This window comes from Bos taurus, chromosome 27 (genome assembly GCF_002263795.3).
Source record: "Bos taurus isolate L1 Dominette 01449 registration number 42190680 breed Hereford chromosome 27, ARS-UCD2.0, whole genome shotgun sequence".
Lineage (NCBI taxonomy): Eukaryota > Metazoa > Chordata > Mammalia > Artiodactyla > Bovidae > Bos > Bos taurus.
This window is the reverse complement of record NC_037354.1, coordinates 29824989-29969167: the sequence shown is the minus strand read 5'-3', so window position 1 is coordinate 29969167 and position 144179 is coordinate 29824989.

The following is a 144179-nucleotide window of genomic DNA, read 5'->3' as shown; positions in this document are numbered from 1 at the left end:
GTTCACTGAGTGCCCTTGGCTAGTGATTGGGGTGGGAAGGTAGACAAAAAAAGAAAGCATGTAGACCCCAGATATGGCTTTGACCTTTTTACTTTTTTTCATATAAAGCCAAGCTTGAAAACCTAGCAAAAAATAACGTATGGGTTGAAGAAAAACCCGCTGTAGCTTCATGGAATTTTGTTAACTCCTATTCATCTACATACTCCTTTGAAGCTGACAAATAAATAGGTGGTGTATCCTCTTCCTTCCATTTAGCAGGTACTGTGGTTCCCTAGGTAGAACCTGCTAGTTTTATCCTAAAATATGACCAAAGACAAGTCTAAAATATAAGATACTTTAAAGTCATTTTCCTTGAGGGAGTCCCTATGATGGACTCCACAGTACATTTGCAGGGGAGAAAAATGTACCACAAAATTCATAAATGGTGAGTGTACCTTATAAATGCCATGGTCTCCATGTCGTGAGGGTATTTTAAAAGAAACAGCTTCCTGAAAGAGCAGAAAAAGCATACCTGAGACTGAGCCTGTAATTAAGCCATTAAACAAAGATCTTTTCTTTGCAGTTAATCAAGAGATACCTTTCTCCTCTACACACACACACACACACACACACACACACACACGACAATGTACTTACTTAAAAGCTATCCTTTTTAGAAGCAATGAAAGATAAGGTTTACTTCTTTCAGAGACTTCCTCTGACAACCTGTTACAAAACTATTCCCTTTAACTCTGCCTGAGGCCATTTCATTTCTAAAGATTTCTTCCTGTATAATTAAAGAACCACTGCCACACTCTGGCAAGCTGTACCAGACGTACTTAAAAAAAAAAAAAAAAAACTACTTCCAACTCCATTTTAGCTGGCATTTGCCCATGTTTGCTCGCTTGTCATCGCTGATTAACAGGATATTTCTCGGTAAACAGAAGCTGTCTAGGTTCTAATCAGCCTGCTCCACACCCTGTGGTGACTCACTAACATACACCAGCACCATGATGAATCCTCTCTGCTCTGCTGTGTCCCAGGCTCTGCTGTGGCTGCAGCTGTGAAGCTGAGTTGTCCAGAGAGGGAGCTGATCAAAGGCAGGTCCTAGGTCTCATTTTTGAGTCAATTGTTCAACAAGCTATGGAAGAGTCACAGATTTTGCTCACAGTCTTATTATTATTTTGTTAATATTTATTTACTTGGCTGCACTGGGTGCTGGTTGCAAGTAGGATAGTTCCCTGACCAGGGATCTAACCCAGGCCCCCTCCACTGAGAGCATGGAATCTTAGTCACTGGATGACCAGGGAAGTCCCTTTTCACACATTATTTTTGAAATAATGATCAGATCAGATCAGTCGCTCAGTCGTGTCCGACTCTTTACGACCCCATGAATCACAGCACGCCAGGACTCCCTGTCCATCACCAACTCCCGGAGTTTACTCAGACTCACGTCCATCAAGTCAGTGATGCCATCCAGCCATCTCATCCTCTGTCGTCCCCTTCTCCTCCTGCCCCCAATCCCTCCCAGCATCAGAGTCTTTTCCAGTGAGTCAACTCTTCACATGAGGTGGCCAAAGTACTGGACTTTCAGCTTTAGCATCATTCCTTCCAAAGAAATCCCAGGGCTGATCTCCTTCAGAATGGACTGGTTGGATCTCCTTGTAGTCCAAGGGCCTCTCAAGAGTCTTCTCCAACACCACAGTTCAAAAGCATCAATTCTTCGGTGCTCAGCCTTCTTCACAGTCCAACTCCCACATCCATACATGACCACAGGAAAAACCATAGTCTTGACTAGACAAACTTTTGTTGGCAATGTAATGTCTCTGCTTTTTAAGATGCTATCTAGGTTGGTCATAACTTTCCTTCCAAGGAGTAAGCATCTTTTAATTTCATGGCTGCAGTCACCATCTGCAGTGATTTTGGAGCCCAGAAAAATAAAATCTGACACTGTTTCCACTGTTTCCCCATCTATTTCCCATGAAGTGGTGGGACCGGATGCCATGATCTTCGTTTTCTGAATGTTGAGCTTTAAGCCAACTTTTTCACTCTCCACTTTCACTTTCATCAAGAGGCTTTTGAGTTCCTCTTCACTTTCTGCCATAAGGGTGGTGTCATCTGCATATCTGAGGTTATTGAGATTTCTCCCGGCAATCTTGATTCCAGCTTGGGTTTCTTCCAGTCCAGCGTTTCTCATGATGTACTCTGCATATAAGTTAAATAAACAGGGTAACAATATACAGCCTTGACGTACTCCTTTTCCTATTTGGAGCCAGTGTGTTGTTCCATGTCCAGTTCTAACTGTTGCTTCCTGACCTGCATACAAATTTCTCAAGAGGCAGATCAGGTGGTCTGGTATTCCCATCTCCTGAAGAATTTTCCACAGTTTGCTCTTACCCTCTTTGCAAGGCTCATACAGTCTTTGGCACATTGAAAAGTGTTAGTTGCTCAGTCATGTACAACACTTTGCAAGAAAGAACCCAATAAATATTTACTGAGTAAATATTGAGTGATGTTTTTTCTTCCTGGTATGGAAACTCAAGTTCAGCAAGGTTAACCAGCTTAATATCAGATGAAAACATAGATCTGAGAATTTATGTTCCACCCAACCTATATAATAGACTCCATCTTATGAAAGATTTTCATTAACAAAGTGGATTTGCTAAATACATTGACTTGCCAAGGGATTTGTCAAATACATACTTTAGGTATGTATTTTAGGTACTGACACTTTAGGTATCAGAGATACAAACCTGTCAAAGGAATATGAATAAAATAACCAGCTTTACCAGTTAGAATGGATATACTTCCAGTCAAAACAAGAAATCTTTGATTTGGTGGGCTTGTGCAGCTAATTATAGCATCAGAGTATATAGAATAACAAAAGGAGCTTCACAAACCCAACTTGCTATGAGGGATTCAGAGAACTTGAATGGGGACTCAATAGCTAAATAAAATTCTTATACATCTGTCAGTTGTCATTGGGAATAAAGGCTTCTAGGTGATTGCCCAACTTCATGGTGAGGCAACAGCATTATTTGTTTGTGTAAAGAAAAACAGTGTGAAAAGTCAGGAAGACTGAGAAGATCTAGATTTCTAATTTTAACTTGACCGCTAACTAGCAAGTGAACCCAGGCAGGTCACTTAGCAGCTATGATTGTGTATCTTCAGTTTTCTCATGCAAATTGGTATGGTTGTTCTGAGTACTACATAAAATCAAGTCTATGAAATTATATTTAAGCTATAGAATACTATATTGCCTTAGAGGTTGTAAAATAAGGAAAATAGTTGAATATCGTTAGGAACTTTATCTATCATGCTTATCTGTTTTGCCTGCTAAAAATGTGAGTGCTCAAGAGAAGGTCAATGGCACAGAAATATTCCCTGTTGCAATTAAGTCATCTGCATAAACATTTGATGAACCGTGTACAAATGGCAGTAGGGAAAATGGGTAATATTGATGGATTCTTAATTTTAAAAGAACAAAAATATTTGATGGCCATTCTGTTTGATAGCTTCTAGTGAAAGTTATTATGTAATATTGATCTTTCTTTCCATAATGAGGCTTGTTCTGAGCGCTGGCAGCTGAAGGATGAAGAATGGAAGAACTTCATTAACAAACAATCCTTGAGTGACTATTGTGTGTTTGATTTCAGGCAAGGAGGGAAAAGAAATGCACACACAGGAAAAATGGCACAGTTTTTTCAAATAATCTGGAAAATTGTTTTTCTGAATGAGAAAATACATCACCTTTTATTCAATGGCCATAAGTGGCTACTGGGTACCATATTGAACAGTACGTATTTAGAAATTTTCTATCATTACAGAGAGTTCTGTGATCACATCCTTTGAAAATGAGGGTTGTGTCCACTTTGCCAGTGAAGACTCTACTTCCTTTATTTGGTGACTCACAGCTAGCATTTCGATTCTTTAGTTAGAGCAATGTATCCTTGCATCTAAAGGATTGAAAATTCAATGCATTCAAGAACAAAGTAAGTAATGAAGAAAAAGGAGCAGTTGGGAACAGAGAGGACTGTGGAGCATGGGCTAATTCACCCCCTTTCTAAAGTCTTTTGTCGTGTGCTATTTGAGAATGCAAGCCAGCTTTGCATTTTTGGGATTTCTCCAGAGAAATTGAAAATTCTTCATTTGGGGTGAAATCTCCCAATTTAAAATATGACAATTACTTGTTTTTTAACTCTTATGGAAACAAAACTCTGGCCTCTGTTCCAAAGTTTGTTTTTTTTTTTTAACCTTATTTAAGATAAGTACTAAAACTAGGGATGGCAATTTGAGGTATAATTAATTGTACATTGCACAATACATGTTTCCTCAAAAAAGAGCATGTAGGTCAATTATATATAATTAAGCCAAATTCTGCTGCTAAATCGCTTCAGTTGTGTCCAACTCTGTGCAACCCCATAGACGGCAGCCCATCAGGCTCCCCTGTCCCTGGGATTCTCCAGGCAAGAACACTGGAGTGGGTTGCCATTTCCTTCTCCAGTGCATGAAAGTGAAAAGTGAAAGTGAAGTCACTCAGTCATGTCCGACTCTCAGCGACCCCATGGACTGCAGCCCACCAGGCTCCTCCGTCCATGGGATTTTCCAGGCAAGAGTACTGGAGTGGGTTGCCATTGCCTTCTCCGAAGCCAAATTCTAAGTCCATCAAAAATGCTTGTGATTTAAAGGAAAGCCCATGATGAATCCTTTTCTCTTGTAAAGAATTAATCCCAATTTTGTTTTGTTAAATTATTATTGAAGGGATAGAATGAGATTACAGAAAGAGTAAACAGCAAAGGCAATGGAGTCATACAAATGTATGTCATATACTAGTTTTGCTACACACAAATTTCCTAGACTATAACTCTTTTTACCTTATATCATTTTTATAGCAATTAAATCAGACAATATGTTTAATACAGTTTTAGTAAAATTTAAATAATATATTTAAACAGCGAAATGTTTGATTAAAGGTAAATATTGCTTTTATAAATAGTCTTGTGGTTTGCACAAGGAATATTTCATATAAACATTAATAAATTCCAATTTTAGGGAGATTTGAACATAAGAGAAAAGACAGCATAGGTATATCATTACTGTTTTTAGGTATTGAAATATATACGAAGCTGATGATTTCCTTCAGCTTAATTCTGTTCCCTAGGTTTGGTCTTGAGGCCATGGGGTGATTGTCAGTGTTTAGTCAAACATAACTAATATCCTTGATCTAAAGGTTATTTAATACCATGGCAGGACATCACTGTCTCAAGAGACCTTTAAAAATTGGATAGACAATTTTGTCTTGTACAATTTAGGTGTTTAATGACTAGGACAGGACAAAGACAAGCCAGTTGCCCTCCTGTGATTTTTTTCTTCTGCTGATTTTGATTAACTCATATGATCTTGGACTAAAACACTTCTGTGACTACTTCTTACTTCTCAGCAGCAAAGAGGAACTGATAATGTCATCCCACTTCTAACCTCATAGAAATTATGCGACAGAGATGAGACATGAAATGACTTCATGAGAAACCCTAGAGCACTTTGGAAATGGGTACTTTGGCCACAGTGTCATCCAAACTTAATGTTGGCATTGACTCACAGAATTCTGGCTACTGTTATTTAAAACTTAGCCTGTGACATTAAAACAGCCATCTAGTCCACACAAAAGTAAAACCTCTTCTCTTAAATTTTACAGATTTTCATGGCATCTTTTTGTTTTAATTTACATGTTTTTGTATTATCTTGACTATCTGACTATGTTTACTAAGTAATGTGTGTACATTCAGGATCATAAAATATATTCACAGTTTCGTAAAATATCTTTGTAAGACAGATGTGTTATTCATCCAAATATAACTAAAATCAGGTGATAAAAGGAAAAAATGTGGCTTAGTATGTCCTAAATAAAAACTACACATAAAATCTCTGCTTCTCTGTAGGATAAAAAATCACAAGAGATTATACCATAAGCCAAATAAGCTACAAAGCCCATACATTTTTTAACCTCATTAGAAAGTTGAGATGCTATCAATCATCAGAGAAGTTCACATCAACACCACAATGAGATACCATCTCACACCTGTTAGAATGCCAATCTCAAAAAGAGAAGAGATAAGTATTGGTGAGGATGTGAAGAAAGGGAACTCTTGGACTCTATTGGTGACAATGTGAGCTGTTGCACCTATTATGGAAAACAGTGTGAAGATTTCTCAGAAAATTTAGAGAGAGCGACTATGTGGTCCACTTTTGGATATATACCCAAAGGAAACAAAACAAAGATCTCAAAGAGCTATTTGCATCTCCATATTTATTACTACATTATTCATAAAAACCAAGACATGGAAAAAACCTAAATGCCCATTAAGGAGATATAATCATAAAATGTAGTGCACATGTATGCAATGAAATGTTATTAAGCCATGAAAAAGGATCAGATATTATCAGTTGTGATAACACGGATGGACTTTGAGGATGCTATTGTAAGTGAAATACGACAAACATAGAAAGACACATATTGCATGATCTCACACAAGGAATCTAACAAAGCCAAACAGATGGAATCAGAGTAGAATGACGGTTGCTGGAGGGGTGGGGAAAATGGGAAGATGTTGATCAAAGATACAAGCCTTCACTTTTAAGATAAATGAGTCCTGGGACACAAATATAAAACATGGGCACTATAGTTAATGATACTGTGTTATATACTTGAAAGTTGCTAAGAAAGGAGATCTTAAACATTCTCTCCTCTTGAATAGGGAGGCACTGTAGCATGTGAGGCAATGCATGTGTTGTCACATGATGCGTGTGTTAATTAAGCTTATTGTGGTAACATTTCACAATATATACGTGTATCAAATCATGTTAAACACCTTAAACTTACACAATATCATATGTCAATTATATATGAATAAAGCTGTGGAAAAATAAAAAGGATATAAAAATACATCAGAAATGAAAAATTCCTTTAATGTATTTAAAACACATTCAACATGGAAGAAGAAAGAGTAAGCAAACTTAAAGAAAGGCATTAGAAATTAACCAAAGTAACACATAAAAAGAAGAAAAATAAAACAATCAGAAGAGAGCATCAAAAATCATCAGGACAATATCAGATGATTATAATACATCAAATATATCAAATGAGAAGATGGTGCACTAGCAATATTTGAAGAGATAATGGCTGAAAATTTTACAGAATTGTTGAAAGACATCAATCCACAAAGTAAGGTAAGTAAATGAAGCAGGACAAATATAAAGAAATACAGATACAAAGACACTTGGTCACAGCATATTCGAAATCGCAGAAAATCAAAGTTAAGGAAATTTGAAAAAAGGCAGTAAGACAAATAAATGAACAAATACATACAGTGAAAATATAGTGAACAAAAATATGAATAATTGCTAGAGTTCCTTTTCAGAAGTAATGGAGGACAGAAGAAAAATAAATGACAACTTTAATATACTGGAGAATTTTTCCAGTATATTAAATTTCATATGCTATAAAAGTTTCTTTCAAAAACAAAGCTAAGTGAAAACATATTTGGAAAGTCAATAACTAACAGATTTGTTTTCAGTAGACCTATACTGAGAGAAATGCTAGCAGAAAATCTCCAGGCCCAAGGGGACTAATAGTGGATGGAAGTCTGAATCTTTGGGAAGTAATGAAGGGGTCTCATATACATAGTAAATATAGAACACATTTCTCATTCTACGTGTAGATGATAGATACATACAGACCACATATGTACACAAGTTGATAGACACATAGATACTTTGATACATTGATAATTACATAGATGCATAGGTAAATACTTGTATTGACATTCTTAAATGTATTTGAAAAGTCTTTAAAAATTTAAAACAAAAAATAATAACAACAAATAATGTTTGTAGATATGTTGAAGTAACATATGGGGCAACAAAAGCATACATGGCTAAAAAGTTGATGTTATTGAAGGGGCAAGTGGCGTAAGAAAATTTATTTCATCAAAAAAGATAAAAGGAAAGGTATCAAAGAGTAACAAAGAACAGATGAGATAAAGATAAAACAAATATCGAGGTGGTGGATAAATTTAATTGTGTCAAAGCTAAATTAAATATTAAGATACCAATCATTCCCATTAAAATTGTATGATTGACAGACTGAATTTAAAAAAGCAAAACCAATTATATGCTATTTACAGTAACCACACTTGAAATATGAAGACATAGGTTAAATTATAGAGTGGAAAAAACATGTACAATGTAAGTTCCAAGCTTACCAAATAATCAAGACGGAAAATACTACCAGACAGAAAGAGGGACTTTCTCTAATGCTAAGGGGAATATTCATCAAGATGACACAGAGATCATAATTATTGACGCCAAATAATAGAGCTTTAAAAACGAAAAAGCAAAAGTGACATAGCTAAAGAAATAGGGGAGTCCACAGTTGTACTTAGAGGTTTTAACATTATCATTTTCATAATTGATATAAACAAGTAGACGCACACAAAAAAGTAAAAATATAGAGTATTTATATTTCTATATTTTAGTTAGTAGGTAATACTAACATATACTGCTAACCAATTAGATCCAGTTGATATTCATAGATTGCACCCATTAGCTTCAGAATAGTCATGAATATCACATGTGGAACATTAAACATGAAGTGCAAGACCATAAAAAGTCTTAACATTTTTCAAAGAATCAGTTATTTGGAGAATTCTCCAATGTTTTAATATTGATCAAGAACAGCTTTGAATGATTCATAGATCAAAAAACCCTAACAAAAATTATATTTTAAATGGAATGAAAATGAAAGCACAGCATAATGAAGTTTGCAGATAGAAGTGAAAAGAGCTCTTAGAAGAAAGCTTTTACCATTAAGAGCATATATTATTAAAGAATAAAAGTACAAAGTCATTGAAATGTGACTTTAAAAGAAATCTAGAAATAAAAAAAAATTATAGTAAAAACACAGTGGAAAACAAAAATAATATGAATGGAAATAATTGAAATAGAAAATATACAAACAATAGAGAAAATCAACAAAGTAAAATTTGGGCCTAATTACATTGATCAATGAAAAAGAAAATAAAAATTAAGGAAGTGAGAAATAGATTTAAGGGCCTAGATCTGATAGATAGAGTGCCTGATGAACTATGGAATGAGGTTCGTGACATTGTACAGGAGACAGGGATCAAGACCATCCCCATGGAAAAGAAATGCAAAAAAGCAAAATGGCTGTCTGGGGAGGCCTTACAAATAGCTGTGAAAAGAAAAGAAGCGAAAAGCAAAGCAGAAAAGGGAAGATATAAACATCTGAATGCAGAGTTCCAAAGAATAGCAAGAAGAGATAAGAAAGCCTTCTTCAGCGATCACTGCAAAGAAATAGAGGAAAACAACAGAATGGGAAAGACTAGGGATCTCTTCAAGAAAATCAGAGATACCAAAGGAACATTTCATGCAAAGATGGGCTCGATAAAGGACAGAAATGGTATGGACCTAACAGAGGCAGAAGATATTAAGAAGAGATGGCAAGAATACACAGAAGAACTGTACAAAGAAGATCTTCACGATCCAGATAATCACGATGGTATGATCACTGACCTAGAGCCAGACATCCTGGAATGTGAAGTCAAGTGGTCCTTGAAAGCATCACTATGAACAAAGCTAGTGGAGGTGATGGAATCCCAGTTGAGCTATTCCAAATCCTGAAGGATGATGCTGTGAAAGTGCTGCACTCAATATGCCAGCAAATTTGGAAAACTCAGCAGTGGTCACAGGACTGGAAAAGATCAGTTTTCATTCCAATCCCAAAGAAAGGCAATGCCAAAGAATGCTCAAACTATGGCACAATTGCACTCATCTCACACGCTAGTAAAGTAATGCTCAAAATTCTCCAAGCCAGGCTTCAGCAATATGTGAACCGTGAACTTCCAGATGTTCAAGCTGGTTTTAGAAAAGGCAGAGGAACCAGAGATGAAATTGCCAACATCCACTGGATCATGGAAAAAGCAAGAGAGTTCCAGAAAAGCATCTATTTCTGCTTTACTGACTATGCCAAAGCCTTTGACTGTGTGGATCACAAGAAACTGTGGAAAATTCTGAAAGAGATGGGAATACCAGACCACCTGATCTACCTCTTGAGAAATTTGTATGCAGGTCAGGAAGCAACAGTTAGAACTGGACATGGAACAACAGACTGGTTCCAAATAGGAAAAGGAGTTCGTCAAGGCTGTATATTGTCACCCTGTTTATTTAACTTATATGCAGAGTACATCCTGAGAAACGCTGGACTGGAAGAAACACAAGCTGGAATCAAGATTGCGGGGAGAAATAGCAATAACCTCACATATGCAGATGACACCACCCTTACGGCAGAAAGTGAAGAGGAACTCAAAAGCCTCTTGATGAAAGTGAAAATGGAGAGTGAAAAAGTTGGTTTAAAGCTCAACATTCAGAAAACGAAGATCATAGCATCCGGTCCCATCACTTCATGGGAAATAGATGGGGAAACAGTGGAAACAGTGTCAGACTTTATTTTTCTGGGCTCCAAATTCACTGCAGATGGTGACTGCAGCCATGAAATTAAAAGATGCTTACTCCTTGGAAAGAAAGTTATGACCAACCTAGATAGCATATTCAAAAGCAGAGACATTACTTTGCCAAGTAAGGTTCATCTAGTCAAGGCTATGGTTTTTCCTGTGGCCATGTATGGATGTGAGAGTTGGACTGTGAAGAAGGCTGAGTGCCAAAGAATTGATGCTTTTGAACTGTGGTGTTGGAGAAGACTCTTGAGAGTCCCTTGGACTACGAGGAGATCCAACCAGTCCATTCTGAAGGAGATCAGCCCTGGGATTTCTTTGGAAGGACTGATGCTAAAGCTGAAAGTCCAGTACTTTGGCCACCTCATGCGAAGAGTTGACTCATTGGAAAAGACTCTGATGCTGGGAGGGATTGGGGGCAAGAGGAGAAGGAGACGACAGAGGATGAGATGGTTGGATGGCATCACTGACTCAATGGACGTGAGTCTGAGTGAACTCCGGGAGTTGGTGATGAACAGGGAAGCCTGGCGTGCTGCGATTCATGGGGTCGCAAAGAGTCGGACACGACTGAGCGACTGATCTGATCTGATCTGATCTGACCGTGAATTAAAGAGCCTATTACACAAAGTACTATGGGTATTAAACATGTGATGTGGGGACTTATAAATTTCTTGCCAATAAATTTGAAACCTTAAGTACAATGAACAGGTACTATGGAAATTTTAACTAACCAAAACTAAAGCAAAGTAAAAATCTTAACACTATATAAAAACATTAAATTTGTGATAAAGAAAACTCTAGATGTCTTCACTTATTGAATCCTAGGAAATATATGTGAGAAGTAATACTAACATACACAAACATATGAGAAAGAATGAGGATACAGTTCTTGACTCATATAATAAGTCAAGAATAACATGATTAGAGGGAAAGAAAATGGGAGATAAATATCCCTTATTAAATAACAGAAAATAAAATCCATTAATTATTGAAAAGCTAACACATCACAATCTATGAGATATATCACAGAAATGCTTGTTTAACATTAGAAATTAAGCAATGTAAATCATTCACTAAAAGAAGAAAAGAGATTGTGATCGTTAGAAGTGGTGGAGAAAAAGCATTTGGCCAAATTCAATCACCATTCACGATAAAACTCTCAGCCAACTAAAAATGGAAGAGAATTTGTTTAACCTTGTAAGATATACCTACGAGAAATGTACAGTTAGTACCATAGTCAATGGTGAAACAATTAACAATTTTTCTTTGAAACTGAGAATGAGACAAGGATATCTATTCTGAGGGCTTTATTTAACCCTGTGGGGCAAGCCCTAGCCAGTGCACTAAGACGAGAAATAAACGTTTTAAAGATTGAGAAGATATAAAATTGCCTTAATTTTCAGACGAAATTGTAGTACACATGCAAAACATTATGGAATAATTACAAAGACACTTTCTGACACTAATATGGAAACTTAGCAAGCAAACAGGAGACAAAGACAATATTAAATAAAATATATTTCTACACACTGATGATCCAGAACTGAAGTTGAAATTTTTAAAATATGCTGTTTGTAATATAATTAAAGAACATTAAACACCTTGAAATGTACACTTAGAGCTGATTCACACTGTTGTACAGCAGAAAACAACACAACATTGTACAGAAATTATCCTCCAATTAAAAATAAAATTAAAAATTAAAAAATAAATATAATAAAAATGTTTATGACCTCCACACTGAAAATGGTGGAACACTGCTACAAGAAAATTCAGAAGTCTTACATAAATGAAAAGATAAAAATAAAAGATTTCATACAATAGAAGAAGTATTGTCAAAAGTGTCATTCTTCTCAAAACAATTTTTAGGTTTAGTGGAGTTCCAGCCAAAACTTCATATTAGAAATTTGTCAAAAAGGAACACAATTCCTAAAAAAAAAATGGAGTTGGAGGATTTTCTATTCAATTTCATGACTTATTATAAAGGGTACAGTAATCAAAACAGTGTTGTATCAGCATAAATTAGACAAATTAATCAAAGGCAGACAACAGAATCCAGGTAAACTCATTAATAGTATTCATTAATTCCAACCAAGCTACTAAGTATGGTAGGTAAAGACATGACTGCTTTTTCAACAGTGCTAGAACAACGGCATATTCATAAGGAAAAAAAGGGACTTGAAACTTCTTTTAACTGTTGAGGCATAATTAACTTTTGATGGATCATCCAGTTTAATATAAAAGCTAGAACCACAAACCTTCCCAAAGAAAACACTTGTGAATACACAGGTGAATACTTGTGTGACCTTAGGCTGGGAAAATATCCTGTAGGTAAATCACAAAATACTAACCACAAAAGAAAAAAGTGATCATTTCAGCTTCTCCAAAATTAAGAATCTCTTCTCATCAAAGACATTGTTGAGAAAATGAATAAACAAGCCTAGGTCCTGCACATGCAAGTCAACTAACAGTCATAGCTTTTCATTTACCTCCTCCAAAAATGAAAAAAACAGAAAATCTCAACTCATTGCATGTGAGGGTGCAGAATTATTCAATCACTTGGGAATTGTTCTTCAGTTTCTCATAAACAAACAGCCACCATATGACCCAGCAATTCAACTTTCAGGAAATTACAAAAGAAATCATACGTGTTTTATACACAAACATTGTGTATATAAACTTTAATTATGATAGTTCCAAATTATAAACAAACCCAGTGTCCACCAACAAAGAAAAGGATTGACAAATTGCTGTATCATCATAGAATAAAATACTATGAAGCAAAATAATGGAACATAACCACTTATACATACAACATGGATGAATCTGAAAATGTTATGTTCAGCCATCAAACTCAGACACAAAAGAAGACACTATATGATTCTGTTTATATTATAGTCAATTCATGGTGACTTCAGCAAGTGGTTGCTTCTTGGCTGGGAGGTGGGGAAGGACCTCTCAAAAACAGGCTAATTAACTGAAAGCGGGTACAAAGGGTCTTTTGCAGATGATGGTAATATTCTACAGCTTGTTTGGTGTAGTCATTTCATGGGTGTTTGCTATGCTATGTTAAGTCACTTCAGTTGTGTCCAACTCTGTGCGACCCCATAGACGGCAGCCCACCAGGCTCCCCCGTCCCTGGGATTCTCCAGGCAAGAACACTGGAGTGGGTTGCCATTTCCTTCTCCAATGCATGAAAGTGATAAGTGAAAATGAAGTTACTCAGTCGTGTCCGACTCTTAGCGACCCCATGGACTGCAGCCTACCAGGCTCCTCCGTCCATGGGATTTTCCAGGCAAGAGTACTGGAGTGGGGTGCCATTGCCTTCTCCGTCATGGGTGTTTACTTTATGACAAACACAGTTGTCAAAAATCAACAAACTGAATATGTACTACCTGTGCATTTTTCCTATGGTACTTACATCTCAATAAATACAAATAAATAAACACGAAGGGAAAATATTAGTGAGCACACTGAGGAAATTTGGGAGTAGCGATATCCTCGGATAATATTATTCATACCACCCCGTGGAAAGTGAACTCTCACACATAAACATTCATCTGCTCTGTGGGAGGCTTGCTGTGGAAGAACATATTGTACAGACAGCCTTGCAAGCGGCTGTGTTTATTTTCGGTTTAAGACAATGAGACAATAACAGGCTGTGAATTTGAGATGAGGAAAATTATTGTGGGAAGAGCTGTTAGGTGTGTGAGAAATGGCAAGAGGAATGGTTTCAGAAAAGAGCAGCCTGAGTGCCTTCTCAAGTGGCTAAGACGCTTATGAGGGGAGAGGAGTCTGATGTTCTTTTGTGCACACATCGATTTATTCCATTCTCAGATTCAAGCACCATCCTCTCAATAAGCTTAAAAACAACCCTTGGGCCAAACTTAATCTGCAAGGGAAAGAAAAACCTCCCTGGAACATACATCTATCTTCCCACCCCCCATACATCGAGCTCTACATCCCTGATGGCCAATGTAACGAGAAGAAAAGAGACCTTTCTAGTCATGACCATTTGCATTCATGTCAGTACAGGTAGTATATTCCTGCAGTTACTAGCTGGACCAATTAGCAATTTGAGGAACAATTGAGATTTAAGCCTTTCTATTTTAATCTAAAGAGATCAACGAACTGTGGCCAACTTGCTGTGATGATTGTTGTTGTTTAGACCGACTTTTTTTCCATCCCATAGACTGTAGCCCACTAGGTTCCTCTGTCCATGGGATTTCCCAAGCAAGAATACTGGAGTGGGTTGCTATTTCCTTCTCCAGGGGATCTTCCTGACCCAGGGATTGAACCCATGTCTCCTGCTTGGAAGGCAGATTCTTTACCACTGAGCCCCCTGGGAAGCCTGCTGCATGTATCAGTACTGTTAGAAGCCTGGATGGACAGCCTACAGAAAGCAGAGAGCCAGATAGCCCAGTAGGATAGTTTCAGGGCAAGAACCAACGTTTAACATATGAACTCTACAAATATTTATTGAGAATATACTATTTGCCAGACATAGTGCTCAGTGCTACGAAAGCAATTATAAAGAAGACCAACCAACAAGAAGTATAAATGATTACATTCGACTGCATGAATAGAGCCATAAGTGGACACACTGAGATTATGGAGAAAAGGTAGAAACATGGAGACAGGAGCTTATATACCTTTTCTCCTTTTTAAAATGTTCCATTCTGGGCTTTTCTGTTTGGCTTTGTCTTACTTTCAAAAACTCTGAATGACTCTATTGGAAAATTCTATTTTGAAAACCCATATCACCTGTTCCTAATTTCAGAACACCATTTATCTGTTTCTTTAAGAAGCTTGAAAAAATTAGTTTAATTATATGATGTTTTCTTCAGCAATTCTCTCTAACTGTACATGGGATTAGAACTATTTTTTTCCTGCTGTTCTGTTGCATTCTTCATCCTATTGTACCTGCCTCACGTCCGGAGGTCCCATCTCATTAGATGCTACAGCTCTGTGTGCAGAGAGTTGGCATTATTATGATTGGAACATTATTTATTCCTATTAAACAAAAGGTGGTTTTATGTAAGTATAAAACATTATTGCTTTTTGACTCCCTGGATCCATCAAATACCAGCTTGTGCTATATGGCCTGGCAGGGAGTGATCAGACGTTAACATTCAGCCCTGATATACACAGAAAATGAAACCAGTGTTGGTTGTCTTTAAATGTTAGAAACGTGCTCCCTTCTCATGGCTGTATTTTCCCCCCCAGAACACCAGCTAGAAGGAAGTAAACAGAGAGCTTTCCTAAATCCTGTGCTTGGAAGGTAGGGGGACAAAAAGCTTTCAGAAACCTAAGCCTCGCTCTCCAGCCATGAGACAACAGGTCAGTAGATAGAAACTTGGGGGCTTTGCAAAGGCTTTGGGAAAATCTAAGAAGGAAAAAAAAGATACTGAGTTGATATGAGTAGGACCTGGCCCGAGAAAAGTGGAAGAAGTTGGACTCTAATCCCCAGACCAAGCAAACTGGTCAGCTTACCCTAATCCAAAGGATATCTTTAAAAAAGGCATCTTTTTTACCTTTTTCCTTGGGTTTTTTATTTCTTAAATGCAACTCTAAAAATAAGCAACCAGTTTCAATGGTCTTTTTTATTATCTGCATATATTTATGTCATCGTCATGAATAACTAATACTGTCATGAATAATTATACAAAGCACCTGGGTGTGGAGCCACCTTATGCAGTCCCCAGTCAGCAGCATCAGCTCAGCAGGGAATGTGTAACACACACAGATTCTCAGGACCTAGAACTACTGCATGGAAATTCTAGAGATGGTTCCAACATTGGTGTCTAACAATTAGTGCTCTAGGTATTCTGCCAAAAGCTAAAAGAGGACGACCACTGCTTCAAGCAATAGACTTTTTCTGTGACTCAGTTTCCTCATCTGCAACATGAGAGAATTCCTCTAGGTGATATTTTCAGGGTATCTTACTTTACTTCATATTGATTCGGTAACATTTTAAACTGGATAAAGGATCTTTGTCGGTGTGTGTGCCTAGACAGCATAGTACCTGCTACAGGGTAGGTGCTCATGAAATAAGATAGTTATAAATGGTCTCTGTCCTGACTGGAAAACACTCACATCTTCATAGGGAACTACTTCAGTATTATTAGCATTTGTTTATACAAATTGGATCTCCCAAGTAGAATTCTTCTTAGAAGCAAAAGTAAATAACCCTGCTCAGGAGGGCCAGGAAAGTGTCATGCAAGAGTCCAAAAAAGAGGGGGTGATATTTATACATATGGCTGATTCACTTTGCCGTACAGCAGAAACTGACAAAGTATAAAACAACTATACTCCAATAAAAACCATGCCATAAAGAAGAAATACACATGTCATGTGACTCTGAAAGATTGAGTTCATGAGAGAGTAGGAAAAAGCTAAAGAATTCAGCAAATACAAAAGAATTAGTTACAGAAGAGCATTTTGCTTTGGAGTATGGAAAAGTGTATGTAGTAAAACAAAAAGAATATGATTTCCACTCAGAGTTTTGTTAAAGAGGGTTGTATATATTTCTCAGACTTCTGTAGCCAGGGTAAATTTGCAACTGTGAATTTGTATATATGGGAAATATCAGGTTTTTTTTTTTTTTTTTATCAAGGCAAATCATATTTGACTCCAAGCTTCCATTCTGCTAGACTGACAAGAGATTCAGTAATCTCACTTTGATACGAACCTGCACCTCCCCCCGAACAAGGACAGCGGAGATACTGGGCCAAACTGAGTATTCTGAAAAGCTTCAAGTTCATTTTATTTCTTTCAAGCAATTCTGTAGTTTCTATGCCTTCTGGAGCTGAAAATCTTTGCAGGGACTATCGTCTTTCTCAGATGGCAGGGAACTGCCAGAAAGTAGGTGGTATATTTCTTCTGATATAGGAGTGTGTGAACCTCTACCCCCTGAAAATCTAAAGAAACCTCTCCTTTGTCTTGCTGCCTCTGAAAATACTCATTCCTTTCTGGAGCATCAGGCATGTGTGTGCATGCTAAGTCGTGCTTTAGTCGTGTCCAACTCTCTGCAGCTCTATGAACTCTAGCCTGCCAGACTCCTCTGTCTATGGGATTCTCCAGACAAGAACGCTGGAGTGGGTTGGTGTGCCCTCCTCCAGGGGATCTTCCTGACCCAGGGATTGAACCCACATCTCTTCAGTCTCTGCATTGGCAGATTTTTTTTTTTTTTTTACCACTAATACCACCTGGGAAGCCCCTCTGAACACCCTAGATCATTTCAAACACATATGAGATGCTAAATGTGAGCAACTTCTGTGAGGGCTAGCTTCAGAAAATGATGGGAAGAAAAAAAACTATAGAGAGCAACGTAGGAAAGAATGCTATCGTATTTTGTAAAGCAGAGTCACTGGGACTGAGTTCTTTTTGATATTTTGGGTGAATCATGGTAATCCACAAAATAAAACCAAGATGGGATCACATATCCCAAAGGACTATTATTTTCATAATTCAAAGGAATCTGAGAGATAGACTGTTTCTTCTTGAGTTCATGGCCTTGTAATGAATGAAACGGCTGCACTGGTAAAAGCACCAGAATTGAATTTATCTAACCAAATCCATCTCCTTTAAGGCACCAGAAACTAAGTTCTCCGGAGAATGAGTAGCTAACTAAATTTTCTCCTGATGTGAATTAAACCTCCATCCTGCTTCTGGGGTCCAGGCTTATTTTCTGATAATTTCCAGAAAGTCTTGGCAAGGTATGGAAGGCTTATTTCTAGAGGAAAAGGTCTGCTGTGTGTGATGTTTATGCAGTTTTCTGAAAGGGAGATTTAAGTCAGACATAAATCGTGTGCTTTGCTAAGCACTAAACTATCACATTTGAGCCATTTCATATTTTCTAGTTTTTCCTCTTGAAAACAATTGAAAGGAATGAGCACATTTATTAATCTTAGCTTTACAGCAATCAGTGAGTTTACCCTCTTCTTAAGAAAAATATATTTTTTCAGTTTGTATCTCCCCCATCTTCAGTTCAGTTCAGTTCAGTCACTCAGTCATGTCTGAGTCTTTGCAACTCCATGGACTGCAGCACACCAGGCCTCCCTGTCCATCACCAACTCCAAGAGCCTACTCAAACTATGTCCACTGAGTCAGTGATGCCATCCAACCATCTTATCCTCTGCCGTCCCCTTCTCTTCCCACGTTCAATCTTTCCCAGTATCAGGATCTTTTCCAATGAGCCAGTTCTTCACATCAGGTGGCCAAAATATTGGAGTTTCAATTTCAGCATCAGTCCTTCCAATGAATATTCATGACTGATTTCGCTTAAGATGTACTGGTTGGATCTCCTTGCTATCCAAGGGACTCTCAAGAGTCTTCTCCAACACCACAGTTTAAAAGCATCAATTCTTCAGTGCTCAGCTTTCTTTAACCATCTTACAACCCCAGAAAATAGTCCTGGATGAAGACATGATGATTCAAAAAAGGGGTGATCCATTTGCTTAGGAAATCATCCTATGTGTCTCTGAAGAATCACTGTATTTCAGATCTCCCTTTCTGATTTCTTATCACCATTTGGATAAATTTATCCTGACTGTTGTTCTTTTAAAGAAAAAAATAAGTGTTTTCTTTAGCTTTTAAAGAAGTACATATTGATCATAAGTGTTGAGAAAATTCAGAAAACCATACACACACACACAAATACATATAAAACACACCCATGATCATACTTTTATCTCTCAGAATTAACCACTGCTGACATTTTGGTGTTTATCCTATCATACTTTTCCCTACCTGCACACAAAATCACCTATTATGCCATCATGTAATCAGTTAGACTTAATAACTTAAAATTAAAAATAGATTTTTAAATACAACTATACATGCATACACACACACTTTACAAAATCGAAGACATACGCGAGGCAGTAAGTTGCTGCTTACTTTTCTCCACGTACAACATATCACAACCATGTTCTAAAGCCCTTATGAGTTTCTTTGAGTTAAATGATGTAAACAGAAATTTACATCAATTTATTTAATTTCCTGTTGTCTTCAGCTTTTTACTATTATTAATATCATTGTGATTAACATTCTTAAAGACAAGTCCTTGTACACATCTAATATATTCCTTAGCATGAAACCCCAAAATTGGATTGCTGATTAAAGCTATGCAAATGTTAAATGTATTTGTGCAAAAATGGATTTTGAGTAAAATTAATTAATCTGTATTACTAACAAAAATTAGAATACCATTTTTCCACTCTCACAAACTAAGTATTTTCTTTTTCCTTTAAGCTTAAGTAATTGTTAATTGAAAATGGATATAATTGTAGTTTAAATTGCAGTTCAAACAATTAGTAGTGAGACTGAGCTTTTTGCCAAAATCTTTCATTGTTGCTCTGTATCTTAATCTTTAATTGCTTTTTCATTTCTCTGCAATGTGACTCAGTGTTTTTTATGGTTAATTTTTATGTAAACTAACAAAATATCAGCAACAATAAACATAGCTCTGTAAGACATGGTCATTAATAGACCACCTAGGAGCTTGTTTCTACCTATAAATGGGGAACTTGGGGCTCCTCTGGCTACTTAATGTCACATATGGGTGGAAAGGAATGTTTTAAAGTTTCTATTAGCTAAAATGTCACTTAGGGCTTTCTATTCTAAGACCTTAAGTTGAGTAAATTTCTTTATGTTTCTATTAAGGTACAGCTTTCTCATTTCTTCTCCAGCAAATAAGCAAACATGACCTAGCCCTTCTTGAAAAATACTAACAGACATCTCAGTTCTTAAGTTTTGTTAGTTTCAAGCTTAACATTTTCAGATTGCCTTTCTAACTCCTTTTCCTTTTGAGAATGTGTTCATGGACATATTTTGTACTAGGCTTCTGCTATTTCTCATTCTCTAAAAAAAATTTGTTTATTATTTCATTATTTTTGGTTGTGCTGGGTCTTTGTTGCTGCGTGGGCTTTCTCTAGTTGCGGCAAGAGGGGGTTGCTCTTTAGTCGTGGTGTGCAAGCTTCTCATTGTGATGGCTTCTCTTGCTGCAGAGCATGGGCTCCGGAGGACACAGGCTTCAGGAGCTGCAGTGTGAGGGCTCAGCAGTTGCAACTTGAGGGCTCCAGAGTGCAAGCTCAGTAGTTATGGCACATGGGCTTACTTGTCCCGAAGTTGTGAGATTTTTCCAGACCAGGGATTGATCCTGTATCCCCTGCATTGGCAGGCAGATTCTTGATCACTGAGTCACCAGGCAAGTCCCCTTATTTCTCATTCTTGACTGATGGTGCGACTGTGCCATGAGAAGTGCTTCTTGGTTCCATTTTTTCTTGGATTTGTCACAAGACTATGATATCAAATATTTAAGGTCCTATGTATTCTGTGAATAATAGCACAGTGGATGAGATACAATGACCTTTTCAGTATTCTGTATTGTGACTAGCTATAGTCAATCCATTCATTTCACTCTTTTTATGGCCTCCCTGAGCTGGAGAGAAAAGAGTGAATGGCCATCCGAATCAAAATATGATGTGCCAAAAGGTCAGAATAGTAAAGTACACTAGTATATTTCATACAATATATTAAGGCATTAAAATCCTAATATCTTGCCCTGGTGCCAGAATCTATAATGGGAAAAGAAAATGGCAGTTTAGGAATTTGTCCTTGTGAGAACTGGAACAGATCCAAATGGAGAATGACTATTTCTCATTTTAATTACAGTAAAATTTTATTCCCTATATTCGAAAACCTAAAGATGGTGTTACATTTTTAAAAGCATATGTGTTGGGAGTTTGTTGACACATTTAATCTCACCACTAAAGGTGAGACAACTTGTCTTCTCTAAGCTCCTGCCATCTGGTAGATTATTTTCTATAGTTCCCCGCATCTTTCTAATTTTATCTCACTCTTAAAAAATATGTTTATAGTGTATATGAAGATACATACATAGCAAGATAGATGACACCATTGCTTTTCTTATTTCTTTCCTTTGCTTTTTATATGTGATTAAAAAGTTTAAACCTAATTTCACAAATAATCAGGTACAATGCCCTAAGGTCAGAATTCTAGCTCAAGGATATTGTTGCTTTTATTTAACTCTTCTAATCTTATGAGAACTGAAAATTCCCACACATTTTTATCTAGGGTTATTTCAAACAAAAATGTTGTCAAGTGTTGAGCCAGTTCTATGGATACAATAGTCTAAGAAAAAATTCTCATTTCAGTAGATGTTATAAAATTAATTCAGATCAAAATTTTCTATCAGGTCCATGCTGAAATTTATACTGAATCAGCAAAGTGTGGTCTGTATATTTGTGCTTGTATGTTCTCCCTCACAATACAATAAAAATATTTATTTTATTAATGAGAAGACATATACTTGCTTTATGTTTTTTCTTTAGTCAAATATTCACATATTAAATTCCACTTGAGATAGCAAGGGACAGCTGAGGAAAGAGACTCAAAATCATAATTAATAAAGGAAAATATTATTAAGCTATTCTTACCCAGACTCAAGGTCAATATTTCAATAGTCTGTTTTAAATAATCTATAATTAAGGATTATGCTTAGTTTCAACTTTTAATTTTTAAATTCCATCAACTTTGAAGCCACTTTAGGAAATACTAGTCTAAACCAATATTATGGCAAGGACTAGCTATGTCATATTTTTTCTAACACATTAAATATTGAACTTGTTCACTGATAAAGAATTTTAAAACCCAGAGTAGCTTTTACTATGTACATGCATAAAGACAAAAGAAAACTAAACATCTTTAGGTTGTTTGGGAAGATCATGAACTTCTTTCTTGATGCCATTTAAGAGTCTTTTGATGAATAGCAAGCATTTATTATCACTAATGACAATATAAAATTATCCAGCTGGCCTGAGCCTTCCTGACTTCTCTTTGCAATCTCTCCTAACTCTCAACTGTACAGTTAATTAGCTCATTTTCTTCTGTCATCCTTGTTGCTGACCACTTATTCCCTTGCAAATTGTGCAAAGAAATGGTAGAGGAAAAAGTACTTTTCAGTCTTATTACTTTCCCTCACACATACAGATTAATCTGCATGGAAACACCATATGTTTCCACAGTTAGCCTTTTCTCAGTATGTGTATGCTAAATTACCTAACAGTGAAGTGACAGCGACCACAGTAAAAAAAATTTAAAAAGAGAAGCACATAAATGTATATGAAATCCTTAAGGATAGGCCCAAACTCTACACTTCTGAAAGGGAATATAGGAGTTTAAAATATCAGGTTGGTCAAACTGTTCATTCAGGTTTTCATTTTGGCCAGTCCAATAGTTGGCCAACTCTTCAGCAATGACCCCTAAGCAGGGTTTTTTTTGGTTTATCATCAAATTCATATAATTTATTTTGTACTATGATAAAATAGGATAAGAAACATTTGATCACCACAAGTTTAAAAATATGAATCACCTTGCATGAAATCCTTAGAAAAATGCACTCCACTTTCTAATCATTTAAACAAATTATTCTGTGAATAATGACTTTTTTTTTTAACTTAAAATGGTCCCCGTGAAAATGCAGTGAGGCAATAATAGCTCTTGGGAACGTTTTTAAATGGCCCCAGACTTCTGGATTCTGAAGTTCTCATACTCAGGATATATAGGAATGCAATCTTTCTACCTAAACTCATGTTAGGGGACGTTTTCTTTCATTGTATGGTTGATGTCTTCTCATCTTCTTTACTTTTTAGTTCTGGTTCTCCGCCAAGGATTGAGTGTCTGACATACAGGTATGTGAAGAATTACCGAATAGTCCAGACTTCACATAATTTAATAACTCTTAAAGTGTGTTTCTTAAGTATTTGTTCAACGTTTGTTTAGATAGCAGCCGAAGGATGCTTCGGGGAAGGACAGGGAAGGTAGAATGCTGATAGCAGAGCTCACCCTTTCTTCTGCCGTCCTGACCTATTCACTTTGCCCCCAATTTTTGTATCTCATTCAACGATTTTTCTTTTCCTTTTTATTATAGAAAAGTAGGAAGAATGAAATGCCCAGATATCCATTACTTACATTCAACAATTGTTAACATTGTGTCATATTTGCATCATCTATTTTATTTGCTGATGTCTTTTAAAGCAAATTACAGACAGTAAGGCCATTTCAATTCCGCTTATTTCAACATGAGTCTTCATAAAATAAGGACATGTTCCTGTGCAAACACAAAACCATTATTATACCTAAGATGATTAAAAATATTTTTAGGTCATCTAACAGCCTGCACTTTAACCAGATCCAGGTTCCTTAGATGGTTGCTTGGAGACGGATCTCTTGTTTTTGTTCAAATCCACATTTTGGAGCGTTGCTCTAACTCTGATGTTAACTGAAATCTCTCACGTTTGTCCTCCCAACCACATGAAGCATTTCCTCCATAGATGATTCTTGTGAATGAGACTGTCTCTTTTGCATTAGATCCCCAATAAATCTTCATTGTAGCAGTGACCCTTCAGCAGCCGCATACTTCTTTGTCATTTTCCAAATCTTGGAGGTTTTAAAGAAGATGTCCTAATTGTGTTTGGGGGGTAAGAAATCATCAGAACTTAGCACCACAGTTGAAGTTCAGGAAACTAAGAAAAGAATCAAGGACAAAGTCAAAGTTGTGATCGATTTCCTATAGTGGGAAGAAAGCTAAGTCTTTTAATATCAGTGAAATGGACTCTTGCACATGAAATTCTAAGCTTTGTAATTCCCGCTGCTTAAATAAACTGCAATATGGATCTTAGATTTTTTGGTCAGAATGAGTTTAGCAGCCTCTGTGGTTTGAGTTTGCTTTTCCACCCCACCTCTTTGGCAGTGGTTTTCAGTGTTTTTACTGGAGTTGAAACCCTGTGCACCAAATGCTAACTGTAGGCATTAAAAGCAGCCATGAATCAAGGCTGAGACAGAACATATCTTCAGGGCTCCATGCCCTAAGATGTGTGGTGGGAATGAAAATAGCAGTTATTATACACATTTGTTCCCGAAGGGAACATGAATCTGGAAGAGCAGAAGCTGCCACCAAGATGCAGGATAGAAGATAAAATGTCCTTTTTCATCTACAGGACAAAAACTGATGTTCAGACTAAAGATTTCCAGGAAGGATGCTAAACAAATTAGCTCTAGAACTGTAAGCATTTGTGATGATGATATTTAAGCCTATGTTTTTCTGATGACAAATAGGAGAACTTTTTTTACTTTGAGAATTAAATACTTCACAGTGCTGATTCTCAGATACAGGTTTGCCTTATTTATGAAGGATCAGTGGAACAGGAATTGTGGGAGGAAGGGGCAATGCAGATAACATCTAGGTGGCAGAATACTAAGCATAATTTGCAGTCTGACTTATCAGTGCAGAAGTAAAAATATATGAATGATAAGGATGCATGCCCTTATGAATATTGCTCCATCAGGAAAGTCAAGATGAAAAGAATGTTATATATTATTTTGCAGAAATTCAAATGGGATACATTGCCCTGATTGTGTTCAAAACATAGTCTTGCAGTTTACTCCTTGAATAACAGTGAATAATTTACTATGACTTTTTTTTTTTAATTTAAGCTTCTTCATTTATAAAATGGGAATCTACCCCCAAAAGAGTGATTGTGAGGATTAATTAAGTAAATAGAAGGTCTTTTACAACCTTTTATTGTGGATAAATCCTATCCAGGTAGTTTTCTTTTGGGGGCATGGCAATTTGATTTGTTATCACTCTAACAAATGTATCTTAATGCCTCACTCTGGCAGTCAGCCTTCAAGATGACACCAATGATAGTAACATTTACCTCCTGGTGCTCATGGTCTTGTGTGGCCACTTTCCACAATGAATGAAACCACATGCACAACCACGAGGATGTTGTGGAAATGATAGCTTAAGACTTCCAAAGCTTGATCTTAAAAGGCATGATGGCTTCTGCCTTAGTTTTCCTTGGGGCACTCTGGGGAAGGCCAGGCACCATATTGTGAACACATTCATGCAAACCTATGGAGAGACACAGGTGTCAAGGAATAGAGTCTTCTGTCAACACCACGTGAACAAGCCACCCTGGAGGTGAGTCTCTCAAACTTCAGTCAAATCTTCAGATATCCGTACCCTGGGCTAAATTCTTGAATACAAGCAGCCCCCTACATTTGGACGGATTCTATTCCAAGAGTGTGTTCCAAAGTCCAATTTGTTCAAAGGTCCAGAGAAGGTAGCCTAGGTACCCCACTAACATACTCAACAATATAGTACTGTACTCTAGTAAGTATATAATAGTTTTTACACAAATAATACACAAATAAGCAAACACAAAAAGAAGACATTTTTAACCTGACAGTACCTTGAAAATACAGTAGTACAGTACAACAGCTGGCCTACAGGGGCTGGCACTGAGTGAATCGGCAACAAGAGTTACTGACTGGAGGAGGGAGAGGAGGTGGGAGATGGTAGAGCTGAAGTACTGCCAGCAACAGGAGATGGAGGGCAACCTGCAATTTCACTCAAGTCTGATGCTGATGGAATGAATGCACATTCACATCTTTGGAAGTTCACAACTTGAAGGTTCATATATAGGGGGCTTACAATCTCGTGAAAAATTCAGAGCCAGGATCACACAGCTAAGCCACCCCTGAGTTCCTGACCCAAAGAAAATGCAAGATAATAAATATTCACTGTTTTAAATCATATATGTTAGATAAATTTGTTAAGTAGGAATAAATAGAATACCTCCTACTCTTTGCTAGACTGGCAATGAATAACATTTGTGTGATCTTGTTATAATGCAATCCAAATTGTGTATCAAGATGTTTTCAGATTCATCAAGCCCTAATTCCATTACAAGATTTTTTTTTCTTATGAATACATGGTGATATCCTTTTAGAATTAAACTCTCAAATTCAAAGAGAGGTTAGGTAGTAGGAAGACTGAGAACTAGGCAAGTAGGTGAGCTGAAAGCAAATAAAGCTGAAAGATAATCTAGGAAGGAATCTGGAAAACAACTGATAGGCAGAAGTTTTAATGATAAAATTTTTTTCACATGAGAGCCTATACTATCATATGTAGGCTGGCCAACCAAAATCATCTGTTTAAGATTTGGTGAGATAGTTGCTGGCTTGGTGAAGTGACTAGTCCTCATTGACTTTGCTCCCTCTGGGATGTGTTCCATGGTTCTGAAACTCTGCCTGGGCTCCAAACACAGCAGATGGCTCAACCCACTACTGATACGAAAGCAGGCAGCCCGTGCATCCTCTGTAGCGTCCCTTCCATATCCCTTACTCTGTCAAGTGCAAGGTCAAATTGATACTCATGCTTTACCCATGAGCTAGGAAATCTGAAGGGTCATATGAGTTTAAGTGCATCAGGTCCCAGTTAGTTGTATGATATCTTCTTGAAGAGAGTTTTCTTAAGACTTTGTGTTTTAAAGCAGCTGTAAGCTTCACAGCAAAATCAGTTCTGAGACTCCTTCAAGGATACCAAAATCCATGGATGCTCCAGTCACTTATATAAAATGGCATAACATTTACATATAACCTACACATATCCTACCCTAGACTTTAAATCATTCCTGGGTGACTTGTAAGAACGAATACAGTGTAAGTGCTATGTAGATGGTTGACAGTGTGGTAAATTCCAGTTTTGCTTTTTGGAAATTTCTGGAATGGTTCTCAAATATTTTCTGTCCTCGGTTGAGTCTATGGATATGGAACACATGGATATGAAGACCAACTGTAGACTTGAGGCCCATACATGTATCATAACTTAGAAAACATCCTTGGGAATTCTTTTTGCTGACATTTAGATACTTACTCAAAGGCAAGTTCAGTGCTAGAGGGAAATAGTAAAAGATTCTTGATACTTCAAGATAGTTTGCTAAATTTCACCAGGTCTCTTGCTGGTAATGAATCATATAGGTTTTACTTGGTAACTGGAATCATCTGAAATTAGAGAATGGATGAGCAAAAACTCTTAGTGGCTCTTGGAACTTTGGAAATTCAAAGCAATTTGCTTGCTAACTTGCTGCTAGTTTGTATAGAGAAGAGTATCTCAATTTTCCTTATCAACTCAGTCTTAACCAAACATAAGCCAATAAACTTAATATCTCCAGGGTTTAAATATCTACCTGATAAACCAAAATTAAAGTAAAATATTTGCTCGTGAGGGAGAGGATATATGTATACTTATAGCTGAGTCATGTTGTACAGCAGAAACGAATACAATATTATGAAGCAATTATACTCCAGTTAAATAAAAATAAGAAGTAACAGAAAAAATAAAGTAATATCTTTGTAGTTTTATATCTGTAAATGGTTATATGAGAAAATATTGACTTTAAGTTAGTAATTAATTATGACTTTGAAACAGGTGTGATTACAACATCATAATACTATAATATGCCTTGCTCTTCATCTCTTCTTCTTGTCTCTCCCTATATTTCTGTCTCTCTTTCTCCATTATTTAAATATGATGTCTATTATATTTAAATATGAATCTTATTATATTTAAATGTGATAATAGGTCAGTCTATCATTAGCAGAATTATGATTCTAGAGTAAAGTTTGCATTTGCTCTCAAAGCACAGTAAAAGTAAATAAGTAGATATCAGATAAATAATGGTAAGTAGGTAGCTAGGTAGATAAATGGAGAAGGCAATGGCACCCCACTCCAGTACTCTTGCCTGGAAAATCCTGTGGACGGAGGAGCCTGGTAGGCTGCAGTCCATGGGGTTGCTGAGAGTCGGATACGACTGAGCGACTTCACTTTCACTTTTCACTTTCGTGCATTGGTGAAGGAAATGGCAACCCACTCCAGTGTTCTTGCCTGGAGAATCCCAGGGACGGGGGAGCCTGGTGGGCTGCAGTCCATGGGGTCGCTAAGAGTCGGACACGACTGAAGTGACTTAGCAGCAGCAGCAGGTAGATAAATAGACAAAACCAAACAAAACACATACCCCCATCTCTGTCCCACAGTAGTATTACTAGACACTACGATACCTGTGTATTACTAGACATTACAGTAAATCCCCTATATATGGACATGTTCTGTTCTGAGAGCACATTCGTAGGTTTAATTTGTTCATAAGTCCAATGAAGTTAGCCTAGGTACACAACTACTGCAATCAGCTATATAGTACTGTATTGTAATAGATTATAATATTTTCATGCAAATAATACATAAAAAACAAACACAGAAATAATGAAAACATTTTTAACTTTACAATACAGTACCTTGAAAAGTACAACAGTATAGTACAACAGCCAGCATACAGGGGCTGGCATCAAGTGAACAGGTAAGAAGAGTTACTGATTGGGGGAGGGAGAGGGGGTGGGGGATGGTAGAGCTGAAGGATCGGCAGCAAGAGGAGACAGAGGATCCGTACAAAAGCGCAGCCATTTGTAGAGGAGGCACGCACGGGACAATGTACACTGAACACGTGAACTAACTTACGTGATCCGGCATGTGAACGCACATTCGCATCTTTGAAAGTTCACAACTTGCAGGTTCAGATGTAGGGGGCTTACTGTCTTATCTCCCTCACACAAATGGGAACCATACAGAGAGGAGACACTTGGCAGCCCCTTGTCTTGGAGTGGCTTGTTCACCAGGACTCCTCAGCTCTCACCATCTTGAGTAATCTACCATTAACATGAACAGCACCATCATTTCAGTGTCTTCCAAATTCGTCAGAAGAAAAAAAAAAAAAAAAACATGATTATTTGTTAAAATCACAAATTATGGTCCCCACACAGAATCTATTACATCAGACTTTCTCAGGGTAAATCTTTGTAATCTGTATGTTTGACCAAAATTCCAGATAATTCTTATTATTAGGAAAGATTGGGAAATGTTGATAAATTGTTTCACTTTATTTAAAATGTATCTGGCCATCTATCTGAAGTAGGAATTATGAGCTAGAAAATATATCAATTATTACCAATGATGAAACTGACACTTGGAGATTTAAATGACAGCTGGGGAAGGCCACACAGCTGAACGGTGGTAAGGTTCGATCTTAAGCCCATGTATTCTGGCTCCATTTGTGTTACTCTTCTCCACATCCCAAGGCTGATAAACAAGATGAAGGTTCTGAACAAAAACAAAAAGTAAAAAATAACCCCCTCTTAGAAGTCAAAGAGTCTCTGCTATCTCCTAGATTCCTTCAACATATTTCTTGAGACCTCTGGTTCTCTGAAGAACAGAGCCGGAGCTCACTCCTTCCTCCTGGCTCCCTATGTACCTGTGAATATGTGAAATAGTGTAAATATGAAAGAACTTGTACCACCGCTTCAACCCCTGCCTTGTACATAATGCTATTCCATCTCACACTCTTCCCACCCTCACCTGCCCCTTCAACAGCTGAGTTGGATCTGGGCAGAATGAGGTAACCAGAAGGCATCTACACCATGTTTTATAGGGAATTTTGTACAGTCTTTGTGAAATAAAATGATGTGCTTCACCCGAAAAAAAAAAAAAAAAAATTTCCTTCCATGACTACCCTGCCTTCCTCTTGAAGGGTCCAAGCTCAATATTATCCCATCTTGCGCAGCCTTTTCTTCCCTTATAATCCACTTCTTTTAAAGCAGCTGTAGTCAGTGACTTGATGTAGACAACAAGCCGGTAATCCAGGGCTGAGATATATGATGTAAATATCCTTGAGTACAAATGAAACTAGAGGTAGAAAACTGGACTCTTGTGGTCTGAGACAAAATATCTCCCTTCTCTCAGTCTCCCTTATGAATTTCTTTAATCTGATGAGAGAGTCTAGAGTTAGAGGAACTTAGATTGTCTGATCAAGCCCCTTATTTCAGAAGAAAGGGTCATAAAATGCTAAAAGGTAATTTGGTAATTCAGATGGAATTATAAAACTGAAATATATAAAGTAATATGCTCAAGGGTATGAGGCCTTTCTTTGTCCCTTGCCTATACTGGGCTCACCTTTCCCTTAGCCCATGTAGGCCAGGAAGTAGCTCATTCTTTTTGTTATACAAGTTCCATGCCGAATTTTGTACTGAGTGCTTTATATAAATTATATTTTACTGAACTTCAAAGCAGCCTTTCAAACTAAATATGGCAATCTCCAATTGATTTACGAGGAAACTGACTCACAGGTTAAAAGCCTGTTACTTTTTGCCAAAAAAACAAGAATAAGGTGGAGAGAAAATTCTCATTTTGAGTCCTTTAAAATTACAAAATAGACCCTTTAGCCTTTTCTTAGTGGTTGTCATTTTATAGCTCCATTTTATATATAAATGCTTCAACAAAACACTTGAAACAAATATATGCTAGAAAACAGAATGTATTTGTTTATAAAACTAAGAAGTAGAGCTAATAAAAAAAGGCAATAGATAAAGGGTAAGAGATTCATATATGAAGTTGGATCAACTGGCCAGGACAAAGGACCAAAATCAAGACAGTGAGATACTATCTTAAAAACACACTCAAGTGGTAGCAGAGCAGATGCAAAAATGCGAGATAAAGAATTAACATGACTCTTTGTCAGTCAAAATGTATTTAGTGTTTATTATTTGCCAGATGCATTTACAGGTCCTGGGAATACAGTGTCTAATATTTATAGGAACTTACATTTTGAAGTGGAGTGTAAAGGTAAAAAGAGTGATAACACATAGAAGAATAACAAAGCTAATTTCAGGAACTGATTATGTCAATTAAAAAAAAACATAAAAAAGAATCACTTGATAACATCTGATTGAGAGAGAACCCCTAGAGTGATAAAGGAAGATGTGTGATGGAGAGGTAATATTTGCATTGAGTCCTGAATAAGAAGCAGGTAGCTATGCAAAAATACAGGAAGAAGAACATGGTCCAAGAAGAAAAATCCACCAGCCCAGATGCTCTGAGATGGAAAAGACCTTAGATGTACAAGGGACAGAAAATACGTCAATGTGAATATTATGTCATCAACCACTGAGAGAATGAATATAGATAAATCTGGAGACATATTCAGAGGCCATTATTATGTAGATCTTGGAGGATTTTACTCCTCAAAGATTTTACTCTAGATGTCGTGAAAAGTCTATACAAGGTTTTATACTGATTAAGGACATGCACTGATTTTTTTTCTTTTTTTTTAACTTTTTATTTTATATTGATTATAATTGGTAAACAATATTGTGATAGTTTCAGGCATACAGCAAAGTGATTCAGTTATACATATACATGTATCTAGTGTTTTTCAAGTCAGTTTCCCATTTAGGTTGTTACATAATATTGAGCAGAGTTCCCTGTGCTATACAGTAGGTACTTGTTGGTTATCCATTTTAAATACAGCAATGTGTACGTGTCGATCCCAAACTTCCTCACTATCCTTTGCCCCAACCCTTTCTCCCTGGTAATCATAAATTCATCCTCTAAATCTGTGAGTCTGTTTCTAATTTTGTAAATAAGTTCATTTGTATCATTTCTCTTTAGATTCTGCACATAAGTGATATATGATATTTTTCGTTCTCTGACTTACTTCACTCAGTATGACAAGCTCTAGGTCTATCCATGGTGTTGCAAATGCATTGATTTACTTTTGAAAATATGACTGTGGCTGTTTTGTGGAGAATGATCTCTAGAATAAGGAGAATATAAGAAGCAAGCAGATATTTAAGAAAGCTCCTGGTGTATTTCCATAAGGATGGTGGCTCCTGGGACTACTATCTTGCAACAGAAATGAGAAGTGGTCAAATTTTAGTTGTTTTGACAGTAGAGCTGGCAGGACTTAACTCATACACTGGATCTAGAATGTGAAAAGAAGAATCAAGAATTATTAACTTCTGGGTTTATAGCCTGAGCATCTAGGTCACAATGGTAGAACCATTTCCTGAGGCGAGGGATGGGATGGACTGGGGTGGAGGACTATAATTGATACTTCTGCTTTGGCCAATTTGTGATACCTCTTGAACACCCTAGTAGTAATTGTTTGGCTATGTTAGTTGGTTATATAAGACTTGGGCACTGGAGAAATATTTGGATGAAGGTTGGTTTTTTTTTTTTTTTTGGTCGCATCATGTGGCATGCAGGATCTTAGTTTCCAGACCAGGGATCAAACCCAACCAGGGAACAAACTTGTGTCTCCTGGAGTGGGAGCATGGAGTCTTAACTACTGGAACACCAGGGAAGTCCCAAAACAGAATATAAATGTATTTGAAACAATAAGATTGAATACGATAACATAGTGAAAGAATATAGATAAAGAGGATCAGTAGGCTGAGGCCAATCTTTGGGCAATTTTGGGCATTAGAGATTTCATGGATAATGTGGACCTGTGAAAGAAGACTGGAAAGTACAATCATGAAGTAAGAGGAAATCCAGGAGAGTATGGTGTCCTAGAAGCAAAGGAAACCATGTTTCCTTATGGACAGAATAATGAGTCATGTTAAATACTGTAGAGCGTGCTAGCAAAGATGATGGAAAACTAGCCCTTCGCGACGGGAAGATGGAGATTCATGGTTACCTTATTAAGAATTGTTTATATACCATGATGAGATCCAGTGTCCAGTTGGGATGGATATGAGTGGGAACCAAAATGTGAGATTAGCACATAGAAAATACAGATCTAAGGAATTACTTTTGTGATATTTCCCCCATGAATAGAAGCAAAACAACAGTATTTTTGACTGTAAGCTTATACTAGGATAAGGGACAATATTTTTAAAAATTTATTTTTTAATTGAAGGATAAATGCTTTACAGAATTGTGTTGGTTTCTCCCAAATATCAACATGAATCAGACATAGGTATGTATACATATAAAGGACAATATTTTTTAAACTATTTTGAAAGAACCAGTAAAGAGTGGAGATTTGATGTATCAGGAGAAAAAGACTTAATTTGCAGAAATCAAATCCTTAAGATGGTAAGAGTAGATGAAATTGGCAACATAGCTTGGCCTTAAGTATGTACATCATTTTTATTATAATAGGGGAAACTACAGCAAGGAAAACGATAATAAGGGAAATGATACAGTGGAGTAGTGGGATTTTAATTAAGATGAATTCATTTTCATCTAATTCCACTTATTGTGCACAAGGTCAGCAACTAAGGCTATATGTGGGGAATAGGTATTGAAGATTTGAGGATAAGACATGAAACTGTCAGTTTGAAAAGTAAATGCATTTAACAGGAAGGTTTAGTAGGATAGCCTGCCAGTGTTGAGACTACTTTTGATACTGTGGACATAAATTTAAAGTCTAGTCAGTGAATTTTCTCTTGATTATTGGGCTACTCATTCATAGGTGCAAAATAAAAGGAGAGTTGAGCTAACCAGAGTTAGGGATAGTCCAGATGAATAGAATTTCAGGTGAGAGAGGTCAGAGAACTTATAAAATTTTCAAGAGAACACAGGACTGGAAGAAAAAAAAAACTAGGTTTCTAAGAAAATTGAGGACCTAAGGAAATTGATGTACAATGAAATAGTGTTAGGATAAATGAATTACAAATTTTCATGTGTTTGTAGAGTTTTGGAATAAAAGTACTAAAGCAAGTTGGAAGAATAGAAGTTAGTAATTAGAGATTATTAAAACATTTGAAACTAACATTTTGGGAATAATATAGATATAGGTAATGATTACATGATGGGGTGACCAAGTGAGATTGAAAGGAAATGTTGTGAGATACAAATAGATGAAGGTTCTAACACTGTAAGAGTTGGATGTATCTTCTATTTGCACCAGAAAACCCCTAAAAAATTATAGCTATGGAGAGAGGGGACAGTTAGATGCCATATGAATGGGGAAAGTAAGAAACCAGTAAGTGACAGTGATGGAAGTGAAAAAAATTGGGGGAAAAATGGAAGTGAAAAGCAGCAGAAGCTAAAAATTTTCTATTGTGTTGAAACTGTAAAAGGTTAGTGTTTTTAAGGAGGAAGAAGAAATGGTTTTCAAGTAGCGATAGGTAATAGGAAAGACATTTGAGTTATGCGCATCACAGAAGAAAGTCTCCATTCAAGGGGTTACAGAGAAGCCGTGTCTTTAGCACAGCCATGTTCCAGTTAAGCTAGAGGATAAAAGAACCATTCAATGAAAGAGCTGAGAATAGAATGGAGAATGCTTGTGACTGATCCCAAAAGATGCTGAAGGATTTGAACAGGTAGAAGTGTTGGGTGTTAGGATCAGATCAGTGAAGATAAACACTTGCAATGGGACAAAATCATTTGTATTATGGTATAGGGTACTGAAACCTGGATTTCTGTGGCATCCAAGAATCTAGGTACCCTGGATTAATTCCGGAAATCAGAAAAAGGACTGAAGATTTGAAGCAGCTGCTTCGGGAAAGGTCAACTCAGCAAAACATAGAACAGACTGAGAATTCAACTTTCCCCTAAATAAAGGAGCTGATCACCAATGCGCAGAGGTGATGGTGTTCAACAGGATACAATTTCATTTGAGAAATATGCGAAAGATATAATGTTTTAACTAACTTGTTTAGTTGCTAAGTCGTGTCTGATTCTTTTGTGACCCCCATGGACTGTACCCCACCAGGCTCCTCTGTCCATGGGATCTTCCAGGCAAGAACACCAGAGTTGTTGGCCATTTCCTTCTCCAGGGACTCTTTCCAATCCAGGGATTGAACCCACATCTCCTGCATTGGCAGGCAGGCATTGGCAGGTGGATTCTTTACCACTGGGCCATCAGGGAAGCTCTAGCTAACTACCATATCAATGAAAGCTGAAAACATGACTTTACTAAAGAGAAAAATACACTCTTTGCATCAGTAAAAATTTACTGTCCAGAAAATTTCTAATACCCACTAGTAATAGAATATATCTACCTGACTAATTCTGGGTCCATCCTTAAAGAGTAATGTTGGTGAGTAAAAGTCTATCTGCAGATCCCTAAGGTCTGGTAGAAAGTAGGAAGTGGTCATGAACATGATGAATGATAAAGACATTGTCAAGGCATTGAACAAGCCATGTATCAATAAAAAGAAATTACAACTTCAGCAGATATGGGTATCCAGGACATAAGAGGAACCTTTAAGAGAGTAAGGGACAGATTGCTTGGGAAATTTAATCTCTCCTTTGAAAATTATCATTCTAAAATGCAATCTATGGGCCTGCCTGATGTTTCAGAATAGTTTAGCAAGGTTATTAAAACTGTATATTTCCTAGTCTCATGTGAGATCTATTTAATCAAAATCACTGAGAATGGATCCAGAGATTTGTACATTTTAACATGTTATATATCACAATTTTTCCCATGATTTAATCACAGGAAGTCTCAATAAAATCATGAATGCCCTAGAAGAAGGTTGCTTGACAGGTGGTTAGGTTTGGTACACTGTGCTGTATTGCATAAAAGTGAGACTTAACCTTGATAGATCCAGTGCCCAAACAGTGCCTATCACAGAGTGAGTACTCAACAATTATTTGGTGAATTAATGCCTGAAGGAATGAATGGTCTTTCCAATCCGGATTTAAGTCTTCTGTCCTCTCAGCTCCAAATTAGGATATTATTATGGTTAAACACTTCGGTTTCTCAGTCTCTACCCACAGACTTCCCAGCCAGATCGACCCATTCTAGAAAGGAGTATCTCTATGCTTGAGCTCTTACCGACTCAGTCTTTCCTCAATTTACTTTAACCTTTGATTTCTGACCTTCTTATTCTAAGCTAACTGACTAAGAAAGGGTCAGCCCTTTTATTGGATTGTCCCAACTTGATGCTGATACATGCCTCTCCAAATCTCCAGTCTGGGTTTTAGCCATTCAGTCATAAATTGGTCAGGACAGTTATACCTGGCCTGAGAAACTCCGGGCTTCAGTCAAATCTACCATGGTTAAACATGGCCAGGTCATCTCCACTTCCAGCAAAGTATGAACAAAATTTGCCAAAGCTTATTGTGGTCATTCATTTCAAATAGCTGAAGAACCAATCCATGAGGAAGAAAATACAGTTATTTTGAGTGTTTCTAAGGACATATTTAAGACTAGTGGGAATACTAGTTAGAAAAAACATTTTAATTCAAAATAAAGGAGAACAATATAAAATTAATCAGCATTTCATTGTGTCAAAGTATCCAGCTCCTTTTTACTTGGGCTTCCCTGGTAGCTTAGATGGTAAAGAATCTGCCTGCTAAGAGAATTCTAAGAGAAGCAAAATAATAATTTATCTAGAACAGAATGAAAAAGCTTGAAGGAACTTTCAAGATAACTTTAATATAGTATTCCAACCTCATCCTTTTATAAGTATGGAATCAAAGGTCTAGAAGTACTGAGATTTGTCCGAATCTTCATAGCCTATTATAGTTAGTGGTAGGAACATAACCTAACTTTAAGGTTTTATCCACATATCTCTTTGATTTATATGATTCCAAATGTCTTATCTAAATTCTAACAGCCCCCTATTTTGAACTCATTTTTCTTTTTTTTGTTTATATCCAGAATTTTATAGTTAATTAATTTCACATGGAAATGAAGTGAAACATTCACTCAATTTGCATATTTGCAAATTGAAAAAAAAATCTGCCTGAAAACAGCTCATGACAACCTGTTATTTACTGACAAAAGAAGTAGCTCTCTCTTTTTGGCAGGTGAAACAAATTCAATGGCACCCACCTTATTGTTGTGTAGAACAGGATCCTCCCCTGGGGCCTGAGAACAGGATTTTGCCAACAATAGAGAAAATAAATAACATTTATAGAACATGTGCTTGTAGGTCCTTTATATGTGTAATCACATCTAATTTCATTTAATCTACACTCTTATGTGAAATGGATATTATAGCTATTTTACAGATGAGGAAATGGTATCTCAAAATGGCTTAGTGTTATGTTCAAAGCCCTATAGCCGATGTGTGGTAGAAGGAAACTTGAAATCAGGTCTTAGTCGTCGTTATTGTTGTTGTTCAGTCACTCAGTAGTGTCCGATTCTGTGACTCCATGGACTACAGCACGCAGGCTTCCCTTAGTTAGGGGGGCCAACTGTTCCAATCTTCTCAGGACTAGGGCTTCCCTGGTAGGTCAGCTGGTAAAGAATCCACCTGAAATGCAGGAGAGTTCAATTCCTGGGTCAGGAACGCCACTGGAGAAGGGATAGGCTACCCACTCCAGTATTCTTGGGCTTCCCTGGTGTCTCAGGTGGTAAAGAATTTGCCTGCAATGCAGGAGATCCGGGCTTGATCCCTGGGTTGGGAAGATCCCCTGGAGAAGGGAATGGCTACCATGTCAGTATTCTGGTCTGGAGAATTCCATGGACTGTATAGTCCCTGGGGTCACAAAGAGTTGGACACAACTGAGCAACTTTCACTTTTCAGGGAGTTTTCCAGAATATGGGACTTACCATATTAAATCTGGACAAGTCCCAGGCAAACAGAGACCATTACTCACCATAAATCCAGGGAAAAGAGAAGTAAGTTCTCTCCTAAGCTCATCAAATGCCAATGACTCAAATAGGGGTGGTGGTAAGGATGAGAGTTGTGATATAGCATGTTAAGACGTCCAGATTTCTAGATACAGTCTCTGTGATTTTAATTGAATGTGTCTGGAAACTTAAATTATTCTGATACACATGGTACATAGATTATATTTTTGGAAACATCATTTTAGAAAGAAAGATCAGACTTCCCAAGCAAGCAGTCATTCATACTCTTAAAGTGTCCCACTATGTACAGAGGATCCTAGACACCTATATTTTCTGACATTGTTGCTGTCATTTCATTTAAAGACCATCATCATTCTGAAAACCTCTGTTGTAGCTGTGTTTGACAGTAAGTGGATAAGTACAGTCTTTTCCTTAGAAGAAAATCAAAAGTCACCCTATGGGTCTTTGCAGCCAAAGGCCAAGGTTGAGGGACACCAGATATTCACAAAAGCCATTTGTGAGCCTTTAGGCCAGTGGTTCTCAAACATCATGTGTACAAGAAGCACGTGCGTATGTGCCCAATCGTATCTGACTCTTTGGGACCCCATGAACTGTAGCCCACCAGGCTCCTCTGTCCATGGGATTCTCCAGGCAAGAATACTGGAGTTGGTTGCCATTTGCTCCTCCAGGGGATCTTCCCACCTCAGGGATCGAAATTGCCTCCTGTATCTCCTTGCATTGTCTGGCAGATTCTTTACCACTGAGCCACCTGAGAAGCCCCTTAGGGATCACCTATAGCATGCACATCCTCACATTCTATGTTCTAAGAGTCTGATTTGGCTGGTCTGAGATAAGACCCAATGCAATGATTAATTTTATGTGTCAGCTTGGCTGGGTCCCAGGGTTCCCAGAAATAAACATTCTTTCTGGTGTGTCTGTGAGACTATTTCTGGATGTGATTAGTATTTGAATCAGTAGACTGAGTAGAATAGATTGTCCTCCCTGCTTGTGGGTGGGCATCATCCGATCCACTGAGGACCTGAATAGAAGGAGCATTCATTCTCCCCGCCTGAATGCAAGAGCTGAGAGATGGGTCTTCTGCCCCTAGACTAGGGTTTACACTGGCTCCTGGCTTTCAGACCTTGAGACTCAGATTGGACTTTAATCCATAGGATTTCTTGGGTTTCCATCCTGCAGACAGTAAATCACAGGGTGTCTCAGCCTCCAAAATAACATGAGGCAATTCCTTATAATAAATATCATTATGTATGTATTTCATATAACATATTATATATAATATATACACACAACATATATTCTTGTTGATTCTATCCTTCTGGAGAACCTTGATTAATACATTTAATACATTCCAGAGCATTTGTTTTACATGCCTCTTTGTCTCCCATCTAGTTGATTCTGATGCTTTTTTTGATTTTGTGATCTAAACCATAACCTTCATTTTTGGTTATTCTGTACCTAACATAATACTAGACACTGGCCGAGGGCGGGGAATTTAAATAATACCAAATTTCATAATAGTAGACTGCAAACAAGTTAAACACAGTTTTAACCTGGATAACAATAGAGTCAATCATCTGCCCGGTTTGTTGTTGGTTTTCTTTCCTTTCTTTTAATTTTTTTTTTTATTCTTTTGGTGGCAAAATCCATTTTTAAACTGTCCTCAGAGAAAAACATCTGGAGGGGGGAAAATTAGATGTGTTTTACTTATTTCTTCTACTTGTCATTCATATTTCAGTGCTAATTTTCTAAAACCTTTTACACAAAACAATTTTAAATTCCATAGAAAGCAAATTGGGCAAATTCTATTTCAGAATTGCAGTTGTGTTGACACACGGTAATCTTATTAGCAATAAAGGGATATTACCTATAATTGAATAGCTCTGCAATTAGCAAATTTCAGAGCCAGAGCACACCGTCATTCTTCAGTTTTACATTTGTTTTTATCCACAGCAGGAAATGTCTGAATTAGCAGGGAAACTATTAGCATGTTCTTACTCTACTATATGAAAAAATAACAATAAAAAACTGCTTCACCCAGAATAAATATTAACTACAGTTCATGCAGATAAGCTTAACTTGAGCAATTAGGACTGTAACACTCGTATTTTAATATATAATGTGTGAGTTTATTTCAAGCAACATACTATCTGTGTCACCCCAAAATCTGATTGGGTAAAATTCTGTGTTGATCAAAACAACAGGCTTCCATTTATTTAAACAAATATATCTGTGGGAAAAATAATTAAAGCATTCATCTGGGGAAGTTATATTTGGTGTCTTCATGACAGCTGTATAATTGGGTCATTCTAATATTATAACACAGACACACACAGAAACACACACAACTATTTCTTTTAAAATGGATTTAGTTATGTTCTAGGGGTTCAACATCACCCATGGAACAAATTACATTAAAATTACAATTAACTTCCGCTCAACTGTCAGCAGAAATCAATGTTGCTGTGTACATACTGCCTTTTCCTCACTTTTATTAAGCCCCTTTCAATTATGAGGGAACATAAATTGGAAGGATGTCACTATGTCATCTACAGTATTAAAATGTACGAGGAACATTGACCCTGGCCTCTAGAGATTATGTGAAAAGCCATTTATATGCACAGCTGTACAAATTGCCTGAATTTAATGCTAAATTCCGTGGAAAATCATCTTTGCTGCTGTGCATCTGAGGAAGGACAAGGTTTAAATATTTAATGTGTTCTCTTACCAGACAAGCCCAGTCAGCAGTGAATTAGTGAACCGACCAGTACAAGAAGCTCCTCTGGGGAGTGACAGGTTTTGCCTCTAAATGCAAGCAGTGACCTGAGTTCACACTTTGCTGGAAAGAGCAGCCAAGGGAAGAGCCAGCAGGGTGAGTCACCTTGCCCTCACCGATGTCGTCTTCCATAAACCTACCTCTAGATTGATTCCTCAGACCTGGTTGCCAATCCATTCTTTTTTTTTCTTCTTAATGTTGTTGTTGTTCAGTCGCTCAGTTGTGTCTGACTTTTTATGACCTCGTGGACTGCAGCATGCCAGGCTTCCCTGTCCTTCACCATCTCCTGGAGTTTGCTCAGACTTATGTCCATTGAGTCGATGATGTCATCCAACCATCTCATCCTCTGTCACCCTCTTCTCCTCCTGCCTTGAATCTTTCCCAGCATCAGGGTCTTTTCCAGTGAGTCAGCTTTTTGCATCAGGTGGCCAAAGTATTAGAGCTTCAGGTTCAGCAACGGTCCTTCCAGTGAATAGTCAAGATTGACTGGTTTGACCTCCTTGCTGTTTTATTTATTTATTAATTTTTGGCTGTGCTGGGTCTTCGTTCCTGCGTGGAGTTCTCTCCAGTTGTGGTGAGCAGTTGGGGTACTCTCTAGTAGGGTGCTCTCATTGTGGTGGCTCCTCTTGTTGCAGAGCACAGGCTGCAGGGTTCGGGCTTCAGTAGCTGTGGAGTGTGAGCTCTAGAGCACAGGCTCTGTAGTTGTGGCACAGGGGCTTAGTTGCTTCACAGCATGTGGGATCTTCCCCATCAGGGATCAAACCTGTGTCTCCTGCACTCGCAGGCAGGTTTTTTTGTTTGTTCTTAACCACTGAGCCACCAGGGAAGCCCACCAATCCTTTCTTGAATGTTGGCTCTGGCAGCATCCCTTCATCCCCTTCAACCCTTTCTTCATAGACATGATCCGTCTTGAAAATCTATTTTCCATGTGTTACTTATACACACCATTTCATATTAAAAATGCTTGGATGGTATCACCAATGGACATGAGTTTGAGCAAACTCCGGAAGATAGTAGAGGACAGAGGATAGGGAAGCCTGGTGTGCTGCAGTCTATGGGGTCACAAGGAGTCAGACACAACTTAGCAACTGAATGACATATTAAGATAAAGCAAAAAGAAAACTAAAAACAAATGAAACTGGCTATAGATGGAAGTCTTAAGTCAAAACGCAGCATGGGAGTGATAGCTACAGCTCAAATCCCACTTGACAGTTTACTGGCTGACTCTGTCAACTTACTTATCTTGCATATGTCTCAGCTTTCTTATCAAAATTAGTAAAATAGCCTTTTGCTTAAACAAGAAGACATGATTATAACATCTTCACAGGGTTGTTTTGGGGTAGAAAACTTAGTAAATGAAAGGTAGTCAGTATTCAAAAAAAGTTAGCTAATTTCAAGAGACATTATAACTCAAATTAGGATTTGTTTTTAAATGACCACATCCTTGTGTTGAGCTGAAATCTGTCTCCTTGTCATCTTTACATCTGACCTTCTTGAAGACTCTCCAAAGACAAAAAGAGTTGCTAAAGTGTTAGTGAGTTTCCTGTCATAGAAGATGTTTAGGCAGAAGCAAGTGTGAATGCTGCAGAGCATGTCTAAGCCTTAAAGGTACATTTGCATCAGGTCAGCTCCTAGCTGGAAGGCCAAAAGGATATAAGGGAAACAGATAGGGGTTTGGGGTTATGAAAATATAAAATGGGTGTCAGAATTACTAGGGAACACTTTCAAAATGTGCATTGAGGCCTCATCTTAGGGCATAGGGAGTGAGATGGAGGAGTTAGAAGATAAACTAGCCCTCTTTTCCAACCCTGTTTTGAAAATTACTAGACCAACGGGAATTTTGAATTACTTAGGCTGAGTGACATCTTGAGTCAGGACTGGAGACATTTATCCAGATTGGTGAGTCTCAACCCCGTACACTTTAAAGTCACCTGGGGAGCTTTTTAAAAGTACTAATGATCAGGTCTCACCCCAGATCAGTTCAATCAAAATCTCTGGGAGATGGGCCAAGGCATCGAAGCTTTTAAAAAGCTCCCTGGGTAATTTTAATGTGCAGCCAAAGTTGAGAATCAATGTTCTATAGAAACTTACCTAGATAACCTTAAATGTTCTTTTTCAATCTGCAAACCTATGACTTTGTAGCATTTCAAAACTAAACAAATGCAAATCTTCAAAATAACAGCTACTATATAGATCAGCAAATGGATCAAGATACATCATCATCATCATCATAAATATCAGTTTTCATTTGAACAGTGAATAAGTTCATTTAACACTAAACAGCACAGTATCTATAGTTTAGGAAATCTAACTGACTTGAACAAGATTTCATACAATGACTCAAGGCCAAGCTGGGACTCAAGACCAGTTCTTCACATTCTTGAATTAGTATTGCTTCCATTCTGTCACCATCAGCTAGTCTCCCAAGTCTTTGAGTGCCTAATTATGTTTGCATTAACAGATCATTCTCCTCCACAGAAGTTGAACTATCAGTTATGACTCTAAGCCCATCTCTAGCTTCCAGCAGATGCTTTCAGACCAAACACCTTTCACATTTGCTTTTGTTGACAAACTGTGGTCCCCCAGGACTGGCAGCTAGTTGGAGTTCAGTGAATCAAGACTTTGATTATCCTTACAGTAGTTTCACATGCAATAATTCTTAATACAATAAAGCAATCAACTTACCTGCTTATTTTTTAAAAGCAAGAGGCAATGCTGCCTCTTACTTCAATACACACAAATCAGATATTTTTAAAATGTAGAGGGAAATAAGAATTTTAATAGCCAAGCCATGATGCTGAAATTGAGTTTAATATTTCTTAGCTACTGGTATCTGCAATTTAAGTGATTATAGCCCTTGAAAACACAGCTAACTTCTAGTTTCAGGAAGATGGAGTTCAGTTCAGTCACTCAGTCCTGTCCAACTCTTTGCAACGCCATGAACCGCAGCACACCAGGCCTCCCTGTCCATCACCAACTCCTGAAGTTTACCAAAACCCATATCCATTGAGCCAGTGATGCCATCTAACCATCTCATCCTCTGTCGTCCCCTTCTCCTCCTGCCCTCAATCTTTCCCAGCATCAGGGTCTTTTCTAATGAGTCAGCTTGTCACATCAGGTGGCCAAAGTCAAGAAAACCTTGACTAGATGGACCTTTGTTGGCAAAGTAATGTCTCTGCTTTTTAATATGCTGTCTAGGTTGGTCATAACTTTCCTTCCAAGGAGTAAGCGTTTTTTTAATTTCATGGTGGCAGTCATCCTTTCAGGAAGATGGAGTAGAATTAAACTAAAATTCTTGATTACATGTACAACAAACAGAAGATTCTGAAAGGTGAAAAGAAGAAAGAAGATTGGGTAGGGGACTTGGGACCTAAAGAATAAGTAAAATAAAGGTGAAAGTCAGGGTTTTCTCTTTGTCTCACATATTCCAGCTTGAAGATAAAGAAATCAGTGGCCAGAAACATCTGGAGATACAGACCAAAAATTAAAATCCAAACAAAGGCTAATCTCTCTATCCAGATGACCAGGATATGCTGTTGAGCAGGACAAGAAATGTGTCAAAGAGAATATCTCAATGGAAATTTTAAAATATGTTGAACTAAATGCAAATGAAAATAGAAGATACAATAATCCCTCATTATCTTTGAAATACTGGTCCTGGGGTCCATGTGGATACCAAAATCCTTCAAAGATTCTCACATTCCTTACATAACATGACACAGTATTTGCATATAATTTATTACTAGGTACATCCTCCTGTACACTTTAAATAATTCCTACTTATAATACCAACTACAATGTAAATACTATATAAACAGTCGTGAAGTGAAGTGAAGTGAAGTTGCTCAGTCGTGTCTGACTCTTTGTAACCCCATGGACTGTAGCCTACCAGGCTCCTCTGTCCATGGGATTTTCCAGGCAATAGTACTGGAGTGGATTTCCATTTCCTTCTCCAGGGGATCTTCCCAATTCAGGGATTGAACTCAGGTCTCCCACATTGTAGACAGACACTTTACCATCTGAGCCACTAGGAATGTCCATAAATAGTCATAAATACAGGCAAATGGTTGCTGGAGTGCTTTTGGGGATTTTCCGGATTTAAAAAAAAATATTTTCTATCCGTTCAGTTCAGTTCAGTTGCTCAATCATGTCCAACTCTTTGCGACCCCATGCGGTGCAGCGTGCCAGGCCTCCCTGTCCATTACCAACTCCCAGAGCATATTCAAGCTCATGTCCATTGAGCCAGTGATGCCATCCAACCATCTCATCCTCTGTCATTCCCTTCTCCTCCTGCCCTCAATCTTTCCCAACATCAGGGTCTTTTCCAATGAGTCAGATCTTCGCATCAGATGGCCAAAGTGTTGGGGTTTCAGCTTCAGCATCAGTCCTTCCAATGAATATTCAGGACTGATTTCTTTTAGGATGGACTGGTTGGATCTCCTTGCAGTCCAAGGGACCCTCAAGAGTCTTCTCCAACACCACAGTTCAAAAGCATCAATTTTGGGTGCTCAGTTTTCTTTATAGGCCAACTCTCACATCCATACATGACTACTGGGAAAACCATAGCTTTGACTAGATGGACCTTTGTTGTCAAAGTAATGTCTCTGCTTTTTAATATGCTGTCTAGTTTGGTCATAGGTTTTCTATCTGTGATGTCATGTTTGGTTGACTCTGTGGATGTGGTAGCTATGAATATGGAGGGCCAATTGCTTCAAAATTGGTGGAACACAGCCAAAGCAGTACTGAAAGGGAAATTTATAGCACTTAATGTGCACATTAAGAAAGAAAAAGACTGGTAACGATAACCCTGTATGAGGGACAGCAAAAGAGACACAGATGTATAGAACAGTCTTTTGGACTCTGTGGGAGAGGGCGAGGGTGGGATGATTTGGGAGAATGGCATTGAAACATGTATAATATCATAAGTGAAATGAATCACCAGTCCAGGTTCGATGCATGATACAGGATGGTCGGGGCTGGTGCACTGGGATGACCCAGAGGGATGGGATGGGGAGGGAGGTGGGAGGGGGGGTTCAGGATGGGGAACACGTGTATACCTGTGGTGGATTCATGTTGATGTATGGCAAAACCAATACAATATTATAAAGTAATTATCCTCCAATTAAAATAAATAAATTTATATTTAAAAAAAAAGAAAGAGAAAGGCTTAAAATATCTAAATTCTTACCTCAAATCTTGGAAAAAATAAAGCCAAAATAAACCAAAACTATTAAGGAAATTTAATTTATAATTTCAAAAAATGTAACCTCCAAAGATGGTTCCACTGAGAAGTTTGTCAAGTTTTTAAGGAAGAATTACATCAATTCTAAACAATCTCTTCTTGGAACTAGGAAGGAACACTTTGTAATTCATTTTACTGTTAATATCACCATGATATAAAAACAAAGACAGCACACAAAAATAAAAATGAAAACTCTACTGACCAATATCTTTCATGACTATAAACAAAAATTCTTAACAAAATGTTAGCAAATAGAATTCAACCAAACTGAAAAAAATTATATGTCATAAATATGTAGTATTTATTTCAGGGATGCAAGCAAAAACCAATTAGTATAAGCCACCATATTAACAGACAAAAGACCACCTGATCATATTAATTGATGCAGAAAAATCACTGTACAAAATTTAATACCCATCAGTGATTAAAATTATCAGAAAAATGGGCATGGAGGGAAGGTCCATAACTTGACAAAAAAGCATCCACAAAAAAAAAAGAAAAAAAAAAAAACTGCCACTAGCATACTTAGTAATGTAAGACTGAAATACTTTCTACCTAAGATCAGGAAGAAGGAGGAAAAGATCTTTGCTTTCACTACTCTTATTTAATAAAATGCAAGAAATTCTAGCAATACAGCCAGAGAAAGGAATAAAAGTAATGCAGATTAAAAAAGTAAAAAATGGAATTGTCCCTATTTACAGATGAGATGTAGAAATCCCAAATAATCTACCATAACACAAGCAACAACAAGCAAAAAAAACAAACAAACTGGAATCAGTGACAAGTTTGAGGTACAAGATAAAGTTGCAAAATTAAATTGTACTTTTTAATACTAGCAAGTGTGCTTGGACACTGAAATTAAAAATATGACATCTATTACTCAAAAAATAGGTATAAAATATAGCAAAATTGTGTATCAGTTGAATGCTAAAGCTGGAAATGATGATGAAAGAAATCAAATATATTTGAATAAATGGATGGATATATTTCTGAGTATAAAGATTCAACTTGTCAATTTTACCCATTTGATTTACAACTTAACAAAATTCCATCCAAATCCCAGAAAGATATCTTGTAAATATAGAGAAGACTATTCTAAAATTCATATGAAAAGATGAAGGAAATAGAAGAGCTAAAACAACCTTGAAAAAGAATAAAGTTAGAGGAATGACTATCCAATTTCAAGGCTTATTATGTACCTACAGTAATTAAGATTATGTGTTACTGGTTAATAAATATATAGATTAATGAAACAGAATAGAAAACATAGAAATAGACCCTCACAAATACTTCCCACTGATTTTCAACAAGGATACAAAGAAATTCAATGGAGAAAAGATAACCTGTTCAAAAAACAGCAATTTGACATCCATAGGCAAAATTACTAACCTTGATCTAAGCCTCATATCTTATGCTCAAGGTTAACTCAATATTGATCATGAACCAAATTTAAAATGCTATATAAAACTTTCAGGAAAAAAAAAGAAAACATCGGAAAAAAATATTTGGAATCTGTAACAAGGTAAAGAGTTCTTAGACTTGAAACCAAAATCATGATTCATAAAAGGGAAAAGCTTGACTTTTTACAAATTAAAAAATTCTGCTCTGCAGAAAACCTTGTTAAAAGAATGAAAAGACAAGCTACCATCTGGAAGAAAGTATTTGCAAGTTATATATCCAACATAGACCAGCATCCAAAATATGTAAAAAGCTGTCAAAACTCAGCAGTAACAAATAAACAACCCCCCCAAATACATTTAGACTATGATGGAAAGATAAACACTTCACTAAAGAGGATATACAGATATTCATGTCAGATAAATACATGAAAAGATGCTCGTTATTAGCTATCAGGGAAATGCAAGTTAAAATGATAGCAAGACATCCACTACACACATATCAAAATAGCTAAAATTAAAAATGGTAATAATTTGGAGATAGGATCATGCATACATTGTTAATGGGAATATAACATGGTAGATTCAACATAGAAAATGTTTCAGAGGTCTCTCAAAAAATGAAATAAGCAACTACAACATGATCCAGCAGTTGCCCTCCAGGGTATTTTCCCAGATAAAAAATAATGCTAACACAAAAGCTTGTACATGAATGTTCATTGTAGCTCTAATCCCCCCAAACTGGAAACAACCCAGATATCCTTTAAAGGAGGAACAGTTAAACTGACTGTATCACACTTATGCCATAGAATACTACTCAGCAATAAAATGAACAAACTATTGATACACACAGCCTGGATGAAACTCCAGAGATTTGTGCCAAGTGAACAACACAGTCTCAGAGGTTTATACCCTGTGCTGTGTTGTGCTTAGTCGCTCAGTCATGTCAGAACTCTCTGTGACTCCATGGACTATAGCCCACCAGCTTCCTCTATCCATGGGGATTCTCCAGGCAAGAGTACTGGAGTGGGTTGCCATGCCCTCCTCCAGATCTTCCCAACCCAGGGATAGATCCCAGGTTTCCCTCATTGCAGATGCATTCTTTACCGTCTGAGCCACCAGGGAAGCCCATACTGTATGACTCCATTATATGACATTCCCAAAGGACATAATTATAGAAAGATAAAACATAGATAGAAATGGTTGTCATGGATTAAGAAGATGGTTGTGGAGGTGTGCGGTGAAGGGGTGGGAGTGTGTCTGGCTTTCAAAAACAGCAGGTGGGATACCTGTGGTGATGAAAATATTCTGAATCTTGACTGCATCAATATCACTATCCTGGTTATGTTACCATACCGTAGGCTTTCTAAGATGTTAACATTGGGAAAACCTTTTTTTTTTTTTAATGTGTGTGTGTGTTTTTTTCCTTCTGGAGAGCTATCTACTTTAAAAAAAAAAATTACTGATTTATTTATGGCTGCGTGTGGGCTTTCTCTAGTTGTGGCAAGCAGGCACTACTCTTCATTGCAGTGTGCAGGCTTCTAGTTGCAATGACTTGTTGCAGAGCACATGCTCTAGAGCCCAGGCTCAGTAGCTGTTGTGCACAGGCTTAGCTGTCTCACAGCATGTGGAATCTTCCCAGACCAGGGATTGAACCTATGTCCCCTGTACTTTCCCGCAGATTCTTTTTTTAATTATATTTTATTTTTAAACTTTACAACATTGTATTGGTTTTGCCAAATATCGAAATGAATCCGCCACAGGTATACATGTGTTCCCCATCCTGAACCCTCCTCCCTCCTCCCTCCCCATACCATCCCTCTGGGTCGTCCCAGTGCACTAGCCCCAAGCATCCAGTATCGTGCATCGAACCTGGACTGGCGACTCATTCCATATATGATATTATACATATTTCAATGCCATTCTCCCAAATCATCCCACCCTCTCCCTCTCCCACAGAGTCCAAAAGACTGTTCTATACATCAGTGTCTCTTTTGCTGTCTCATACACAGGGTTATTGTTATCATCTTTCTAAATTCCATATATATGCGTTAGTACACTGTATTGGTGTTTTTCTTTCCGGCTTACCTCACTCTGTATAATAGGCTCCAGTTTCATCCACCTCATTAGAACTGATTCAAATGTATTCTTTTTAATGGCTGAGTAATACTCCATTGTGTATATGTACCACTGCTTTCTTATCCATTCATCTGCTGATGGACATCTAGGTTGCTTCCATGTCCTGGCTATTATAAACAGCGCTGCGATGAACATTGAGGTACACGTGTCTCTTTCAATCCTGGTTTCCTCAGTGTGTATGCCCAGAAGTGGTATTGCTGGATCATAAGGCAGTTCTATTTCCAGTTTTTTAAGGAATCTCCACACTGTTCTCCATAGTGGCTGTACTAGTTTGCATTCCCACCAACAGTGTAAGAGGGTTCCCTTTTCTCCACACCCTCTCCAGCATTTATTGCTTGTAGACTTTTGGATCACAGCCATTCTGACTGGCGTGAAATGATACCTCATAGTGGTTTTGATTTGCATTTCTCTGATAATGAGTGATGTTGAGCATCTTTTCATGTGTTTGTTAGCCATCTGTATGTCTTCTTTGGAGAAATGTCTATTTAGATCTTTGGCCCATTTTTTGATTGGGTCATTTATTTTTCTGGAATTGAGCTGTAGGAGTTGCTTGTATATTTTTGATATTAGTTGTTTGTCAGTTGCTTCATTTGCTATTATTTTCTCCCATTCTGAAGGCTGTCTTTTCACCTTGCTAAGAGTTTCCTTTGTTGTGCAGAAGCTTTTAAGTTTAATTAGGTCCCATTTGTTTATTTTTGCTTTTATTTCCAATATTCTGGGAGGTGGGTCAGAGGGGATCCTGCTGTGAAGTATGTCAGAGAGTGTTTTGCCTATGTTCTCCTCTAGGAGTTTTATAGTTTCTGGTCTTACATTTAGATCTTTAATCCATTTTGAGTTTATTTTTGTGTATGGTGTTAGAAAGTGCTCTAGTTTCATTCTTTTACAAGTGGTTGACCAGTTTTCCCAGCACCACTTGTTAAAAAGATTGTCTTTAATCCATTGTATATTCTTGCCTCCTTTGTCAAAGATAAGGTGTCCATATGTGCGTGGATTTATCTCTGGGCTTTCTATTTTGTTCCATTGATCTATATTTCTGTCTTTGTGCCAGTACCATACTGTCTTGATGACTGTGGCTTTGTAGTAGAGCCTGAAGTCAGGTAGGTTGATTCCTCCAGTTCCATTCTTCTTCCTCAAGATAGCTTTGTTTTTTGTATTTCCATACAAATTGTGAAATTATTTGTTCTAGCTCTGTGAAGAATACCGTTGGTAGCTTGATAGGGATTGCATTGAATCTATAAATTGCTTTGGGTAGTATACTCATTTTCACTATATTGATTCTTCCAATCCATGAACATGATATATTTCTCCATCTATTAGTGTCCTCTTTGATTTCCTTCACCAGTGTTTTATAGTTTTCTATATATAGGTCTTTAGTTTCTTTAGGTAGATATATTCCTAAGTATTTTATTCCTTCCATTGCAATGGTGAATGGAATTGTTTCCTTAATTTCTCTTTCTGTTTTCTCATTATTAGTGTATAGGAATGCAAGGGATTTCTGTGTGTTGATTTTATATCCTGCAACTTTACTATAATCATTGATTAGTTCTAGTAATTTTCTGGTGGAATCTTTAGGGTTTTCTATGTAGAGGATCATGTCATCTGCAAACAGTGAGAGTTTTACTTCTTCTTTTCCAATCTGGATTCCTTTTATTTCTTTTTCTGCTCTGATTGCTGTGGCCAAAACTTCCAAAACTATGTTGAATAGTAATGGTGAAAGTGGGCACCCTTGTCTTGTTCCTGACTTTAGAGGAAATGCTTTCAATTTTTCACCATTGAGGATAATGTTTGCTGTGGGTTTGTCATATATAGCTTTTATTATGTTGAGGTATGTTCCTTCTATTCCTGCTTTCTGGAGAGTTTTTATCATAAATGGATGTTGAATTTTGTTAAAGGCTTTCTCTGCATCTATTGAGATAATCATATGGTTTTTATTTTTCAATTTGTTAATGTGGTGTATTACATTAATTGATTTGCGGATATTGAAGAATCCTTGCATTCCTGGAATAAAGCCCACTTGGTCATGGTGTATGATCTTTTTAATGTGTTGTTGGATTCTGATTGCTAGAATTTTGTTAAGGATTTTTGCATCTATGTTCATCAGTGATATTGGCCTGTAGTTTTTTTGTGTGTGTGGGGGATCTTTGTCAGGTTTTGGTATTAGGGTGATGGTGGCCTCATAGAATGAGTTTGGAAGTTTACCTTCCTCTGCAATTTTCTGGAAGAGTTTGAGTAGGATAGGTGTTAGATCTTCTCTACCATTTTTGGTAGAATTCAGCTGTGAAGCCGTCTGGACCTGGGCTTTTGTTTGCTGGAAGATTTTTGATTACAGTTTCAATTTCCATGCTTGTGATGGGTCTGTTAAGATTTTCTATTTCTTCCTGGTCCAGTTTTGGAAAGTTGTACTTTTCTAAGAATTTGTCCATTTCTTCCACGTTGTCCATTTTATTGGCATATAATTGTTGATAGTAGTCTCTTATGATCCTTTGTATTTCTGTGTTGTCTGTTGTGATCTCTCCATTTTCATTTCTAATTTTATTGATTTGATTTTTCTCCCTTTGTTTCTTGATGAGTCTGGCTAATGGTTTGTCAATTTTATTTATCCTTTCAAAGAACCAGCTTTCGGCTTTGTTGATTTTTGCTATGGTCTCTTTTGTTTCTTTTGCATTTATTTCTGCCCTAATTTTTAAGATTTCTTTCCTTATACTAACCCTGGCGTTCTTCATTTCATCCTTTTCTAGTTGCTTTAGGTGTAGAGTTAGGTTATTTATTTGACTTTTTTCTTGTTTCTTGAGGTATGCCTGTATTGCTATGAACTTTCCCCTTAGGACTGCTTTTACAGTGTCCCACAGGTTTTGGGTTGTTGTGTTTTCATTTTCATTCATTTCTATGCAAATTTTGATTTCTTTTTTGATTTCTTCTGTGATTTGTTGGTTATTCAGCAGCGTGTTGTTCAGCCTCCATATGTTGGAATTTTTAATAGTTTTTCTCCTGTAATTGAGATCTAATCTTACTGCATTGTGGTCAGAAAAGATGCTTGGAATGATTTCAATTTTTTTGAATTTACCAAGGCTAGATTTATGGCCCAGGATGTGATCTATCCTGGAGAAGGTTCCATGTGCACTCGAGAAAAAGGTGAAAATCATTGTTTTGGGATGAAATGTCCTATAGATATCAATTAGGTCTAACTGGTCTATTGTATCATTTAAAGTTTGTGTTTCCTTGTTAATTTCCTGTTTAGTTGATCTATCCATAGCTGTGAGTGGGGTATTAAAGTCTCCCACTATTATTGTGTTATTGTTAATTTCTCCTTTCATACTTGTTAGCATTTGTCTTACATATTGCGGTGCTCCCGTGTTGGGTGCATATATATTTATAATTGTTATATCTTCTTCTTGGATTGATCCTTTGATCATTATGTAGTAACCGTCTTTGTCTCTTTTCACAGCCTTTGTTTTAAAGTCTATTTTATCTTATATGAGTATTGCTACTCCTGCTTTCTTTTGGTCCCTATTTGCATGGAAAATCTTTTTCCAGCCCTTCACTTTCAGTCTGTATGTGTCCCCTGTTTTGAGGTGGGTCTCTTGTAGACAGCATATGTAGGGGTCTTGTTTTTGTATCCATTCAGCCAGTCTTTGTCTTTTGGTTGGGGCATTCAACCCATTTACGTTTAAGGTAATTATTGATAAATATAATCCCGTTGCCATTTACTTTATTGTTTGGGGTTCGAATTTATACACCGTTTTTGTGCCTGTCTAGAGAATATCCTTTAGTATTTGTTGGAGAGCTGGTTTGGTGGTGCTGAATTCTCTCAGCTTTTTCTTATCTGTAAAGCTTTTGATTTCTCCTTCATATTTGAATGAGATCCTTGCTGGGTATAATAATCTGGGCTGTAGGTTATTTTCTTTTATCATTTTAAGTATGTCTTGCCATTCCCTCCTGGCTTGAAGAGTTTCTATTGAAAGATCAGCTGTTATTCTTATGGGAATTCCCTTGTGTGTTATTTGTTGTTTTTCCCTTGCTGCTTTTAATATTTGTTCTTTGTGTTTGATCTTTGTTAATTTGATTAATATGTGTCTTGGGGTGTTTCACCTTGGGTTTATCCTGTTTGGGACTCTCTGGGTTTCTTGGACTTGGGTGATTATTTCCTTCCCCATTTTAGGGAAGTTTTCAACTATTATCTCCTCAAGTATTTTCTCATGATCTTTCTTTTTGTCTTCTTCTTCTGGGACCCCTATGATTCAAATGTAGTAGCGTTTAATATTGTCCTGGAAGTCTCTGAGATTGTCCTCATTTCTTTTAATTCATTTTTCTTTTATCCTCTCTGATTCACTTATTTCTACCATTCTATCTTCTAATTCATTAGTCCTATCTTCTGCCTCTGTTATTCTACTATTTGTTGCCTCCAGAGTATTTTTTATTTCATTTATTGCATTATTCATTATATATTGACTCTTTTTTATTTCTTCTAGGTCCTTGTTAAACCTTTCTTGCATCTTCTCAATGCTTGTCTCCAGGCTATTTATCTGTGATTCCATTTTGATTTCAAGATTTTGGATCAATTTCACTATCATTATTCGGAATTCTTTATCAGGTAGATTCCCTATCTCTTCCTCTTTTGTTTGGTTTGGTGGGCATTTATCCTGTTCCTTTATCTGCTGGGTATTCCTCTGTCTCTTCATCTTGTTTAAATTGCTGAGTTTGGGGTGTCCTTTCTGTGTTCTGGCAGTTTGTGGAGTTCTCTTTATTGTGGCGTTTCCTCGCTGTGTGTGGGTTTGTACAGGTGCCTTGTTAAGGTTTCTTGGTTAGGGAAGCTTGTGTCGGTGTTCTGGTGGGTGGAGCTGGATTTCTTCTCTCTGGAGTGCAATGAAGTGTCCAGTAATGAGTTATGAGATGTTTATGGTTTGGGGGTGACTTTGTTGCCTGCAGATTCTTAACCACTGGACCACCAGCGAATTCCAGGGAAACTTCTCAAAGAGTATATGATGACTCTTTGTATTATTTCTTAGAGCTGCATATGAATGTATAGCAATCTAAAAAGAGTTCAATCAAATAATATATCCCTCTCCTCAATTTGAGCTTTGTATTGAATTAATCAACTTTGGTTTTATAATTCATTTGTATAATGTATCAGAACTGATAAAAAATATGAAAACTTATATAGTGTTTACTGTATCCATCCCATTTTCAATCTGGGATGAAAAGTCTTCATGTTCAGTGGGTCTTGGGGATTACAAGAAATACTTAACACTACTCAAAATAATAAATAAAACCCAAAATTTTAAAAAATAATTCATGTCACAGCAATTTTTTTTAGTAGCAATTCTCACTCTTTTCCTTCAAGTACTATGTCTTATAATCATACCAATAGGTTGCAAAATGGATAAATATTTACACTGATATTTACTGAGTTCATATTATAATTAAGAGACTGAACTTGGTTCTGTAGCCTTGGAAAGAAGCCTCACATAAGGATCCATTCAGAACCTGCAGGGAATCAGTAAAAGTTTCTATGCTTAGCATGTTGTTCAGAATTCTATTTTCATACTTTCTCTTTTTGTGAAAATATAATGGTATTGAGTTAATTTTTATTGAGTTATTTCTGTATGTCAAGTATTCCTTTAATTGCTTTACAAGTATTCATCATTCAACCCCACAGCAAGTCTGAAGATGATACTATTTTTATAAATATTTTATGGTTAATGAAAGTGAGACACAGAAGCATTATTAACTTGCCTAAAATCATATAGCTAATAAGTTTAAAAGGTTAATTATCATCCAAGGCTGTCTGGCCCCAAAGACTACACTATTAAGCATTAGTAATATATAATATTTATCAAAGCAAACCATAATTTAGACTTTTTTCCATATCTGTAAGAATCAAAATACAACCTTAAAAGATCATTATAAGCTGTTGTAATGATATTAATCAGTCTTCTTTATTCATGTTAACTATCTTAAATCTCAGTTTGAGGGATATAAAAGCCTCAGAACAAAATAAGTAAAATGAACCTAGTTTTTTCACGGGTAATATGAGTTAATGTGGATTCGCAGGTGGCACTAATAGTAAAGAACCCACCTGCCAATGCAGGAGATGCAAGAGATACAGGTTCATACCCAGGTCAGGAAGACTCCCTAGAGGAGGGCATGGCAACCCACTCCAGCATTCTTGCCTGGAGAATCACATGGACAGAGGAGCCTGGTGGGCTACAGTTCATGGAGTCACACAGAGTTGGACACACCTGAGCACTGAGTTGCACAACTGAGTTGGACACACCCACACACATGAGGTAATAGAAATGTATAATCCAAGCTCCAGGTGACTGTTGGGCTAGGGAAACTGGTGGCCAATCTGGAACTCAGCATGGGTCTTTTCTGTTCCTGATCTGTTTCTGATAAGCCAATATTCTTCTCTTAGCAAAGGAAATGTGGTCCCATGAAATGACTGCTCTTAAGACTGATCTCAAGTGGCTTCAGCCCACAGTGGCTTGAAGTAGGGCTTTGGTTCCTGGCCAAAGATTGAGGTCAGCTCACAGCGGTGAGAGCAATGAAACCTAACCACTGAACCAGTGGTCAGTGACAAAGTCTTTTGTTGTGCAGAAAAAGAATCCCATAAAGATGGAAACTAGTGAGACAAATACAGTTATTTATTAGGAGGAATAAAGTGTACAGCACCTGTGGTTAAGACACCTGGGCAGCCTCAGAGAGAGAGGTTGAACCTTGTAAGCAGTTTAAATCATTTAAATGGGCATTTCTTCTGGTTTTCCTTTGGCCAATCATTTTGATTTATCTGCTTTAGAGTCCATACTTGGCCTATCTCTGGATCCCCCATGTGTGCATGTGCATCTCTTAGCCAAGATGCATTTTACCGCAAAGGCCTATGGGTAGAGCATCCCTTAGCATTACTCTCCTTTTGACCTCCAAGGACCCTTTCTGTGTATGTGTAGTCAGGGAGGTCTTATTACTTTAAGAATGAGAAATATGTGGTATCTTAACGTTTATCTGGGCAGAGCCCAATCTCCTCTCTTAGTTGTCCTGCTGTTAGTATTTTGGAGTTTCAGTCCAGGGGGAATGAATCTCTAATTCCCCCTTGGATGGGGTGGGGGGGATGCATCTACCTCCCACCTCAGGACACCCGTCACTGGGCATACAGCTTGTCCCTTAAAACCAAAAGGTATCAAACCTGAAAGGAATCCATGGTTACCTTGGGGAAGAGGAGCGTTCCTTTTTATGATATTAGAAGTTCTCAGAATGGTATACTTATACCCTCATGGCACCCCACTCCAGTACTCTTGCCTGGAAAATCCCATGGACGGAGGAGCCTGATGGGCTGCAGTCCGTGGGGTCACTAAGAGTCGGACAAGACTGAGCGACTTCATTTTCATGTTTCACTTTCATGCATTGAAGGAGGAAATGGCAACCCACTCCAGTGTTCTTGCCTGGAGAATCCCAGGGACGCGGGAGCCTGGTGGCCTGCTGTCTCTGGGGTCGCACAGAGTCAGACATGACTGAAGCAACTTAGCAGCAGCAGCAGCAGCAGCAACATAGTACAAAGATTAAGAAAAGATCATTTGATTCCTCTTTTGAACTGTATCAGTCCCTTATTTCATGACACATCTAGGGGACAAGGCAACTATTGGATAACTTCTTCCATCCCCACAGATGAGCTTGTCCAAAAGGCTTATAGAGCTTCATCAAATGAGTTTCTGCCATTTTTCCCCTCCTTTAGTGTACCTGACATGCTAAGATTTTGCTGAATACCAGACTCGAGCTACAGAACTATTGCCACATTGCAAGCCTGTAAGATAGACATGAACATTGCTCCATGCAGAAGTTGTTTGTCTATATGTTTTGCTGTCTATCTACAGAACTAGTAGTTCTAACATTTTGACTTCCAGCCTTCTGAATTATGATGAATTCTAAAAAAAATAATTTACAGAAAAAACACAAAGCCAGAACTATTATATTCAATTTGATGTATATGGATATACAACTGTATGACATAGATTTCATTTTCTCTCAAACACATTTCATTGATTGTCTAAAATATTAGTATGTTGAACTTAATATTTTTTGTCAAAAAAGCAACAAAAAAGGTCAAGAACTCAGTGATCCAAGCAAAATTCATAATGAGATTTTTACATAATGAAATCTCTGACTCCAGGAGACAATGATTTGCAGAGAATGGGACGTAGTGCATCTTATTCTGTGGGTGTATTTCTTTCATATAGTGGGCTGTGCACAGGCAGATACAAATTCATTGTTCTGCATATCAGATATAAGCTTCTTGAAGAATGCATTCTGATTAAAAATGAAGTGTTGAACCGATGATCATTGAGCTGTCCAAATGATCTTCTCCAGCTTCTTCTAGAAAATGGAGGTTCTGTTTAGTCAGGGCTGAAACTTATTGACCTCATAATTGAGCTTCATTTCAACTTTTCAAAACCTTTCCGCAAAGGAGACCTACTCACCACATTTATCTCTATAATGACATGTTGCTCAGGGCTCCTAGAGAACCAGAGAAGAATGGATCCTGGTTAAGATCCGTCTTGGATCAGCATGACTCTGCTGGTCATTAACAAGCCTTAATGATAGCTGCAAAAATCAGATTGGCCATGCAACATGCCTGCATGTTACTAGTCAAACATAAGCAAAGTACCACAGCTCAATCTGAACCATAAAAAATGTTAAAATGGTGCCACATTTGACTCTTGCTTTCTGCAAAGGTTGGAAGAGCATGAAACCTTATGACCATCAAATTTTGAGCCTTCACTGTCCAGGGCAAGATTAGACTATTTCAACATGGGAGTTATTAGGCCGTTTCCCTTGATACTGAGAATGAATGCCTTATTTCAAAATTCTAGTTATTTAATTAAAGGCAATTATAACCAAGAACCAGGGAACCCATGGAGGGGAACGCTTCTCAAAGTTACACTGTCAGCATATACCTCCCTTCAGTGGTGATTTAATCACCTTCTGAAACATTTCTTTTTAATTTGTATACCTAGAGATACGATATATGAAACAAATAACTCAAGGCTGAGTACAATATTCCAAGACCGAATGTAATTTATACAGAAAGCTAGGTATTTATTACTGATGCTAGAGGTTATTAAGTTATCTGAAAGGTAGAGACTTTATTTCTGTTTTCAAGAAATAGAGATTTATATTGCTTATTTATTCCCAGCTGTTGAATATCTGAATTGTGCTCAGAAAAGAGATTAAAAAATATTTCATGATACCAGTGGCCGACACAGCAGCAACATGGGGAATTTCACCCAATTTTTATCCAGAATGCATTTCTGAGTAAATGTGTATACGTATGTGTCTGTATTTATAAGTCTGATTGTGAGTGTCAGACCCAATAAAAAACACAGATTTTGACAGCCAATCATGATATATTCCATTGTTTCATTTTCTTTTTGAAATGTGAAAAACTTTGTTTTTCAAGGTATTTTCCTGACGTTAGGGTTTTTTTTTTTCCCCCCATTGGAATGATGCAAATCCTCACTGGAGCCTTGACCACTGGAATAAGACCCTGAGCCCAGATTTCATCCTAGCCTTGCTACAAACTACTGGTGTGGTCTCAAGTGAGACAGTGAACCTTTTAGTATGTATATTTTCCCATTTGTGGAGAAGAGAAGTAGGCCTTTCAGAATCTCATTCTATGATTATTGAATTGGGAATCATTCCTGGGTAGCTTTCCTTTTAGATATGGAGAAGGTAAATCTGCATTGTTAGTACCCATTTACTTACTAACCAAGTTTCTTACAAATGCATACAATTACTTATTCTGCAGAATTTTGAACATAAGAACTACTGAGGGTGCTTGTCAATATGCACACACAATCTCAAGAATCACAGGCTTGACAGTGACTAAAACCAGAAGACAGTCTTGCAATATGTATTTATTCTTGAAATGGAAAGAGCTTCAGGTATACATCAATCTTTTCAATCTCTTGGGTAGTACCAATGCCAGCACAGGATTCTGGAAAATGATGATATATACCATAAGGATAGATCACTGTCTGTAGATTGAGACATGCATCTATATTTCTGTCCAAAACTTGACTAGAGCATGCTTAAAGAGGTTTGGAAACACCTGAGAGTCTGAGCATGTGTTCAGAAGTCTTGGCAGAGATTGAATCTTGCCTCTTAGTTTTAGGGCTGTGACTGTAGGTGGGCTATGTCCTCACTGAAAGTGCCAATAACCAGCAAAGTAAGAGTCCTGGAAGATGGAAATAATCGAGGGCCAAGGACCAGAGGCCTTGAATTCTAGTCCCAGATCTAATACTCACAAGTTCAGTGTTGAAGAGCAAATCATTATATAATTCGTTGGCCATAGAATTAGGTGAAAATTTAGTATGTGTTAATTATTCAGTCATGTCTGACTCTTTGTGACCACATGGACTGTAGCCTGCCAGACTCCTCTGTCCATGAATTTTCCAGGTAAGAACACTGGAGTGGGTAGCCATTTCCTTCTCCAGGGAATCTTTTCAACCCAGGGATTCAACCCAGGTACCCTGCATTACAAAAAGTTTCTTTACCATCTGAACCATCAGGGAAGCCCCCAAAATGCAGTATATTAATCTTCAAACTAAAATTAGATTATCGCCCAAACTCTTTGATACATCCTCTTTTGTATAACCATTACCTCTTTTTTAATTTCTTTCCAAAACTTTTTTTATTTTTATATAATTTTTTCATCTAAATAACATTTATTATTGGCAATAGATGTTTAAAAATTTTTTATTTTGGATTATAGTATAGCCAATTAACAGTTGTGATAGTTTCAGTCGGACAGGAAAGGTTCTCAGCCATTCATATACATGTATCCATTCTATCCCAAACTCCCCTCCCATCCAGGCTGCCACATAACATTCATCAGAGTTCTCTGTGATACACGGTTAGGTCCTTGTTGGTTATCCATTTTAAATACAGCAGTGTGCACATGTCCATCCCAAACTCCCTAACTATCCCTTCTTCCCATTCTTCCCCTTTGGCAGCCATCATTTAATTACCTAAGTTTGTTTCCATTTTGTAAATAAGTTCATTTGCATCATTTCTTTTTAGATTCCTCATATAAGGAATGTCATATATTTTTCCCACTCTGACCTACCTCACTCAGTTTGACAATCTCTGCTGCAAATGACATTATTTCATTCTTTTTATAGCTGAGTAATATTCCATTGTATATTTGTACCACATCTTTATCCATTCCTCTGTTGATGGATATTGGTTGCTTCCATGTCTTAGATATTGTAAACAGAGATGCAATGAACACTAGGGTGCATGAATCCTTCTGGACTGTTTTTTATACAATTTTTAGAAGTTACTTTCCACTTACAGTTATTAAAAAAATATGCTCTCTATTCTCCATGTTGGTGCACTTCATCCTTGAGTCTATCTCACACCCAGTAGTTTTTAGCTCCCACTTCCCCACCCCTCTGTAGGATGTTGCAAAGATTAATTGGTTGCCTCTGCTGCTGCTAAGTCACTTCAGTCGTGTCTGACTCTGTGTGACCCCATAGACAACAGCCCACTAGGCTTCCCTGTCCCTGGGATCCTCCAGGCAAGAACACTGGAGTGGGTTGCCATTTCCTTCTCCAATGCACAAAAGTGATAAGTGAAAGGGAAGTCGCTCAGTCGTGTCTGACTCGTAGTGACCCCATGGACTGCAGCCTACCAGGCTCCTCCTTCCATGGGATTTTCCAGGCAAGAGTACTGGAGTGGGGTGCCATTTGTAAAAATCTTCTATAAAGTGGAGTCTAAGCCAAAGTGCAGAGAACAACTGTTTCTTCTAGATCCTCCCCTTCTCCTTGCAGGGCCCCATGTGTTTGATGCTTTTCTTTACTTGTCAGGCTGCTTCACTCTTCTAACCCTGCGCAAGCCAGTGGCACACCATGCTCCAGAACTGCCCAAATCCTTCTTCTAAAAAAGCTAACTTTCTACTTTCCATAATCTCGGCTCAATATTTAATGACCAAAGCCAGTTACCTAAATTGACTCTTCGTATACCGTATTTTGGGCGGGACCCTCTGAAGCCAGTATCTTTAACAAAGGAAAAGGGTCAAATAAATATTTCAGGTGATATTAAGAATTAGCAAAGGAGGAATTTCAATTTAAATCTTCTGCCAATTTTTTGACTGGATTGAGCTATTTGTATATTTTGGAGATTAATCCCTTGTCAGTTGCTTTGTTTGCAAATATTTTCTCTCATTCTGAGGGTTGTCTTTTTGTTTTATTTATGGTTTCCTTTGCTGGGCAAAAGCTTTTAAATTTTGTTAGGCTCCATATATTTTTTCTATTTTTATTTTCATTACTCTAGAGGGTGGGTCCAAAAAGAAAAAAAATCACTCTTTGAAAAGTGGAGTCTTTGAAAAGCTTTGTCTCTGAAAACAAATATCAAGCACAGTGAAGACATTTTTTTTTTGAAAGAACTAAGGTTGCCATTTATTTAGCAATAACAAATAGACATTAAAATAGCATGTGCCTTAAAAAAAAACTAGCAAAAAATTATGTTGATGCTTTTTGATGTCCCTTAAATCATACCACATAAGCACACAATTTAACTGCAACTTTGCTTGTCACCAAGAAGTTGCTGGGAACATTCAGGTCATAGTTATATGAGAATTTTTTTAAAAACCTCACTCTATTCATTCTTAGGAGTTAATTGAGCTTAAAAGGTAAAGTTAAGTCATCATATCCCTGCATTAACTAACATTTTGGAGGGCTTATATAAATCACATGAAAATCTGAAATTTAAACAAAGCCAGGGTGAATTGTGCCAAAAAGCAGAAAGCTTCTTACTCTCTCTTCTTTCTCTGTACCTTAACCAGAGATCTGTGATTCTTCATCAAAAATGCTGAGTATCATTGAATGTCTCTATGCTTACATATTGGTCTTTCTCTGTTCCTTGAAAAGGTTTTTTTTTTTTTTTTTTTTGTCACTTGAAACACTTGTGTGTGTGTATATATGTGTGTGTGTATATATATATATATATATATATATATATATATATATAAACATATGTGTGTGTATATATATACTGTTAAGTCACTTCAGTCATGTCCGACTCTGTGCGACCCCATGGACTGCAGCCCACCGGGGTCCTCCATCCATGGGATTCTCCAGGCAAGAGTACTGGAGTGGGGTGCCATTGCCTTCTCTGGTGTGTATATATAAATTGGGATATGGTTGCTTTACAATCTGTGTTAGTTTCTGTCGTGAGTGAATCAGCTATATGGATACATATATCCCCTCCTTCTTGGTCCTCCCTCTGACCCCACCCCACCCCATCCTACCCATCTAGGTCACCACGGATCACCAACCTGAGCTCCTTGTGCATAACACTAGCTATCTATTTTACACGTCAGTCAGTTCAGTTGCTCAGTCGTGTTTGACTCTTTGTGACCCCATGAACCACAGCACACCAGGCCTCCCTGTCCATTACCAACTCCTGGAGTTTACCCAAACCCATGTCCATTGACTTGGTGATGCCATCAAACCATTTCATCCTCTGTCGTCCCTTTCTCCTCCTGCCCTCCATCTTTCCCAGCATCACAGTCTTTTCTAATGAGTCAGCTCTTTGCATCAGGTGGCCAAAGTATTGGAGTCTCAGCTTCAACATCAGTCCTTCCAATGAACACCCAGGACTGGTCTCCTTTAGAATGGACTGGTTGGATCTCCTTGCAGTCCAAGGGACTCTCAAGAGTCTTCTCCAACACCACAGTTCAAAAGCATCAATTCTTTGGCACTCAGCTTTCTTCACAGTCCAACTCTCACATCCATACATGACCACGGGAAAAACCATAGCCTTGACTAGACAGACCTTTGTTGGCAAAGTAATGTCTCTGCTTTTTAATATGCTGTCTAGGTTGGTCATAACTTTCCTTCCAAGGAGTAAGCGTCTTTTAACTTCATGGCTGCAATCACCATCGGCAGTGATTTTGAAGCCCAGAAAAATAAAGTCAGCCACTATTTCCACTGTTTCTCCATCTATTTGCTGTGAAGTGATAGGACTGGATGTCATGATCTTATTTTTCTGAATGTTGAGCTTTAACTTTTTCACTCTCCTCTTTCACTTTCATCAATAGTCACTCACTTAAAATATATTTAGTATTCCAGATTCCCTATTCTTTGTGATATAAAATCTCTATAATCTCATATGTTTGCAGGGCGTTGGGAAGAAAGACATGCATTTAGGGTAATATGTTGGAAAATGGTAATTCTGGAATATTTTGAAACTGACAAAATTGGTAGAATGACTAAATAAATGTCAAATAAGTGACTTTCAGCTCAAGTCATTAGGTAATAACAGATATTGTACTTATCATTTCATCTTAAGATACTGTAAAGCTGGACAAAATATATGAAGCCATTCTTTTCATACAGTGTAGGAATATAATTCCTGAGATAAAGGAAATATCTAATGTAAGCTCCAAATTCATCAGATTTTCTGCCTGTGCTGCTGCTGCTGCTAAGTCGCTTCAGTCGTGTCCAACTCTGTGCGACCCCAGAGACGGCAGCCCACCAGGCTCCCCCGTCCATGGATTTTCCAGGCAAGAACACTGGAGTGGGGTGCCATTTCTGCCTGTACCCAAGTTCAAATCATAGCACAAGGAAGTGGGGTACAATGAAGAACAGCAGGTAAACTCTGCCCAGAACAAGCTGAGGTTGACAATCAGACTCTCAAAAATAACATTCTCAACATACAGCCCCAAGTAAATATTAGATATATATGAAGAAACAAGAAAATATGACTCTTAATTGGAGGGGGAAACAATTACACAGAAACTACACAAATGATGACATTTAGCTTCTAACCATCTCTTTGGAGGCATTGTAAGAGGGTAGTGAGAAGTTTGTGCTTTAGGAAAAAAAATCAACAAATCTCTTTCCTGCTACTGACAGATTCTATGATCATGGACAAGTTACATATTATCTTTGTACCCTAATATGTTTACCTGTAAGATACAGACAGTAACTTCTGTTTACCTTAACAGAGGTGTTTTGCAACTCATTTACAAGGAAATGTTTATCATCTTACACAAAACATGCAAAATATAAAGTTTTGATACACCTGTGGCACAAATATTATCATGATGACAGTAACACCCCATGACTGGGTCATTTGCCATTTGACAAATATCAGATTTTCAACTCTGCTTATTATTTAGAATGCATATAAACCTGCTTCAATTAGCCAGCATATCTGCTGTGATGGGGCATTTCAATATAAGAAAGTAGGAAACGTACAGCTACGGGAGGGATTTTTTTCCCCCTAAATTTCTTATTTTCCTTTCTTCCAAATTGTTTCTCACTCACACTAAGACCTAATTTCCTTTTAAGTGCTGCTGACTTAAGTATGTATATTGATTTGGACTCTCCTCTGGTATCTACTGAGATACGAGTCAAACAGATCAAGAGAAATGCAAAAATGATTCCTCAAAGTGAAATCAGCCAGACAATCACAGCAGTAAAAAGAAAGCTGGTGGGAGAAAAGAAGAGAAAACAAACAAGAGTTGAGCCCGGGAAACAACAAATTGTCCTCTTCGGTTCTGCCTTCATAAATTCTGTTCAATGGGATGGATAAATGCGTAGCAATATCAATATGTAGATAGAAGGTGTCCAATAAATACACATTAAACTCCTATACAAATAAACTTGAAACCTACATTATGCCAAATGGCTGTTTTTATAGCTAATCTTCTGAGCCTGGGAGTTGGAGGAGGAAAGGAGTCCTTTTTTTCAGCATGAGTTCAAACATAAAGAAATTATGGCTGGGTAGTTAGCTCTGGGCTTTGAAGAAAGTCTATTTGTGTGTTTATGCATACTGCGGTTGGTTTCTACCATACTATTATTTATGAATATTTTATTTTAGTTATCTATTCAGCTTCCTAGATACTTTGGAAAGTTTTCATAAATAAGTGAATATATTTTCCATCTGAGCCTTTGATACTGTCCCTGGAACAGTGACAGATATGATTCACAAGGTCACCTAATAGTCTCCTACCATTCTTTGTATCTTAAGATATCCCAGAAGTTTAATGTCTTTTATTATATACTCTTTCATCAGATCACTGACACCATAAACCATGATGGCTTCTTCAGAACTGTTAATGTATCTGGCATCAGCCTATATTGGGTAAGTCCTTAATCCTGTAAATGGTTGTTAATAGCTTACACTTACACAGAACATTTTGTCCCAATTTTAAAGTGATATATATATATATATATACACACACAGAAAATACAAATCCATCCACCACTACTATGACAGCCATTTCTAAAATGGAATGCAACAGCTGGAGAGCTACTGCCCCATCTAAAGAATGGAAATGAACATGATATTTAATATGAGCTGAATTAGGCATCTGAACTGGAGAAGGAAATGGCAACCCACTCCAGTATTCTTGCCTAGAGAATCTTGTAGACGGAGGAGCCTGGTGGGCTGCCATCTATGGGGTCGCACAGAGTCAGACACGACTGAAGTGACTTAGCAGCAGCAGCAGCAGCAGGCATCTGAAATCTGCTCTCACTTTTACGTGAGGATTAAAACAGGTCACTGTGACCAATATTTCTATACTTGTATAAAGCAGGAGCTACTGAGTTTGGTATTTCCCATTTTTCTGGTGTTTTTCTTGGATCTGGAGGGACACTTGAAAAAAATGCTGAATCGGACAGCAAGAATTTTACCTAGAGCATTTAGAAGCGATAGAGTGAAAGTTGAAAAGCAAAGTCAATATTCTAAACTATAGAACAGTACCAACCAGAAGGTAGACAGAGAAGACAAGAGTAACTCCAGAAGACACAGAAAGTTCAGAAAGTCTTAATTTGCAGTAGGTCAAGGTGATGCGTTTAGGATGCCAGTCATGCACTAGAGAGCAAGAGAAAGGCCTTTATGGGTTGCTTGTACCATGGCACTTGAATACAAGAGTGCTCATTCTGTAACCTCCAGTCATAAATAATGGAGGCATTCAGCTGAAAGAATGAATCAGATGGGTCACTGATTATTTTTCTAATTTTAGCATGGAATCTCTTCTGTTTGATGTGATGAAAATACATTGATTTCAACATATCCTAGCAATTAATTCAAATGAACCATGAAGAGTTCAAAGTTGCCCTTTTAAATTAGTATGTGGTGGTTATTCTAAACTCCTCTGTGAGTACAGAAAAAAGTCAGACCTCTGGTTAATGTTGAACATAAATATACCTTGAGTTTTCTAAACGTATATTATGACTAACCCAGAACTATGCTTTACTATAAAGAATGTGGACTTGAAAAGCAGACAGGTCTTGCCCAGAGTAGGTACTTCAGAAACACATGATGTAAGAATATACAAAACTAGTTTAGTTCTCTCACTGAGGAGACAAAGAAACAGATTCAGACAAATAGAATCTTGCCACACAGATAGTTGGTGGCAAAGATGGAAACTGGATAGTGGTCATTCCAGATATCATTTTGTAAATGCAAACACCCCATCCTACTTAGTGGCCTTCAAATAAGTAAAAAGCAAACAAACAAAAACCCCTTTTATTTTCAAACTATAAGATTTGTAAATTACTGGCCAACATTCTGCTTCTATATTTTTAAAAGAATCTTTTCCTTAATACAAAATATAAAACACAGTCACTAAAAAAATATGAAATCATCCAAAGATCAGAAAGAAGGGAAGAAAATTTTGAGACTCTAAATTTAGGGTCTCAAAGAAATTCATGGTCAAACCTTGCTGTATAAATATCCAATCTTTACTATGTCTTTTCTTTATAAAAATACTTAAAACCACAATATTGTTTTTAAATGAATATATAATGTGATTTTTGTATTAAAGAAAAAAGCCAAAGACTGGATTTTGAGTCTCAGCTATGTAATTTGTCCATTTGCTATGTGACCTGAAATGATTTTATGCTGGAATATTCTCATATAAAAAGTGAAGACAGTAATACCTAACTCACCTTATTAAACCAACAATCAAATGGATTAAGGTGTAATAATGATCTTTGGAAAAATTAAGACCTCATAGAAATATGAGAGATTACCAATGGCTTGACTAGGGACACATTGCTTTACCTAACCTCAGATCACTAAAGTTCATGACCTTAAATACTAGAAATAACCTGGATAAAATGTCTAATATACTTAAATGAATTGTTTCTGAATTACCATATGAAAAAAATATTTTCTTGAATATACTTTTTCATGGCTGGATTTCCTATTTATACCTTCCTTCTTAAAGGATAAAATTACTGATATATACCACATAACATTTTAGACCTGAAATACAGGTGAGACCTCTTGACCTTTAAAGGATTTACATGAATGCTAATGAGAATATTTCAAATATATAATGGCCTATTATAAAACTAGTTGGTCTTTCTTCATGTCTGATTCATTTAAGCACATGTTGATTGAAAAGGGTCAAGTGCAAAGGATATATTCTGATTAACAATAAAAAATACTTAAAGATTTATTATTTAAAAAGTTCTAGGACAAAATTGTATAAACAATGGAAATTTCCAATATGAGAAGTCTTATAATATAGTGAGCTCCCATCCACCTACTTAATTGCATTTCTTTTCATAATCCTTTTATGTTGAAGACTCTCCCTCCATCTAACATAACTTAATGGGGTTATATCCTGAGAAGCAAGTGCAGCTGAAGCCCTAACTACATTAGTTGCTTGACTCTACCTGTCAAGAATTCTGGCTCCAAACCAATTCAAGACAAATTTATACTGGAAAATAAGATTGCAAATAGGGTTACAAATAAACATATTTGGAGAAGAGAGTGGTATCTAAAACTCTTTTCTATGAAAACATGATAATACATGATTGTTTTGAGGGCTTAAGGGCTCATAACACTCTTAATCAACTATATACCCAAACTAGATTGGAGATTGCTTTGGGAGATATGATAAATAAGCTTCCTTTTTTCTTATCAAAAATATAAAGGTAAGCAGGCATAAAGAGCTCCTTACCCACCCCACAGCACAATACCCTCTGTCAACATTTATCTAGTTAATCAAATATGTTATAATATCAGGTTTGGAAACTCCACAAGAGCCAGGTTCAATGCTTTCTATATTTTTGTTACTAAGAACCACACCTATGTTGCACATTTAAATTTTATCTTGATAGAAAATTGACTGTGAACTGAAACACTATCTCTGTGGCCTGGTTCCAATCTACATGGACTTCCCTGGTGGCTCAGATGGTAGAGAATCCATCTGCAACACAGGAGACCGAAGTTCAAACCTTGAGTTGGGAAGATCCCCTGGATAAGGGAATGGCAACCCACTCCAGCATTCTTGCCTGGAGAATCCCATGGACAGAGGAGCCTGGCAGGCTACAGACCATGGAGTTGTGAAGAGTCAGGCTAAATTGTGATTCAGTTCAGTTCAGTTCAGTCACTCATTTGTGTCCAACTCCTTGAGACCCCATGAATTGCAGCACACCAGGCCTCCCTGTCCATCACCAACTCCCGGGGTTCACTCAAACTCATGTCCATTGAGTTGGTGATGCCATCCAGCAATCTCATTATCTGTCATCCCCTTTTCCTCTTGCCCCCAATCCCTCCCAGCATCAGAGTCTTTTCCAATGAGTCAACTCTTCGCATGAGGTGGCCAAAGTATTGGAGTTTCAGCTTCAGTATCAGTCCTTCCAAAGAACACCCAGGACTGATCTCCTTTAGAATGGACTGGTTGGATCTCCTTGCAGTCCAAGAGTCTTCTCCAACACCACAGTTCAAAAGCATCAATTCTTTGGTGCTCAGCTTTCTTCACAGTCCAACTCTCACATCCATACATGACCACTGGAAAAACCATAGCCTTGACTAGACGGACCTCTGTTGGCAAAGTGATGTCTCTGCTTTTGAATATGCTGTCTAGGTTGGTCATAACTTTCCTTCCAAGGAGTAAGTGTCTTTTAATTTCAAGGCTGCAGTCACCATCTGCAGTGATTTTGGAGCCCAAAAAAATAAAGTCTGACTCTGTTTCCACTGTTTCCCTGTCTATTTCCCATGAAGTGATGGGACCAGATGCCATGATCTTAGCTTGTGATTATTAAACCTTGAAATGAAAAAAAATGGGATGTTCTATATGTAGCAATCTCTTTGTGTTATTCTGTCATGAATTCATGGAAGAAATAAATTTATGTAAGGAAACTATCTGATCTCCACCAAAAAACAAGCTCTTCACAGCTCCATATTTCTAGAAATACCTTGCCTATCATATCTGAATTTAGAATTTCAATTAGAATTCAAAATAATGTCTAGTTGAAATGTTATGTCCTAATTCCCTTGTTAAGAATTCTTTTTTTTTTTTTTTAATGAATCCTTGTACTTCTTTGCTAATGGCCATCTACAGATTTTCCTTAAAACAATTTCATTCAAATTATTTACTAAATTGCTGTCTGGTAGTGTGTAAACACACCCTCCCTGAGGGCAGGGAGTATCTTTCTCTTCACTATGTCTTCGAATTGTAAACCTGGATATTAAAACTAAATCCTGAAACTAAACTAAGTCTTTGTTGGCACAGAGCACTGTAATTCTTGGAGTTGCCAAAATTACAATATGAAGTGTCCCAGGCCAACCAGAATCCAAGCATGCGCCAAGAACCCAAAACAATGCCTTCAGGTCCATGTAAGGAAAGAGACAAAGGTCTAATTTATTCTAGAAGAGCTGACTGTAGAGCAGTCAGCTTACAGTTGAGCAAAGCACAAAACACAATCCTGAATTCCACAGATGGAATGTCTGTGAATTTGGATCAACTGAGATTCTAAAGATGTGTTGTTCTCTTAGATTCTTAAAGAACAAGAGAGCAAAGAAAAGTAGCAAGTCTCTCTTGGGGGAGAATCTGAGATCCGTGTGCCTATTCCTGGAAGGATGTTCTTCTCAATTCTGTGGAAATAATAAAATGCACCAAAATGTTTCAAAACCCTTTTTCAAAAAAAAAATTTTTTTTTTTAGTGGTCACTTTTAAAGAAATCATTTTCTGTGATAGTATAAGTAAATAAGTTTTTTAAAGTTCTGTTTCTCTTCCTTTATATTAAAAAAAATTGAAATAGAAACTTTATTATATAGCAGCTCACTATTCCAGTGCCAAAAACTTGACTTAAAATCTGGAAAAATTGCCTGATAAATACATTGGAGGAATACATGTTCTCAATCTCATGAATCCAAACAGTTCCCAACATCACTGAAGAGCTGACAGTATTCACTGTCCCTTTCTGCTATTTTCCCCCTATTTCTCTGGGGAACATCTCTATGCATCACTTGAAGAATGTTTGAGAATCGTCAAGCAGGAAAGAATAAATAATTAAATAAATTTGCAATATTATTTCAGAAAACAGAGGCCAGTAAAACTGGCATTGATACGTTCTGTATTTATTTCAATACAAATTTGCAAATCAAACATCCTTGACATTTTTTTTTTTTACCCTAGTCTATTCTGATGCTGAAAAACTCACTTGGGATTCAGAACTCCATCTGTGTTCTTCTAGCTTCCTTCACTGTCATTTGTAATGAAGAGTTTGCTGTAATTTTTCAGGAGGACTGCTTTGTTCACTGATTTTTGAAATAGAATTGAATCCAGAACAGCTTATGCCTAGCTACCTAGGTCTTCAGAGGCTATAACAAACATGAAAATCTGCTTATGACAGTGAAAAGAAAATGATATGCAGACAGAAGCTATTTCTAAGTGAAATAGAATCATTTTGACAACTTTCTCTTCTTTGATATGGAAGGGGGAAATTTTTCTTAGAATTAATACACACGAATAAAAAAATGTTCATATCCAGGATTCTAAAATATGTCCGTATGAGACACAAACTGCCAAAAGAATGGATGACACTCTGTTTTGTTCTTGCCTTAGTGTGCCTTTCAGAATGAAAGACAGGTTTTATTACAAAGAATGAAAAAGCGATCCAATCTTTAAACATGATTAAAAATAAGAGCTGCACTCAATACCTTCACAGGGGCCAATCGAGCCCTTATAACTTTATTTCCCAGCAATGTTTTCGTAGGTTGACTACAACCTAGGGTTTACAGCAGAGATCTAAGCAAGAAAGCCTTTGAATTCAGAATAAGCACTCTCTCTGGTGTTCAGAGGTGAGGCTGCTCACAGAGGTTCAGTGACCCTGGAAACTAATTCCTCACTAGCAAACCTTTCTAGAGGAAACCTGTGATTAAATTGATGGAATGGCAATTGGTGGTTTGATTAAAGTGGGAGGGCGGGGGGCGAAGGGGGAGAACTCCACCTTTGGAAACAGAGAAAAATCCTCTAATGCTAATTGACCCAGGCTTTGCTCAAAAGCTGTGCACATTGGTACTTGATTTTCTGTGTGAAGAGACTCTCTCTTCGGTGACAGAGAGCTCATCACCTGCCTTTCCTTTCCATATAGAGAGAGCAGAAAACATGGAAAGGGTTTTCTCTTCTGGCTTTCTTGAAATTATCAAATAAGACATCAATACAAAGAGAAATGTAACGACCGCTCCTCTCATTTGTATCTACATATGCCTATGTATTCTGCCAAAGTTTTCTGTTATCCTAGTTCAGAGCATCTCAGCAGTAGCTACACCTTTAAAATTCCATGACCCTTTCTGATTCACAAAAATGGTACAGATGAACTTGTTTCCAGGTCAGGAATACAGGCGCAGACGTAGAGAATGGATGTGTGGACACAGGCGAGGGAAAGGAGGGTGGGATGAATTGGGAAAACAGGATTGACATCCATACCCTACCATGTGTGAAATAGATAGCTAGTGAGAAGCTGCTGTATAGCACAGGAAACTCAGCTCGTTGCTCTGTGATGACCAGAGCATGGGGGTGGGGGTGGGTAGGAGGCAGGTCCCAGAGGGAGGGGATATATGTGTACATACAGATGACTCACTTCACTGTACAGCAGAAACGAACACAATATGGTAAAGCAATTATACTCCAATTAAAAAAAAAAAAAAACCTTGACAACCCTCAATAAAGAAATAAAATTCCACAACCCAGGCACCATACTCAGGCTCTACTTTAACTGCTCTGGGGTGACCTAAGGTATCAGTGTGTGTGTATTTGTATACACACACACACACACACATATGCACACATGAATACACAAACAGGTGCTTGCATAGTATCCTCATTTAAAAAAAAAAAAACATGCAGACAAATTTGATATCCAGTGTGCCTCATTCCAATCCTCCTTATCCATCTCTTCAGTAAAAATGAGACAACTCATATCTTGGTAAATAGTACCACCAGTAAGTTCTTTGAAGTCTGTTGTGTCTTTTTCAACCAAGTATCTCCCATAATGTCTTAGCCAGAAGCTCAAACAATCTTCAATAAATGGAAATGTATCATCATTTTTCCCAAGAAGGCCAATGACTCTCTAAGAACGGATTCATAGTAAACAAAAAATGCCTAACCCAGTTTGGATTTTTTAATGGGAACTCTTCCTCAAATGGGCCATATTATTTATATTTTCTCCATACAAACCATTGATCTTTGGGTTTACTACCTGAATTTTTTTTAAGTGGTTTTGGAGAACACAGAGGCCACCGGCAGATCTATTGCTAATGTGAATTATCTGCAGGCAGAAATCCATCGACCTCATCTTCACTCCATCAACTTCAAGGGAAGTCACTGACTTAGCAAGATGGTCTCCGTTATTCAGTGCAGAGAGCAGGTAGATGACTGACCCAACACAGATAATTCACACGAATTCACACGGGTCCTCAGTCTGGCTTGTGCTTGCGGGGCACAATGCTCTCCCTCTTATTCTATTAGGGACAATGGGATTAAGCCTTTTTTCCATAAAAAGAACTCCAAGTCCCTGAGCAGATACCATGCCCTAAGCTTTATTACAAAATAATGGCAGTGATCATCATTATCATAAGAGTGACCTTTGGTTTTCATGGTAGAATGAAGACACATGTGACCCCTCTTCCAAATGAGAACCACTCGCCCTCAAACAACAATCATAATAGACACAGGAGCCAAATGCTATTCAGTGAATGTATTCAATGAATGAGAGGATGGATATCTGTAACAAGGAAGCACAATGAATGAACAGCTGTTAGTAAAGGACAATAAATGAGTCACCAAGGCAGATAATTATCAAACATAAAAATTCAGAGATCAACAAGCAGGTTGACCTCACAGAATCCCACTAAGATTGAGAACACTGAAGGGGGCAGGCAAGGTTGGGTATTAAAGAGGTGGCTGTAGGGACTTCCCTGGCAATCCAGGGGTTAAGACTTTGCCTTCCAATGCAGAAGGTGTGGGCTCCATCCCTGCTTGGGGAACTAAGATCCCACATGCCTGGCAGTCAACAAACTAAAACATAAAAACCGAAACAATATTGTAACAAATTCAGCAAAGACTTTAAAAATGGTCCACATTAAAATAAATAAATAAATAAAAATCTTAAAAAAAATAAAAGTGAATCTAGAGAATTCCCAGCAGTCCAGCAGTTAGAGTCCGCACTTTCAATGAAAGGGACCAGGTTCGATTCCTGGTCGGGAAACTGTCTCACAAGCTGTGTGGCTGGCAAAAATATATATTGATTGAAAGTCCAGCATTTCAGCACCACTTGGAGCAGACAACCACTCCTGCATGATCTTCATGGGAGACCAGAGAGATGCCAGACTTGGAATCACTGGTAAAAGATGGTACAGATGAGAGGCTGATCTGAAGACGAAACGGCTATGTGAAAATCTGTACATTTGAATGGTGAGACCTTCAGCTTTCTTTCCCTAACAAGTTCCAGGAGAGCTTACATTCTCTCTCCTCCCACCCTGCCCCGCAGACAGGAGCTTAGACAATTCATCTAGAGAAACTGAATCACTAAGATTTTTTGTTGTTTGTTTTTTTATTTTAGAGTACATTATTTTACCCTGCTGTATCAGTGTCTTATGTAAAACAAAGTGAATCAGCTATGTGTATATATCTGTCCCCTCTTTTTTAGATTTCCTTCCCAGTTAAGTCACCACAGAGCACTGAGTTCCCTGTGCTAGACAGTAGGTTCTCATTAGTCATCATTAAGTTTTATCAGACCCAGGAAAATCTAACCCAATCTGAATCTAACCCAATCACTGGGAAAGACTATCAGGATGTCATTTTATACTGATGAACCCCAACAAGGCTGAGAAATTGAGGCCCGGGTGTCTCAGACAGTGAGGGTGCCATATGAAACATTAAAAAAGTTAACTGAAGGTTTATATGAAGCAGCTGAACATCCCCGATTCGTATGAAACATTAAAAAAGTTAACTGAAGGTTTATATGAAGCAGCTGAACATCCCCGATTCCCCTCCACAGCTGTCGTTGGCAGAATGCTAAAAAGGTGCCCCAGATCTTCATCCCCTGAGATCCACGCCCTGTATCATCCCATCCTCTTGAGTTCAGGAAGGAATTGTGGGTATAATAGGATCTCACTCCCTTGATGGGGTCACTATATATGGCAAAGGTGATGGGCTAGCTATTCCTGTGGTTACATTACAATGTAAAATTGATGAACTGGAGAAATATATTTGTAACACAGGATTAATCTCTCTAATAAAGGACAATTCTACAATGAAAATGAAAAGACAGACAGTCTAATAGAATCATGGGAAAAAAATTGCGAATAATTTACCAAAAAGCAAACTTGGAACACATGGAAGGTTACGTAATACCTCTGATAAGTGAGGAAACATGGGGTAAAACAGCAGTGAATTATACTAGACTCTATATCTGTAAGCCTGGAAGCATTCTGGAGATGGAATCTGTCACCAGTACTAATAGTGGGAAGATACCTCAGTGGCTGGGGTATCGATGTGGACAGAAGAAAAAGGACAGGGAACATATGATTTGATTGTACTTATGCATTTATAGGAAATGTCTGTAGGTCAATTGTAAAGAATTTCAATCATGGTTTTAAACTACAATATCAATTTGTACTCTGATAAACCCCTTCTAGAGATACATTTGCAAGGGTACACAAAGATGCTCATTGTAGCATGTTTATAACAAAAGTGAAATAAAGCAAAATTCACTATGAAGGTAACAGATTCATAAATTATAGTATATTACCACTATAGAATACCACAGAATGAAGAATAAGGTAGAGAGACTTATTAAGGAGAATGACTATTTGAAATGTCCAGATTATAAAGCAATATTCACGACATGATGTCATTTTAGGTGTAAAAATATATTTATATTTTTTATATATGTAAATTTTCCATTTATGTATTTACCTATATATGTACATGGAGAAGGCAGTGGCACCCCACTCCAGTACTCTTGCCTGGAAAATCCCACGGACGGAGGAGCCTGGTGGGCTGCAGTCCATGGGGTCGCGAAGAGTCAGACACAACTGAGCGACTTCATTTTTACTTTTCACTTTCATGCATTGGAGAGGGAAATGGCAACCCACTCCAGTGTTCTTGCCTGGAGAATCCCAGAGACGGGGGAGCCTGGTGGGCTGCCGTCTCTGGGGTCGCACAGAGTCGGACACGACTGAAGCGACTTAGCATATATGAATGCCTATTTATATGTTTGAAAATAAATTATGAAACTCTCTTATGCTATGCTATGCTATGCTATGCTACGCTAAGTCGCTTCAGTCGTGTCCGACTCTGTGTGACCCCATAGACAGCAGCCCACCAGGCTCCCCCGTCCCTGGGATTGTCCAGGCAAGAACACTGGAGTGGAAACTCTCTTAGGATACATGCTAAACCCTTAACAATAGTTACCTCTGGTGGGGAGTAAAATTTAGAGCTATAGATAAACACACACAAAATAAATATCAGTGTGTATGTCTGAGTTGAGTTTTTCAAAGGAGAATAGATTTATACAGTATATGACCTGCATAATAAAATAATAGTAATAATTGCACCAAAAATTACATATTGAGTTTCTTTAAAAGCATAAGATGTTATGTTGTATGTTTTAAGTCACTTCAGTCATGTCCAAGTCTTTGCAACCCTATAGACTGTAGTCCGCCAGGCTCCTCTGGCCATGAGATTCTCCAGGCATAAATACTGTAGTGGGTTGCCATTTGCCAGGGGATCTTCCTGACCCAGGGATTGAACCATCGATTCTTATGTCTCCTGCATTGACAGGTGGGTTCTTTACCACTAGCATCACCTGGGAAGTCTATGGGAAGATGTTATATTGGTGGTCTACAGATTAATGCCCCCACCCTTGCTCCCCAAAAGATGTTCGCAATCTGATGACTGGACTCTGTGACTATATTAGGTTACATGGCAAAGGGGAATCAGGTTGCCCATTATCTGATTCTAAATTAGGGAGATTTTTAGGGATTATCTGGATGAGCCCAATGTAATCAGAAGGGTCCTTAAAGTCGAAAGCAGGAGACAGAAAAATTAATGTCAGACCCATGCACTGTGAAAAGGACTCAGCTGGTTGTTTCTGAAGACGGTGGAAGGGGCCATGAGCCAGGACCTATGAATGTCCCCCAGAAGGTGAAAAGGCAAGGAAGCAGATTCTCCAACAGGGGTCCTGGAAGACATGTAGCCCTCGTGACATCTTGATTTTATACAGCAGGATACATTTTAGCCTTCTCAACTTCAGAATTATAAGACAATTGATTTGTGGGGAATTCCCTGACAGTCCAGTGGTTAAGACTCTGCATTTTCAATGCGGAGGGAGCGGGTTCCATCCCTGGTTGGGGAACTAAGATCCCACAAGCTGCGTGGTATGGCAAAAAAATTTAATTAAAAAAAAAAGATAATCAATCTATGTTGCTTTAAGCCACTAAGTTTGTGGTAATTTGTTACAGCAATAGGGAAGTTATGCAATATGCATGACCTCATTTAAAATTTACAAGAGCCTCAGAATAGGTACAACTGCAGGCCGCAGTTTACACAGGAGGAAACCACAGTTCAGAAGACCTATTTAAGGTATTACAGCAGTTAAGAGTGGTGGATGGACTTGAATTAGTTCCATAGGATTCTAGAGTTGGTTCTTCTCTGCGTCTCTCCACTATTTCGTGTCCTATCTTCTCTAATCTGTCTTTATCTTTCTCTCTCACCCATCACCTCTCACCCCAGTATACACGGCTGAGGGCATGGTCCGCAGTGAATACTTCGTTTGTCAGTAAGAATGCAGGTTTGAGGGCAGACACATCTTCATTTGAATCCAATTACTAGCTGTGTGGGCGAAAACAAATGATTCAATTTGAGCCTGTTTCCTTATCTATAAAAGAGGAGAAATAATTTCTACCTTGTAGGCTGAGAGAAAGCATTCAGTGAAATAATGTATGAAAAATGTCCAACAAAGAGCCTTGTATAGATTTTGTTTTTAATAAATATTATTTATTGTTGGTGAGGACCATTACTTTGTTATAATGACTCTGGGAAGCCAGTTTTTTTTTTGTTTGTTTGTTTTTTCTTTTTTTTCCCTCCAGATGAGGTTTGGGCTTTTGTTTATACCTTTTTCATATCTGTCATCTCCTGACTCAGAGATGCTGGTTCATGCCTCTGGCACAGAATTACAACTACAAACTAGGGAACTATTAAGCGCATACAAGTGGAGAGGAAGTGGCTTTTAGTGGTGTGGGCCCTGGTGATCCATATTATGAATCCAGTCAGTAGCAGAGATGGACTGTTAGCAATATATATTTACCTCATGGGATCACATCACAGAGGAACAAAGAAAAAACAAAACCCGCTGAAAACTTCCTACTATTTAAATTTGGTCACTGTGCTGTGGGAACCTAGAAAAGGGGGTATCTTTATCAGAATCCGGATTGTGATGACCTTCTGTTTTCTTTTTTTCCATTTTTTTATTGAACTATAGTTGATTTACGGTGTTGTGCCAATCAATCTCTGCTGTCCAGCAAAGTGACTCAGTTATACACATATAGACATTCTTTTTTAATATTCTTTTCCTTTATGGTTTATCACAGGGTATTGAATGCAGGTCCCTGTGCTCTACAGTAGGACCTTGTTCTTTATCTGTTCTAAATATAATAGACTTTCTGTTTCTGATTATGGGGCCCTAAACTGAGTTGTGTCTATTTCATTTATCTTTCATTCAATTAACATATTCTATTGGTCTAGACCCTTCATAAGCTTCTTCGAAAATGCTCTTGAAAAATCCCCTTCAGATCTTGACCATGAGAATTTTTCTTTTTCAAAAAAATTCAAAATGTTTCTTACCTTTTTCTTTTTGAAGAACTATTTTCAAAGATAATTTTGGGTGGTTCTCCGTAGAAGATCATCTGCACTTCCTTTCAAGGGTCCATCCGGTTCTGGGTGTCCAGCACCACATCTGATGCATAAAATGTACTTAATCTGGATTCACCGAATAAGGAAATTATCAAGTGAGGATGGGGCCACAGCTGTTGTTCATGAAAACGGATCCCTCCTGCTGTTCAAAGGGAAATAAGTCAGAGTGAGTATGCATTCCCAAGAGACCTCAACCTAAATGGTCCAAAAGTCTTAGCTGGTCTCAGACATTTGCATAGATGCCCCTCGTACCTTATAAAAGAAAACTAAGTGTGGGGAAAAAAAAAAACCTTCTTGGGAATTGTGTTCCGTTCTTAAAAACTCAGAGGTACTAAACTGTTTGCCTTGCTAATGGCTTTTTCAAAGTGTGTTGACACTTGAGTGGGTTTGGGAGAACAGTTTTTCCATGTGGGAAACACCATTTATGACTTAGGTACTGTGATTCTGGGTTTTTCTATAAAAGTTTTGTACTTGTAGTGCCCTTTATTCAAATAATCGTTGTCCTGCTTCTTGTTTCAGAGTCTTTGAACCAACTGCAGAGGCCATGAAAGCAGCAGGATAACTGAGCCAAATGGAATATTTCTGGCAATAACAATTTATTGAGATCATCATTATTAACCATGACAGGGGCCTTTCTTAATCACATCAGTGACTGCTATCCCCTAATGATCCTGCTTCATTGTACTGTACTACTCTAGAGCACTTACTATATGTGACAAAGCTGAGAAGTCACAAATCTACAGTCATTGAGAAGACGTTTCTAACCTGTTTATTATTCAAGTTGTATTTACCCACATTTTAAAATCTGCTATACAAAAGGTATAAATGAACACAGAATCATACCTTTGAAGATTTCCAAAATGTAATTTTATCCAGTCCACTGCCTTAGATGGTTAAGTATTCAAACCGTCAAAGACATATAGTTGCAATCCCGTTTTTTATTGGAATATAATTACTTTACAATGTTGTGTTAATTCCTGCTGTACAATGACGTGACTCAGCCATATGCATGTATATATATATATATGCCTCCTCCCTCTTGGACCTCCGTCCCACCCCCCAACCCTCTAGGTCATCTCAGAGCACTGAGCTGAGCTCCCTGTGTTATATGGCAACTTCCCACTAGCTATCTCTTTTACACATGGTGATGCATATATGTCGATCTCAATCTCCCAATTCATCTCATCCTCCCCTTCTCCCACTGTGTCCACATGTCCTCTATGTCTGCATCTCTATTTCTGCCTTGGAAATAGGTTCATAGGTACCATTTTTCAAGATTCCACATATATGGGTTAATATATGATACATGTTTCTCACTTTCTGCCTTACTTCACTTTGTGTGACAAGTTCTAGATCCATCCACACCCCTATAGATGATCCTGTTTAGTTCTTTTTAGTGGCCACCAGGCTTGGCGTCTTCACCATACCTTAAATAGACTGTTTTGGTACTTCACTCTTTGGTTCTCGAGTTTTGATATGTGTGTGTGTGTGTGTGTGTATATATATATATATATGGGGTTGCACAGAGTCAGACATGACTGAAGTGACTTAGCAGCAGCAGCAGTCTCTCTCTCTCTCTCTCTCTCTCTATATATATATATATATATTTCTTTACAGGGTTTGAAATAATATTTCATATCTACTTCATCCCACTGAAAACACAGAATAGAATTCACTTCTCAAGACTGAACACAGAACTTCCTCAACTGCCTTAACTCTTTCTCACAATTAATATAAACACTGACTTTAATCCCTTTGGACATTCTTTGGTCCCTAAATACAAATTTCATTATTGGTACTCTAGGGCAAAGGCACCAAATCAAACACTGAGAAAGGAGAAACATAAATGAGGAATTCTGCCCCCATCTAGAGTTTAGTTATATTGAGTCGTCAACTCTAAGCAAACTCCTTAAATTCAAAATCAGTTCATATGCCAAATCTTGAACAGGAAGGTGAGTTTGTAATTAACCTGAAGGTTATTAACTTTTTTTTTCTTTAAGTGAAAGTTCATTGACAGAATAATGTTTCACAAAGAAACCCAAAAGAGCCTGAGGTATTTAGGTAACCTCAGAAAACAGAGGAAAAAAACAGTGAAAAGTGAATATGAGGCTCAAGAGGGAGGGAATATATGTGTACATATGGCTGATTCACTTCATTATACAACAGAAACTAACAAAATATTGTAAAGCAATTATCCTCCAATAATAAAATTAAAAGAAAAGAAAACAGAAAAGTGAATGGTCAAACTTCATGAAGAATTAAGACAGTCATTACTCTTCAGATGCAACAGCTGATGTCTGGTAGCTCCACTTGAGTATCTTGTTATTAAAATGCTCACTTATAAGAATAAGAATGACTTCTTATTCCAGAAGCTTCTCATACTTGTGACTCAGCCTCTGTTTCTCTTCTTCTCTCTTTATTCTAATTCTCTCTCACTTCCCCACTGTTTCCATGACTACTTTCAACACTTTCCACTGCTTTTCTCTGATCCTTATAGTCAAAATTCCACCAAAAGGAATACCCAATTGAATCAGTAGTCACCTTTCAATCAGGAAGAACATACTAGTCAATATTCTCCTGTGGCAACATGGCACAGATCCAGCCTTTCAACGTGCCCCATACTCTTTATCCAACAGAATCACATGACCAACATGATGCCCTAGGTGTAAGAAACTGACCACGGCCACTTATCTCAAACAAGTTTGTGAGTGTGGTAAGCACTTCATGCCACCCAATGCCTGGTAAGGAAGAAAAAGCTTCTTACCAACTTAAATATAAACCTATTTAGAATAGTGACTAAAAGTTATTCTTTATGTAGTCCTGTGTGATTTGCAATGGAGAATGCAACACATTAATAGGCTTGCAATACATTAGTAATATTAATATGTTCTATTGCATTTTGTATAAAGATATACCAGAGATAGGCATTTTATTTAATAGTGTCAAGGGTGACCTACAAAGATCAGTGTGCTGAGTCCTGCATGAAGGTGATGCAGTACTCACACTTTCAAGATGTGGACATTTTCAGTGGTTCCATCTGTTTGTATATTTACTCGTTCAATCAATTTTTATGGCAGCTCTAATAGATGTTGACTTATATAAAAGGTGAAACATACATAATCCTTGCCCTACACAATGTATAAAATGATAATTGTAGCACATTTTATTATATTTTTGTGTCTAGCAATATAATGAAATTTTATTCAAAATGCTACAGACCCTCAGAAAAGGAAACTGCATGATGGGTAAGAATATCAAGTGCCATAAGGAAGTTAAACCTTCAAAGATGAATAAGAATGATTTAGAGCCAATGGAAAGTTTACTGTACGAAGAGATGAAGAGGAACAGACTACAAAATGCACACTTGTTAAAAAACGACGATCTGTTCTATACATCAGTGTCTCTTTTGCTGTCTCGTACACAGGGTTATTGTTACCATCTTTCTAAATTCCACAGTCTTATGGACTCTGTGGGAGAGGGAGAGGGTGGGAAGATTTGGGAGAAAGGCATTGAAACATGTATAATATCATGTATGAAACGAGTCGCCAGTCCAGGTTCGATGCACGATACTGGATGCTTGGGGCTGGTGCACTGGGACGACCCAGAGGGATGGTATGGGGAGGGAGGAGGGAGGAGGGTTCAGGATGGGGAACACATGTATACCTGTGGCAGATTCATTTCGATATTTGGCAAAAGTAATACAATATTGTAATGTTTAAAAATAAAATAAAATTAAAAAACAAAAACCAATGGTCTGAAGATGACTGACCTTGTGACTTCCCTGGTGGTCCAGTGGTTAAGACTGTATACTTCCAATGCAAGAGAAGCAAGTTCAATCCTTGGTCAGGGAACTAAGAGCCCACATGCTGTTCAATAAGGCCAAGGCAGGGAAAAAAGACTCTTGAGCTTTTCTATGAGACCAGGTCAGGTTTGGGTGATGTCAGAGAAGACATGGCTGAACAAATGATATAAATCAGTAATCGCCACATAATGCTGTAAATGAAATGGTTATAGACAAATTCACTGATTGTATTTATCGCATATGTATCTTGATCATTGGCTTTGAATATGAATTTATTTTTCCAGATCAAGCTAACACTGTGTGTGGAAGTACTTGATAGTAACATTTTTGAAGGAAGTTAGATCCTACTGAAATTTCAGCTTTGCCATTTACTAGCTGGGTGATACTAACAAATTATGTAACCTTTCTAAGGCTGTTTCATGTATGAAGAGAGGATAATAAGGCTACATAAGCCTATTTTAAAGATTAAAATGATAATACCCGTGAATGTGGGTTATGTGGTAAATAATGAGTGTGGCTACAATAATGTGTCTAGGGTAGTTGTTTTCAAATATAATTCAGCCGTGAAAGTTTCTTCAAATGTTAGAAGTCTGGTATGTAAAATGGATTAACTCTGAGCTGCTCTGTTGGAAGCAGAGTTGAGGCACCAAGGCATGCATGGCCCTGCTCTCTCCCAGGCTCACTTCCACACAGGTAACTCCTAAAGGAACCTGCAGATCACAACTTGCAAAGCACCTTCCTTCAAAATGAATTGAATAAACAGATGAATTGATCTTTATCCATAGTTCTCTTTTCTAAGATTTATTTCCCGTTATCAGTGCTTTTGAGCATTAGTATTCAAAGCATTCTTCTCTCTTATATGGGCACCATGTGTCATTTAAAATCCATGGTGCATTTCAGGCTTTCTTACTTTGCTAAGTTGTGTCTTACTCTTTGGGATTCCCATGGTCTGTAGCACTCCAGGCTTCCCTGTCCTTCACTCTCTCTCAGAGTTTGCTCAATTTCATGTTCATTGAGTCGGTAATATTATCTAACCATCTCATCCTCTGCCACTCCTTCACCCTTTGCCTTCAGTCTTTCCAGCATCAGTGTCTTTTCCGATGAGTCGGCTCTTCACATCAGGTGGCTAAAGTATTGGAGCTTCAGCTTCAGCATCAGTCCTTCCAGTAAATATTCCGGGTTGATTTCCTTTAGGATTGACTGGTTTGAGCTCCTTGCAGTCAAGTTTGAGCTCCTTGCAGTCAAGACTCTCAAGAGTCTTCTAGAGCACTACAATTCTCCAGGGCCAGAATTTCCTACTTTATGTTCTTTAAACCAGTAACTGTGATAAAGTATCATTCAAAACAATTTTAACTATGTATACATGCACAATACCTTCAAGTAAATCAGAAGTCTTTCCCTCTGTGAGAACTTCCTTTCAGTGGAAAAGTTCCCATGACAATACGGCTTAGTAAGCCCATAGCACCTATAGGCAGATTAGAAAAAGATAGCATTTTCCTTGACAAACCCAGATCTGACCTATTCATGGCTGGGTGGGCTGAGCAAGCAGGTTCAGATCTCACCTGGCCCCTTGACTGCAGTCTCGTTTTAGAGAACTCCACACATGATGATGCTTGAAAGCCCTATTTACACTTGATTATTTTGGCTCCAACTCTAATGTATCAAAAGATATTTTGGAAACAAAAATGAATTCAAATTTATTCCAGGTCCTGGTTAAATTCTCACTTTTTAGAGAATTCCAAACATAGGCAATGTTTTAAAGGTACTTTGTGCCATTAATGATTATAATAGGGGCTTTCTTGTGTATCAGTTTCTCTTGAAATATCCTTGGTAGTATCATTTCAAATTCCAAACAATGCCTTAGTCCAGAGGCAAAGCAATGAGGTGCCATTGCCAGGCAGAGGGAGAGAAATACACTTCCTGGTGTTAACTCTGCTTTATGGGAATAAGCTTTACAATTGCTGAGCCTTGACTATTTGCAGGCATAACTTAAGGCAAGATGTCCTATTACTGTACATACAAACATATGAGAAAATAGTCAGAAAATAGTTAGTCTATGCATAACAAATGAATATGACACCTTTGAAGGTGGAAAGCTTTAAAATGCTATCTTCCAGAGGGGTGTGAGCCTGAAGTATTGAAATAGGAAAGTCAGCTTAGAGTATCTAAGACTGCTCGTTAGGCACAAACAATATCTGGGGTTTGAAAATGCAGGTTATGCCAAAGTTTGCCATCTGAATTCCAACTGCCTAGGTTTGTAAAAGAAAGATATTACTTCCTTCACATGAGTGTTAAAGGGCATAAATAAGATAACCTATATGACAGTGCCTACAGCTGAAGAAATATAGCTTCTTTTTAAATAATTTATTATTTAGAATAATTTAACCTAAATTTCATCTTGATTCACTTTATAGCCTGGAGCACCTGATCTGGAACAATGCTGCTCAACACAATTTTCTGCAGTGATGGGAAATATTCCATATTTGTGATATCCAATGTGGCAGGAGCTAGTGCCATGGGCTATTGAGCTTGTGAAATGTGGTCAGGATGACTGAGGAACTCAAGTTTTTAATTGCTTAATTTTAATTAATTGAAACTCACATTCCAGTAGACACATGTGGTTAGTAGCTACTGAGGGGGATAGAGCAGCTTCAGAAAAGAATTTGACCCCAATAGGGTAGTCCTATTATAGCTGAGTATTTATTCTTAGCGATACATCCCTAAGAAAGACAATATTTGTTTTTGCAAACATTTTTAGGGACAGAGGTTCTTGAACTGGAGCCAGTGGGCAAAATTACATGATAATCATGTTAAGGTTGAGGTATGTTTTTCTGAGGAGAGGATTCCTATCTACCACTGTGTTTAGACAGGGGATGTCTCACAAAATAACAGTAAATAAAGAAAATAATAATATACCTAAGTTCCTTAGCCCTTCTCTAAGTTTAAAAGGCCCAAAGTTTGGTTCAGAAGACAGAGGTATCCTAGCTATTGTATTAGTTCATAGAGCTATAATTTTCCATTAACACTAAAAAATAAGCAGGGTTTTCGGTGAAAATATCTAAAATATGGAATTCATAAAAGTGTCCCATTGCTCTATTTAGATCAAAGCTAGCAAACACATATTAATATACTTAATTACACATTAATTACATATTTCTTTTCATTGATTTCCTCTAGAATATGAAATAGTACAGAATAGTATAGAAATGTACAAGTTAAAAAGTGCAGTTTTTCCCACTTCCTAACCTAGTTCTACCACCATCCCTAGGGATAACTATGTCAATAATTAGTTATATTTTCCTACAGCCTTTTAAAAAAATTATCCATACATTATCCATGTATGGATAAAAATTATCCATGCATGTGTGTGTATATGAGTCTGTGTTTGTGTGTATAAATATTGACTTCTATGATATCAATACCTTTTGCAGTGGGTTGAATAATGACCCCAAAGATGTCCACATTTCTAATCACTTGATCATATGAATCTATGACCTTATGTGGAAAAAAGATCTGTGCCGGTGTGGTTAAGGGTCTTGAGGAGGGGATATTACCCTGGATTATCTAGGGGAGCCCATGTAATCACAAGGGTCCTTAGAAGAGGATAAGATCTTGAAGTACAAAATGTTATGACAAGCAAGAGGTTCTAGTGGCTCGAGAAAGGGCACATAAACTCAAGAATGCAGGCAGCCTTCCAAAAGGAAAGAAGGCAAAGAAATTGATTAAGTCTTCCCCGATGAAGGAACACAGTTCTGCTGACACCTTGGTTTTAGACTTCTGACCTTCGGTGCTGTAAGAGAATAAATTTATGTTGTTCTAGTCACTTACTCCTTGGAAGGAAAGTTATGACCAACCTAGATAGGATACTCAAAAGCAGAGACATTACTTTGTTAATAAAGGTCCGTCTAGTCAAGGCTATGGTTTTTCCAGTGGTCATGTATGGATGTGAGAGTTGGACTGTGAAGAAAGCTGAGCGCCGAAGAATTGATGCTTTTGAACTGTGGTGTTGCAGAAGACTCTTGAGAGTCCCTTGGACTGCAAGGAGATCCAACCAGTCCATTCTGAAGGAGATCAGTCCTGGGTATTCATTGGAAGGACTGATGCTAAAGCTGAAACTCCAATACTTTGGCCACCTCATGCAAAGAGTTGACTCATTGGAAAAGACCCTGATGCTGGGAAGGATTGGGGGCAGGAGGAGAAGGGGATGACAGAGGATGAGATGGCTGGATGGCATCACTGACTCGATGGACGTGAGTCTGAGTGAACTCCCGGAGTTGGTGATGAACAGGGAGGCCTGATGTGCTGCGATTCATGGGGTTGCAAAGAATCAGACACAACTGAGCGACTGAACTGAACTGAACTGAGTCACTAGATTTGTGGCAATTTGTTACAGCAAGTGATAGGAAATGAGTACACTGTTTTACAACTTACAGTTGTTTAACTTAGTATAACATATGCATCCCTCGTATGTTAACATTATGAAGCACTACTCCATTCTTTGCAGTAATTGTCTAGAGTATTAGTTTGCCTCTCCTTTATACTGTGATGCATAAGCCTTCAAAAAGGGATGGTATATATGTATTGTTATTATTGTTCAGTCGCTAAGTTGTGTCCTACTTTTTGTGACCCCATGGACTTAGCATGCCAGGCTTCCCTGTCCTTCACTGTCTCCTGGAGTTTGCTCCAATTCATGTCCATTGAGTCAGTGATGCTATCTAACCATCTCATCCTCTGTCACCCTTTTCTCCTTTTTGTCTTCAATCTTTCCCAACATCAGTGTCTTTTCCAATGAGTTGGCTCTTTGCATCAAGTAGCCAAAGTATAGACTGCAAGGGGATCAAACCAATCAATCCTAAAGGAAATCAGTCCTGAATATTCATTGGAAGGACTGATGCTGAAGCTGAAACTCCAATACTTTGGCCACCTGATGCAAAGAACTGACTCATTGGAAAAGACCCTGATGCTGGGAAAGATTGAAGGCAGAAGGAGAAGGGGATACCAGGGGATGAGACGGTTGGGTGGCATCACCAACTCGATGGAAATGACTTTGAGTAAGCTCTCGGAGTTGGTGATGGACAGGGAAGCCTGGCGTGCTGTAGTCCATGGGGTTGCAAAGAGTGAGATATGACTGAGCAACTGAACTGAACTGAACTAAGCCAAAGTATCCCAGCTTCAGCTTACAGCTGAGTCACATTGTACTGCGGAAACCAACATATCACCATAAAGCAATTATCCTCCAATTAAAAGTAAGTTATAAAAATACACACCCTTGATTATCTATCTTTGAGCATTTGTCCAGATGGTTTTGTGGAAAAGCTAATTTCAGAGAGGAACTGCCTGGTGAGAGGATGAAGATATACAAGATAAATGTATTGTTCCTCAGAACACTTGTGCAGGCTCTCTACAGACTGTCTGGCTCACCAGAGATGATATGTCCCTGCTCCACAAGAAAATAGTCATGTGACCTGGTCATGTGACCTGCTCTGGCCAATAAAACATAGGTAGAAGGGATCTGGGTCCTGGCACTGTAGAAACTGGCATGTATTTGTTTTCTTTCCCACTGCTAACCCATGATGGATATGTAGGGAGACCAAAGAATTAGTAGTAAGTCTTGGTGGTTGTTAATGACTGCAGTTATGGGGTTCTTGAACACAAAAGCATAAATTAGCCTAAACTGCTTGATGATGTATGTTCATTTAAATCGCTCATAATTACTACCAGATTGCCTTCTCAAGAGCTGTTCATGTCCACCAACATTGTTTCAAGTGTCTTTTTTCCACACTCTTGCTCACAGTATATAGCAATCATTTCTAACTTTTGTGTTTCTCTTGAGAAAATAAAATTGTTCCTCACTGTTTTAACCTGCGTTTTTCTGATTTCATACAAGATTCCTTCATATGTTTATGATTCAACTGTATTTCCTCTATGAAATATTTCCATGTTTAATGTCTATTTTTATCTACAGTCATTTGTCATTTTTACATAACTTTTCTTGAGCACTTGTATATTGTATTACTGCTTGCTTCATTTGTCCACATTTTTAATGATTTATTTGGTTCTCTTTTTTGGCTGCACTGTGTAGCATGAGGAATTGTAGTTCGCCAACCAGGGATTGAATCCATGGCCCCTGTGATGGAAACATGGAGTTTTAATCACTGGACCACCAGGGAAGTCCCTCGTTTGACATTTTAAGATGGCTTTTACTGCACAGAAGTAGTTATTACAAATATGTGTGTGTATCTATACTAGTTTCATTTGAATTAAAACATAACAAGCCAACACCAAGTTGATCTCTTAGTCACTACATAGGCTACTCAGAATGGCTCACTTTGAAATCCAGATGACAACTGCTGATTCAATAGCTGATATGTTGAGCCAAAGCATGCACCAGGAATGTTAGTGCAGACATATGGTAGATCAGAAAAATGGGAAAAAAAAAAAAAATCCAAGGCCAAAAAACACCCAAAGGACAAAAATATTAAAGGATGAAGCAAGGATCCAAGTAAGTACAAAAATTATAAATTTATATAATCATAATTAAGGTAAAAATAATAATAATTCAGCAACATATAGCAATACTCATGAAATGTTTATAAATCAAAAGTAAATACTGTAATACTGCAGGTTTTTTTCTATATATTTTCAACAATTTCTTTTAGCTGACTTCCTAGTATGTAGGGTTTTTGAATTAATGTGATCATAGTAACACTACTACATAAGGGAGTGAAAACTTGAAAGCAACTAAGATGGACATTATTATAGCTATAATTAAACAATTATATTAAGTAAAATCTGACATATAAATTGACTGAAATATAATGAAGCTGTTAAAAATTAATTTATATAATTATGTGGCATCCTGAGCCAATCTGAATGTCTTTTTTTTTTTTTAATAAAACCTTTTCTGTCTTGTCCACTTTTGTTTTTTTCTATGTTTTTATGGAACTTTGTCCCTCTATTCTAACATTTATCAAGATACATCTTGTTTATTATTTTCATCTCTAGACATCAAGGTCTCCAGAACTAGATTTATGTCTTTTCTTTTTTGACATACAATTCATGTTTTCTAACTTAAAATGTATTTATCCATTGCTTCAAGAAAAATAGAAAACAAAATTGCTTGGAGACCACAAATACAATTATACAAAATTATATAAATATGTTGATATAGGTTAGAAGGGAACAAAGAAATGAAAATAACACACCACAATCATAGCCTTATACATGCTATTTCAAATGATTCTCTTATAAGAAAGTATTTTTAATGCCAAGTGGTATAAAGAAGATTTGCATGATGCATGTTTCTTCCACACAGATATAGCCATTGTTAATGTGGCTTATTCTTTTCAAACCTTTCTATGCCTTTTTGAAAACATTATTGAAATGATTGCACCTATAAAAATTGTTTAGTCTATTTGCCAAACGTTTTCACTTTAAAGTTACTTTTTAACAGTTTATTATTAAACCCACATAAACAGTCTCACCTGAGTGATATGTAGCCCTCAGAGGAGGACAATGCAGCATGTCGAAGCTCTCAGAAGAGATGAAGGACCAAAAGCAAGAATGTTGTCCATGGAAATGTGATGGCACCTCTCAAAAGACCGAATTTGTTTTGGTTTCAAGCAAATCGGCTAGTCCCCACGACAGACACACACATGTAGGTAGAATGATAGGAAACAAATCTCTGGGTAAGAAGTCAGAAGGTTTAGAAAGAATTCCTGAAAGATAACTCTTGGAAAAAGAAGAGGTAGAACACCTAGAGGGTATACAGTGTTGTCTAAGCTAATCTGGGGCTTCCCTCGTGGCTCTGAGGGCCAAGCATCTGCCTGCAATGTGGGAAACCTGGGTTGTGGGAAGATGCCCTGGAGAAGGAAATAGTAACCCACTCCAGCACTCTTGCCTGGAAAATTCCATGGATGGAGGAGCCTGGTAGGCTATAATCTGACTTTATGAAGAAAGAAGATGAAGGTAAGAAATAAGATTGTATTTACATCTGTGATCTCAAGCGCAAAATACATATGGCAGAGGTGGGGCATTTCACTAAACTACAGAGTAAGATGATTCTAATTAACAGAGAAAAGGGCATCAGTGTATGTGCTGTGTGTTAAGTCGCTTCAGTCATGTCCAATTCTTTGCAAGCCCATGGACGATAGCCTCCTGGTTCCTCTGTCCATGGGAGCCTCCAGGCAAGAATACTGGAGTGGGTTGCTATTTCTCTCTCCAGGGCATCTTCCCAACCCAGGGATCGAACCACCTCTCTTATGTCTCCTGTGTTGGCTTTACCACTACTGCCACCTGGGAAGCCCATGTTCTATAGCCTTCCCATGAGAAAAAATAAAGGTCCTGATAAGGAGATAGACTCTTGCTCTAGAAAATTCTTCTGTGACCTAGTACTTCCATACTTGGGAATAGTTTCCCCACTCCCATCTCTGCCCACAAAGACTTCAGTTCAATGTGGGTGCTCCTTCTGATAGTAAAAAAGTAAGTTCCTATCTAGATTAAGTCAATTATTTCTTCTTATATGGCTGCTTCAGGGACATAAAGACTAGAATGTTCTGTGTAGTCACAGAGCTACCTTAAGTGAGCTGAATATCCATAAAACAAAACAATGGCAATTCTCTTGTGTTCCTCAATAGATTTTCTGCAATAAGGACATTATCCTATACCTGCCCTGACCAATACAATAGCCACTGACAATGTATGGCTACTGAGCACTTTAAATGAGGCTAGCGTGATGCAAGAACTAAATTTCTAATCCTATTTAAGTTTAATGCATTTAAAATTACATTTAAACAGCCCCACAAGGCTAGCAGCTACCATACTGGACAGCACAGCTGTCAGCCGTAACTTTGGGCTAATCACTTAAGCTGTAACTTTCTCTGATCTTTGTCAATGTAGATCCAGGTATCATTTCAGTTCAGTTCAGTCGCTCAGTCATGTCCAACTCTTTTCGACCCCATGGACTGCAGCATGCCAGGCCTCCCTGTCCATCAGCAACTCCCGGAGCTTACTCAAACTCATATCCATTGAGTTGGTGATGCCATCCAACCATCTCATCCTCTGTCCTTCCCTTCTCCCACCTTCAATCTTTCCCAGAATCAGGATCTTTTCAAATGAGTCAGTTCTTCACATCAGGTGACCAAAGTATTAGAGTTTCAGCTTCAGCATCAGTCCTTCCAATGAATATTCAGGACTGATCTCCTTTAGGATGCACTGGTTGGATCTCCTTGCAGTCCAAGGGACTCTCAAGAGTCTTCTCCAACACCACAGTTCAGAAGCATCAATTCTTCAGCACTCAGATTTGTTTATAGTCCAACTCTTACATCCATACATGACTACTGGAAAACTATAGCTTTGACTAGACAGACCTTTGTTAGCAAAGTAATGTCTCTGCTTTTTAAAGATCCAGGTATACGGGTCCAATCAAATCAGACTGCATGATAATGGCACTTGTCTGGTCTTACCACTGCTGAGGTTTGCACGTGTGAACCGTATACTGATTGTGCCTCATATAAACAGGCATCACGATGCCAAAATCCGGACATGCATCAACTCTGTGCATGGAGCTTTTACGTTTGAAAATAGAAAATCTCAGAATTATAGTACCTTTCCCCAGCTTCCTTTTCTTAGTTTGGTCATATATTCACCAATCCTATAGATGCTGACAAGTTATTTGGTCTTTGACTCCTATTGTTCAATAGAGCTAATGAAGGAAAAAATACGTCTTCATATGTATGTATGTATGTATTCATATATATATATATATATATATGTATATATATGAATTTTATATCTAAAAAGGGAAACTGAAGTCTTAAGTCTGAGTTTTCTACTGCAAACACATAGTTTCGTAACCTGGGAACAGACATTATAAGTACACCCATAAACCCCAAATCACCTTTTTTCTCATCTCTGAGCTCTGGTTGATAGGACCTGTTAAACAGCCTCTCCCGATAAGCCACAGTGTTTGCTCTCTGCTTGTATTTCTTCCTTAACCATCAGAACAAATGGAATGAAAGATTTCGGGTGATGAGATCAGTGAGATGGAACTAAGATGTACCACTGAGCTACTAAGTAGAAGGGATGAACTCCAGGAAAACCCTTGAATGGATGAGAAATCAAGAAGGTCGAATTAAGCTTATTGAAAGATCTATCTGCAGAGTCATCACTCCCTCGTTTCTTTGTGACTGGTTCTAAGGGAAATTCAGCCCAGGGATGTTTTTCTCCCTTTGGCTTCTTGCTGTCTGCTTTTCAACAGGACTAACTACTCTCTGAGTGCAGTGGGGGCTTTTATGGATGAAGGTGAGGTTTTGAAAGGCTATTTTTTTTTTAATGTGGTTTTTCTAGAACCTGAACCGATTAAGGAAGTAAATGAGAGACAAACTGCTGCAGGGCTCTGAATAGGAAATGATCTGTGAGTAAATTGAACAAGCCAGGAGACAGTAAATAGGCAATTAACATTCATTTTGGCAAATCTGCACCTGTTGGAGCTGAAAATACAAAGGGAAACGTGAAGGAGAATGACAGAGCATACCTGTCAAACATCAAAGTATCGAAAGATTTTAAATCCTGAACTTCATGAAATCATGAGTGTGAATTATATGAAATTGCACATATGGCCAGACATCAAGAGAGATAGAATCTACAGTGACATCGTGTCTTAGCCACCTGTTCTCTGCCTCAGTGTGCCTGAAGAGTTTTAGTGGGTTTGATATGGCTGATGGTGTTGTTTTAGATGATCATTATCCTTGGGGACTCAGGAAGTCTTGATAGATATTGTTAGGGGCAAGATTGTTTACAGAGAAATTTAAGGACTCCATTCTCTTCTCCGTCTACTGTTTCTTTTCCATTTTGGAAAGGATCTCCCATCAGCCTACAAAGAAGACCCACTGTTTGAAAGGAGCCTATATGGTCAGGCCATTCAAGATGGCTATTCCCTTGCTATCTGTATATCCCCTACTTGACCAGCCCCTGCTTCACTCACATGACTATTCAATTCTCTTAATCATAAGGTTTAATCAGTAACTACCCATGTGTTTGCTTCCTGCTCTAGCCTTTGGTTTCCCTAGTAACTGATGAGCCACCCTGACATCAATCCCTTTTAAATGGTAACCTCCTTCTCCTCCGAGTAGTAAAGATTGTTGCCATATCCTGCCTGCCATCTCCTGCACACGGTGGGGTTTCACTCTGGGACATTTTCCTTCCGATATGTAAGATCCCCTTGTCCAATAAGCCACTGATGACTCTGTTGCTGTCCCTGGGCACTTTCTTCAATTTTGAGCCTGGGGAACTGTAAAACTTGCAAGATTGTGGGGTGTAGCCCAATAGAGTCCTTTGGAAAAGTTAGAATCATGTTTTGGAATCCACATCACTAACTCTGCTTAGTGAAGTGTGCTGTGTCTCATATTTCCGTGTCCTTTTTTTTTAATCTTTCTATTGTGTTTTTGTTTTATTTATTTTAATTGGATGCTAATTACTTTACAATATTGTAGTGGTTTTGCCATATATTGACATGAACGGGTATACACGTGTTCCCCATCCTGACCCTCCCTCCCACCTCCCTCCCCATCCCATCCCTCTGGGTCATCCCAGTGCACCAGCCCCGAGCACCCTGTCTCATGCATCAAACTTGGACTAGCGATCCGTTTCACATATGATATTATACATGTTTCAATGCCATTCTCCCAAATCATCCCACCCTCACCCTCTCCCACAGAGTCCAAAAGACTGTTCTATACATCTGTGTCTCTTTTGCTGTCTCGCATACAGGGTTATCGTTACCATCTTTCTAAATTCCACATATAGGCATTAGTATACTGTATTGGTGTTCTTTTTCTTAACGATTCCTTGTTTACTGTCTAAATTCTAAATGTCTCTGATAAACCCTATCCCTGGAATTTATGGCTGATCTTTTGTAAGTCTTGGCTCCATTTTAATGGAGCTTTCTAGAAATGATCCCCTAAGATAAACATAAAATGAATGTTTGGAAGTCTAGGCCTCATGGCTGGCCTTTGGAAGATATTCTTAAGCAGATGTGCATGTGGCTTTTGTTAATTACATAGATTAGGGGAGCAACTGCCCTTGCATGAAGGCGTACACATGACAGAGGCATCCTCACTGTAAAGAACTTAAGATAATAAGATGGTTTTAAAGGAATTGTTTCATTCAGAGACAATTTAGATCATTGAACATTTCTCTAATTCCGAAATTTTTGTATATGCTTATTAAAGAGGCAGAGGATGAGCTGGAATTGCCTTTTTATGATTTAATACCTTATAACCCAAGCTATAGTCAATACAACATTGGTATCTTGGGAAAAGTGAAGTGAAAGCCTCTCAGTCATGTCTGACTCTTTGTAATCCTATGGACTGTAGCTTTCCAGGTTCCCCTGTCCATGGAATTCTCCAGGCAAGAATACTGGACTGGGTAGCCTTTCCCTTCTCCAAGGAATCTTCCTGACCCAGGAATCAAACCCAGGTCTCCCACATCGTGGGTGGATTCTTAACCATCTGAGCCACCAGGCAAGCCCACGGATACTGGAGTGGGTAGCCTATCCCTTCTCCAGGAGATCTTCCTGACCCAGAAATCAAACCAGGGTCTCCTGCACTACAGGCAGATTCTTTACCAGCTGAGCTACCAGGGAAGCCTTTTCCTGGGAGACGCTGACAGAAATTCTCCATCATCAACTAACTTCTAGGAAGGTGTGTCTGTTTATGCTACCCCTGAAAATGAATAGTGTACAACCCAGTGAAATTTACAAGAAAAAAATACACCTCATCTCAACATAGTTAACTTCACGAAGGATCCCATTGTTCCACAGAGCACAGTTGGGGTAATTCTGATTTAATTTATAGTTTGGCGTACACTTTTATCCACTCTCTTGCTGGAATACAGTATCATATTGATTGTCCCCTCAAAGAGCAAGCAAGCACTTAACCCCAGTTTTTGGCTGCTCTAAATATGAGCTACCTGATCTCTTTTAACTCAATAAGTTACTTCCTTCCCAGACTGAGCTTAGTGACCCAGGGCCCAGGAGTCAGGTTCTCTGGCAGGATTGGCCTTCTTCAGCATCTTTCCTGACAGTGGTAGTGATACCACCTCCATGAGAAGTAAAGCATAAATCAGCACTTACACATATAACCCAGGGACTTTTCACCTGTTCATCGCACAGGGGCACTGGATCTGTATTGAGCACTAAGGAAAACGTGAGCGAATACAAGACTAGACTCCTACCGCTGCCTGTCTCTGCAGTTCCTGGAAAACGGACCTGCAGAAAGCAGTTCGTTGTTATACTTTAACTGTTAAAATTCACTTCAGTTATTTCCATAGGCTAGCCTGAGCTACTTGCTTTCTAAATTCTAATAGATCTAAAGCTTAAACTTTTTATATATATGGTCTCCCAGGAACAAGGTTCAAATGTGTTATAAGTTCCTCTACAGAGGGAGTGCTGGGTTCCAGAGTTAAATCCAGCAGCATTTCGTTGCTCACAATGGCAGCATGCCCTCTAGGGGTCGGGAAAGGACAGCTGTACTTGATGCATGGATGCGACACCTCCCCCCTTCCCCTACAGGGAGCTAGAGCTGGGGTCTGCTTTGAGAAACCCCCAGAAGCAAAGGCAGAGTATTGGGACAATGAGGCTCTTGTTTGCTCCAACTAGGCTCCCTACGTTCATGCTTTCTCCTTTCTACTCTTTTCTCCCACGTGAAAACCAAAGTTATATTTTTTTCTTTGTAGTTTTCATGTGTTAGTTGCTCAGTCATGCCTGACTTTTTGTGACCCCATGGACTGTAGCTCGCCAGGTTCCTCTGTCCATAGAATTCTCCAGGCAAGAATGCTGGAGTGGGTTGCCATTCCAGGAGATGTTCCTGACCCAGGGACCAAGCCTAGTTCTCCTTCATTATAGGCAAATTCTTTACTATCTGAGCCACCAGGGAAGCCCGATTATCTCCCACATGAAAAAACCATAGTTATATTTCGTTTTGTTTTTTTTTTTTGTATTATACTTTCTGTTTATTTACAAATTAAACATTCTTTCTCTGAAAAATTTCCTGATACATAAAAATTACTCCCTAATTACCTCAGTTGGTAATTTTTTTTCTGAGCCAAAACAAGACCCCTCTTACCCTTAGGCTAGTTTGCTAGGGCTGCTGACACAAAGCACCACAAGCTGAGTGGCTTAAGACAGAAGATGTGTATTCTCTCAGGCTTCTGCAGACTAGATGTCTGAAATCAAGATGGCAGCAGGGTGGTTATTCCTGAGGGCTCTGAGGGAGTTCAACATATTGTTTCATGGGAAGCACAATTTAATCCTTCCTCCTGTCAAAACCTTTCAATGGTTCCTACTGCATTCAGGATGGAATTCAAATTCTTTTGTCCCTTTCTGTCTCTCCAGCCTCATCTCCCACCCAAACTCTGAATTTCAGTTATTCAGAATTGCTTGTTTCTCTGCATATGTTGCATCCTCTCTTGCTTTATCCCATGCTGTAATAGTGATCATTCACAATTTATACCATACTGCTACGCTTCAGGTACATGTTAATATCATAGTTTTTACAATAACCCTATAAGATAGGTAATTTCCATTTGTTCCCACTTTTCAGAGGAGAAAATTAAGGCCAGACAAATCAAGTAAATTGCTAAAGGCCTAGGGATGAGAATGGCTTCCCAGGTGGCTCAGTAGTAAAGAACCTGCCTGCCAATGCAGGAGACACTAGAGACTCAGATTCGATCCCTGGGTCAGGAAGATCCCATGGAGGAGGAATTGGCAACCCACTCCAGTGTTCTTGCCTGGAGAATTTCACAGACAGAGGAGCCTAGCAGGCTACAGTCCATGGAGTTGCACAGAGTCAGACACCACTGAGTAACTAATGCTTTCACCTTCCCTGGTGCTCAGCAGTAAAGAATCTACCTGCAATGCAGGATACAATAGAGATTCTGGTTCAGTCTGTGGGTCAGAAAGATCCACTGGTGAAGGGAATGGCGACCTATTCCAGATTCTTGCTGGAGAATTCCTTGGACAGAGGAGCCTGGAAGACTACAGTCCACGGGGTTGCAAAGAGTCAGACACGAGTTAGCAACTACAACACACAGGGATGAGAATCCGGGTGACTCGGGACCAGCGGCCTTCTTCTTATAAGTATTCATATGTGTTTTTTAAAATTATTTATTTTGGCCATGGGCTGTGGCATGTGAGATCTTAGTTTCCCCACCAGGGATGCAACCCATATACCCTGCATTGGGAGTGCAGAGTCTTAACCACTGGACCACCCGGGGAGTCCCCAGAGGACTTCTCAATATTTCATCACAGGATCTTTCAAGTAGAAGATTCGGGGAGAACCCATCCAAAGAACCACGCTGCTCCTTCTTCTTTCAAATGCTTCCTCTCCTTCAGCTTCCCTCTCTGCCCTCCCCTGAATCCCAGTCTGATTTGGCACCTCCCATGTCTGCTCCCCAGTCGTACAGACACACATACCTGTCTGACCTGAACACTTACTTTCCAGGCCCCAAGTTATTTAGTCTCTGGATGGAGCAGCATTTAAAAAGAAACAAACAACCCAGCAACACAAAATAATTAAAAACAGACTCCATTTTTTAACTGTGACTTGTGAAGACCATGAAAGCAGACCCAATGAATAACCCATTATTCTCCAAAACCTCCATCCTGTACAACCTCAGTCTCTCTTTCCCCAAGGCCACGGCAGGGCCACTTGTTCAACTCCCGAATTAAAAAAAAAAAACCCACAGCACCCAGATCACATGACATATTTTCTGTCTTTATCCACAACATTTTATCTTTACCTACCAAAAATTTCATTCGGGTTTTTCTATAACATCTTATGGAAAAACCTGAGTGAACTTTTAGGCCATCCCCCACTACCTGAGCAAACTTTATTCCTATACTTTCCTTCATGTGAGAAAACTTAAATGACCATCAACTCTCTTCATCATTAATTTTAAAGCTGCAGTGCTTCAATCAATGCAAAGCTAAGCCCAAGCATCAAGCTGGTAATACGGATGATATGCACTTATAATTACATATTTCAGTTGACTATAAAATCTATTATTACACTAATAAAATGTATAAAACTCTTTAACCAGCTAGGAACTTGAAGCAGTTTCCTACCAGAGTTTGCCATTTCAAAGTTGTTCAGAGATTGTGTAGAAGGAGTGACACAAACTGCTGGGGAGCTATTTTTGCATCAAATCACAGTATGTTTTTAGGTGAACCTAAAAACATAAAGTATGTTCTAGGTTCAGTTCAGTCACTCAGTCATGTCCAACTCTTTGAGACTCCATGGACTGTAGCACACCAGGCCTCCCTGCGCATCACCAACTCCCAGAGTTTGCTCAAACTCATGTCCATTGAGTCAGTGATGCCATCCAACCATCTCATCTTCTATCATCAACTTCTCCTCCCGCCTTCAATCTTTTCCAGCATCACAGTTTTTTCAAATGAGTCAGTTTTCATATCAGTTGGCTGAAGTATTGGAGTTTCAACTTCAGCAACAGTCCTTCCAATGAAAACCCAGGACTGATTTCCTTTAGGATGGACTGGTTGGATCTCCTTGCAGTTCAAGGGACTCTCAAGAGTCTTCTCCAACATCACAGTTCAAAAGCATCAATTCTTCAGCACTCAGCTTTCTTTATCGTCCAACTCTCACATCCATACATGACCACTGGAAAAATCAAAGCCTTGACTAGATGGACCTTTGTTGGAAAAGTAATGTCTCTGCTTTTTAATATGCTGTGTAGGTTGGTCATAACTTTCCTTCCAAGGAGTAAACATCTTAATTTCATGGCTCCAGTCACCATCTGCAGTGATTTTAGAGCCCTAGAAAATAAAGTCTGCCACTGTTTCCCCATCTATTTGCCGGATGCCATGATCTCAGTTTTCTGGATGTTGAGCTGAATGTTGAATGTTCTATACATTTATAGGAATTTAATCAATAAGTTTCATTCTAGAACTGAATATTAGACCATAGGAGTAGTTTAAATTTAGGAAATTGTAAGTTTTACCATTTATACCTATCTATTCTGTTTTTTTGTTTGTTTGTTTTCATTGTATTTGGGCTTTTTTTTTTTCTGGCTATTCCACAGCATTTGGTTTCTTAGTTCACAACCAGTGATCGAACCCATGCCCCTCACATTGGAAGCATGGAGTCTTAACCACCAGACCTCCAGGGAAGTCCCATGTATCTATCTATTCCTGATGAAGAATAAAGATTTGTTCTGTAAGCAAAAGAAATATAATGATGGGTAATCATGCCAAGACACAGAGTATAAAGTATAAGACCTTATCACTTGTCTTACATAAAAAATAGCCATTTTATTGGATTCAGTTATAAACCTGCATTTAGATACTGGATGAAAATATAAACTAAAACATAGACGTGAGAGGGAAACATACTGAAAGCAAGCAATTTTTTATATATACTGATTTAGTCCTTAACACTTATGTTTCATAATCTTTTTCAGATCTTACAAAGTGCTGTCTATTTTTCTAAGCAACAGGAATAGCTGTGTCTTCAGAACAATACTGTAAGAGCACAATATAACTTATTTTCTCTCCTTAGTCCCCATCCCTTCTGCCTTCTCCCTAGTATAACACAGTCAACAAAAATCTTAAGTAAATACTTTTGACCAAACAGAAAAGGCTTTCATATGCATATAAATTTTATATAAATATATAAAATTCAATTTAAAAAGACAAAGAACCATGAGAAAAAAAACTAGGAGAAATGTAAATAGAAAATTTGCAAAAAACGAAATACAATTCAGATGAGAAACATTAAAAAAGCTGAATTTCATTAACATTCAGGGACATGTCATGAATGACAAGAAGCAATATTTCCCACTCCAGCAAATCTATTTCTAATACCAATACTGGCAAATAGTGGGGGAAATGGTATTCCTCTAAATTGTAGAAGAACAATTTCATAAGATTTAATATAACTTTAAATGCTCAAGCCTAGTTGACAAAGCTGTTTTAAGTCTTGAAGTCTATCCTGATAGATTCACAAATAAATGCACACATGCACAAACACACACACACAGTCACACATGCATGCACATGCTGTACAATAGCATTGCTTTTGAAAATCTGAAAAGTATTCAAGTGTTCTTCAGTATTAAAGGGTTGGGTAAATTATTGTACAACTGCAAATGGAATGAAATGTAGCATTTAAATAGAATAAGGTAGCCATATGTATATTGGAGAAGGAAATGGCAACCCACTCCAGTGTTCTTGCCTGGAGAATCCCAGGGACGGGGGGGCCTGGTGGGCTGCCGTCTATGGGGTTGCACAGAGTCGGACACAACTGAAGCGACTTAGCAGCAGCAGCAGGCACAGCCATATATATATGTGTGTATTTATATAATATATAGGTAATACATATTAATATGTATTTATATACATATATATCTTAATGTCAGAGAAGTTCTTGTCATTTTATTATGTGCATATATACATAATAATAATATGCATATACACGTATATATATATAGGATATCAGATCAGATCAGTCGCTCAGTGGTGTCCGACTCTTTGCGACCCCATGAATCGCAGCATGCCAGGCCTCCCTGTCCATCACCAACTCCCGGAGTTCACCCAGACTCACATTTATCAAGTCAGTGATGCCATCCAGCCATCTCATACTCTGTCGTCCCCTTCTCCTCCTGCCCCCAATCCCTCCCAGCAGCAGAGTCTTTTCCAATGAGTCAACTCTTCGCATGAGGTGGCCAAAGTACTGGAGTTTCAGCTTTAGCATCATTCCTTCCAAAGAAATCCCAGGGCTGCTCTCCTTCAGAATGGACTGGTTGGATCTCTTTGCAGTCCAAGGGACTCTCAAGAGTCTTCTCCAACACCACAGTTCAAAAGCATCAGTTCTTCGGCACTCAGCCTTCTTCACAGTCCAACTCTCACATCCATATATGACCACAGGAAAAACCATACCCTTGACTAGACGAACCTTTGTTGGCAAAGTAATGTCTCTGCTTTTGAATATGCTATCTAGGTTGGTCATAACTTAAGCGTCTTTTAATTTCATGGCTGCAGTCACCATCTGTAGTGATTTTGGAGCCCAGAAAAATAAAGTCTGACACTGTTTCCACTGTTTTCTCCATCTATTTCCCATGAAGGGACTGGATGCCATGATCTTCGTTTTCTGAATGTTGACCTTTAAGCCAACTTTTTCACTCTCCTCTTTCACTTTCATCAACAGGCTTTTGAGTTCCTCTTCACTTTCTGCTCTAAGGGTGGTGTCATCTGCATATCTGAGGTTATTGATATTTCTCCGAGCAATCTTGATTCCAGCTTGTATTTCTTCCAGTCCAGCGTTTCTCATGATGTACTCTGCATATAAGTTAAATAAACAGGGTGACAATATACAGCCTTGACGTACTCCTTTTCCTATTTGGAACCAGGCTGTTGTTCCATGTCCAGTTCTAACTGTTGCTTCCTGACCTGCATACAAATTTCTCAAGAGGCAGATCAGGTGGTCTGGTATTCCCATCTCTTTCAGAATTTCCCACAGTTTCTTGTGATCCACAGAGTCAAAGGCTTTGGCATAGTCAATAAAGCAGAAATAGATGCTTTTCTGGAACTCTCTTGCTTTTTCCATGATCCAGGGGATGTTGGCAATTTGATCTCTGGTTCCTCTGCCTTTTCTAAAACCAGCTTGAATATCAGGAAGTTCACGGTTCACATATTGCTAAAGCCTGGCTTGGAGAATTTTGAGCATTACTTTACTAGAGTGTGAGATGAGTGCAATTGTGCGGTAGCTTGAGCATTCTTTGGCATTGCCTTTCTTTGGGATTGGAATGAAAACTGACCTTTTCCAGTCCTGTGACCACTGCTGAGTTTTCCAAATTTGCTGGCATATTGAGTGCAGCACTTTCACAGCATCATCTTTCAGGATTTGGAACAGCTCAACTGAAATTCCATCACCTCCACTAGCTTTGTTTGTAGTGATGCTTTCTAAGGCCCACTTGACTTCACATTCCAGGATGTCTGGCTGTAGGTGAGTGATTACACCATCGTGATTCTCTGGGTCGTGAAGATCTTTTTTGTACAGTTCTTCTGTGTATTCTTGCCATCTCTTCTTAATATCTTCTGCTTCTGTTAGGTCCATACCATTTCTGTCCTTTATCGAGCCCATCTTTGCATGAAATGTTCCTTTGGTATCTCTGATTTTCTTGAAGAGATCCCTAGTCTTTCCCATTCTGTTGTTTTCCTCTATTTCTTTGCATTGATCGCTGAAGAAGGCTTTCTTATCTCCTCTTGCTATTCTTTGGAACTCTGCATTCAGATGTTTATATCTTTCCTTTTCTCCTTTGCTTTTCGCTTCTCTTCTTTTCACAGCTATTTGTAAGGCCTCCCCAGACAGCCATTTTGCTTTTTTGCATTTCTTTTCTATGGGAATGGTCTTGATCCCTGTCTCCTGTACAATGTCAGGAACCTCATTCCATAGTTCATCAGGCACTCTATCTATCAGATCTAGGCCCTTAAATCTATTTCTCACTTCCACTGTATAATCATAAGGGATTTGATTTAGGTCATACCTGAATGGTCTAGTGGTTTTCCCGACGTTCTTCAATTTCAGTCTGAATTTGGCAATAAGGAGTTCATGGTCTAAGCCACAGTCAGCTCCTGGTCTTGTTTTTGCTGACTGTATAGAGCTTCTCCATCTTTGGCTGCAAAGAATATAATCAATCTGATTTCGGTGTTGACCATCTGGTGATGTCCATGTATAGAGTCTTCTCTTGTGTTGTTGGAAGAGGGTGTTTGTTACGATCAGTGCATTTTCTTGGCAAAATTCTATTAGTCTTTGCCCTGCTTCATTCTGTATTCCAAGGCCAAATTTGCCTACTCCAGGTGTTTCTTGACTTCCTACTTTTGCATTCCAGTCCCCTATAATGAAAAGGACATCTTTTTGGGGTGTTAGTTCTAAAAGGTCTTGTAGGTCTTCATAGAACCGTTCAACTTCAGCTTCTTCAGCGTTACTGGTTGGGGCATAGACTTGGATTACTGTGATATTGAATGGTTTGCCTTGGAAACGAACAGAGATCATTCTGTCGTTTTTGAGATTGCATCCAAATACTGCATTTCGGACTCTTTTGTTGACCATGATGGCTACTCTATTTCTTCTGAGGGATTCCTGCCCATAGTAGTAGATATAATGGTCATCGGAGTTAAATTCACCCATTCCAGTCCATTTGAGTTCGCTGATTCCTAGAATGTTGACATTCACTCTTGCCATCTCTTGTTTGACCACTTCCAATTTGCCTTGATTCATGGACCTGACATTCCAGGTTCCTATGCAATATTGCTCTTTACAGCATCAGACCTTGCTTCTATCACCAGTCACATCCACAGCTGGGTACTGTTTTTGCTTTGGCTCCATCCCTTCATTCTTTCTGGAGTTATTTCTCCACTGATCTCCAGTAGCATATTGGGCACCTACTAACCTGGGGAGTTTCTCTTTCAGTATAAGATATATGTATACATTTATACATACACATGTATACACCTATATGTATATACATGTAGACATATAGATGTATACATGTGTATGTATAAATGTATACATATATCTTATAATGACAGAGAGATTCCTAAAACATATTATTAGAAGTCACAAAACAGTATCTGTAATATGTATAGTAAAATACTATTAATTTTTAAAAACTAAATTATATATGTATGTTTGTCTATAATATATACATATAAATATAAAATGTATATGAAAAGTATGGTGTGAGACAGTGTGTGCTTCTATGACTAACTATATTAATGAAATTAATTCTGAGACAGTTGAGGTGACTGGAGGCTAGCTCAAATTATAATGTAGTGTTCTCTACATATCAGAGGGCTGGAATTTTTAACAGGCAGATACCCATGTATTACATGTAACATCTGAGAAAAGTTTATCTTAAAAAATAATTTGATAGCAACCTGCAGCGAGAACTGAAATCGGGAGATTTTTCAGATGAGTAGCCAATTGTGTTCTGGCTGACTAGAGTAAGTAAACCTTCTCTCTCCTTACTGATCTGCTTAATTGGAACGGGAGGTGACAGTGTGAGGGACGGAGGTTCGCTTTGTACATGTATCACATAGTAGGAATTATTATTTGTAGGCTCCAACAAAGAGAATGGTTCTGAATCCTAAGAGGTCCACGAGGCTGGATCTGTATGATTTATTATTCAGCTAAAACCTCTAAAGAGGGAAATAAGACCTCGTTGTCAACTCTGATTTATATTCTCTCATTTTGCAATTCAGTGAGCGAGTCAGGTGGGTATTGCCGAAAACTGGTTATGGATTTCACCCAAAGACGTGGGATTGTATTTGTATTCAGAGTTTCAGCTTCATGAGCTTTGTATGATTTTATTTTTAGACCTTTTCTCGTATTTAATTTTTATTTATGCATATTCTTCACCCACTCGGACCAGAATGGCAGGACGTAGCTGCTTAATATTTAAGCCATTTTTCATGCATCGCTCTTGTTTAGTTCTGGCCTCTCCACTGCTCTAGAAATAGGCGAGCTGTTTGCAATTCCCACGCCCTCCTTAACACCACATCTGTGCTGAGCTACTCCACCACTGCCCGACTCATCCAAGGAGGTACATTTTTACCCTCTACATCCAGAAACAAGAGAAATAAAGATCAGAAGATTTTTGGCTTTAGCTGTAATTTAGACTTTGCTCTTATTTAACAAGCAGGATGATTCAGACCTCTATTGGAATCCCACTGCCTATAGGGGTTACTGAGATTTAGTCAACTTCTGCATAAGCACTGATGTTCTACATCTTCTAGAAGCATTATTGGCGATAAGATCTGGGGACTGGAAAGTGGGAATTTAGAAGGATGCATTGGTAAAATCTACACATCTACATCTTCTCAAGAAATAGGCCCTGACAAAATACATTTAACCATGCAAATCTTCATATCCTTTTACTAGTAATTCTATTAGGTAAATCCCTTCCAAAGGTGGTGGGACGGGGGGTCGGTGGTGGGAATGTAGGAAAGAAATTATGCAGTAAGATGACCATCAAAACAGTATTTATAATAAAAAACCATTACGCTCTCCAATAGTAGGATGATAATGGCATAAAATGTTTATATTCAGTCTTAACAGTGCTTTCTGGAGATTAAAATGAGTGGTAATGAAAAAGATTTAGCAACACAAAAAATACTTATATCATTAGTGAGAAAGGAATATGCAAATTAATATTTACACTATGGTGAAAGCACTGCAAAAAAAAAAAAAAAAAGATGCAGGGAAAATAGACCAAGAGGAAATGAAATAATAATGTTAAGAAGGAACAAAACACCATAATCCTATTTTCCCAATTTTTATTGTATGCCTATACTTTTTTACTAAAATCACTTATAAACTAGTAAAACTATGTATTTAAATGTTTAGCTCCTTTTAAGAAAATAGGAAACAGGAGTTAGGGCCACATATCCTTGTATCAAATCTGTAAAATTCTACGTATCTATAAAAATCTCTGTATCCCTATTCTCCCTAATCCTTTCCCCAACACACATGGTTATGCACACGTGCACGTGCACACACACACACACACTCCTTCTTCCAAACAAAGGATATAAGGTCAGGCATTTGTGTGTCTTCCCATCAGTGGGAGCATTTCTGGCAGGGGCACACTAGGTTAAGAGATCTTGCTCTTCCATACTTCTTTTTTCAGAAATAATCATCTCTCACTGCATTACTCTTCCTGGAAAAATCCAGCCTTATAAACATGTGAAATGCTGATATCAATGTCTGTTTACACTCCAAATAAACAGCAAAACAGGACCAGCCTAGGCATTTTCTTATCAGCAGATTTTGAATAATCTATCAAAAAGCAGGAAATGGATTATACGATTATAGAGATGCAGCCTTTCTTTTCAAGATTTCTCCCATGTCCACAAAAGATTTGCCCTTTTAAATCTTCAGTGAGAAAGACGCTACGCCACTCTCACCCCCACCCAGACACACATGCACACTCACTCCACATTCGAAGTTTCCTGAATAACTTGAATAGCTAAAAGGCTGCACAGGCTCTCCCAAGCTCTTAATTAAAAATAAAAGCAGTAGCAAAAACTAAAATGTACTTCAGTTACCAGGAGTCTACTGAATATTTAACCATCCTTATCTTTTTCCATCCTCACATGTGCATAAGGAACTATTTTACAAACCTGATTTTAATTGTGGGGAAACGCAGATTTACAAAAGATAATTTTAACAAGGTCTCATGGCTGTGAAATATCATATGTGTGATTCATAGAAACCCACAGCTCAGACTCTATTCTGCCTCTACTTCCCATTAAGTTATGCTCTTGTATCCTTGGCAATTTGGACACTGCACAACTCTACGGAGTGTTATTTACTTTGTTATGTGAATGATACTCCCAAGAGTTAAGCAGCCTGCGCAATCTACCTACGTGATCCCTCCAAATGTTTCTATCATCACTTACCTGCTCAGCCCATCACCTTCAAAGATTTCTCCAACTACTCCAGTACATGGTATACTTTTTTTTCCTAAGAGGTCAACTGACACAGACACCATAAAATTCAATCTGGTTGGAGTCAGAAAATCAGCACAAATGATTTTTGAGCTCCTGGTCAGCAGAGATTTTTCTCATGTTTCTTTAGTAGCATCGTCAGTTACAAACCCAGTACTGGACACAGAACAGAAATTTAATAAATACACGTTAAAACTGATTGTATGATTTTCTAGGGAAACTACTATAAATCATATAAAAAGACCTTTAGGAGGACATTAGGAAATATTTTGCAGTAGGTGTTAAACATATTTCAGACTATAAATTGGAATGCGGTATAATAGGTGGCTCTTCTGCAAATGAGCCAGGGCAGCTACTTAGTATCTGTGCTGATGAAAATTTAAACTAAAGTTCATTTCCTCCAGGTTTATAGAGGAATAGTACTGAAATGATTTGCACTGATATGAATATTCAATTTTGCGATCTTCTGGCCCAACCACGATGCAAATTACTGACAGTTTTAGAAATGATTTAAGAGGATGATTACCAAAATTCCTAAAATAAATCAAATACAGTATAAAAATAAAAAGATTACAAATTCTGCTTTCTGGTTGCTTTCTATTTGCAGACTTCTGCCCAACTGGATGCATGTGTAAATGTGATTCCCCATATACAGGTGGAAAAACTAAGATTCAGAGAGAGTTGATTTATTCAAGGTGAGTGATGAACTAGGAGTGAAACACTATAATTCAGTCTTTTGTAAATCTTAAGCAGATGTTTTGCAAAGGGAGGGAGTGAAACATTTCGCTTCTTCTTTTTCTCTGAGTTTGGTGTCCTAGGCTGAGCTACTTTAAAAAAAAAGCAGAATATGCTAAGTGGATAATCACTACTGCAGAGAAGTTAAAAACACACAAAGACACCTTTGTTACACAAGCACAAAATCACATTCAAACTCATTAAGGACTCAGACTATGGAGCACAGGTAACTTTACTCAATATTCTGTAATAACTTATATGGGGATATAATCTGAAAAAAAAAAAATGGCTGTGTGTGTGTGTGTGTGTGTGTGTGTGTGTGTAACTGATTCACTTTGCTGTACACCTGAAACTAACACAAACTTGAAAATTAAGTATACTCCAATAAAACGTTTAAAATAAATAAATAACGTTGATAAAGGGGCTTCCCACGTGGCTCTAGTAGTAAAGAGCCTGCCTGCCAATGCAGGAGACATAAGAGATTTGGGTTTGATCTCTGGGTCAGGAAGATCCCCTGGAGAAGGAAATGGCAACCCACTCCAGTATTCTTGCCCTGGAAATCCCATGGACAGAGGAGCCTTGTGGGAGACAGTCCATAGGGTCACAAAGAGTCAGCCACAGCTTAGCACACATGCATGTACTCCAATAAAAATTTTAAAATAAATAAGTAACATTGATAAAGAAAGCCAATAAATAAATAAAAAGCAGAGTAGATCAACCAATGAATACAGCCTTCCAATAAGCTACTGACTTCATTGAAGAAAATAAATGGATGTAAAGTCATGCATTTATCTCTAGGGCTTGAGCTCACCAGCCAGACATTCCATGTCATGCTGGATGCCGGGAAGTGAAGGAAGGGTGAAAAGAGAGCACCTGGCTATAGCTCTACTGAATTTAATTCCCTGTGGCAAACTAAAGCCCTTAAAGATCTGCGCAGAGCAGGTATGCCCTTCCTGGGAGCAGAAAATTTGTAAGACCTGCCGGCTTCTTCAGCTTCCATGACTTTCCCACTGCTCCTAACATTAAGGCTGTTAATAGAGGCAAGAAATACTTCCTCAAATCAGCATGAATCATTTTGTTGGAGATAGCATAACTGCCAGTAATTTTCAGATCAATTTACATGATGTTTCACTTATCTTGGGCAGTTCCTCATTGCTGTCTCTCTTGACTGCACTAACAACACGGGCTTTTACAATTAAAACTTTTCATCTTCTCGGAGCTCACATTTCCCATGGATATATATTGAGACATCCTCAGAGTGGACATAACACAAGGATGAAAACAAGCCCAATCTTTTCTTGCTTCCTTATTTTTACCTCCAAGGTAATTACAGTAACATTTATTCCATAAACCTCAGTCATGGCCCAGTGATCCAGACAGAAAACAGGGAACTGAACTGAACTGAACTGAATACTGTTGGATTCTAAATAAGGAAAACTTTTTCTTTTACTTGTTTATTTAAATTGGAGTATAATTGCTTTACAATGTTGAGTTAGTTTCTGCTGTACAACAACCATGAATCCGCTATATGTATATACATATATGCTCTCCCTCGTGGACCTCTCCGCCACCCAACCCCATGCATCTAGGTCATCACAGAGGAACGGGCTCATCTCCGTGTGTTACACAGCCACTTCCTACCAGCTATTTACACATGGGAGTATATATATGTCAATGCCACTCTCTCAGTTTGTCCCACCCTCTTCTTCCCCTTCCTGTGTCAACAAGTCTGTTCTCTGCATCTACAGTTCTATTCCTGCCTTGCAAATTTGGTTTATCTGTACTATTTTTCTAGATTTTGCATATATATATGTATATATATATATATATATATACATTAATGTGCATTAATATTTGTTTTTCTCTTTCTGACTTAACTCATTTTGTGTGACAGACTCTAGGTTCATCCACTTCACTACAAATGGTCCAATTTCATTCCTTTTTATGGCCAAGTAATATTCCATTGTATAGATGACCACATTTTCTTTATCCATTCATCTGTCAGTGGACACTTGGGTTGCTTCCATGTCCTGGCTTTTGTAAATAGCACTGCAGTGAACACAGGGGTGGCAATGTGTCTTTTTGAATTATGGCTTTCTTGGGCTATATGCCCAGTAGTGGGATTGTTGGATCATATAGTAGTTTTATTTTTAGTATTTAAACTATTTTTAGTTTTTTAACTTCATTCTGTTCTCCATAGTGGTTGTATCCATTTACATACCCACCAACAGGTACAAGAGGGTAAGGAAGCCTTTTTCAAACTTTGCTTTTCAAAACAGCAATGAAGCTGATACATAAGTGACCAATGTCTATTTTGCTGCTTATAGTTGGGATTTGGTTTATTCATTTAATAAACATTAAGAATATTTTACTGGGTTTTATGCTAACTCTTAGGGATGAGAAGATAAGAGACACTGTGTTCTCACTCATGAAGGGATCAAGTAAAGGAGACATGATCTATGGTCAAGATTAAGATAAGAATAGTTCAAGAATAGGCCATGCCTTGTGCCCATGGGGTGAAAAAAGCCATTATGCATAGAATCCCCATTATTCCATTCCAGTTGTCTTTCCTATATGATTCTTCAAAAAATATGTGTATAAAGTATCATCTTGATATTATACTTAGGAACAACTGTAATTTTCTAACATTACACATCTAATAAATGCCCAAAATTGGGTCCAAATATGAAAACATATTACTCTAACACCATTGCCGTTTTCATGAAAATTTTCCCAATTAAATGGCATATGATTGCTTTTCTCCATCCTTCCTTTCCTGATGTACCATCATATTCTTTCTGATTATTTGCTGAAGATTTTCTAGTTGAGTTTTACTAGGGTTAGGGGGCAAAGTCATGGTGAGGAGAGGTGGAAGAGAACAAAGCTTGAGGACTGAGGTATAGATCTCAAACTAATCCTGAGTGTCCATGGTTTATTTATTTACTTTTTGCAAATACTTATTTATTTATTTAATTTATCTGGCTGCCTTGGGTCTTACCTGTGGCATGAGGGATCTTTCAATGTGGCACACGGATTCTCCAGTTGCAGCACTCAGGTTTAGTTGTTCTAATGGCATGTGGGTCCACTGGGTTTCCCTGCGTTTGGAATTTTCCTGAAGGTCAGCAAACTGGCCTAGGGGGACCTCATTTAGGATGTTGGATTACTTAGGCTGGCTCCCTGTGACTCATCCTCCAACACGCTGAACTGAACATCCATCCCGCTGGCTAACGGAGGAGAGCAAAAGCGGAAGAGGAAATGTGCAAGTGCTTTTTGAAGCCCGTGTTGGCACTGCTGTTGCTAACATTCCATTGGTCAAGAAAGTCACGTGGCCAAGTTCAGACTCACAGCTAGGGAAAACTCTCCTCCTGGTAGAAGGAAATACAAAGTCACATTGCAAAGAGTGTGGGTGCAAAGAGGAAAGAAGATTTGGGGCCACCCACCCCTGGGACTAAACGAATGGTCTTCTGATAAGGAGGGTGTACATTTTTTCAGTTTCACATGCTGGTGTAACTGAGAAAATATGCTTTTTATGTCCTTAAAGAAAATGCAACAAAAAGACACTTAAGGAAAATACAGTGTACTCTCTTGCTCTACTGATGGACTTTTCTTTGAAATTCCCTACTAAGGTTTTAATGTATTATCATGGAATCATCATCCTCTGTTAAACCAAAGGTTCAATAACCAAACTTCTGAGATTCTTTAAATACAGTAGGAAATAAATAATAATAAATAAAAGAAATATACTTGATAAGATAAAATTATTAGTAAGTATTTAATTCAATAATAGTATTTAGTAAATATTTTATTTACAACTTATTAAATCCTTTTCTATATGCCAATCTCAACATTAAGTTACATTTTCTCATTTAGTGAAGTACAAATTTCTTTCCCAATTTTATAGATGAAGACACTGAGACCCAAAGCTAAGTTTGAATACAAGTCTCATTCCAAAGCACCTTCTCTAGTCAATGTACTTTCTTTTTACTCTTGATTCTACCACATTCCTTACATTAAAGTTTGAGCAATATTATCCTATTTTTTTTTTTATCATTTTGTCTTTCCTTTTTCTGAATCAAGACTCACATAGCAATCCCCAGACCATGTGAGATGAAGGATGTGCATAAATGCTCCAGTTGCCCTGTCATGTCCAACTCTTTGCAACCCATCTGTCCATAGGATTTTCCAGGCAAGAAAACTGGAGTGGGTTGCCATTCCTCAGGGGATCTTCCCAACCCAGGGATTGAACCTACATCTCCTGCATGTCCTGCATTGGCAGGCAGATTCTTTACTACTGACCCACCTGGGAAGCAAGATAATGATTACTTTTATGCACTTGATCCAAGAATGGTTGCCTATCCCCTATGATTCAGTTCCAAACTTTAAAAGGGATGATTTAAAACCTCAGGAATTCCAGGTGAAATCTAAAACCGACCCGAATACAAGGAGGGCAGAAAGAGACAGTAGAAAGAAGCAGACCACTCCAGGCAGGCTTAATAATAAAGGGAACGTATATACAGGCTTATCATGAATGGCTGTAAGAAGTAGACCTCTGTACCTGTCAGAACCTTCCCAGTCTATATAGCAGCCTTAATGGGATCAAGTCATGTTATCTCATCCAGGTTGTCTCAGTAACGAGTTGCCCTTTCAAGGTTGTGTCCTTGAAATGACTGCTAGGGCAGGAATACTGGGCAGAAGATACATTCTAAAGACAGGGGAGAGAGGGAAGAGTCTCTGCCTGCCTGGGTCCATATCTCAGGTCAACCAGAAGTTACATTCTCTCAACACCCTCCTCCAACAAGGCATTTTCTTCCCTCCTTAAATCAGGTATCTTATCTACCAATCTCTTCTATCCCTAAGCTTCAAACTGAAAAAATATCCAATAGCATAGTATTTTACTCCATACTACTTACCATCATATCAGGGTTTTTCTTGAATTTCTCTTTGTCTATATTCTTTCTCCCATAAAGATACTGTCCTCTGTAAAAACCCACCCATTTTTCAAGGCATCTTTCAGGAAGAATATTCAGATCTCTTTTCTGGCATAGACTCATAGAAAATCAGTTTCAACCTTGTCTGGGAGCAGTCAATGAGTATGGATAAAGAGCACAGGTCAAGAATGACTCAGTCCACATACAGAATGCTGCAGTTCCTCTACAAAGTACTTTTAAAAAATGGATAAGAAAAGGACAAAAGAGAAGTTTCACGAATTGTCTCTGCATAAGGAGTTGGATATGGCAAAAGAGTTTTATTTTTCCTTTGAAAAGTCTCTTTATTCAAAGATATAGGGCCCAGCGGTCTGTCACCCTTTCCCACAAGGAGTCGACAGCAAAGGGGAGAGTCAGAGACAGTCTCTAATGGGGTACCAAATTAGCACAGGGAAAAGAAACAAACATGTCCTCTCATTATGAATTGTTAATGGCCTGTTTACTGCTGAAGCTGTCACAGAAAACAAGAAAGTCTGGTAAGTCAATAATTTATTTCAGACTGTGGAATTAATTAGGAAGACAAATAATTGTGGGAAAGCAAAAAATATGTTTGGACATTTTGTTTTTAGAAGTCTAGTGGTTTACATGGATTTGGATACTGCATGAGGGATAAAAAAAGAAGAGGCAGAAAGGAAGTAAACTTTCTAGGTATTTCTTTATTATAAGATCAAGTTCACTTTCCATCAATGTCTTCAAGGAAATTTCAGTCAAACATCAAGCAGCAGTAAGCTGCCCTAATCCATAAGAGTATTTGAATGCTTGTACGTTTCATGTAAGATTAGGTGGGCAAATTTACTGTGGCTGTAATTTGTTTTGGCTCCATTTTGAAATTCAACAATGAATGAGTGACCTTTCACCTTCACATCTGCTACATGAAAAATCCCAATGAAAAATAAAACTATTTTTAAGTCTATTTGAAAGCAGGTGTCTTTAGAGACTTCCAGTCAATTCAGAGATCTTTTTTTCCCCCAGAATAATAAGATTTAAATAGAAATGAAATTTCACAAAATAGAATTTTCCATGTTGGAATTATAACTGCCGTATCTGTTTCAAGAAAGCTGTTTCTATGCCTTAGTAGTCACCTACATTAATAAATAAAATGTTTGGTGATCTGGTTACAAGAAATAATTCTTTATAGCAATCAGTACTGCAGAGATTGGACTTGGTTATGCTCTGGATTGTTGACAATAGAAGCCTACTAGGCAAAACTGAGGTTTCTTTGTTGTATTCTGTTGACTGGTATATCTGCCCCTCTGTCCTTTATATTCCCTACTTTAAAAAAAATCAACATTCTTAAAACATCCACCAAAAGATTTTTTAAATAAGCCTAGTACTTGGCGTTGTAAATATGAAGCAAGGTTATATGTGTGAGTGAGTAAGTGAAAGTCACTCAGTCGTATCTGACTCTTTGTGACCCCGTCGACTGTAACCCATCAGGCTCCTCTGTCCATGGCATTCTCCAGGCAAGACTACTGGAGTGGGTTCCCATTCCCTTCTCCAGGGGATCTTCCCGATCTGGGAATCAAACCCAGGTCTCCTGCATTGCAGGCAGATTCTTTACCATCTAAGCCACCTGGGAATTTCAGATTATATGAGGGACACTGTAAACTACTCCACCCTGAACTCCTTTCAGGGGATGTCGAAGGCCAGTAGCTGAAGTGGCTCATAAGGTAATCCATATAGAGGTAAATGAAGCAAGGCATGTGCTCAGTCATATCCAACTCTTTGTGACCCCATGGACTGTAGCCCACCAGGCTCCTTCTGTCCATGGAATTTTCCGGGCAAGAATACTGCAGCGGGTTGTCATTTCCTCCTCCAGGTGATCTTCCCAATCCAGGGATCAAACTTGTGTCTCTTGAGTCTCCTGCATTGGCAGGAGGTTTCTTTGCCACCATGCCACTATGCGAATGTTATCTTTTTTTTTAATTTATTTGGCTCTGTGGGGTCTTAGTCTTGGTAGGTGGGGGTCTTTTTTTCTTTTCAGTTGTGGCATGTGCAATATAATTCCCTGACCAGGGATCGAACTCAGGCCTTCCACATTGATAACCTGGAGTCTTGGCTACGACCACCAGGGAAGTCCCTGTGCATGTATCTTTATATATGTACTTAGTCACTTAGTCCTGTCTGACTCTTTGCAATCCCATGGACTGTAGCCCACCTGGCTCCTCTCTCCTTGGGGATTCTCCAGGCAAGAATAACTGGAGTGGTTTGCCATGCCCTCCTTCAGGGGATCTTCTGAACCCAGGGATCAAACTGGGGTCTCCTGCATTGCAGGCAGATTCTTTACCAACTGAACTACCAGGGAAGCCCATATACAAAGATACGTATTTACAGATGCAAATCCTCCTCACTTGGCTGACAGTATTTTATGCTCATAAATTACTACCAGATTATATTCATTATTATCTAAAGAAGTTGAGGAAACAAATATTTGTTGAAAACGTCAAAAATGAGAGAGAAGCAACCAGAAGCTGTTCTCTGATTTCTGTTCTGTCTTTGTCAGGCTTAGGTGGGGCGTGGGATGGAGATGATGGGAAGTGTCCACAGGGCCAGCTGGCTGGTGAGCACTTCCTCGAAGCACTGGAAGCATCAGGACACTCAAGAGGGATCAAATCAGCCGGGAGCCATGCAACAAAATTGCAAGTTTAGAGTTTCACTGGACTGAGTGATTGGACCAGATGATCTTTCAAATTCCCTTTAAGGCTCTGCTTCTGTAATCACTTAAGTTGTCTAGTTTGGAATCCCGCATGTCCTTAGGACTGGCCCATCTTCGTAGAAGTCATGTCAATTCAGAAGCACTTGTAGCTGTGGTTTTTTAAGCTCGGAGCTCTTGAAAATTTGTCAGCAGACAGATGCTGGTTTGTGACTTAAGTCTGCATCAGTCGTTTCTGAGAAAAGGCTAACAATTCTTTTAGATTATTTCCCTTTTTCTTACTTTTGCATTGAAAAGTCCTTTCTCTTATTAAAAAAATCTTTTCAACCTGATTTTCAACCTGCATTTCTTACAAGTTCCCAGTTGATGTTGCTATTGTTGACCACGCTTGGAGAAACTGGGGGTTATGAGATGTAGATCGTGGACCACTGAGCTGTGTAGAAACCACAAAAAAGACAGCGTTATGAATAGTACAGAGGAGCAAGGATATTCATGGTTATTTTTCAAAGTCCATATTTAACAATTACAAAATGGCAGCACTGGTTCTAGCAGTCCTATATTTTTTCCTTTTCTCTTTTGTTTTTGGGCTTCCCTGACAGCTCAGCTGGTAAAGAATCCACCTGCAATGCAGGAGACCCCAATTTGATTCCTGGGTTGGGAAGATCCCACGGAGAAGGGATAGGCTACCTACCCCAGTATTCTTGGGCATCCCCTGTGGCTCAGCTGGTAAAGAATCTGCCTGCAATGAGGGAGACCTGGGTTCGATCCCTGAGTTAGGAAGATCTCCTGGAGAAGGGAAAGCCTACTCACTCCAGTATTCTGACCTGGAGAATTCCATGAACCGTATAGTCCAAGTGGTCGCAAAGAGTCAGACATGACTGAGTGACTTTCACTTTCTAAATGCATTTGACCTATGAAATTTCAAAGATTGGGAACCACTTTGCAGGAAGATTTCCATGATTACTCAGATTCATAAAGGGAGCAGAGACCATTGTCCATACAGTCATTCAAAAGTATTCACTGAGTGTTTACACTGTACCAGTCCATGTTCTAGACAATTAAGATCCATCAGTTAGCTGAATAACAGATAAAAAGACATGTTGTCGTGGAGCTTATCTTTTTATTGGGAAGAGACAGATAATAAGCAGCAATATGATTTAACAAATACTTTGCTTATCTACTGCTGGTACACAGATCTTGAACAAGAGATTTTTGTACCTGAATTCAATTCATTGGAATCAGCATCTTCCTCTTCCAGGTTTAGCATCTTCCTCTTCCAGATTCCCCAATCTGGGGAAAATAAGGCAAAGCTCAATCCTTTGAGATGTTCACTTTATAATACAGAAGATAAAATAGGACACTGTTTCCTTTCTAGGTATGAGTTCTTAGCTTATGAGAACTAACAAACAGCTTTTGTAAAAACTCCCCAGGTTGCCTAACAGTGGTATCTCCTTGTTGTTAAAACTGTTGAAATGCAGGACTTCCTTGTGGTTCAATGGCTAAGACTCTGCCCTCCCAATGTAGGGGGCGTAGGTTTGATCCCTGATCAGGAAAATAGATTCCACGTGGTGCATCTAAAGATCCTGGAGGTCCACTCCTTCCCTGCAAATAGATTCATCAGTACTATTTTTCTAGATTCCATAGCATTGACATATATACACTATCATGTGTAAAATAGACAGCTAGTGGGAAGCTGCTCTGTGATACAGGGAGGTCAACCTGGCACTCTGTGACAATCTAGAGGGGTGAGATGGGAGGGGAAGGGAGGCCAAACAGGGAGGGGAATACACACAATTATTGCTGATTTGCATTGTCGTACGGAAGAAACCAACACAACATTATAAAGCAATTATCCTCCAATTAAAAAAAAAAAGATCCCGCATGCCATAAGATTGAAGATCCCATGTGCCACAACTAACACCAGCACAGCCAAATTAATTAATTAAAAAAGAAAAAACCGTTGACATGTACTTGTTTTGCAATTTCTGTAACTCCTCTTGTCCCATCATCCAGTCCAAGCTGCATAGGCATTGAGATCCTGTGGTCCTGACAGCACAAAACCCAATATACTACCATGCGGATGCCATCAAGCTGTTCTACTGCTGCTGCTGCTAAGTCGCTTCAGTCATGTCTGACTCTGTGCGACCTTATAGACAGCAGCCCACCAGGCTCCCCCATCCCTGGGATTCTCCAGGCAAGAACACTGGAGTGGGTTGCCATTTCCTTCTCCAATGTATGAAAGTGATAAGTGAAAGTGAAGTCGCTCAGTCGTGTCCGACCCTCAGCAACCCGATGGACTGCAGCCTTCCAGGCTCCTCCGTCCATGTGATTCTCCAGGCCAGAGTACTGGAGTGGGGTGCCATTGCCTTCTCTGATCAAGCTGTTCAGCTTAGTCCAAAAGTGTGAGCATCTAAAAGCTTCACTTGGTTTTAAGAAACAATGACTGGGGCTGTGGGTATGCGTATTAAGAACCTAGTTCAAAGCGCAAGTGGAGAATGTTTAGAAAACATGATGAGGTCTCCCTGGATCAGGTTCTGTTACTGAGTCAAGTTTCAGTAGGTACATAAATGGCAATGTTTTCCCTGCAAATTGCTGCACAGGTGGGAGATCACAGAGAGATGATGCAAATGAGCTGGCAGTTTAGAACAAATTAAAAAACACTGTCAGATATTAACATGCAAAATGCCAATACTGCATATGTACAAGAGTGAATGGAATATTGAATAGGATTTTCATTTTTATTGGACTGCCAGCTTATGTCAGTGGGCACTTCACAGGCTGGGACAGGGGAGGAGACAATGAAGGGATGCTATTCCCATTGTTTCAGCCCATAAAACCCATCAGGTTCCTGTTTCCGGTGAAGACAGATTATAGGTTAGAAGGAGAAGGAGAGCTTAACAAATGGAACTGGGAGAGAGCCATATTTTACATGCAAAGGGCGCTTTGGGGAAATAAAACCTTCTGGCAGTTTGGTTGTGTTTATCCCAAAATGTTTGCAGGGAACACAGAGTGTATTTGCATTTTGTAAGCGAAATGATGATAATCATAGGTTTCTGAGAGATATTAATCAGGGAAGATTCAATGAAAACAGAAAAATTTGAATATGCATGTCTTGACCCTCCCTCACCCTCTGAAGCAGAGGCTCCCTGATGACCGGATAAGTAGGGTAGGGAGAGTGTTTAGTATTTTCAAATTCTACATAGAGAATGACCAGAGCCGCAGCCCGTGGCCAAGATGGGTTTCTGGGGGTAGAGGGGATAAAGCAGAGTTCTCTGATGCTCTTTTTTTTGGAGGGGGGGGGTGGTGGGACTCATTTTACTTTATTTTTTTTAACTTTTTATTTTGTATTGGAGTATGGCCAATTAGCAATGTTGTCATAGTTTCAGATGAACTGCAAAGGGACTCAGCCATACATATACATGTATCCATTCTCCCCGGAAATCCCCTCATTCAGGCTGCCACATAACTTTGAGCAGAGTTTCCTGTGCTATACAGTAGGCTCTTGGTGAGAATCCATTTTAAATATAGCAGTGTGTACATGTACATCCCAAACTCCCTAATTTTATTTTCTATTCGAGTACAGTTGATGAACAATGTGTTAGTTCCAGGTATACAGAAAGGTGATTTAGTTATACAGATTCCTGTCCCTAATCTTCCACAAATTCTTTTCCCACATAGGTCACTGTGACACCGCCTGCCCCCTGTGCCCTCTGTGGCTTCCCAATCAGTCTGCCAGCCTGAACACAGCTTGGACATGTGATGACTGCTATTACACCCCCTTCCTCCCAGCTCTCACCACCTACACAAATCAAAAAACAGAGCTTACTAGTCAATAGCCTTCAGCTAGCTCTCAAATATAATGTAGATATAATCATTACTCTGTATCGATCCGAGTCAATAAACCTCCCATTATGCCAGTTGATCTGTTGATCCAATTTAATCAAAAAGATGTACAGGCACTTCTAGAAAATTCTTTGACATACACTGAGATTTTTCTGACATCACAAAAGGGAAATGTTTATAAAAGCTGGTTTGGCTCATTGATTCCTTAAGTCCACAAATAGTTATAAAATGTTTGGGCATTACCCCAGGTGAACAATCTCTTTTTCTCTCACCTAATTTCATTGTAATTATCCTTGCTTGAAAATAGTCCATTTTGGGACTTCTCAGGCAGGCCAGTAGTTAGCAGCTTTCACTGCTGAGGGTGTGGGTTCCATCCTGGTTGGGGAACTAAGATCCTACAAGCCACTCAATGAGGGGGTGGGGGGGAAGTGAAAATTGTCCATTTCCCCAATTAAATCAACCAGGACATGTACTGCTCTTTGACCTCCTGCAGTTTGATCCACAGAACATCTCTTCCTCACCCCCAGGATGGTGGTTATCAAATATAAGGAGATTCTATCAGATAATATGTGTGTCTGAGGCTCAGGACTTGCTACTGGGATCAGTATAGGCAATAAGTTCACAGAATGGAAGGAGCTCACAGATGTATCACTGATCAAATGTCTCTTCCTAAACATTTTTATAACAATCTTGGGGGTTTTGTGCAAAGTAATATATGAATACAATTTGAAAAATGAAACCATAATGAAGATTCACCTAATGAAAAATGAACCATCCACTGCTACTATCTTTCCTCCTTCTGAGTCCTGCTCCCAGAGAGAACCATTTTTATCCATCTCTGCTTTTTCCTTATGTCCTGGTACTCTCTGACACACATATGTAAATAATACATCTAGATTGCTCTTTTCATTTACTCATTCATTCCAGAAACAACAGCTTATCGTGGACCAGCATTTTTTAAAGAATATACATTAAGAAGGGTTAAAAAAAAAATCACGCCCTTTTGGCTCATTCTTGAAACCCTATTGCATCCTCTTTTAGGTTGTACATCTCTGATACCTTCTGCCTTTTCTGCAGACAAACATCATTTAGAGGGACTCTGAGAAAAGGGAGGAGATCAGCGCTGAGCTCAAGTCCCTCCACCAATGGGAAGGTCCTAAGCTTCTCTTTATGAAACTTGTTGGATGTGTAAGATCCTGGAAAGACATGAGACTCACTGTACACTCAAGGAACCAGAGCAAAGTTGCCTCAGCTGTGCTGGAGAAAACATGGCGTTGTAGAAAAGATCTGGGCTGGGGACTGAGAAGCCTAGACCACCTCCATCATCACAGCGACATCCATTGCATTCACAGGACTTGGCAAATAGACTGAGCTAACATGGTTATTTATTTATTTTTATTGAAGTATTGTTGATTTATAATATTTTATTAGTTTCAGGTATACAGCAAAGTGATTCAGTTTTATATATATATATATATTTTTTTTTTCCAGATTCTTTTCCATTAGAGGTTATTACAAGATATTGGATATAGTTCCCTGTGCTATTTAGTAAAGGACTTGCCTGAGATGGCTCAGTGGTAAAGAATCTGCCTGCCAATCCAGGAGATACAAGTTTGAGTCCTGGTCAGGAAGATCCCCTGAAGAAGGAAATAGCAACCCACTCCAGTATTCTTGCCTGGAAAATCCCAGGGACAGAGGAGCCTGGCGGGCTACAGTCTAGACACAACTTAGAGACTAAAATAAAAACAGCTACACAGCAAATTCTTGTTGTTTATCTGTTTTATATGCAGTAGTTTTTGTTCATCTCATATTCCTAATTTATTCCTCCCTTCTGCTTTCCCCTTAGTGACCATAAGCTTGTTCTCTATGAGTCTGTTTTCTGTTTTGTAAATATGTTCATTTGTATTACTTTTTAGATTCCACATATAAGTGGTATCACATATTTGTCTTTGTCTATCCTACTTCACTTAGTATGACACGGTTGCTATTCGTATCTTCAATGAAGTTAACATGTATTGAGTTCCTTCTGTATGCCAAGCACTGTGAATGCTGGATTGAAAGTTCCAACTCTCTTTTCATGGATGGTTCCCATGTGACCAGTCCTGCTCTGCCATTTTCAGGAGAGTTCTGAAAGTCACCTGATTAACAAAACTCAGCTGTGGTTAGAAAGAGACTTGTTATGAATAAAATGACACCGATTTTACCTTTTATGGCTCTGAAATGATTTCGGGAACTGAGGACAAGAAACAAAATATTGTAAGAAAAGATGCTCCCACTACTTTTATGGCTCAGGACAAGCCAAGGGTGTGAAGAGCTGTGAACCAGGAAGCATGGATTAAAGCTAAATATTCATTTCCTTAAATCATAACATCACAGGGGCAGAGAAGTTCGAGGATGCTATTTTTGAGAGGCTGGCCCAAGATGGCATCTCAAAGGAAGAGTATTTGATTTAAGAACTGGATAAAATGAGAGCACCAGCAGCTCTCTGGGGAAAGAGTGTTATTGGGCAGCCAAGTACATGTGAGGTGTGCTCAGGAAATACGGTGAGTCTGAAGCACTGTAAGGGGAGGGGTAGATGGAAAGTCAGCCAAGACTCCAAAGGGCCTTGAAGGCCAGCTAAGGCCTTTGTCCTTGCCAAGGGCTTTATCATGTATTTGTCATTGTTTGGGGGATTGAGTTCTCTTATAAAATGAGGAAGCTATAAATGTACAAATGTCCTTTATAATTTTTATATCCCACACACCTATGTTTAAGCCCATTGTCATGCCCATGATAGCCCTGCTTTCCAATACTTCTTTGAAAGCTTGGATGGCTTATGGGGAGGAAGATTCTCAGTCAAGCTAAGTATGTGAAAGTGTTAAAATACCCTAGTTTCCAAATATGCATGCATGCATGCTCAGTTGCTAAGTTGTGTCTGACTCTGTGAGCCTATGGACTGTAGCCCACCAGGCTCCTCTGTCCATGGGATTTCCCAGGCAAGAATATTGGAGTGGGTTGTGTTTCCTTCTCCAGGGGGCATTCCCAACCCAGAGATGGAACCTGCATCTCTTTTCTTTGGCAGGTGGGTTCGTTACTGCTGAGCCACCTAGAGAAGCCCCATTTTCCAAATGTAGGTGAAGTTAAAATGTAACATACACTGGCATGGCTCAGCCAAGATGGTACCCAGGACAGCTCGCCCAGAACTTGATGCTCCATGGGGACTCGTCCACTGTGGCTCTAGGTGAAGGCTGGGATTATCCTCCTTTTGTGCATGTCATCAGGAGTGACTGAGGACACAGGGAGCTTGCCCCAAGCCTTAGGTTTGAAGAAGTTCCACCTGCCACACCCAGAACTCAGAATTTACCTCTGACAATGTCCTTGTATGAGGAGTGGGGACAGAGTCTATGGTGACAAGCAGGTGCCAACATTGTGATTAAGTCCATCTTAATCTCTGGCCTCTGGAGAACTGTTCTGCTTGGTATTACAATCCGGACTGGCTCCCTTAAGTAATGAGAGTGAAATAAAGGTTATATGTCCTTCTAAGTTAGAAAGGGCAGATTGGATGAAGGTCAGCTTAGCAAAATGGAAGTAAGACAAGCTTTTTTTCTTTAAAAAGGATTTATTTTCGCCTGTGCTGGGTCTTCATTGCTCCTCTCAGGCTTTCTCTAGTTACAGAGTGGAGGCTACTCTCTGGTTGCAATGGGTGGGTTTCTCACTGAGGTGTCTTCTCTTGTTGGGGAGCACGGACTCTAGGGAGAGCAGGCTTCAGCATTTGTGGTGTGTGCACTCAGTAGTTGTGGGACATGGACTTAGCTGCTCTGCAGGCATGTGGGATCTTCCCAGACCAAAGACTGAACCCGCGTCCCCTGTACTGGCAGGTGGATTCTCAACCACTGGGCCACCAGGGAAGCCCAAAACATGCTTTAAATAACATCTAGGCTTGACTTCTGGTTCTTCCACTCCCTCGCTCTACCTGGAGGGCATCCCGGAATCTTGGATATAAGGTCCATCATCTGTTACACCTTAGATAATGAGTCACCTTATATATAACTATTCTAAGTGTCACAGCACTATGGTGCTTCAGTCATGTCCGACTTGGTGCGACGCCATAGACGGCCTCCTACCAGGCTCCTCTGTCCCTGGGACTCTCCAGGCAAGAACACTGGAGTGGATTGCCATTTCCTTCTCCAATGCATGAAAGTGAAAAGTGAAAGTGAAGTCACTCAGTTGTGTCTGACCCTTAGCGACCTCATGGACTGCAGCCCACCAGGCTCCTCTGTCCATGGGATTTTCCAGGCAAGAGTACTGGAGTGGGGTGCCATTGCCTTCTCTGAAGTGTCGCAGTAAATACATGTAAAAATGTCTGACCCTTTAAAAATGGCAGATTCTGCTATTATTATCATTGGTGATGAAAATGATCAGTACCGTGTCTTCCTGTGGCTGACAAACAAATTTTAGACCCTGAGAAAAACCTTCTCTTTGAACTTAGCCTGCCCATGGCAACACAGCATGGGAGAATCTAGGGTCTCTACCAAGGATGTATATTCTTTTTCCTTTGGCTTGAAGTTTTAAGCTGCTTACAACATGTGGAATTCAAAGCTGCAGGCACACGACTGTCAGAACTGTCAGGAAGATTAACAACAGGTATTTGAAAAGAAAACAGTAGGCAGTTAAGGAGCTGTTCTTGGAGTATGATTTATGAAGGTTCTCATGACAAGACCATGGTTTTGATGAGAAAACAGCACACATTTCATGAAACTCAACTACATGGGTGTTTTGATAAACAAGTTGCATTTGACCAGTAGATGTTATTCATATACCTAAAGCATCCTTGAGAATAAACAAAGGAAATACCAAAGTGATAAAGAGGCAACCCTGAGGTCTAACAGAATAAAATTTTTGTGTCCCCCATTTTATATGTCATCTGGACCACAGGCAACGCTTCATTTATGATTACAGGGGTATCAAAAAATCAGCCTCAAGCCATGCCTTGTAGAAAGTACCAAGTTCTTTTATTAAGTGTGGCTGTAAAATAACTGACATATTAAAGGTGAAAAAGCCTCAAAAAACTGTATTTAATATATGAAGGCACCAGAAAAAGAAAGGATTTAGCGTTATAGGTCACCATGATGATCATAAGGATTATTCAGTCATTAAAAATGCCTAGTCTCACAGGATTCCCTCTAGGATATACTTCATATGACATTGAACTTGGTGCCATTAGGAGGAATTATACACACAAATATGTAACTTGAACAGTATTTGGTCCTGCCGGTAATTGTTAACAACTCCGCTGTTTTATAAAATCTATTGGATTTACGCTCTTTGACTTTGTTTTGCTTCTTCCTGAGAGCCTTATGGGCAATCGGCCAACTTGAACCAATCTGGGGATGGCATCTTGTGGCCAGAGGTTTCTCCACCATTGTTTCCCACCATATGGCCCTCCATAGCCATCAGGAGCTCTCTTACCCAAGCCTAAGGCTTCAGTTGGCCTCTGGTTCTGCCATATTATTCACCCGCTCCTTTCCACTCCAGAGAAGCAGTTACAACATAAACCAGGTGTACCCACTGGAATAACTTGATTGAGAAGATTAAACAAGGATCAGCCATTAAGTTTCATCAAGCCACATTTTTGCTCTATTTCATAGAAACAGCAGGTGAGTCAGACTGGTTGCTTGCTAAAGAAAAACACATTAAGAAGGTTTAAACCTCAAGCAGGCATGGGTAGAGAAGTGTCGTTGGTGATAAAAATCTAACCCATAGGACATTTCTACAGCTATCATCTAGATGATTGAGATGAACATTACTATTTTAGGTTTAACACAGAGGATTTCATGCCTCAAGGGGTGTTTTTGAATCCCCAAGCCAGTACCCAGCACCACTGAAAAATGTCTCTCCACGTTCTGCAGCTACATGGAATCTGATGAGAATATTTAGAGCATACGTCTTTGGCAATGGGTGCTTGGCTGCTGCAAATATATCAAAATGACTGTACTTGGGCAAAATGGGAGAAAGGAAGGAGAGTGACAGTTTAAAGAAGATTAAAAAACCAACCAACTTTTAGGAAGATTAAAAAAGAGAGAGTCAGGAGGATCATTTATAAAAGGAAGGATGTAAATTCTTTACAACCTGATTGGTTTTCCCTGGAATTTGCTTGGTTTAATGAAACTGTTATTCCTGAAGGACTGAAAGCCCTTTTTTAATGTGAATAAAGCAGTACTAGGGGTTGACATATTGTTAGTCTTTGGCCTCAGGAGACTCTCTCTGAAGACCTAATTAGGTTACAAACATGTGAAATGAGTTTAGTAATCCCTGTGCGGGAGCTTTCAGGGTGGCTGATTTCTGAACGTTGGATGCTTAACGCTTCCCAGAGTATCCTTTGTGAACTCTATAAATCACTGCTTTTCTGCCTTTCATACAACAACTAAGTCATCATCAAAGACTCATATTCATCAGATGACCTTTTCTATAGTGAAAAAATTAAAGATATCTTGGGGTTTTCATGGACTTCCTTTATGAGAGTGTCCCTGACAAAGCTTGCATATTACCTAAGTTTTTTTTTTTAATAATTTTCCTGCCAAATGGAATAGCGAGTTTGATTTATGATTTTTTAAATCAATCATTCCAAGGAATTAAAAAGCACACTCTTCAATTGAATGAAATGTGGCTTGAGCTTTAGGAGCTAAAGCTTTGCTGGCTAGCAGCCTTTAACAGTGAACTAAGGCCAAAGTTTTACCAACTCAGGAAAGTCAGAGGAGGCAAGTGAGACAGAAAAGAGAATGACCTTTGGGGGTCACAGGAGGGCAAACCACTCAAACTTGTTGAACTTATAACTGCGCAATGGAAATAATAATATATACCTCATATTGTTTTTCTAAAGAATGCGATAACAGAAAGCATTTTATCAAAGAGAAAGTATTGTACAAATAGAGGATATTTTCACATATACAGAACCATACAAATTCCTCTATGGCCAGTACGTGTGTTACTAGTAGTTAAATAATTCACGGAAGTATTGACTATGAGATAATAGATTTTATTACAACTGGGTCATTTATAGGCAGAAAGAGAGCATTAATATTGGCCACTCCAGTTAAAATACATGGTATTACCCACCAAAATACATGTCATTATTCACTAAGAAGTTAGTACCCGCTACTGAAATCCCTCTAGTAAAATGTGTGTATTCTCATCACAGTCCAGTTGGTCAGATGATTCAGTATTAAAATTTAAAGAGGGACTTCCCTGGAGCTCCAGTGGTTAAGACTCCGAGTTTCCAGTGCAGCAGGCATGAGTTCAATTCTTGGTTGGGGAACTAAGATTCCACTTGCCATACAACATGGCCTAAAATATAAGATATGTATATATGCATAGGTATGGACTTCCCTGGTGGCTCAGACAGTAAAGAATCTGCATCAAATGCAGGAGACCTGGGTTCAGTACTTGGGTTAGGAAGACCCTGAAGGAAGAAATGGCAACCCATTCTATCCTAGAAAAGCCCAGGATGGCGGGCTGCAGTCCATGGGGTCTCAAAGAGTCAGATACAACTGAAGCAACTTAGTGTATACACACACATGTATACACAAAGTCAATACCCTAACTAATGTAAAAAGAAGTGATTAAAAAATAAAATAATATATAAAAAAGAGGCAGTTGGTACCTAATATGCACTGAGGTTTTTAATCTCTAATAGGTTGTGTTAATAAGAAAATTAATCAAAAATGTTTGTAGCACCAACTGTGTATGAGACACTCCACTGAACCATGTAAATACAAGTAGAAGATACAGCTCCTGCATTTGAAGGAGCTTAAACTGGCAACCCACTCCAGTACTCTTGCCTGGAAAATCCCATGGGCAGAGGAGCCTGGCAGGCTGCAGTCCATGGGGTCGCTAAGAGTCGGACACAACTGAGTGACTTTACTTTCACTTTTCACTTTCATGCATTGGAGAAGGAAATGGCAACCCACTCCAGTGTTCTTGCCTCAAGAATCCCAGGGACGGGAGCCTCGTGGGCTGCCGTCTATGGGGTCGCACAGAGTCGGACACGACCGAAGCGACTTAGCAGCAGCAGCAAAGCTTCCATCAAATTGATATCTGTGCAGTGGCATTTCCTGATAATGTGTGCTGTGGTTAGTCACTCAACTGTGTCCAACTCTGTGACCCCATGGACCATCATCCACCAGGCCCCTCTGTCTATGGGGATTCTCCAGGCAAGAATATGGAGTGGGTTGCCATGCCCTCTGCCAGAGGATTTTCCCAACCCAGGGATTGAACCCAGGTCTCCCACATTGCAGGCAGATTCTTTACCATCTGAGCCACCTAGATGGTGTTTTTAAAAGTACCTGGGCTCAGTTTGTCAGGTAAGACTTCAAGGTAGAAATGGAATTTCAACTGCCTCTGAAGGATGTGAAAAGGAATGAAAAGTGCATTCTAGTAAAGATGAATATAATAAAGACAAAAAGAGTAGAAACATACAAGATGCATTTGGTAAAATACAAGAACAATCACTAGAATAAAGGAGTATAAGAGCATAGGAGATAAGCGTAGGAGATAAGGCTGGAAAAAATAGTACTCTTCAAATAAAATAGTACTCTTTAATATTCTTTGAACTTGAAGCATTTAGGGGCTAGGCAGGGACAAACCTCTGAATTTAAAAATGGGCTATGGAAACCTGCAAGGAATTGGGTAAGACATTTTCAAATTAATATTAATGAAAATGTTAAAATCTATTTCTTAAATTGCTGCACTGACCCCTAAAGTTAGTTCTTCCCAACAGCCACCACTTTGCAACCAGTAAATAAAGAATAAGAAAAGTACATAAAAATAATACTGGAATGGGGTAGCCATCCCCCTCTCCCAAGGATCTTTCAGACCCAGTGATTGAACCTGGGTCTCCTGCATTATAGGCAGATTCTTTACTGTCTGAGCCACTGCTGCTGCCGCTGCTAAGTCACTTCAGTTGTGTCCAACTCTGTGCGACCCCATAGACGGCAGCCCACCAGGCTCCCCCGTCCATGGGATTCTCCAGGCAAGAACACTGGATGGGTTGCCATTTCCTTCTCCAATGCATGAAAATGAAAAGTGAAAGTGAAGTCGTTCAGTCGTGTCCGACTCTCAGCGACCCCATGGACTGCAGCCCACCAGGCTCCTCCGTCCATGGGATTTTCCAGGCAAGAGTGCTGGAGTGGGTTGCCATTGCCTTCTCCGGTCTGAGCCACTAGGAAGCCTAAAAGCACAGTTTGAAATAAATCAAGTAGAAACAATGAGCATAATTAGAGTCAACTGTATATATTTACATATACAGTTCTAAAGTTTTCCTGTTACCAGAAAGAAGAAGTACAAATCAATTTTCCAAAGCTAAAGTTATTGTTTCAGGTAGATTGTTCCCTGGTCTCTAAAATTTGAGTAAGCTAGACAGCCTGGTTTGCAAAGTTTAACATGCATGAGAATCACCAGGAAAGCCCAATGAGAATCCATCCTCAGGGATTCTGATTCAATAGATCTAGGCTGGGTCTGAGAATGTGAATTTGAAACAAGTTTCCAGCAGATGCTGATGCTCTGGTACAGAGGCAACCCTTAGGGAACCAAAGGGTCTGAAACAAGCTATATTACCACTGCTACCACAATTTCCCTTGTAAGGGACACCAGAAAAGACCATTTCTCAAACCGAACTGTTCTTTGAATGACTTCCAGATATTGTTCTTTTGTGCTTGAGTCACACCTTTGGTTAAACTTTTTTATGTATGCAGATTGAAAATACATTCTAAGGAGAACTTGGACTTGACAAGCGGAAGCGGAAAGCCCTCTCTCCCAGGGCATCCTAGTAAATCCCACAATTTTCTAAACATAAAAATCTTACACCCAGCTTGGCTGCTGTTAAAACATATGGCTTAGATTTAACTGTAGTACAGGTGGCTGAATGGTTAAGAATCTGCCTGCCAATGCAGGGGACGCGAGAGATGTATGTTCAATCCCTGGGTTGAGAAGATCCTCTGGAGAAGGAAATGGAAACCCTCTCCAGTATTGTTGCCTGGAAAGTCAATGGACAGAGGAACCTGGTGGATACAGTCCATGAAGTTTCAAAGAGTTGGACATGACTGAATGACTGAACAGGTACACACACACACACACACACACACACACACAGCTACACTCTAGGTATCTGCCAGATAGTTCAGTCTTAAACTCACCCAATACTATTTTTAAAAGCCGAAAGAAATAATATTTGTCAAGCATTGTCTGAAGGATACCAGTCCACACATTCCTCTCTAGGTAATTTATATATTGCGGCATAGCAGTATGTTGCTGTCAGTTGTGGAATATATTCAATTCATTTCAGTTCAGTCTCTCAGTCATGTCCGACTCTTTGCAACCCCATGGACTGCAGCACACCAGGCCTCCCTGTCCATCACCAACTTCCAGAGTTTACTCAAACTCATGCCCATTTATTTGGTAATGTCATCCAGCCATATCATCCTCTGTCGTCCCCTTCTCCTCTCACCTTCAATCTTTCCCAGCATCAGGGTCTTTTCAAATGAGTCAGCTCTTCACATCAGGTGGCCAAAGTATTGGAGTTTCAGCTTCAACATCAGTCCTTCCAATGAAAACCCAGGACTGATTTCCTTTAGGATGGACTGGTTGGATCTCCTTGCAGTTCAGGGGACTCCCAAGAGTCTTCTCCAACATCACAGTTCAAAAGCATCAATTTTTCAGTGCTCAGCTTTCTTTAGAGTCCAACTCTCACATCCATACATGACCACTGGGAAAACCACAGCCTTGACTAGATGGACATTTGTTAGCAAAGTAATGTCTCTGCTTTTTAATATGCTGCTAGGTTGGTCATAACTTTTCTTCCAAGGAGTAAGCATCTTTTAATTTCCTGGCTGCAGTCACCATCTGCAGTGATTTTGGAGCCCAGAAAAATAAAGTCTGATACTGTTTCCACTGTTTCTCCATCCATTTGCTATGAAGTGATGGGACCAGATGCCATGATCTTAGTTTTCTGAATGTTGAGTTTTAGCCAACTTTTTCACTCTCCTCTTTCACTTTCATCAAGAGGCTCTTTCTTCTTCACTTTCTGCCATAAGGGTGTTGTAAAGCTATTTATTAGTAATGAGAGTTAAGAGTGAAATTTTCAAATGATTTATTTAAAACAAATAATTAGATCAGATGTAGGGTTATCCCTCCAAAATCACTCATTAATTTGCATTCTGAAATGCTTTTTTTTTTTTTCCAAGTTGAGAGACAGAGCTTGGGTATTTATGAAGCTTATCTTACATGTATCTTTAGCAGTGCATTCATCATGAAAGTATCATCTACCTAATATTTAAACATTTGAAACCATCACTTAGGTGATCTTAAATGTGACCCTCATGGGAATGACTTGGAATGCATGTTGAAAATGCACATTTCAAGGTTCTCTCTGAGAATTCTTGAGAAAGAATGTCTTGGGTAGGTAAGGTGTGGGTATCTGCACATTATGAGCTATTCAGTTGTTCCTAATGCCTGTGAAAGTATGAGGCTACTCCTTCCTGCCCCTTCCCAATTCTGGGCTCCTACACAGCTGTACAAGTGATATATTGTCCTACTTTGCAGGCATTTCAAGAAATAACTAGCTGATCTATCATTGCATCTACTGTAAAGATGCTGAGAAGGAGTTCTGTGTTATACTAAATCACTTACAATGAGTCCCAGAAAAAAAAAAAAATCCATTTTCACTACTAATGATTGTTCTCTTGCTTTGTTTTTGCTTAACTATCAATAGTATAAGAGAAGCATTCTCTTTATGGAGGATTGTAAGTGTTAGTAATTCAGTCGTGTCCAACTCTTTGCCACCACGTGGACTGTAGCCCACAAGGCTCCTCTGTCCTTGGGACTCTCTAGACAAGAATACTGGAGTGGGTTGCCATTCCCTTGTCAAGGGGATCTTGTAGATGCAGGGATTGAACCCAGGTCTCCCGTATTGCAGGCTGATTCTTTACCATCTGAACCACCAGGGAAAGTGGCACCATTTTTGTGTCCACCTTTAGTGAAGAGGATGCTGGTGGATATTTCTGTCTGAGCTTCCTCACTGTCCCTACTTCATGTGTCCCTTGACTGATGTTTTGTTTGTTGCTTTCCCTCTTTCATCTTCTACTTTCTGCCATGTCTTTTTATTTGATGTAGCTGTTATATACCATCTTAGACATTTAGTAGAACAATGTGGTAAATAAACCTATGTGTGTGTATAGTGGAATTTGGCAAATGGCATATTTTTCTCTTGAGAAACAAACAAAGGAGATTCAGAGCTTTATCTGAAAAATGTTGTCTTTTTAGGAATGTATAAAAAACCCTCACCTGGTATTAATTCAGTAACATTTAGCCCAGATTTTCTTGTAATTTACTTTTAAAACAATGTGTAAAAATGGTAGAGAATACTAGAAATGGCCTGCTGAGATTCTGACCAGATCAGGGTGTGTGTGTGTCTGCTTTTGCCTTCCCCTAGATATGTGAGTTTAGGTGCTGTGCTACTCTCCCTATGTTCTGTAACTTTACTTTGGAAATTGTGAAAACAGAGTTTTAACTCAGAAAAATCTATAGCTAGAAAAACAAACTAAATGCTAAACAATCATTTTTTCTGGAAATATATGTTTACACATAACCATCACAAGACCTCTGAAGTTGATCTCCCCTTTCTTCCCCACTTTCTGAATATGTACATGCGATATTGCAAGAAAATCTTAGCTATCACGGCCAAGCTTCCAGCTGCCTTAAACAAAAGGAACTGATTTGAGAAATTGTGTTTCCAGGAATTATTAAAGGGCCAGTACTGCAGGGAATGGGCTAAGTCCTAACTGGGCCTTAATGCTTGGAGCAGAGAAAAGACAAAATTCCAAGAGGGAGACCACTTTTTCTGCCAAATGTTTGAATAAGGAAGATAAGTAGAGAGGAAGATGTAAGAACAAAGCTTTTGCTGGTGAAATAGAACCACCACGGCTCATATTCCTGGAGTGGCTTAGGGTGTGAAGACAGAATCAGTTAACAAGAGAAGTGAGTTTTAAAAACCTACTGTCCAGGAAATTCCTGGTGGTCCAATGGTTAGGGCTCAGTGCTTAAAAAGCCATCGGCCTGAGTTTAATCCCTGGGTGGGTTTTTACATAGTTTAGGGGGTTGGGTAATTGAAAGGGTTTGCTCAAGTTTTTGACTATTAGTGAGGATTAAAATATCCTTTAAATTGAAATTAAATATTGATTTGGCTTAATAGTAACTGCTAAGTTCCCTACCTACTTCAATTTGACTTTATACAATTTATGATCACCATCTCTGTTTCAGATTTCTTTCTAATGAAATGAAAGCAATAATTTATGTCACGCACCTTTAAGGTTCCTCCTAAACAGTGTGATCACATATATTTCAAGCCCAGGTACATGATTCTGTGTGATTCATAAATAGAAATATTAAAATTTGGATACCCTGCTGTTAATATGCCAAGTCTGCATATTATTTACTTACATATTTATTATTTCGACTCCTCTCCCGTCAACACACACTAAAATGGATGCATCTTTCAGATGAGGGACTTTAACCATCCTGTTCAACTGCTAAATCACCAGTGCCCCTAACAGTACCTGGGCATAAAAGATACTCCATAAATATTGCTTGAATAAATTAATAGGAAGCAGGCAGTTAGAGCATCTATAAATCAGATTGTACTGCTGTCTACAGTGATTGAAATCCAAGAGATAAAAAACAAGCAAAGGGTGTGTGTGTGTGTATGTGTGTGTGTGATCAGAACAAGCTGAGGAAGGAATAAAAGAAGGCAAGTGCTAGTCAAACCATATTACCCTATCAGGCTAAATTTATATGATCCTTCCCAAATTTTAGCCTCACTGTTTCTTGCATTCTCTATCATATATTCTCTCACCCCATAGTTTATCTTCAGGGACCTTCTCCTTTTAGACACTAAATTACACTCTATCTCTTCTGTACAAAGACACAGCTCTAGCAAAAATGCCAGCTCTCTTGTTTGGATTAGCTTTTCTCTCTTTACCAGATGATTGCCATCAACATATTAATACACACCCCAAACTTTCTAAAAACCTGCTCTTGGCTCCTGTTCTCTGTCCATCTGCTACCCAATTCCTCTGTTTTAAATTTATAGCAAACCTGGTATTGAGTGGTCTCTACCTGAAATATTTGATTTTCCCCATTTTCTCTTTTATTTAATCCAAATAGGTTTTCACCCATCCACTGAAAGTACTCATGTCAAGGTCACCAGGTTGCTCAATTCAATGATCAAAAGTCACTGTTGATCTAATTATACCTTCTAGAACATTTGACCCAAGTGATTATCTCCTCATCCTTGAACATTTTCTTGTTGGCTTCCTGGACTACATTTTTCTTGTTTTCCTCTCATCGGGTGCTCTTACTGTCAGTTCGCTGGTTCCTTCTCACAGTTCTGGCCTTTGGCTTAATCCCTAAACTCCTTCTCTTCTCTACTTACAGTCCCTCCCTTGGCAACCCAATTCTGTCATGAATACTCTGATACCTCTCTAATTAATATCTTGAGTCTAGACCTCTCTGCTAAGCTTCTGAACTCCAAATTCATGTATCTAAATCAACACCTCCAATAGGATGTCTATTAAGTAAATTAACTTCAACATGTGTAAAAATGAAAAATGAACCCCTGGCCTTGCTCGCTAGCTTTTTAGAGTCCCTGCCAACTACACCCCGCTTATGTCAATGAATTGTAATTCTTCCAGCTGCTTGGACCAAAAATCTTGCCACTGGCTTTACCTGCTCTCTTTCTCGCAACCCCACATCAAATCTGTCAGCCAATTCTCTTGCTTTTATTTTCAAAATACATCCCTAACCTGACCCTTCTGTTTTACCACTTGACCTGCTACTTCTCTGATCCAATCTACCACCATCTCTTACCTGAAATATATTGTGATGGCTTTCCAACTAGTCTCTTTGCTTCCATATTTATCTTCCTTACTATATATTTTTATACAAAGGTGGAAAGATTATTTTAAGACTTTGAATCAACACTCATTGCTCTAGTCTAATCTTCTCAATGATTTCTTTTGTTACTCAGGGGAGGAAAAGGTATAGTTGTCAACTACCACTGTACTCTAGCTCTTCAATTATTCCATGCTTTTTTCCCTGCTACTCAGCCCACCCATCGTGCTGTTCCAGCCATCAGCCTCTCTATGTGCTTCAAACAGACCAACTGTTCATCCAGCTCATTACGTCGTTCTGGAACACTCTACATAGAGGTCTTCTTTCAGATGAGATGCTTCAGTGAGACCTTCCCTGACCACTATGTTAAAAATTGTCTTCATATCCTCACCTACCTCCTATTGTTCTTCCCTGCTTTATTTTTCTGCATTTACTTACCACTTTCTAATATGCAATATAACTTCTATATAATCATGTTATTGGTCTCCTCTCCTTAGAAATCAGGCAGGAAGGATGTTCTTCCTCTTTAGTCTAACTTCAGAGTCAATGTGATGCTTCAGTTCAGTTCAGTTCAGTCCCTCAGTCCTGTCCGACTCTTTGAGACCCCATGAATCACAGCACGCCAGGCCTCCCTGTCCATCACCAACTCCCAGAGTTCACCCAAACTTATGTCCATCAAGTCGGTGATGTCATCCAGCCATCTCATCCTCTGTTGTCCCCTTCTCCTCCTGCCCCCAATCCCTCCCAGCATCAGGGTCTTTTCCAATGAGTCCACTCTTTGCATGAGGTGGCCAAAGTACTGGAGTTTCAGCCTCAGCATCAGTCCTTCCAATGAACACCCAGGACTGATCTCCTTTAGGATGGACTGGTTGGATCTCCTTGCAGTCCAAGGGACTCTCAAGAGTCTTCTCCAACACTACAGTTCAAAAGCATCAATTCTTCAGCGCTCAGCTTTCTTCACAGTCCAACTCTCACATCCATAGCCTTGACTAGATGGGCCTTTGTTGGCAAAGTAATACCTCTGCTTTTCAATATGCTATCTAGGTTGCAGAGGCAGCTGCGATGGGCGCACCATAGCGCAGGCGAGAGGAGCCACCCCATGTCCGAGGTCAGGGGCAGAAGCCGGGAGGACCCCATGCCTGAAGGGCAGTGGCCAAGAGGAGATACTCCATGCCCCAAGCCCGAGGCCAGGGGTGACAGGTGGGAGGAGCTACCCCACGCCCCTAAGCCCGAGGCCAAGGGTGGCGGCAGGGAGGAGCAACCGCACAACCGAGGCCAGGGGCGGTGGCCGGGAGGACCAACCCCACGTCCAAGGAGCCGTGGCTGTGCGGGCGCAGCAGGGTCTAGAGGAGCTATCCCACATTGAAGGTCAGAAAGGGCGGCAGTGAGGAGATACCCCTCGTCCAAGGTAAGGAGCAATGGCTACGCTTTGCTGGAGCAGCCGTGAAGAGATACCCCAAGCCCAAGGTAAGAGAAACCCAAGTAAGACGGTAGGAGTTGCAAGAGGGCATCAGAGGGCAAACACACTGAAACCATACTCACAGAAAACTAGTCAATCTAATTACACTAGGACCACAGCCTTGTCTAACTCAATGAAACTAAGCCATGCCCATGGGGCAACCCAAGACGGGCAGGTCATGGTGGAGAGATCTGACAGAATGTGGTTCACTGGAGAAGGGAATGGCAAACCACCTCAGTATTCTTGCCTTGAGAACCCCATGAACAGTATGAAAAGGCAAAATGATAGGATACTGAAAGAGAAACTCCCGAGGTCAGTAGGTGCCCAATATGCTACTGGAGATCAGTGGAGAAATAACTCCAGAAAGAATGAAGGGATGCAGCCAAAGCAAAAAGAATACCCAGCTGTGGATGTGACTGGTGATAGAAGCAAGGTCCAATGCTGTAAAGAGCAATATTGCATAGGAACCTGGAATGTCAGGTCCATGAATCAAGGCAAATTGGAAGTGGTCAAACAAGAGATGGCAAGAGTGAATGTCGACATTCTAGGAATCAGCGAACTCAAATGGACTGGAATGGGTGAATTTAACTCCGATGACCATTATATCTACTATTGCAGGCAGGAATCCCTCAGAAAAAATGGAGTGGCCATCATGGTCAACAAAAGAGTCCAAAATGCAGTACTTGGATGCAATCTCAAAAACGACAGAATGATCTCTGTTCGTTTCCAAGGCAAACCATTCAATATCACAGTAATCCAAGTCTATGCCCCAACCAGTAATGCTGAAGAAGCTGACGTTGAACGGTTCTATGAAGACCTACAAGACCTTTTAGAACTAACACCCAAAAAAGATGTCCTTTTCATTATAGGGGACTGGAATGCAAAAGTAGGAAGTCAAGAAACACCTGGAGTAACAGGCAAATTTGGCCTTGGAATACAGAATAAAGCAGGGCAAAGACTAATAGAGTTTTGCCAAGAAAATGCACTGATCATAACAAACACCCTCTTCCAACAACACAGGAGAAGACTCTATACATGGATATCACCAGATGGTCAACACCGAAATCAGATTGATTATATTCTTTGCAGCCAAAGGTGGAGAAGCTCTGTACAGTCAGCAAAAACAAGACCAGGACCTGACTATGGCTCAGACCATGAATTCCTTATTGCCAAATTCAGACTTAAATTGAAGAAAGTCGGGAAAACCACTAGACCATTCAGGTATGACCTAAATCAAATCTCTTATGATTATACAGTGGAAGTGAGAAATAGATTTAAGGGCCTAGATCTGATAGATAGAGTGCCTGATGAACTATGGAATGAGGTTCTTGACATTGTACAGGAGACAGGGATCAAGACCATCCCCATGGAAAAGAAATGCAAAAAAGCAAAATGGCTGTCTGGGGAGGCCTTACAAATAGCTGTGAAAAGAAGGGAAGTGAAAAGCAAAGGAGAAAAGGAAAGATATAAACATCTGAATGCAGAGTTCCAAAGAATAGCAAGAAGAGATAAGAAAGCCTTCTTCAGTGATCAATGCAAAGAAATAGAGGAAAACAATAGAATGGGAAAGACTAGAGATCTCTTCAAGAAGATTAGAGATACCAAAGGAACATTTCATGCAAAGATGGGCTCGATAAAGGACAGAAATGGTATGTACCTAACAGAAGCAGAAGATATTAAGAAGAGGTGGCAAGAATACACAGAAGAACTGTACAAAAAAGGTCTTCACGACCCCAGATAATCACGATGGTGTGATCACTGACCTAGAGCCAGACATCCTGGATTGTGAAGTCAAGTGGGCCTTACAAAGCATCACTACGACCAAAGCTAGTGGAGGTGATGGAATTCCAGTTGAGCTATTCCAAATCCTGAAAGATGATGCTGTGAAAGTGCTGCACTCAATATGCCAGCAAATTTGGAAAACTCAGCAGTGGCCACAGGACTGGAAAAGGTCAGTTTTCATTCCAATCCCAAAGAAAGGCAATGCCAAAGAATGCTCAAGCTACCGCACAATTGCACTCATCTCACACGCTAGTAAAATAATGCTCAAAATTCTCCAAGCCAAGCTTCAGCAATATGTGAACCGTGAACTTCCAGATGTTCAAGCTGGTTTTAGAAAAGGCAGAGGAACCAGAGATCAAATTGCCAACATCCTCTGGATCGTGGAAAAAGCAAGAGAGTTCCAGAAAAACATCTATTTCTGCTTTATTGACTATGCCAAAGCCTTTGACTGTGTGGATCACAAGAAACTGTGGGAAATTCTGAAAGAGATGGGAATAGCAGACCACCTGATCTGCCTCTTGAGAAATTTGTATGCAGGTCAGGAAGCAACAGTTAGAACTGGACGTGGAACAACAGACTGGTTCCAAATAGGAAAAGGAGTTCGTCAAGGCTGTATATTGTCACCCTGTTTATTTAACTTATATGCAGAGTACATCCTGAGAAACGCTGGACTGGAAGAAACACAAGCTGGAATCAAGATTGCCGGGAGAAATATCAATAACCTCAGATATGGAGATGACACCACCCTTATGGCAGAAAGTGAAGAGGAACTCAAAAGCCTCTTGATGAAAGTGAAAGTGGAGAGTGAAAAAGTTGGCTTAAAGCTCAACATTCAGAAAACAAAGATCATGGCATCTGGTCCCACCACTTCATGGGAAATAGATGGGGAAACAGTGGAAACAGTGTCAGACTTTATTTTTCTGGGCTCCACAATCACTGTAGATGGTGACTGCAGCCATGAAATTAAAAGACGCTTACTCCTTGGAAGGAAAGTTATGACCAACCTAGATAGCATATTCAAAAGCAGAGACATTACTTTGCCAATAAAGGTCCGTCTAGTCAAGGCTATGGTTTTTCCTGTGGTCATATATGGACGTGAGAGTTGGACTGTGAAGAAGGCTGAGTGCCGAAGAATTGATGCTTTTGAACTGTGGTGTTGGAGAAGACTCTTGAGAGTCCCTTGGACTGCAAGGAGATCCAACCAGTCCATTCTGAGGGAGATCAGCCCTGGGATTTCTTTGGAAGGAATGATGCTAAAGCTGAAACTCCAGTACTTTGGCCACCTGATGCGAAGAGTTGACTCATTGGAAAAGACTCTGATGCTGGGAGGGATTGGGGGCAGGAGGAGAAGGGGATGACAGAGGATGAGATGGCTGGATGGCATCACTGACTTGATGGACGTGAGTCTGGGTGAACTCTGGGAGTTGGTGATGGACAGGGAGGCCTGGCGTGCTGCAATTCACGGGGTGGCAAAGAGTCGGACACAACTGAGCGACTGATCTGATCTGATCTGATCTGATCTAGGTTGCTCCTAACTTTCCTTCCAAGGAGTAAGTGTCTTTTAATTTCATGGCTGCAATCATCATCTGCAGTGATTTTGGCACCCAGAAAAATAAAGTCTGACACTGTTTCCACTGTTTCTCCATCTATTTCCCATGAAGTGATGGGACCAGATGCCATGATCTTAGTTTTCTGAATGTTGAGCTTTAAGCCAACTTTTTCACTCTCCTCTTTCATCAAGAGGCTTTTGAGTTCCTCTTCACTTTCTGCCATAAGGGTGGTGTCATCTGCATATCTGAGGTTATTGATATGATGCTTCAGTTCAGTTCAGTTCAGTCACTCAGTCGTGTCCAACTCTTTGCCACCCCATGAATCGCAGCACGCCAGGCCTCCCTGTCCATCACCGACTCCCGGTGTTCACCCAAACTCATGTGCATCGAGTCAGTGATGCCATCCAGCCATCTCATCCTCTGTCATCCCCTTCTCCTCCTGCCCCCAATCCCTCCCAGCATCAGAGTCTTTTCCAATGAGTCAACTTTTCGCATCAGGTGGCCAAAGTAAATAATCAATATTTGTTGAATGTATGAACAAATGAATAAAGAAGTGAATACACAAATGAGTGAGTGAATAAGATATTATTCAGAAGTTTCAACTCAGTAGCCACAGTGTAAATGATGATTGACACGAAAGTGTATAGTGAGAGTCTATAAAGCAAACGTCTTGAAGTAGATTCAAAGAATCAATAGGGAAACTCATGAACATCAAATGAGTAATGGATGTTGGAAATGTCAGGAATTTCACAAGGTGGATTTGGCGAGGGTGGGTGCTCTGTTACAAGTCCTATCTTCTTAATCCAAATGGAGAGGTGGGAGGAGGGAACTGTGCTTCTGCTTTCACCTAAAGTCAAAAGAGAAGAACTTCATCAGGACTGCCCATAGAAATTGCTATACATCCGATACACCCTCCAAGTTTGAGAGTAGGTTGAATGAGTGAGTGCAAGTTGTTTAGTTGTGCCTAACTCTTTGCTGTCCTATAGTCTGTAGCCCGCCAGGCTCCTCTGTCAATGGGATTCTCCAGGCAAAAATATTGGAGTGGGTTGCCATTCCCTTCCCCAGGGGATCTTCCTGACCCAGGGATCGAACCTGGGTCTCCCACATTGCAGGCAGATTCCTTACTGTTTGCAGGGAACTAATGTTCACTGATCGATATAAAGAGACAAGATTTTAGCTATTTATCTAAGGAATGGTCCTCTAAGAGCATCTGTGTAAAGGGAATTATCAAAAAACAAACAGGATTGGGACTTCCCTGGCGATTCAGTGGTTAAAACTCCATGCTTCTACCACAGAGGGCACAGGTTCGTTCCCTGGTAGGGGGACTAAGCTCCTTCATGCCAAGTGTAGCGTCAAGTCTAAGGACAATGTGCTTACTATTTCCCAAAGGAGCTTCCAAAAACCTACAGAAGCATCCAGCAGGGAGTCAAGGCTACATACCTGGCAGGCCTAAAGAGCTGAAGCTCCCAGCCCTATCCCATTCACCTCTCTTCTTTCTCTGACTGTAGACTTGACAGTGTTCTGAGCCACAGGGAGGAAGGTGAGAAGAAGGAGAAACACTGTGCAGAGAAAGAGAAGGGAAAGACACATAGACACACTCAAAGCAATGGCACAGCCCAGGGAAGAATGTAAGATCAAGTTCAGAGTTTGATTCGCCTTTGAGACGGGGAGAAACAAATTTATCAGTTAAAGCTGTTTGTGACTTTTTGACCCTAAGAGGGACCAGAAAATTCATGGCTACTTGATCAATGTTCTTTCAGAGACTGAGGCTAGGGAAAAAGAAGACACACTCATTTGATTTAAACATACAGTGGGAAATAAAAATAAATTTAATGAGTAGATATGCATTAGACTTATTTCAACATTTATTACAGGAAGATGAAATGCAGGCAGAACATATACTTCAGTATGTGATTATCCTTGAAAATAGCAAATATTTTCTTGCTATTTCTAACCTTGACCTCCTAACAACCCTTGGACCCTTGTAGTTCATTATCATGCTGGACATGATGATTCTTTAAGAATACTAGAGTTCCTAGAGTTTAGAAATATCATTATTTGTTAAAGTATTTCTTTCTTTTCTCAAATCTTGTACTTTGCTATTTATTACTTTAAGATATGAGAATAGGGAATTAACTGTGTGTATGCACTTTTTGTGAAATAATTTGAAAAGTAATTAACTGATGGTATAAATAGTGGGGGCCTTCCCTGGTGGCTCAAGGGTAGAGAATCTGCCTGCCAATGTAGGAGATGCAGGTCAATCCCTGAATCAGGAATATCCCCCTAGAGAAAGAAATGGCAACTCATTCCAGTATTCTTGCCTCGGAAATCCCACTGATGGAGAAGCCTGGCAGGGTATAGTTCATGGGGTCACAAAGAGTCAGACATGACTGAGTGCACACACACACACACACACACACACACACACACTGACAGCATAGGTTTAGAATTCACAAGGTCATTCACGAGACTAAGTCTATATAGCAAAGACAATCTTAAGAATAAAATGGAGAACTTACAGACGTTTGTATCAATAATTTTATATAGTATTTAAAACAGTGTAACATTAGCACAAGGATAAACAAAGAGAGCACTGGAAAACAATAGGAGTAAAAATGTTGCACATATCTGGTCATCTGACTTAGAATAAAAGAGGCACCGTGCAGCAGTGAGAAAGGGCCGTATTTACAGCAAGGGGCGCTGCATCAATGGGTTATCTACATGGGGAAAAAAAAACGAATCTTGATTCTTACCTTAGTCCATTCACAAAATGAAATCCAGGTGAGTTGCAAGTCTAAATATGAAAGGTAAAGTAATACATTTACTAGAATACTGGAAAAAAAAGGATATCTTCATGTCCTTTATGTAGGCAAAAATTTCTTAAACAAGACACACAAAATATTAACTCTGGAGCAAATTACTGTTACAGGAGGCTACATAAAAATAAATTCTGCTTTACAGAAGGCATCCCTGAGAGATTAAAAAGGTGAATCACATAGTGGAAAAAGACATTTGTAATATCTGAGAGAAAATTCATTGTCAAAATATATAAAGAACTCCTATGAATCAATATAAGAAAGATACATAACAAAATAGAAAAAGTGGCAAAAATCTTGATCGAGCCCTTCAGAAAATATCAAAATGATTAATTGCTGTTAAAACATATTGTCTCACTGATGATCAAGGAAATATAAATTAAAACCAAATGAAATTCCAGTTAAGTACTTAGCGGAAAGGTTTAAAAGCGAACAAACTACCAGGAAAAACAATGGGAAGATATAAAACACTTGGAGTTTCAGTACTGGTAACAGTATAATTTGGTGAATCACTTCAGAAATTGTTTTGAAGCATTCCTAAAGTATAACAAATGTATTGAGTTAGAAATCAGGATTGTATTTTTCAGTGGGTTGAGGAGGTGGGTAGTGATGGATAGGGAGCACAAAGGGCTTTCCGAAATGCTGATAATGTGTTTAATCTCTTCGGCTTGGAAGTTACAGAAAGTGTTCATTTGTGTGAAATTGGGTCAAGGTATATATCTACAGTTTGGAAGATTTTTTGTGTTTATATATGAATCAGTTGAGTTCAGTTCAGTCCCAGTCGTGTCTGACTCTTTGTGACTCCATGAACCGCAGGACACCAGGCCTCCTTGTCCATCACCAACTCCCAGAGTTTACCCAAACCCATGTCCATTGAGTCAGTGATGCCATCCAACCATCTCATCCTCTGTTATCCCCTTCTCCTCCTGCCCTCAATCTTTCCCAGCATCAGGGTCTCTTCAAATGAGTCAGCTATTCGTGTCAGGTGGCCAAAGTATTGGAGTTTCAGCTTCAACATCAGTCCTTCCAATGAACACCCAGAACTGGTCTCCTTTAGGATGGACTGGTTGGATCTCCTTGAAGTCCAAGGGACTTCCAAGAGTCTTCTCCAGCACCACAGGTCAAAAGCATCAATTCCTTGGTGCTCAGCTTTCTTTAGAGTCCAACTCTCACATCCAAACATGACCACAGGAAAAACCATAGCCTTGACTAGACGGACCTTTGTTGGTGAAGTAATGTCTCTGCTTTTTAATATGCTGTGTAGGTTGGTCATAACTTTCCTTCCAAGGAGTAAACATCTTTTAATTTCATGGCTGCGATCACCATCTGCAGTGATTATGGAGCTCAGAAAAATAAAGTCTGACACTGTTTCCTCTGTTTCCCCATCTATTTCCCATGAAGTGATGGGACCGGATGCCATGATCTTTGTTTTCTGAATGTTGAGCTTTAAGCCAACTTTTTCACTCTCCACTTTCACTTTCATCAACAGGCTCTTTAGTTCTTCTTCACTTTCTGCCATAAGGGTGGTGTCATCTGCATATGTAAGGTTATTGATATTTCTCCCGGCAATCTTGATTCCAGCTTGTGCTTCTTCCAGTCCAGCATTTCCCATGATGTACTCTGCATATAAGTTAAATAAACAGGGTGACAATATACAGCCTTGACATACTCCTTTTCCTATTTGGAACAAGTCTGTTGTTCCGTGTCCAGTTCTAACTGTTGCTTCCTGACCTGCATACAAATTTCTCAAGAGGCAGATCAGGTGGTCTGCTATTCCCATCTCTTTCAGAATTTCCCACAGTTTCTTGTGATCCACACAGTCAAAGGCTTTGGCATAGTCAATAAAGCAGAAATAGATGTTTTTCTGGAACTCTTTTGCTTTTTCCATGATCCAGCAGATGTTCACAATTTGATCTCTGGTTCCTCTGCCTTTTCTCAAACCAGCTTGAACATCAGAAAGTTCACGGCTCACGTATTGCTGAAGCCTGGCTTGGAGAATTTTGAGCATTACTTTACTAGCATGTGAGATGAGTGCAATTGTGCGGTAGTTTGAACATTCTTTGGCATTGCCTTTCTTTGGGATTGGAATGAAAACTGACCTTTTCCAGTCCTGTGGCCACTGCTGAGTTTTCCAAATTTGCTGGCATATTGAGTGCAGGTTTTCATAGCATCATCTTTCAGGATTTAAAATAGCTCAACTGGAATTCCATCACCTCTACTAGCTTTGTTCGTAGTGATGCTTTGTAAGGCCCACTTGACTTCACATTCCAGGATGTCTGGAAAAATTATCTAATTTAGAATGTTTATCTTACCACAAAGCAGAAACCCAAATAGTAAATGTAATAGACAAGAGACCAGAAAGTATATGTGTTGCCATACTAAAAGCTTCTATTTGGCTGGCTTACCACTTTATGTTCTGTTTTTACTTTTGTTGTGTTTCAATCAGAAGAAAAATCCACCGAGCTTTGCTTCCATGTTTAATGTTCCATCAATTTGTCATCCTACGGAGATTGTCATAAAAATATGACTTGACCTGATATTATCTACAACTATCTGGAACATATTTTTTCCA